This window comes from Dipodomys spectabilis, unplaced genomic scaffold (genome assembly GCF_019054845.1).
Source record: "Dipodomys spectabilis isolate Male_0828 unplaced genomic scaffold, ASM1905484v1 ptg000014l, whole genome shotgun sequence".
Taxonomy (NCBI): Eukaryota; Metazoa; Chordata; class Mammalia; order Rodentia; family Heteromyidae; genus Dipodomys; species Dipodomys spectabilis.
The window spans coordinates 2,101,345-2,245,523 of NW_024870691.1; positions in this window are offsets into that span (position 1 = coordinate 2,101,345).

Sequence of the window (144,179 nt, forward strand, 5' to 3'; positions counted from 1 at the left end):
ACCTGTTAGGAAATCGAAAGCTTGGAAAAAATTATATTAAGTGAAGTAAGCCAGGCCCAAAGAAACATAGGTCCCATGGTTTTCCTTATTTGCAATAACTAGTATATGTCTGAGACAAGCAGAAAAAGTCAGATAAGTTGATGAAATAAACCCTAAGATAAGTATTCAAAAGTTTTCTTTCTTTCTTGTGATTGTTTCTAACATATTTATAAGATGATTTCTTCGTTGTTTTGTATATCCATTCCCCACGGTATAACCCCTGCTTTCATTGTATTTGATGTTGGTATAATTTGTGGAGGGGAAGGAAAAAAACAAATTGTTTAAACAGGGATACAGCTGGACCCATTGCAACAATGAGATGTACAAGTCGTTATGTCAAAAACGAACTTTACAACTTTGTGGGGGGAGAGATGGTAAGGGGAAACAAAGGAGGAGGCAACAATGCTTGATAAGAAATGTACTCATTACCTTGCTCATATAATTATAACCCCTCTGTATGGTATTTTCACAATAAAAAATAAATAAAAAAACTCTTTGAAGTGATGAGGCATTCTTAACTAATTAAGCATGGGGATACAGGAAGTATCCATTTGTCATTTATGGTACAAATGTTTAATTGGTGCATCTTTTACATAGAAAATAGTAAATGGTAGTGTGAAATGTAAGATAATGTACAGAGAAAACAAAAATGTTAGTATTTTAATAGGCTGAACAATCTAAGTGGATCAAATAGATTAGGCATTACACCATTTGATTTACTTTGTTGATAGTGAAAACCAAATGATCCAGTTTAAAAATAACCCTTGGGACTTTCATTTGTTCTAATCATCTTCATTAGAACTTTGTTTCTCTAAAATTAATTACAGAAATAGAGTTCTTAATATTGTAAATCAAAATAGTTTTAAATTAAGTTCATCTAATAATTTAACTGACAGTATTGTAGTATATGAAGTCAGCTAATTGGTTGACATTAAAAAAACATTATTTATAGGTTTTATTCATAATCCACACCGTTCATTCTAGTTTATTCCTACCTCTAAGGTAAAAAATCTATGAAGTATTGTATTATATTTATAAAGATCAATAAAACCATAAGACCTAAAGATATTGAGAATATTTCAGAGAATATTGAGAATATTTGAATGAATCAAAGCCAGCAATATAAATCATGGTAGTTAGTCAGAACTTCTTCTATTCTAGGCCAAAAAATGGAATGAATTTTAGTTTTACCTTTTCTTTCTACTATATAAAACTACATGTGTAAGTAGGAAGTTTTCACTCCATCAACATTATATTTTTAATGTAAGTTTTCTTGTGAGATCTATACAAAAGAATTGAGGAACATAGTAGATATTACCATGTATGTACTTCACTGGTATTTAATCATTAGAATTAAGAAGCCCATCTAGTAATTTTTACATAAATTTTTGCATAGTCATTCACTGTTGTTTAAGTATGTAGCCAATGTGATTACTCAATATTTTAGAAGCATTCCTTTACACATTCTAAATAAATAAGAGAAATAGAAAAACACCAATTGAAAATACCATATTAATAGTTGCAACAGACAGGAGCTATTGATAATTCTTCATATTCCTGGGGTAAAGTATGAGGAGAAATAGGATGCTCACAGCCTCATAACATCTCTCAGGAGATACTTACTATTCCAAAGAAAAACAACACAGCAGGAAACCCAACCAACATCACAGTAATAGAAGGAATAAAGATAAGCATCATGAGGTGAGACATGCAAAATCTGTGGACCTATTGATATGCTATCAGTAGATCATAAGATTTCTCCTACTGCTCCTGACTCTATTCATTAGAAAGTTTCAGACATGCTCAATTGAGGGACCTTCTACAAAACATGTTAGCATTCAGATGTGCAGAAAGAAGAATAAATGGGGAAGAGAGAGGAGGAGGAAAGGGAAAAGGAAGGGAAAGGGGAAGAGAGGAATGAAGGGCAGAGGTTCGGAAAAGACTAGTAGCAAACTGGGGAGCTTTGAATAAAATCTGTAAATCTTTTATTACATTGATTGTGTGAATTTGATGATTTTAACATTCTTATTACAGGAGAATGGAAGATAAGTACCAAGAGTCTTTATATACCACATTTGTGAATTTTCAAATAAAAAGAAAAAAATCATCTTAAAAGTCCTTAAGACTTTGCTAAAATTTTGCTGACTATGACTGAATTCTGCTTTTATAAAATAATCTGGGTCTGTAATGTAATGTCGGTGTCCTTGGCGCAGGCCGAAATTTTCTTAATAGAGGCCCAGAAACACAACAAATCAAAGAAAGGTTGGACAAATGAGATTGCATGAAGCTACAGAGCTTCTGCATGGCAAAGGACATAGCTAGCAAGATCAATAGAAAGCCCACGGATTGGGAGGAGACCTTTACTAGCCATACAATAGACAAGGGTCTCATATCTAAAATATACTTGGAACTCAAAAAATTAAATCCCCCAACAACAAATCCTCAAAGAAACAACTGCCCAATAAATAAGTGGGCTAATGACTTAAAGAGAGACTTCTCTGAAGAAGAAAGAAGGATGGCCAATAGACACATGAAGAAACGCTCAACCTCCCTAACCATAAAAGAAATGCAAATCAAAACAACATTGAGATACCACCTCACCCCAGTTAGAATGGCAAAAATCAAGAACTCTAACAACAACAGATGCTGGAGGGGATGTGGACAGAAGGGAACCTTACTTCATTGTTGGTAGGAGTGTAAACTTGTTCAACCCCTTTGGAAAGCAGTATGGAGGTTCCTCAAAGACTCCACATAGAGCTCCCCAAAGACCCAGCAGTCCCACTTTTGGGCATTTACCCAAATGTTTACAAACAATACCCCACTAAAGCTACCAGCACAACTATGTTTATTGCAGCATTATTTACCATAGCTAAGATCTGGAACCAACCCAGATGCCCCTCAGTAGATGAATGGATCAAGAAAATATGGTATATATACACAATGGAATTCTATGCCTCCATCAGAAAGATTGACATTGCCCCATTTGTTAGGAAATAGAAAGACTTGGAAAAAATTATATTAAGTGATGTAAGCCAAGCTCAAAGAAACATAGGTCCCATGATTTCCCTTATTTGCAATATCGAGTATATGTATGAGTCAAGCAGAAAAGGTCAGATAAGGTGATGTTAGGAAAATGAGCCCTAATATATGTGTTTTAAATGTTTTTTTTTCTTTCATGCATTTGTTTCTAATGCAATTATAAGATTATTCTTTGTTGCTTTGTATGTCCCTCCCCCACAGTATAACTCCTGCTTTCACTTTATTTGATGTCATTATAATTTGTGGAGGGGAAGGGGAAAAACAAGTCGTTTAAATAAGGATACTGGTGGACCTGTTGCAACAATGAGAAGTACAAGTTGTCATGTCAAAAACGAACTTTACAACTTGTGGGGGGTATGATTGGGGGGGAGCATGGGAAGGGATGGGAAGGCTAAACAAAGGACGAGGCTACAATGCTTGATAAGAAATGTACTCACTATCTTGCCCATGTAATTGTAACCCCTCTGTACAGCATTTTCACATTAAAAACAAAGAAAAAAATAATCTATGTCATGAAATTTATTAAGAGTAAATATTGTCAACTAGACAACTTACCAAAATAGGTAGATATAGTCTACTTTGGGCAACTTGATACAGACTGCTGCCAAGTGTAGCCTACTGAATCAGAGTAATTATAGCACATTACAATAAGATTAATGAATGAGAAGCTAGACTACTATTTACAATGATATCTAGAAATTGTATGTAGACAACTAATAATCTTTAGTTCAACATTTGAAAGACAGATAAAAGGCCCACAAAGTATAGTGAGTTCCTAAAAATAAATGCTTGTGTGGATTATAATGGACTAAGCAGTAAATCACAAACTGTAAGTAATTACATTAAAAACACCTTTTTAATCTGATTCAATGTACTATCCCCTTGGAGAAAGTTACTAATTGATTGATAATGCTAGTACAAATAGAGAAAAGACAGCTGGATTTGAGAAAGATTAATAACATTTTTTTATAATATTTGGTGGAAAGAAGGAAAAACACTCACAGAAGATATGGACAATTTTATTTTGATAAGTTTAATTACTAATTAAATTGTCATGGTCAATAAGTATCACTCTGGATAAAAAGTGTAAAGAGGCAAGCTGGGAAGGTGGCTCAGTGGTAAAGTACTTGCCTTGAATGCATGAGGCTCTGGGTTCGATTCCTCAGTACCACATAAGCAGAAAAGGCCAGAAGTGGTGCTGTGGCACAAGTGGTAGAGTGCTAGATTTGGGCTGAAATGCTGAGGGACAGTGCCCAGGCCCAGAGTTCAAGCCCCACTACAGACAAAAAAATATCCTCCTTTGGTTTCCTTGTGTGTGAATGCCTAGAAACCTCTATAATTTATCATGTTAAAGTGTGTATTTTTGCTTTGCCATTCAGTGTGTTTACTTGTAAATTTATAGGAACATTCTACTTACCACAAATGGGGGAATCAATGCAACTGATGTTTGTTTGAGTTTAGCTTGCTTCACTTAGTATAATTTTTTCAACTCTTTTCATTTCCTTATAATAGGACAATATCATGCTTCCTGATGGATCAGTAGAAATTCATTCTGTATATACTGAATTTTCTTGATCCATTCTTCCTATGAGGGCATCTGGGTTGAATCCATACCTTGGCTAGGATAAAGAATGCTGCAATGAACATGGTTGTGCTGGTAGCCTGTTTCCTAGACAAAGCTTTACATGTTACAGAATTTTACATAAATAGAATCATACTGTATGTAAGCATGTGGGTTTTTTCTTTTTCACTTTCATGAAGTTTTAAGACTCATGCATGTCCTATATAAATCTATAGTTATTTTAATCTGTACAGAGAGAGAATATAGCATGGTTATTAGTTTATCACCATGGACTGTTAATTTCTGAGAACAATGTGTAGAAATTCCAATTACAGTGCAGATTTACCTTCTTGTCCTTCCAAATCTGCTTTAAATTCACATATTTTGTGTGTGTGTGTGTGTGTGTGTGTGTGTGTGTGTGTGTTTGAATGTCATGCTGGTCTTGAACTCACTGTGTTGCCCAGCTGGATTTTCCATTGTAATCCTCTGTCCTGTGCCTCCAGATTTCTGGGGATAGTGGCTTATACTATCATTGATGTTTTTTTAATAACTTGGAAAGTATACCCTTCCACTTTTATATTTAGTTATATTGCTTTCAAATAATTGTTTGAAATAATCTGAATACATCTGTCCATCATTTAATAACCCGTTGTGTAGAAAATAAGAGATTGATAGCACAATAGTTCCAATTAATTCACCCATGTCCTATTATTTTCATTATTTTTCTCTTTCAATTCATTGCAACAACTTTTGCTAAAAAAATCCATTTTTAGTACAGTTATAGAAAAGAGAAAAGCTTATGCTGTATTTTCACTGCTTCCATCTCTGAAGTGGAACTTCTCCTTGTAGAGAAATGTTGGGACAAAAATCTCACTCTCCCTGAGTGATAATAGGAATGGGAAAACTTACAGCTTATTCTGTGTTTCCTTACTGATGATAGAGTACTCTAAATTCCTCAGAAGAAAAGTAATAGATAAAAGTATTTGGGATAAAGGGTGAATTAATTCAGCAGTGACACCCACTAGACACTATGTTGAAATGAACTATACAACTTGTCAGGGAAATGGATCAGGAGGGGAAAAACTGGGAGAGAACAAGGGAAGAGGTGACACCGTTCAAAAAGAAATGTACTTAATACAAGACATATGTAAATGTTACCCCTCTGTACATCACATTTACAAGGAAAAATATTTTTAAAAGGTAACAGAGCAATGTAGTAATACAAACAAAATTAGTAGAAATACAAACAATGTAGAATACAAACTATGTAGAAATACAAACAAAATTAGTAAAGCTAAATTACATTTTAATATGATTGCCTTTGCCCACTATTCAAGCTAGTTTTGATTTCACTCTATAAATCACTCTTAATCTGTCACCTACAACAATTACAGGCCTCAGAAGCACAGCTTGTCTCACATTTAGGGTATCTTCAAGGGCCTGCTGTGCGGTTCTCTCTGCTGTCACTAGCTGACTGAGCATTAAAACTCTACCTGCTGTGGACTGCATGCTCAGTCTGACTGCCAGAGTGAAAAACAAGAGAGGTGAAATTACACCAAGAGGGGAGTTTGCTCCAACAACCACCTAAATTGCCTCCAAGAACCCTTGAGGAGGTCTAAGTCTGAACACTCTTTAGGAAGATAAATTTTAAAAAGTCATGTTTAATTTCACTCTGTCATTTTGAGATTATGGAGATACTCATATTTTTATAAATTGAATTAAATAGGCATATTATTATCCATCTCCTTTGGCTTATCAATACATCTTGCCCTACTGCAAAACTTCCCTGTAGGTTTGCCTGTATCCAACCAGGTAACCTGAACCTAGAACTGGGCAGAAGAGACACAAGATGGTAACAGCTGGTAAGTTGTGTTTGGGTTTATCTGTGTTTGTCTAGAGTTTAGTCTGGGCACAACACTCATGTTTGAGGACCTGAAAAGACAAGACGTAGAAACAAGATCAAATTCTGACGCAAAGTGCTAGGGAGAAAAAACATGTAACATAATGATCTTTGGTGTAATTAGTGAAAATACTATTAAGAGATAATTAGTGTTTCATCAGGCTCAAGTTGTTTAAAACCAACTTTGTCAATACCAAAAAAGAAAACCATGATATTTTCTCACAAGATCTTTTGGGCAACACTAATCTTATGACTTCCCAAAAGTTCCATTTGTTGATAGAAAACAGTTGGATGAGCAAGCAAAGTTGGAAAATGAAATACTAAGAATAAAGCTGAAAAAAGTAACACAGTCACATTCACTAATCAAACACATTAACATGGGATCTGTCTAACTAGTGACCTTTTAGTCTGTCTTTTAAGTTTTCTAATAACATACTCCACAGCATTTCACTATAATATTGTATCTCTCTTTTCAATAAGCTTTGTGATCATCTCTCCTCCAAAGCTGTTCAATTTTACAAAGTTCGGTAGTTTCCTGATCTTATCTGTTTTAAGATAACCTTTTAAAACTCTGCTTTATTGAACCCAACACTCAGGTTGTTTCTCAAATAGTATTGCTTTGGAAAATAAATTTCTTTACAAATTGTATTTCCAGTTCATGATATTCCAAATTCTTGGATTTTCTTCTTCTTCTTCTTTCTCATGTCTTAATGTCCCAGTCATACAAAGTAAAGTTCTTTGTACATAATATCACTATCAATGGTCTTTACCAATGCCCTTTATTAAAAGAATTAAAGTTCTTAAAGAAGTATTAATCAGATCACACGGACAAGTTGTGGCAGTGTTTACTAACTTACTGGAAATATTCTACACTGGAGAAATGTCTACACCATAAATAACAAAGGAGAAGAAAGACATGATTCTCTAAAATATTACCCATCGAGAAAACTTCAGATAGTTAGATGTGAAATACAATTTTTTTTGTGGGTTGTGGGGCTTGAACCATGGGCATTGTCCCTCAGCTCTTCAGCTCAAGGTGAATGCTCTACCACTTGAGCCACAGCACCACTTCTGGTTGTCTAGTGGTTTCTATCAGAGATAAGAGTCTCACAGATTTTCCTGCCCAGGCTGGCTTTGAACCATGATTCTCAGATCTGAGCCTCCTGAGTAGCTAGGATTACAGGTGTGAGCCAACGATGCCCGGCTTGAAATACATTTCTTATTTTCAAAAAGAAACTATATTGTTGAAGAAATAAGCAAAAATGTGGAGTCAACAAAAAAGTAATCCTAAAGAATTGTGTATTTCTTAAATTTTTATGAGAACATTTTTATACTGCTCTTGGCAATTTCGAAAGGAAAAAGTTTTCAGATGAAATTTATGAGTTGTTTTATTTATTTAATTGAAGACTAACTTTCATACCAGTGAAATCAAGTTTCATTGGTATCTTGATTTCACTGACTGAGTTTTCCTTTTCTTTTTTAATGGCTATCTACTTTTATCATTTATAGTTAATATATTATTCTTATCAGTATATGATTTTTCACAAATTGTGGTTTAAAGTAACACATATTTGTTACGTTACTCTAGTCAGAAGCAACATTGGGACACATTTGGATCACATTTGCATCAGAAATGTGAACCCCCAAAAGTGAGCAGTGTGAATTCATTTCAGGAAGCTCTCGGTAAGAATCTCTTTTCCTGTCTTTCCAACTTCTGAAGCAACACTGCATTTCTCGGGTCATTCTTCAATAGTCCTCATGTCCCTTTCATTCTACTTTCTTCCTGCAATCATAGGTGAGATTGCATTATGAAAAGACCAGGTAACTTAGGACCATGGTTCAAAGCCAGCCTGGGTAGAAAAGTACGTGAGACTGTTATCTCCAATAAACCACTAGAAAACCAGAAGTGCCACTGTGGCTGAAGTGGTAGAGTGCTTGCCTTGAGCTTAAGAGCGCAAGGACAGTGCCCGAGCCCAGAGTTCAAGCCCCATGACCAACAAAAAAAAAATCTATTTCTTCTTCGTTGTAATTTGTTTCATTTTCTTTTTTTCCTTTTTTTATTGTGAAAATACTATACAGAGGGGTTACAATTACATGGGCAAGATAATGAGTACATTTCTTATCAAGCATTGTAACCTCCTCCTTTGTTTCCCCTTCCCATCCCTTCCCATCCTTCCCTACCCCCCCCCACCCAGTCCTCCCTGCTCCACCCCCACCAAAGTTGTAAAGTTCATTTTTGACATAATGACTTGTACTTCTCAGATCAACTTATTTTTAAAATAAAATCCTCTTTACTTTTCCTCCATAAATGTTGTTGTCTCAACAAAATTTTATGGTTCATGCCTAAGTATGATTATTAGTAATGGATGAAATGTTGCTTTGTATAGCCAATAGCATATGCATTTCTCTATCTCCACTCACTTAGAGTGAGGATTTTTCCTCTGAGTTATTTCAGGTTATCTGTTGCTTTCTACATTCAGCTTCAGTCTTCCTATTTTCACTGAAGGTGATACTGGGACTATGTTGGTTGGATAGCTTTCACTTGAAGCAACACAATACCCAGAAATCAACATTGCAGGAGGAAAGCTCTATTTTCTGCCTGGTATCAGAGATTGTACTACACAATCACATGTCCTTATTGCATCATGGTAAGAAGCAAATGATAGAACAGTGCCATTCTCCTCCTGAGCACTAGCAGCCAAGGGATAGCCTGCCACTTGAGTCCCAATATCTCTTCTAGGGACATGTCCAGTGACCTAATTCTTCCCAATGCGCCCTGTTCTTCTAGGTTCTACCTCTTCTCAATAGTACCAAGAGAAGGGGGTCAAGCTTTTCATACATGTGACTTTGGAGTACACCACACATCCAAATTAGAATGGCATAAGCTGGAGATGGAGGAAAGGGTCAAACCATACATCTGCATGGCTGTACAACTGGATAAGCATTGCATACAGTACTTCAACTCATATTCCAGTAATAAAATCTTAGTTGTGAATCAGGAAAACTGAGTAGCTAGCTGTACTTGTCTTAAGGATGTAAAACACAAGACTCACATGACCTAAGAAACATGTCCAGTTGCCACTTGTCTGCATATTATGTTAAGTAGTCAAAATTTGATCAAGAATCTTTCCAGGTACATCCAGCATATGACTCTGTCATAAGAGAGTTCCAGGGGCAGGTGATCTTGATTCACCCTTTCCATCTACTTCTCTTCTTTAAAAGATCATCTGTTGGCTGTGGGCACTGGCACCTAGGATGACTACATTGACAGATGCAAAGTTTCCTGTTTGTTTTTCTCCTTATCAGTGTTCTCAGATCTGAAACTCCGGCCCCAGCTCCATCTGTCCACTCAAACTCTACCTTTCTCAGGCTTTTTCCTCAATACATTTTTCCGTTTCCCAGGAAAATCCCCTGCACACATCCTGTAACTGGATGAAATATACATATGTTTTTCTGTTTCTCAAAGAACGCAATGAGCCAACAGCAGTCCAGAGTTCTAATATTATGACCCTGAAAGGGAGCTGCTAATGAAGAGCCATTAGCTATTTCTTCTAGAAGCCATGAGGCTTCAGTGCATAAATGTTCAACATCTCTAGTCATAAAAGAAATGCAAATCAAAACAACATTGAGATATCACCTCACTCCAGTTAGAACGGCAAAAATCAAGAACTCTAACAACAACAGATGCTGGAGGGGATGTGGACAGAAAGGAACCTTACTTCATTGTTGGTGGGAATGTAAACTTGTTCAACCACTTTGGAAAGCAGTATGGAGGTTCCTCAAAAGACTTCACATAGAACTCCCCTATGACTCAGCAATCCCACTTTTGGGCATTTACCCAAATGTTTACAAACAAGACCACACTAAAGCTACCAGCACAACTATGTTTATTGCAGTATTATTTACCATATCTAAGATATGGAACCAACCCAGATGCCCCTCAGTAGATGAATGGATCAAGAAAATGTGGTATATATACACAATGGAATTCTATGCCTCCATCAGAAAGAATGACATGGCCCCATTTGTTAGGAAATGGAAAAACTTGGAAAAAATTATATTAAGTGAAGTAAGCCAGGCCCAAAGAAACATAGGTCCCATGGTTTCCCTTATTTGCAATATCTAGTATATGTATGAGTCAAGCGGAAAAGGTCAGATAATATGATGTCAGGAAAATGAACCCTTAGATATGCATTTCAATGTTTTTTTCTTTCATGCATGTGTTTCTAATGCATTTATAAGATTAACTCTTTGTTACTTTGTATGTTCCTCCCCCACAGTATAACCTCTGCTTTTACTATATTTGATGTCAGTATAACTTGAGGAGGAGATGGGGAAAAACCAGTTGTTTAAGGATGCAGGTGGACCTGTTGCAACAATGAGAAGTACAAGTTGTCATATCCAAAATGAGCTTTACAACGTCGGTGCGGGGGGGGGGGGGGGGGGGGGGGGGGGGAAGGGGGGGTAAGGAGAAGGATTGGGATTGGGGGGGAGGGGGGAGGCTGGGAAGGGATGTGAAGGGTAAACAAAGGAGGAGGCTGCAATGCTTGGTAAGAAATGTACGCATTATCCTGCCCATGTAATTGTAACCCCTCTGTACAGTATGTTCACAAATAAAATTAAATTAAATTTAAAAATATCACTGAAAGAATTTTTGGATTGCATCTTCTCAATTTGTCTAGAACTATCACCTTCAAAACGCACTCAATTATGGGGCCATTTCTCTGGCACAGAGGTAACACTAATGAAATTAATATATGAGATTTCATGAATTTCTAGTTTTAAAACACTCCCACAAACTCTAAGCAGATTTTCTAAAAGAATATTTCAGTGAGCTGATAAAGAAACAGCTCAGTTTCAAGCACAGAAAAATATCTGGCAGAGTAGTAATTTATCCTTTGGATGTAAGCTAAGTATGTCTAACATTTTGTAATAGATCCTCCACAGATAGCATTCTTGGACCCTGTAATGAATCTCAGTAGTAACCATTTCCAAAACTTAGACTTCCTGCTCTAGTATATCTCTTATGAAGGACAGTATTAATACACAACAAAGCCCCAAAATATTACTTTAAAAGTAGTAACTAAATGTTTAATTAAATCTGTTTTATATGTAAGATTAAATTGCCAGGTATTTTTAAATAAATAAAAATAAAACGTATTGACTTTTGTTTTTTATTTAGCTAAAATGTATTCATCACTGCTTCCACCTTAAATCAGTGTGGAACCTATTTTATTATCAATTCAAGTACAAGACATAAGCTTTCATGATGATTTCCCTAAGAAATAAAATTCTAATTTATTTTATTATTTTAAATAGCTCATGAAACATTTCTTATCTGCAGTACAGCTTTGCAGAGTAGAGGAGAAAAATAATCAGATTTTGGAAGCTTAGAAGAACAGGGTGTGGCTGAGCCTTGCTTAGAAAATCTGCTGTATATAACAGATGCACCAATGAAGTCCAAATAATTCTAAATGAGCAAAAACTTGTAAAACCAAAAGTTTTAAGGATTGCTATCTTTATAAGCCTGACATACAACTTGTTTTATGCATCACATAATTGTGGTTTCCACTGAAATATGAACAATCAAATCAGTAGTTCATGTATTTTATGCTGTATGTGGGCTCACAAATGGATGGCTTACATGATTTTATAACTATATCATAAACTTCAGTGCATTTAATTTAGGATAGAAATAATTTCACTGAACTTACCAATACAATTGAAGCAATCCCAGGTCAACATAAAATTTGAAGAGACAAAGTATATATAATTTGTTTTCACACAGAGTTTAATGACAAGGCTGCCTAGCTTTTGTGATATATTTCATCCCATGTATACATTTGTTTGCTATAACAGTCAAGGCTTCCAAACATATATTATGTTCATTTATATTATCTCTACTTTGTGTCCTACTTTTCATGTAATATTGCTCTGTTTGGGATATTTTATATTTTATCCTGCTTTTATTTTCCTCATAACTTTTCTAGAATCACATAAGTCCATTTTAGATGTGTTCTAAATCATACTTTTAAAATGTACTTACTTTTAGCATAAACACTTATTACTTACAAATAATTAAATGAATGTCTGACCTCACCTCAAGAGCTTTAGTTAAACTGTAGATATAATGAAGTATCAGTAATACAGAAGGGTATTAAACATGCTAACAAAATCTGCACAATGAAGAAATACAAGACAAGATTTCATCATAATGAATAAGATAAATGGAAGACATCAGCATAGATTTATAGTTATACTAAAAAAAGTCTTAAACATGAAAGAATTGATTAAATGTGAAGTTAAAACAAATAGGATGATAGGCTTATTATATGTGAGATACCATAGTTGAATTATAACTAATTCTATTTTCTATGTATATTATTAATGCCTCATATTTACTATTGCAATGTTAAGAGTTTGATGCCAGAAATAATATTATTTTTTGAAAATAATCATTCTTTTTACTGTAAATTTTTAGAATTTGTTAGTTTCATAGTAGTTGGTAATAAAAACATATTATAAATTGCCATGGAATTATGTACATGGACTTTGATAAGTAGGCATATTTTTGCATTAAGTGTCGTTAAGATTTATGAGTACCCATTTCAAAAGATTCATTGATAAAATTAAAATGAATATTCACATTTAATTTTCATCATTATTCATACATATTGAATGATTACAGATTGACTGTTTTCTGGAAACTTTGAAATTGAATTATTTAATAAAACAAAACAATTTTAAGGAAGAAATTAATGAAGTCTTGTGTTGAGAAAGCTTATTTATTTATTTTTATCTAAAAGTTTGTATGGAGCACTAAAGTATTAACATTGTATAGGCCAGCCCATGCATGCTTCCATTTTGATACCTGTTTTTTTAATAACATTCCTTCCTTAGGTTGACCTTTTGTTCCCTAATTTATTATGCCTATAAGACACGTATGTCAAATAATTTTTCTATAATTGAATTCACATATGTGACATTAATCTGTATAGAGCCGCTCTTTCCTTCTGTCTTTGTGTATTTATCAGTGCATATAGTCAGGCTGTAATTTGGTGCTAACGTCTTTGCTCATTTTCTAATCAATGCTGAAAAAAAAATGCTAAACCCTTACTTCAGACTTAATTCCGGATGTCATGAGGATCAATGAGAGCTGAGAGCTGAGTGCACATGGAGAGCAGGCCGGCATCAGTGTCTGCTTGGCAGAAATACCTCATTATCTCAAAACCAAAGATTATAAAGGTTATTTCTCAAGGTATGGAAAAAGAGAAAAAGAAATCGTACTCAATCATGCTGTCCAAAACGTTTGTAGCTGTAAAGAGACTTGTTATTAGACAATATATTTTCCTTCAGTATCTGAAAAAAACCCTGAGGACTGAAATTACATAATTAAATTTTTGTCTTTGAAATTTGATGAAGTCAGATTATTTGAGCATTTGAAATAAGACACATAACTATTTTATAAGATATATATTTCTTAAACAAATAGTGTAATTATTTAAAAATAAATTATGTGCTGCAATTGTGAACACACCATATTACAAATAATTATAGCAGAAAGGAGACTTGATGCCACATTTTGTATTATTTTAATTTCGAGTATTAGAAATGGTTATTTTCTGTAGCATATCTCTACCACAGTTACTGTCATAATTACACATATTTTAAAATTTGCTTTCTAACTTTTTGTACATAATAAAAATAAAAGATGAAGATTTTTCCAATGTAATGTGTGTACATGTGTAAAGACAAAGACAATATAAACCTATCAGTAGTCCCTTAATCAAATATGAATTTCAAATAAGGATTTATATGTAATAATTCAAATAGATTTATTTTTTTCTATTTTAAAGACTTTCATAGCTTCAAATAGTTAAAAGAAAAATTTGCAAGAGATAACTTTGATAAATTTGTGTAGTGAAAATCAATAATTATGAAGGAAGGGAGGGAACTTAATATTCCTTTTAATCATATTTCTGGGAAAATAGATTTCTTAGATATTGTACTAAAAAAAGAAAAAACTTCTCTATCATCTGCATTACTTGAGATGCTGTTTAAAAATTATATTATATTACATGAAAAATTGATAAAAGTTTGAAATCAAAAGCAATTTATCATTTTATACATTTCAAATATATATGAAATATAATTCTTGACATTACAGAAAATTGTTCCAAAATAGTTGATGAAAGAATTTATGGGATAAATACTGTGTTTCTGAAACATTTGTATTTTAACTTTCATACCTAAACTACAAAGTGTAAAAGTTGTATCAAATTCCTGCTTCACAAATGGTTATACTACAATTCTTCAATTGCTGTATTTTTTCTGGTATTATTTTCCAGAAATACAAAATGTATTTATATCCCTTGAAATAAAGTTGAGCAAAGGAAGTTCTTATATTTGTTGTACATTATTTAAAAATTGAACTATATAACTTGATGGTAGAGATGAGAATAATGAATGAGAACTATGGAAGGATTGATCATGATCAAGATATATTGTACTCTGAATATGACTGATTGTAACCTCTTTGTACAACTACTTAAAAATAAAATTAAAAAATAAATATTTTTAAACCTACACTTTAAAAATGACAGGAATATAAAACATGAAATGTCTGTGGTATAGGTACAGGGAGGGAAATTGGAGAAGGAGAATATTATTAAAATTATTTTTGTATGCTTGTGAACATTGAACAGTGAATCTAATCATTGGCATATACATATGTATACATATATGTATATGTATATATATGTAATGAATAGTTGGGTAGTAGAGCATATTTAAATGATGTAAAATGATATATCTATGATAGATAGATAGATAGACAGATAGATAGATAGATGAGTTTTAGATGATAAAGATACACAGACTATCAATTCTGTCTTTCTAAAAAAGCCTGATTAAAATATGCACATTATATCATTTGGCCGTAAATCATAAGTAGGCAGATAGGTAATAGGATCATGCTATCAATGACTGACTGTTTTACTTCTACTTAAGAAATCACATCAAAACACAATGTATTAATACAACACCGTTTTGCTTGCAAAGTCCACTGTGGATTAGAAACTTGAACTGAGCTCAGAGGAGTTGCTCTTCTGAGTGGCTTCATGTAGATACTGGGTGTTCTATTGACACTGTGGCTTTACAGTTGTTTTATGTGGCTCTTCATCTTCCAGTGATTTCACTTCATTCCATTGTGGTCTCATGCCTGCAGTTTAGAAGGCAAAAAGAGTCTCAGGGCTTCTGGAGTCATCTACTGAAATCTCTAAGTGTCATCTTATGCACCAGTCAGTTGATCAACTGAGGTCATATATTCAATCCAGATTCAGAAAACTAGGATATAGAATCTGTATCTTTATAAACAACAAAGATATTGCCAAGAAGCCTGTACACAAGACTAGGGGAATTTATTGTAGATATTTTCCCCTCCTTCCCCAAAACAAATCAACCCAAACAACTAACACAAAAATTGCATGTAGTAAATCAACTACAAAGAAAGCAAAATTTAATTTCCTGATTGGGCATATTCTATTACTTATGACAACATAACCTAATGTACATATCAAAATAGAAATTTTCTAAGTGATTTTGTGTGTGTGTGCTTATTTTCCAATCTTAAATTCAACTGAGTCAAATATTTTTTTCTCAAACAGGATACAATGCTTACTGAATGCACAAAACTTTGATCCACATTATTTACTTTGTGAAAATAAGAGGGTAAAAGAGTGCCATTGAGATATGTATCATGCATTTCCACAAAATAAAACATTCGAATGAGACTGTATGTGACAGCTATATTTCAGTATTAAAGATAAAATATAAGATACATTATTTCAATAAAATTGCCACCATTTTATCTCTACCTTCCATATCAAAATGGGCCTAACTTGTCAGTTGCTCATAACAAAGCACCAAGATGGCCCATTCACACTGAATGTATTTATTGATGTATTGAAGGTAAAAGTGTTGGTATTAAAGGGAGTGATGGATGTGGAAAAGTGAAAGAGGATACAGAACATTTTCTCCCATGATGTCATGGTGACACTACTCTAGGATGGCCTTGCTTACCTCCTTGACCTGCTTGTCATGGTCTTAAGAGTAGTTGAAGAATTAAACTAATTCTTTTGTACTGACCTGAGTGGAATAGATCCATGTATTTCCCTTGATAATCTCTTCTAGAATATGCTATGAATTCCTGTCAATTGTGTCTCCCTGTTGTACAAACTAAACAAATCCTGCTGTGAATTAAAAGCACTTCTATGTTGTCTAGAGTCTCACTGGAAATGAAGAACAGCTGGTTATAATACTACCCCATATAGTTAAAGGTTAGAGAAACTTTCATTTGAAGTAATATGAATAGAAAGACTTAATTTCTTGGAATATTACCTTTACAAGTTGATTGAAGATCTTTCAATGATCATATGCCACAAAATACTATTGCCTACAAAAGAATACACTGGTAAACTGCCATTCCCTGCACATATTTTTCTTTCTTACCTTATATGTGCTGATAGCATTGAACTAGGCATGCTTAATATACTTTTTCATTTGAGCATGACCATATCAGGTTTTGAGTACCAGCATGAAAACATTATATGTAAAGCACTTTAAGCATAATTTTAAAAGTATAAATTTATATGGATTTAGTTTACGGTAGTATTTCTTTTTCTTACACATTTTCTTACACATTCTTTTTCTTTCCCATTTCGGTTGAGTACAAATAAGATTCAATCTAGCTGGCATATGTCAAATAGATTCATATGCAATGTCTCATCTCTTTACTATTTAATACAAAATTGCAAACAGAATGAAAATTATTGAAATATAGTTTGCCTATTTGAAAGAGTACACCTTGAAATTGAATTTTTTGTGGAGACTAGAGCTGACAAAAGAATCTGTACCTCACCCTGGCTTGTCTGCCTTTCTTGTTTTTGGCTGGGGCTGGAATATGGAAGTGATGATTGCAGCCTGGCAATTTGATGATCCATTGAAGATGGAATCTGGAAGACTTTTCTGCATAAGATGTTTTTGATTCCCAATTCTACCCCTGTTACCCTCTGGAGTAACTTGGAGCTTGAACCTGAACTATAGCTGACATAGATTTTTAATATGTTTAATATTTATATAGGTCAATAGGAACTTTGTCCTTTATATTCAAATTGTGTCTTATCAAAGCTCCATATAAATATATAAGCTCCAACAAGACTTTTTCTTCATTCTTAATCCACACTATATTCTATTATCCTGTTTTCATTATGCACAATTAAAAAATATATAGCAACCAAATCTTAGGACCCAAAGCTCTTGCTAGTCTGGTATTAAAACAAAACTGTCTCCTGTTTATAGTAAAATATAATAAAAGGTAATTACAAAGCTTTTTCAGATTGGGTGGGACTTGGTATAATAAGTATCATTATGTTGGTTCTCTCCTTTCTGAGTATTTTTGGACACTCCCTATGCAATTTAAGAAAAGAAATAATCTAATTATATAGTTACAATATTGCTTATATGGAAAGAATAAGCATGAGCTCATCTATGAAATTTCTACCAGATACCTTAGGCAGAATGAAAACTTCTCTAAAGAGATTTTTACAGGTAAAGCACTTGACACTTTACTTAATCATTTTCTGCCATGAGTTAGATGAATATGGGAAGGGGTTGTATGGACTCCTACCTAGTAAAATTAGGCAAGGACAATCTTCTATTGTGACTGTTAAGTAAGTTTCTTCATACTTTATCAGATGTGTATTCCATTTTCATATGGTAGCTTATTTTATCTTTAGACATCATATGTCATTAGGAGTTCTTTTACTGAATTGTTAAAAATCTACTTAGAGTCTGCCACTGTGCAGAGCCCAATACAAATATTATTTTCCTTAAACAATACTACATTTATGTTCAGCCTCTTCTGGGTCAGTTGGATATTGTCTTCCAAAGATGGGATCAATTCAGATTGCCCATCTTTGGGAAGACTTGTCCATGACTCTGCCACTCGTCTTGGTTGTGGAGCTTATTCTCTTGTGGAAGACTGGACACATATGAGACCTGGGAATAGCTGAATCTTACAAATTTGCTGAAGGGATACCCAAGGAGGAAAAAGCAATAATAAAGTATGTTTTTCTTGAGAAAGTTGGAAAGTGTAGTGGATTATTTCTGTGATAATAGATTAAATTAAATAATATGATACAGTAGTTCATAATCTTAATAATTTTCAATTATAAAATATTAAAATAAGGATAATATCATCGATTCCAAAGTATGATATCATGTGTGCCATTTAGCCTTAATTGAACATACTGTTTTTATGGTAAATATGAAAAGCAATCTATAAATGTATAATAGATTTTATGTCCTAATTGGAATTAATTTTCTAAAAGTAAGTTGAAGAATCTGAATGGAGTGTGTGCATTCAGCTTTATTTGAAGAGTTTTTAGAAGTTTGTATCTCTGGAACAATTCCAATTTGCATCTATATTAAGCCAAGTAAACACTCTATTCTTAAGAAATGTGGGATCCAAGCAGAAGAAATTATGCATGTCCAGATTTCATCTTATTATTAACAGAAAGAGTACCAAAACAGCATGGTTTTGTAAACATATAATGTCATCACTCAGGAAGTAGAAGTAGGAGGATCTCAATATCCTATGTATCTTATCTCCAAATAACAAAGTTGGAACGAAAAAATAATATAGCACAAATAAATGTTTTCATTGCAGCAGTTAGGTATGTATAGTGCTTAATTAGCTATGCTTTAAATTATTCACTTTGAAGGATAAGAGTAGATGTGAGAAGTAGGGAAGAGATATGAAAAAAGGAAAATAGAAGAAGATAGAAATATGAGAGAGGGGAGGAATAAAAACCTAGATTGTTTATCTTATATTAAACCTAAGTGTTTTTTTATCTTATAAATATATTAAACTGTTGCAAAATGATTTTTGGAAACATATACTTAGGTCTGATTAGGCAAGATAGTAACATTTTTTATATTTATTGATATCTATGCTTATAAAAGAAAAATTAAAGAAATGAAGTGTCATATATGAAATTAAACATGTGATTTTGTCACATTTTATTCTACAATGCTGAATAATAGAAAAATAATATTCCATTTTGGTTAAAACCCACTAAAACATACATTAGTCTTACTGTTGCCAATTAAAATTTACTGTTTATGTCTAGCAATTTAATTTCTCATTAAAGTTAATCACTATTAATCATCATCACTGTCAAAAACTTAGGTAGCATTAGGTAAACACGCTGGCAGGAAAAATCAAATATGTTATACAGCTGGGTGCCTAATGGCAAGCTGTACAAATTCAAAAATTCACTTTCTCATTACTGGTTACAGATTGTTTTCCATATAAATCTATAAAATATTGTGTGGCATAGGATCATTTTCTCATCTGGAGGATTACATATAAAATTCGTTTTCTATGAGGTAATGAATCTACAAAACTACCAGGAAGAACTATTGTAGTTTTGAATTCCAATATTGCTAGGTCTTACCATCATTTGTATGTTCCTGAGCATATTTTACTTTGTAAATGATTAATGTGTATTTCAAACATAATTAACTTGATATAATAACCCTTGTTTGTCTTGCATTGTATCATAAATCAAGCAAATATATGTTGCAGTATTTTTAAACACTTAATTTTGACTTGTCCACAAATTCCACCTATCATAAAACCTTTTGATTCAGAAGACCTGAGTATCTTGGAAAAAAACTGATGATGTACTTTATGGGAAGGTGTTGCTGGCATGGCATAAGATGAATCATAGATTATATCATTGAGATGTACCAAAGCAAATGATATTTTTGAAATTAAATTAGAATTATATTGCTTTTTCAGATCATTCTGGAAACTATTCTGTAGTAAAAGATTATTACCATTCATGCATGTGCATTAGCACATATCCAGATGCCAATATTGAACCAGAACTTATCCACTGCCAATTAGTCAGAAGTCAAAAATGCAAAATTTCTGAAATATTTGAATTTTGAAGGAAGAAATATTCCATTCTCACAGAATAGTCAATGATTGAATCCAATCATATGTCTTTGAATGAAAAAGATTAATGTGGTCTCAGATTTTGCAATGTTCTCCAAAATTTTGTGATTATAAACTAATTATTTTGATAAAAAAACTGAGTGACATACCAGGTGCTGGTGACTCAGGATTGTAATCCTAGATATTCAGGAAGCTGAGATCTGAGGATTGAAGTTCAAAGCTAGCCCAGGGAGGAAAGTCTGTGAGACTCTTATCTCCAATCAACCACCAGAAAACCAGAAGTAGTCTGTGGCTCAAAAGGTAGAGCACTAGTTTTGAACTGAATAGCTGAGGGACAGCGGCTAGGCCCAGAGTTCAAGCCCCATGACCAAAAAAAATAAAAAAAAAGAATGGGTAACTTAATTTAAACAACTAGTATGCAGTTACTACCTAAGTATATATTCTTTGCAAACTGTTTACTTATATGACCACCTTTCAACAACATCAAAAAATGTTGAATTGAAATGCACTTAGATTTAGATATAAGGACAACTTGGTGGAAATAGTGAATGTATCCTAATTTTAATAGTTTAAGCAACATAGAAAAGCACAGCATAAAAAAACAAGTTACATGAGTGTATTTGACACCAAGTTCTTCCTTTTGTAGGTTCTTTTATGAAGAAATTTAAAACTTATCTATAATGCTTCATATATACAACTTCTATTGATTTTCATATTAGACAAATATAATAGTAAAATGGAAGTATAACTTCACTCAAAATAATGATGGATTTTTTTTCTATGTGGTTTCAAAATGCATGAAAATGAATGGTTCTGAAAATCATCACGTTAAGCAAAGTAAATGAATTTCCATAAGTCACAGGTTGTCTTGCATATGTGGATTCTACACCCAAAAGATCAACATATACATTGCAAATATAAACATGTACGTATATATGTATAAATTTGTACATACATATACATATATGTAAATATGTATATATGCAAAAATATGGTATATATATCACATCCACACACATGCACATATGAGTTTGTTTGAGTGGATTAGATGGAGAAAAGAGAGAAAAAGGGAGATTTAACAATAGTACAATACATTTCATGGGTTATTAAAGAGCAGAACACTGTGAAGCTGTAGAATGATAGGTTTTCATGGACAGAAGGAAGGTGTGAGTAAGTGTGTGGGTCACTCTAATAGCACCCAAAAAGAAAATAATGACAAGAAAATAAAGCAGGTCCTGTTGGAAGCTTTGAATACTAACGAGAAAGTGTAGAACAGTCTGGTGAAGAATATTTTAACACTGTATGTATATTAGATTTGACTTTCAATTTCATTACCTAGCATCTGAAACAAAAGATCTGTATAGAATATGCAAATACATAAATAATTCTGATTACCTTAAATGTTTAACCAAAATTTCTAGCCAATTACTGTCATTTTACACATAGAAATGTTTACAAATAGAACTGTGCATTGTCTTTAGCTTTTCTTGAAGTTGTGTGATTGTACAGTTATTATGAATTAATTCATCATGTATATTACTTTGACAGTTTGGAAGGTATATTTTGGACTGTGTTTAGCTCCACGGTGAGATTTTCAACATTTTTATATAGTCTATGTTTCATGAAAAACAGCAACTCTTGCATGATATGTATGAGGGATTGAAACCTAACAGAGCTTTGATTTGACTATGACTCCTTTTTCATTTGAAAATATTATAGTAAGTAAAATGCAGCATAGTGAATGTTTTTTTCCTGTTACCTGATCAATGATATAAACTACTTCCACCTTACAGACACTTGCATCATCCTCTAGCTTAGAAAATCATGAATATTTACCTGATTGAGAAAGGTGTTACATAATTGTTCATATAAAGAGAGAAAAATACTGAAAACAAATAGCAATTACCACCACAGAATGAAAGCTTGTTTATGTAGAAATGGTTTATTAGTAAATATACACTATATTAGGATTTCCAGGTGGTATTCAGTGCTTAAAATTATAATTCTGTGTTTGAAATCAGAAGCAAAAATTAAACAAGATTTTAACAAACATTTCCTTGTTGTCCAATTAATTGAGAATATCTGTTCCCTAATAAAACACTTGTAGTCATTTATCTTTAATATAATTGATTAACACCTTAGATTGGAATTTTTCTCTCTTTAATAACCTTTCTGACTACTTTGAATAATAAAATGATGAGAATACACATAGATACTCCTATATTTCCATATATTGCTCTACAAATTGAATGGGCATATTGAACAAAAAATAACAAGATTTGAATATTATTCACCTCACCTAGATAAGGAATTTAATTGCATTAAGTATTTTGACGTAATTATGTTTTTCCATGAAAGAGTACCTAATAGAAATTATATAAGGATCCAAAATTAGGGCATACTCAATTATAATATTCAGCAAATAGGAAACTCAATAAATAATAAAAGTGTGCAGAATTTTATTTCTTAAACAGTATATTGCTTATATTAGGCTTGTACTTGATGAGTTAAGTGAACAGAATACATACCAGTTACATTTTTTGGTTGTAAATATGCGGTTTCATATGTACAAGTCTTCACAGTTAGTTTTTATATAAAGGAAGTGGTTCAGTCCATTTCCTCCACTTCCTCCCTCCTGCCATTTGCTACCTTTATTCACTCCAAATTCTTGATTTCCATGGTGTCAATCCATAGGAAAGGGGCTGGAAAGGTGGCTCAGTAGTAGAGCGCTTGCCTTGCATGCCTGAGGCCCTGGGTTCAATTTCTCAGCACCACATAAGCAAAAAGAAAAAAGCCGGAAATGGCACTGTGGCTCAAGTGGTAGAGCACTAGCCTTGAGCTGAAGAGCTAAGGGACAGCGCCCAGGGCGAGAGTTCAGGCCCCACCACTGGACCAAAAAAAAAACCCACAGGAAAATGTACAGTCCATTTTCCTGTACTTTGTTAGATTTCAAGGTAGCATTTGTTTCTTTCCCTTAGTATTATTCCCCCCTTCTATGGAAGCATTTTGTCTTTTACTTTTGCCTTCTTTTCATTTTTCATACATTATCTTTTTCTCCTTTTAAAACCATTCTTTTATCCTGTGGAAATTCTCTGTTTTTCTGTCCTTAACAGACATCTAACTTTGGATCTACTTGAGACTGAAACTAGAGTTGCTTAAGCTCATAGTTTTCAATCCATAGCATATTGCATTCTTGCATGTAAATATTAAAGACTTTCCAGTTATGAAATGCAATATAAAACTATGATATATATTAAAAACAGATAACCTTATATTTTCACTTTTATTCCCTATTATTCCAACCTATTTCCTATTGGTATCCAACCATAGGCCAAAAGAATGCCACATAAATACTGTACTACTATGCTATACTTCTAACACTTCTTTTTGAAATAGAGACCGGGTCTCACTATGTAGCACAAAGGCTGGCCTTAAATTCTATATCATCTGCCATCCACCCAGCTAGTCATTGAAATATAGATGTATATATTTGAACCTGGTTTGAAGAGTAAATTATAGCAACTATAGTAAAAGTACAGCAACTTTATTTTACCCATTAACTCCAGTTACATTTCTGTCATCTTTTGACATTTCTTTGATGTCTAACAAGGTTCATTACAAGACTTCCCAAACCCCATTTTTTTTGTTTCTTGTCTCTCCCATATACCTGATTTTGGGCAACATGCCCTTTACCTTATAAACCCTGACTTAGTAAATGGCTTATTTAAGCATAAAGACTAAATAGTACATCCAACTTCATTTTGAGAAAATAATTTGCTAAATTTTGAGAAAATCATTTCTATTATATATGCACACAAGGAAAAATGAATTCAAAGACATGCACACACAAGTCTACACAATCTTCACATGATCAGCAATGAAATCTATTTTATAAATTTGCAATGAATACTATAAATTACCTAACATTTATTTTGCTATCATTACATATTTGAGGAGAAATGAGTTAAGAAATAGAGTAACGAAAGCTTTGTAAGACTGACACTTGGCTTTTGTTGGCTTTTATCCTTTCTTCCTCTTCTTCCTCTTCTTCTCCTCCTCCTCCTCCTCCTCCTCCTCCTCCTCCTCCTCCTCCTCCTCCTCCTCCTCCTCCTCCTCCTCCTCCTCCTCCTCCTCCTCCTCCTCCTCCTCCTCCTCCTCCTCCTCCTCCTCCTCCTCCTCCTCCTCTTCTTCTTCTTCTTCTTCTTCTTCTCCCCCTCCTCCTCTCCCCCCTCCTCCTCCCCCACCTCCTCCTCCTTCTCCTCTCCCTCTTCCTGTTGTCCCTCCTCCTCCTCCTCCTTCTCCTCTTCCTCCTCCTCCTCTTCCTCCTCCTCCTCCTTCTTCTTCTTCTTGGTAAAAATGAAATTTGAATGCAACCTGTCAGCTAGAGTGCTCCACATTGTTTTTCATGGAAACAAATTAAAGTGTTGTATTCCACTATACGCTTTAGAATACAATGCATCATTATTTATTTTGTAATAGTTTTTCATCTCATCATATTAGCATATTTTAATTATAGAACATAATGGATTTCATTTCAATATTTTCCTACATAATTACCTACATACAGTGTATGTTGATTATAGTCTCAATTCGATTTTTCTATCCCCAATGCCTCTAACTTTATTATTTTTCTCTATAATTTTACTGATAGGATTCATTATGACATTTTCACATGCTCATATGTTGTAACTTGATACTAGGCACCCACCACTCTCCCTTTCCCCAGCTCCTCTTCTTGCCTTTATCATTAAACGTGCTTTTTATACTTTTTTCTGAGTCTCTGACGTTTCTTTTTTAAATATATATTTTATTGTTATTGTAAAAGTTTATTTACAGAAGAATTAAAGTTACTTAAGTCAGAAAATGAGCACATTTCTTTTGGAACAGTGTCACCTCTTCCCATGTTTTCTCCCAGTTTTTCCCTCCACTTCCCCATAAGTTGTATGTTTCAGCATAGTGTCTAGTGAATATCACTGCTGTATTTGTACATACTTTGTGTGCTTACTCTTACCCTCCCCCAAACAGAAAAAAACTTACATACAAGACAGAAGTAACAGAAAACAAAAACAGCGACAAAGGAGAAAACAAACAAAAAAAGCAAAATAACACCAAAAATAACTCATTTCCATTCTTGGATTGTTTTGATAAACATCAAAGGCACATAGCATAAGAATATCTTCCTTTCGTTTCACTGAAGGAATATTTAGAGTGCTGTATACTTTATCATGACCAAGTGTAATTTCTTTTGTCTTTTATTATTTAGTATGTTTACTTGTAGATTTATAGGCATACTCTAGTTACCATAAATGAGGGAAAACATGCAGCCTATGTTGCATGACAAGAATATGCTTGTGGACCAATGGAACTGAAAAGAAGACCCAAAAATAAATCCATAGACCTATAACCACTTCATATTTGATGAGAGCCAAAAGTACAGGACAAAAGAAAAGCAAGCTTTTCAACAAATGGTGCTTTGCAGAAGTGGCTACCCACATGCAGAAAACTGAAGCTAGCTACTCTTATCTCCAATTTAACCCCAGAAAGCCAGAAGTGGTGCTGTGGCTCAAGTGGTAGAGTGCTCACCTTGAGCTGAACTGCTGAGGTTCAAGGCCAGAGTTCAAGCCCTACAACAGACAAAAACAAAAATTACCAATGACATAGAAAACTTGCCGTAAGTAATTTCATGTAAGTATTATCAGTGAATTATCCCACAGATGAAGTTTATGATTTAACAGTTTATTATGGTTTTATTTTCATTTAAATGATATGAAAGTAACATTGTTCTACAGAATTATAAATTTTGTGTCATGCTATTGGACTGGGGATATAATCTTTAAAATCCTGCTAAAATATTATCTTAAAATTCTGATATTTTATAGTCACTATGTGTGTAGAGTTCAAAATACCTTTTTATAGGTATATATGCTTGCCGTTTTTATGGAAATATGTGATGACATTGGTACAGCTGGGCTTGTTTAACTTCATCCTTCTGCCTAATATTTCACAAAGATACAACAAGGCTTTTGTTTTTATGTTTTTTTAACTCCTTGCATAAGTGGGAAAATCAGTTCGGCAAGGATTTTGCTTAGGTCTTTTCTTCTTCTAACAATGTGTTCCATATCTTTCTTGGAAAGAAAACTGTATTTCAGTCATGATATTGGTATTCTTTTTGATGAAGCTAAACAATTATGTGACTGTAACGGAAAGAATAACTCAGCCTTTTCATTTTCTTTTTATTCATCTTTCTTTTGTGTGTTTTGTTTTAACAATTCACTTTAAGGAAAGATTAAAATACTTGGCTTTACTTTTACCATGTAAGGTTTCTGAATCAACTGAGATATTGGAATACATACAATGAAATTAGTTACATTATATTATAAATGAATAAAAAGAGGTTAGAGTCACACTAGACTTCTTGAGACTTCACACTAAACCACACTAGACTTCATGCAGTTGAGCATGGAGGCACTTTATATCTGAATGATATTGTGAAATTTATCTCAATGGTAATTCTTCCAAAAGGCACTAGGAGTAAAGATTAAAAGTAATGCTTCAATTTTTAAAGAATGTCCTTTGGAAAACTATGATTATATCAGCTGTCTTGCTATATTTGTAATTACTTAGTTAACCCAAGCCTCAACAATCAATAACCTCAATAAAATCATCAAGCTTGATATTTGTTAAGTTCTCAGTTATCTTCTAATGCCCTTTCCTTTTTCCAGTTTTAGTTTATGGTCAAAGACACACTATCAATTCTCCTGCGCTCTCTTGCTTTCTTTAACTCAAACAGTAAAATCATGCCCTATCAAATCCAGATATACAGCTGATGTAACTGTAACCCCTCTGTACATCACCTTGACAATAAAGATAAATTTAAAAACAACAAGAATGAAACAACACAAATTCATTGCTGAACAATAAATGTAAAACATGGACTTTAAGAGGAAATTGTATTCATGTTAATGGTGATTTCATATCTTAGCACTTTCAGCTAGTTAATATCCATCCCATTTTTCTCTGAACTCCACACTTCATTTTCCTAACCTGTAACCTGGAACTTTTTCTCCTACCACTGAAGACTATTTGAAGAAATTTCAGACTTCTACCTCCAAATACAGTCAAATATATTGATTGTATCATCTCTCTTATCTAATCATTGATAAATCCTAGAATACTAAATGGGGTGCCAGTAGCCCTCAAATGTCCTGTCAGTTGAAATTAGAACCTATAATTATGGCTAGGGTAAAATCTTCTATATTTCTGTTTTATAAAATAATGATTGATATTTCACATTTTTTAAAAGTATGATTATGGCAAAAACACAAAGGCATTTTCATTAACATTAAATCTCTGTGATATGGCCGGGCGCTGGTGGCTCACTCCTGTAATCCTAGCCACTCAGGAGGCTGAGATCAGAGGATTGTGGTTCAAAGCCAGCCCGGGCAGGAGAGACCGTGAGACTCCTATCTCCAATAAAACCACCAGAAAACTGGAAGTGGCACTGTAGCTCAAGTGGTAGAGCGCTCACCTTGAGCTGAAGAGCTGAGGGACAGTGCCCAGGCCAAGAGTTCAAGCCCCACGACCGACCAAAAAAAAAATTAAAAAAAAATCTCTGTGATATGTTGAATAAAATACACTGTAAGTCAGCAAAAATATAATGAAAAATTCCTCACATTTAAAAACATAAGACTTTTTCTTGCCTTGATCCTATTTTTCTTATCAACAAACATTCTGCCCTTTAGTTTCCCTAGGCAGCAAATATCTATAAGTATTAGTTATTAATACAGCTTTGAAATTCCATGGTCTGTCCTTAAACCATGCTGATCATGTATTTAGCCTCACTCTAGCAAAGAATGCCATTTTTGTTGTCAATAGTTCTACCTTTTCTAAACCTGTCTGACTCATCACACATTTTACATTACCTTTCATTTTGCATTAGCTTTCAGAATCATATACTTAAGAATTTTCCTCCTTGGAAGTGGTACTGTAGCTCAAGTGGTAGAGCACTGGCCTTGAGCTGAAGAACACAGGGACAGCACCCAAGCCCAGAGTTCAAGCCCCACAACTGACAAAAAAAATCTTCTCCTTGATATACGTTCTCTAAGGATTACTTTTCAGCTTTGCTTTCCTGGCCTTTTTTATTTCTTTCTTTCACCTCTATTGTGATAATGTTGATTTAAGACAAAAATCTCATTCACAATCCTCTTCTACCTCTTCATTATAGTAATGAGTGTATTTATGCAAAAATATCTTAGGAATTCATGAGTAAGAAACACAATCCCTAGTACAGTTATGTCTCCTAAAACTCAAGACTTAGAACTTCAACTGTATATTCAACTTTTCTAGTGAAGTATCTAATAATTATTTCATATTATACATGCGTGAGGTGAAACTCTCACACCTACTCCACACACCATCCACTCAAACTCACTGATAATATTTTATTTTTCTACATTTTAAGTATGTGAAGTCAGAAGTGATATTTTTCCTTTGCATCACACATTTGGAAATGAGACTGGGTCTGCCTTTAAAAATGTCTGATCTTCTTACCTGTCCTCATTCTGGCCTGAGCCACCATTTTGCATACACAAATCACTGTGATGAAGCCTCACAGTTGCTGTACTTCACCTTTGCCTCTCTCTACTCTTCTGGAAGCTGCAGTGATTACTCAAATCTTTGTGTGAAATTCATTGAATCTTTGCTCAAAACCCAGTGCAAAGTTCCCATCTAGCTAAGAGTAAAATCAATATCTGTAAATTGAATATACATCCATTTGTGTTTTAGTATTTGTTTCTCTGCAAGTTCAAGTTTGTTCTGTACTTCCCATGGCTACCTCCAGTAGAATCAAACTGTGATAGGGCTGGAGGGGCATTTCTCATGTCTTCCTGGATCATGCCTGTCACCTTTTACCATTTTGATCACTTGTGACTCTGGTCGTTCTGCCTAGCTACTCTTTCTCTATATACGGTTATGGCAGATGGTTTTACCACTAAGCACTAGCCCAGATGGGCCCTTTGTAGGAAAGTTCTAGCCTTTATAAGTGATTGCACATTTTTATCCCCATATTTTTATTAATGTGGTTATATATAATCACTTTATGGTTTTCTCTCTATCCCTCTTCTTTCCCTCTCTCCTTACATCATTCCCATTCTTCTTTCTTTCTTTTCTTCTTTTCTCCTTCCTTTTCTTCTTGAAGTCTGAAAATATTGTCTGAAGAATGTGTCACTATTTTAAAGGGTCACTTGTCGTTGGGTTGTGGATGTTTACAATGTGTTTCCTTAAGATATTTCCTTGTTCTAAAAGAAAGCTTACTATCAATGTGCCCGATATGAGACCCATTGCCTTTTTCATAAGATATTTTGTTGTATGAGTGTCACTACGGTTCTTACCTGGTCCATGTTCAGTTATATTACCTACCAAATGTACACCTAACTGATGCCTAACTGGGAATAAAGGTCAGGAGTGATGATCAAGTGAAACATAGAAGAGGATTTCTAACAACAAAACACAAAAAGGTAATCTCTCTGTATATATATATGTGTGTGTGTGTGTGTGTGTGTGTGTGTGTGTGTGTGTGTGTGTGTGTGTGTGTGTGTGTTACGTCAATAAATTTATTATCTTTCTGAAAAAATTCTTTTTAGGATATTGTATGATTTAGGTCTTAGCAGTCTGATTCTGAGCTCTGAGGAAGCTGACCTCTTGAGCTTCTCAATCTTCTAAGCAATGGACATCTGGGGATGATTCTACCTCTTTTATCTGACCTCTTTCTTGGGCTTTATCTCATAGATTGGATTCCTTCGCAAGTGGTATGATTTCTCTTTACTCTTCTCCATCATGTCTTCAATTATGTTGTTCTTTTATGTATGGATAGAAGTGCTTCTTATAAGAATCTTCATCTTATTACCTACTATGAGCTTCCTATGTACTGCATGGTAATCCTTGCTTTGTCCATTCTATGAAGAATAGAAAATCCTCCCATTGCAGCTCCTCAGGACCCTAACACTTTATTGCAGTTGTAGTTCTGGCCAGGCATGCATCAAAATGGCCAGGAAGGCATCGGGTTTAACATCCATGATTTCCACATTTTATTCATCTCTAGTCACATCCAATTAGTCTTCTAAGAACTTGTTCATGCCAAGTCAATCAAGGAGCCTGTGCACCATCACCAGACCAGTACAACAGGATGCAGCTTAATTGGTAAGGCAAATTTTTACACCATTCTTGGGTAGTTTGTGTGTGTATGCCATGCAGATGATCATATCTACTTGTATACACAGTTAAGCAATCAGAGAAATAATTTCTCTATTAGTTATATGAACTAATATTTGGGCATGTTGTACTTGTGTTTGTTGTGGATCCCCAAGTGTTTCCTAGCTTTTTGTAAATTTTTATTGAAATTTTCAACATTATTATCTGCAAAAAAATTGCTTTCATTTGACCGAAGTTAAAGTTATATAAGAATAGATAACACTAACAGAAATGCTTTTTCATATGCTCATTCCTTTTTGCATTTTTAGAAATTAACTTTTATTTTATTTTATTTTACTTGGTCGGTCGTGGGGTTTGAACTCTGGGCCTGGGCACCGGCCCTCAGCTTTCAGCTCAAGGCCATCACTCTACCATTTAAGCCACAGCACCATGGTTTATTGGAGAAAGAGTCTCATGGACTTTGCAGGCCACGCTGGTTTTGAACTGCGATCTTCAGATCTGAGCGAGCCACCAGCTCCCGGCAAGTTAACTTATTTTATAGGAAGATAAAATTGGGTTCAATGTGATACAAAATAGCATACAAAGTATGCTTTTGAGGTTTTCTTAATTCTTTACCCATGTGCTCTACCAAACAAGTCCTTTCTGATTTTCCTGTAATTGTTTCAGTTACCAATGATGTGGGTATTTCCTTTTTTGGAAGGAAATTCTTCTCTAGACTTATCTAATGTTATAACTTTTCTGCTTACAAAAAGTTTAGATAATGATTTTGGCAAAAAGTAGCATTGATTTAAATGCTACATCAAGCAAACACTATTACCATGTGAAATTTCCTTTTGTGTCAAATTAGAAATAAAAAGACTGTACTTTAATAGACTTTAGGACTTATCCTGCACATTTAAGGTGGACAAATTTTAAGGTTTACAAAATCTTGCACATGCTAAAATCTAGTTTTTTCTATTATCTCCTATATTTATAACTTTATATGTACTTAATATTAGCTTTCATTATATGTACAATGTGTCTAAGCGGACAGTAGAACTGTTAGAACCCAATAGCACACCTAGCAGACTCATTGCTTTCTGAAATTCTACATATGGAATGTTTGTTAAAGACATCGGTGATCAGCTGAGCTATTCCATTAATGTGGAAAACTTTTTTTTCTGTTTTTAAAAATTATTCAAGGTTTTGCTTTATATTAATTTTTTTCTCCAAAGGAAAATATACATTCATTGGAGATCATTCTATTTCTTATTTTTCCTAGCCTTTACATTTTTTCACAATCTTTTACTCATTTGTAAGAGCTTCGAATTTCAGTTATTCCATGTGACCTTGAAAGGTTTTTCTTTCTGCTGTTTTTCTTGCATTATCGTGACTGATTTAAACAAAAGAGTGTTCTGTGAAAGAGATAATTGTTTTGTTGTTGTTTTTGTTTTTCTGAGACATTCGGTTCCTTTTGGAAAGAGTTTGATAGATCCTTTGGAATTTGTTGAGAGTGCATCAGAGACTTCACATCTGATGAGGAATTATCTCACTGCCAAAATCAGAGTACACACTTAGCTTCAATTGATGCATTTCATCTTTCACTTAAAGGGAGCTAAATATCAAAAACATTTACACATGCACTTGGAGAGACTTTTGAACTACTAAGCTTTATCACATATGTACCGTATCTGGCTCTTTACAAGATTTCTTCATAACCTGCCCCTGTGTTGTCCAGCAGAAAGGAACAGTCACAAATACATTGACAACAGCTTTAGAGTTGCAGCAAGCAGGGAATTAGCATCTGCAAGGAGAAGATTGCTCATGCATCATATTCAGATTTTTCACACATTTCTGTTACTACTTCAAAAAGAATTCCTTTGTGAAAAACATTATGAAGCTAACAAATCCATATTCAGCAGGCAACCTTGAAAAGCAGTTGTAGATAAGACACTTTTCTCACCAACTTGATTACCTTTTTGTAAGCCCTTGGCTATGATTCTTCTGTAATTTAAGTTAGCAGTTTGCATGCATATCGTCCCCAAATCATCTCATCTTTTGCTATTAATCCAAAAATATCTGAATTCAAAAAATAATAACATATTTTGTCAGGTTAGAAAATGCATGTACTAAAAAAAGTAGTTATTTAATTAGAGAAGATGTAGCATTGGTGTTTGAACTTTCCCTTTGGCAGAGAAAGGCTTCATGAATCTTGTAATTATTTTAATAACTGTGCTTCCTAATTAATCTCAGTAAGCCAAAATTTATTCTAGAAAGGTAAGTACAAATTACATTATGAAGTTTCAGCGCTGTGTATGAATGTGTGTGTGAAAATAAATTTATATCAAAAGAACTTGACAATCGACAATGATAGACAGACTTTGTCTTGAAAGTATTTTCCATCTTAAGAGCCAATAATTTCACTAAGTATATTTTTTCCAACATTTTCTATTTCCTTATGAATGGAGTAATGTCATTCTTTCTGATGGAAGCATAGAATTCCATTGTGTTTATATACCACATTTTCTTGATTCATTCATCCAGGGGCATCCTGATTGATTCCATATTTTAATTATGGTAAGTAATGCTGCAATGAACATGGTTGTACTGTTGGCTTTAGTATGACCTGGTTTGTGGTTAGTTGGACAAAAGCTTAGGGCTGGATTGCTGGGTGATAGGAAGGCTCTATGTTTAATCTTTTCAGGAATCTCTATACCGCTTTCCAGAAGTATACTTTCCCACTAACAGTGTATTAGCCTTGCTTTTTGGTCACATCCCTACCAGCATCTGTTATTGTTAGTTTTCTTAATAATGACCGTTTCTAACTGGGGTGAGGTGGAATCTCAAACTTGTTTTGATTTGCATTTTTATGGCCAGAAATGTCGAATATGTGTCCACTGGCCATTCTCAATAGGCTGTATGCTTTCCCTAATTTGTAATAATTAGAATATAACTCTAAATCTACAAGTAAACTCAATGGATAGTAAGAGACAAATAATTATACTTGGGCATGATTAATTAAACAACACTATAAACATTCACACAGTGAGAGCAAAGGAACATGTTCTTAGGAGAGGATCACAAGAGCTCAATAGCTATATGCCTATGATCATATAAAATGATGCGTATTGAAATGAACTCCAGAAAATGGAAACAAGATGTTTTCATTGTACTATTTGTGATTCTTTTATTCCATTTTTTCTTTGACTTATTCCATTTTATTGCTATTTTTTAATTTCTGTACACTTTGTCCTGTATATAAGGTTATCTTATTGAAGAGGGGAAGAGGAAATATAGAAATCATTTTACAAAGATGAACCAATTAATTTCTGTTTGAAATGAACTGTACAGCTTGGGGAAGAGTGGGGTCAACAGGGGAAAAACTGAGAGAGAATGAGAGGGGGATTGACATTGTTCATAATGAAATGTACTCATTACTTGAAATATGTAACTGTAATCCCTCTGTATATCACTTTTACAACAAAATTTAAATAAAAAAGTAGAAAAAAGAGGCAATAAATTAACTATTTTTTCTATGCAACATATCAAGAAGATATATTGTATTGTATTTTTACAGAGAAAATTCATTTTGGTAGTAGTCAGAGATTAAAATTACTGGTAATCTTGAGTGAGTGAATGAGCTACTATACTAAAGTTTATTTTAGATGTAAATAACTATTTGTACAAAGTCAAATTCATCTTGAGTATTAAATAAAAACTTGCCATGAATATTGACTTATATTAATGAAAGCTGAATAGACAGATATGATTTCATGTTAATTGAGTGCTGGTCAATAAACTAAGTATTACACACATGTCATCTCATGTGAATGAGAACAACAATTTCTTTTATACACATGCAGGTATTAATGTTCAGAGATGTTAAGTAAATTGCTTGAAATAACAAAGTAAGTGAAAAAGTCTAGATGCAGTGCTAGGAAATTTACTGAAATTCCAGCACCTAATCTTATTGTTGTATTTCTTTAACTCTCTTTATTTTTAAGCAATAATAATAGTAACCATAAATATGCACTTAAAATAATTTCCCAAGTAGATAAAAACTAAAATCTTTCCTCATAGACTCCTTTTATGCCCCTTACTATATAGTATATCAACTGGCAATTGTTTAACTTGTTCTGTTCACATCTTTACAACCAAAATACAATATACAATATGCAATAAGTGAGCAGTAATGGCCATGCAGATTGAAAAATTATTTGCTTTCACCTTAATCCTGTAGTTTAATTTGAGGTTATAATATTACAAAATATTATAAGTAATTAAATTATCATAATTTAAAAAATGTATATATCATGCCTTATTCATTTCTTTTCCACATAGAAAAATTCTTAAACTATTAATAGGAATTACTATTTCTTCGCACTTTTTGTTAAAAGAAGATTACAGAGAAAATATTTGATTTGGAGAATTAAATTTTCATTATTTTTTTCCTAATATGGATTCTCAATCTAATCAACAATCAGACTGTTTAGCTTCTGTAATTCTTTTTTAAATACGTTTGTATTGCAAAAAATATTGTACAGAGGGGTTACAGTTACACGAGCAAGGTAATGAGTACATTTCCTATCAAGCAATGCTGCCTCCTCCTTTGTTTTTCCCCTACCATCCTTCCCTCCCACCTCCACAAATATGCTCCTCGTCCCCCCTAAATTGTAATGTTAGTTCTTCAACATAGTGTCTTGTACATCTCATTGTTACAATGGGTCAGCCTGTATACCTATTTAAGCATTTTGTTTTTTCCCTTCCCCTCCCCAAATTAAAGAAGTGTATATACAAGATGCAGAGCACCGACATCAAATACAGTGAAAACAAGAGTTATACCAAACAGGGGTTATACCGTGCAGGAGGAATATACAAATAAACAAAGAAAAATCACATGGTAAATTATATAAAGTGATGTAAGCAAAGCCCAAAGAAACATAGGTCCCATGGTTTCCCTTATTTGTAATAACTAGTATATGTCTGGGACAAGTGGAAAAGGACAAAAGGACCAGATAAGATGATGTGAAGCAAAATGAACCCCAATATAAGGACAATAAGGACAGAAGTAGGTTTTTTTTTCCTACCCTCTCTAATTCTTATCCCATAATCTAACAATCTATTCAAACTGAAATATAAAAACAATGATGATACTTGAAATTAATTATTTTGGTTACTATTTGCTTAGTCCAAACCCCCAAAATACACACTCAATTCATAACTGCCTGGCCAATACACCAAATATATTACCAGAAAGTATAGGGCAGTTAAACATTCTCACTCCTTGTATTTGAAAGAAAAGAATCCATGCAAAACAAGTATAATTAAACGTAATAAGTGAACTTATTAGACAATACAGATGGCAGAAAATGAGAGTGTGTGGTATAGACACATCAAGGGAAAATAGCAATTGAGTGCATTGCAACCAGCTTGAGCTCTCTTCCTAACTACAGTGATTGGCTTTGGATTAGATAGAATCGAAGTCTTGAAGATAGATTTTTGTTTAGTGGGTCCTCTTTCGTTTTCCTATAAGGGTGTGACACCAAAGATTTACTGTTCTTTATCTTTTTATTCTTATGTTCTTCTTTTTTTCTTTTTTTTTCTCATTCTTCTTCAAATCCTTGCCCCATATGACTGTCAAGCAGATGTTGGTTTGTCAGCTTATCCTGACATCTTCCAACATTATAGGATTGCTTTTCTACTGACCTAAATCCCTTTCATCTGATTTCTCAGCTTTTCCATTTTTCAAGGAAAAGCATTGTGTGAGCTTAAATGATAGTTAATTGATTCTAAAGTTATGTTGATTATATTAATTTGTTCAGATGGGAACATAAAATAAAATATAGTAATATGTCCTTGTCAATGCCCAGACAGGTTTTATTCAATGAGTTTATGGACATTCAGGAGGATTTAATTTCTTCGTACTGTATTTGATGACATCTCAGGAAGGGGATTTGTAGACTTACAATTTTACTAAAATATTGACTAGGTTATAAATTATTGGTGTCCATTGTGATCACAGATACATTAAAATAGTTTGCCTTGTAATTTGTGATGAGTCATCATTGCATGCTAGTGGGCTTTGTACAATTTATACTATGATTTCTGAAAAATGAAAAATTAGAAATTTTAGGTGTTTTAGAAGAAAAAAAGAAAATAATGGCTGTAGAATTTTCAAAGACAGCAGTTTCCTTTTGTGCTATAACATTTTGGTTATTTCTATGTGCAACATGGAACCACTAAGTGTGTACTAATTGTTAAACTCTTGAGGCTTCCATCCTCAAAAATATATAAAACATATATGTATATGTGTGTATTTATATGTCTCTGTGTTTATATATGTGCATATGTGTACATATCATATGTATGACTGTGTTATTTGAATATTTATAATAAAACAAGGTTTATTACTCTTAAAGTGCTTACATTTCAGTATGATAAAGAAATAATTCAATTCTACACTAAAAGTGTGGGAAAGTGAGCTGTTAGCTCAGAAAGGAGGATGGAAAAGACCTTTTAGGTATAAATGATAAAAAAAAATTATGATAACCAGTACATGTCTTAATAAATTAACGAGCAAATACAAGCAGACGAATAATACAAATGAAACCCTATCTTGTACAATAATATGCACAGGGCTGGGAAGGTGGCTCAGTGGTAGAGCGCTTGCCTTGCATGCCTGAGGCCCTGGGTTCAATTCCTCAGCACCACATAAGCAAAAAGAAAAAAGCCGAAAGTGGCACTGTGGCTCAAATGGTAGAGAGCTAGCCTTGAGCTGAAGAGCTGAGGGACAGCGCCCAGGCCCAGAGTTCAGGCCACATGACTGGACCCCTCCCCAAAAATAATATGCACTTATTTGAACACATGAACTATTTGAGCATATATAGTCTAGTTTACTTACAAGAGTTTCATATTGCTAAGAGTTTGAAGAAATTAGTGAGGAAAGAGGTAGTGGATGATGCAAGGAATTTATACTGAGTGCTGCTAAGTAAAAGGTTATCAGTTGAAGAGTAACATTATCATAGTTTCATACTTGAAAATAAATATACCTGGAATGAGTCAAAGAAGTGTTGGGGAATTTTAAAAATGCTATATATTTACAGATGAGAGAGATTTTTACTATAAATTAAGGGTAAGAGTTAAGAAAATTATTATGATGCTGTGCTGCAAACAGCAGCCACGGGGAGTAAGGCAGTAATGGAGATCAGACCATAGAGTTGAGGTTTGGGGTACCTGGGGACCTGTAGCCTTCTGCCAGCTTCAGACCCCAAGGTTCCATTCACCAAGGTTGTGATGGTTTGACTAAACTTACATTTTTATAACTGGACAAAGCAGTAGGCACTCAGCAGAAACAATAGTTGTAATTTTGAAATGGACTGCTTTTCCAGGGCTTGAGGGTGCAGAATGATCTTTCCTTGAAATGCTGGACAGGAGCCCTGACACAGTCAGCTACAGAATTGTAAGAGGATGACTGACATTCTTCAGTGCACTCTATAGCCATTTCTTTTTTTAAATATCAGCATCCAAAATATGCTATGAGATATTGCACCCATCAGTATAAACTAGGATTTGTATATGGTGATGATGCTCAGGAAATGGCTAATGTAAGCCTAAGTGTAGCTTAGGCTAGGCTATAATGTTCAATGGATGACATAGAATATAAAGAATATATTTGTCATATATTACAGAGTAATCAGACAGGTAACACCGTGAGAGCTCTTAGAGCATATGTGCGGTGCTTCCCTTTAAGGAATTAAACAAAGTTCTCAAATTCATGATGATGGATGCAGCTATAGCTCACTAAGAAAAGATACCAAGATAAAGGATGAAAAACTGAAAGAAAAACACCTTTCAAATATTAATATCTATTGCTCATTTTATTCTATGTAGCTAATATGAAGTAAGTTTGAAATAGTATCCTAAATCAAGGGAAAACCCAGTTTGCAAAAATTTGATTTATATCCTAATGTAGAAAATTTCCTTAAATTGACATAAATTTGTATTAGGAGCCTCCTGCTGTTAAATAATACTTTCCAACCACTGAATTAATAATTAGTGCTGAGTGTATCTTATACAGATCTGTTTTGATGAGGTCAAGCATTCAATGAAAAGTTTATTTCTAAGATTAAAAGCTCTTTGCTTTATTTTCCTTATATATAGCTTTTTTAAATTACAAAAATAATGAATGCTTAAGAGAAAAAAACATCAGATAGTATAGATGTAACATTGACCTTAAAGAGAATTTTTTCTATAAAATGTTATGTAATATTAAATGCTATATACACAATTTTAAATTATTTATCAGTTAAATATTTAAATTTAAGACCATCACAACTCCTGTAAAATGTTTTTATAATGATCACTAAATAAATAGTACCTGCAAAATAAAAATATAAGTTAGGATAAAGTAACTAACAATATTTTAACAAATACATATATAAAAACACAATAATAAAAAATATATTATATATGCTATATAATATGCAATAATATATACCTATATATAATTTATTTTCTTCCTATATATAAATGTTTTAACATAAACATATCTATATGTACCATACACACACACACACACACACTTTTATACTTATAGCACTTAGTAGGAAAATGAAATATAAGAGGAAGCAGGGACTGGAAAGGTGGCTCAGTGGTAGAGCACTTGCCTTGCATACATGAGGCCCTGGGTTCAATTCCTCAGCACCACATAAGCAAAAAGAAAAAAAGCCAGAAGTGGCGCTGTGGCTCAAGTGGTAGAGCGCTAGCCTTGAGCTGAAGAGCTGAGGGACAGTGCCCAGGCCCAGAGTTCAGGCCCCACAACTGGACCCCCCCACCAAAAAAGAGGAAGGAGACATTTAGGAACAGTTAAATTACAAGGTTATTTTTAGAAATTAAACTAGTCAAAGCAAACCATTCGGTTATTTTTCTTTGAAATTGTTATTTTGAATCCTGCCATTCCAACATGAATGCAAGTCTATTAAATGCACTTATTTAAAATGCAAGTTTATGTATTCCCTAAAGAATATGTTTGTCCTAGCTCTAGTATTGGTAAAGGGTTGATTCCTCTCTTTCTACTACAGTGTTTATGGATAATATTTTCCTATATCAAGCCTTGTTTCTCCAAAAGCCTGTGTTTTACAGTATGCTACATGACTTTAGCAATAATAAGAGGAAACACTTCCATCTTTTATTTATACTAAATTAAATTCTTGTGCTGATCTAGAAAATTCTGTGTTATTGCTAAACAGATTTATGAGGTATTAAATAGGAAATATAACAAAAAGGAAGCCAAAATAAAACATATTTATCCAATGTTGCTAACTTCTCCTGTGCCATCATTTCCATATTGCCAGCAGGTCAACTAGGAACACAAATAGTCATGATGGCTCCTTCATAGAGCAAAGCTATCTTGACATATGGATGACTACAAATTCCTATTCATGAATGAGCACCTCAGTTCATAATATCAAAATTGGTTTATAACATAAATGTGTACCTAACCTGCCTCAGAGAGATGAGGAAAACTATGTCACAAGACATCTCCTTGTGAGTTGTTACCTTTCATAGAATCTAACTGGTATTGTAGATATCCTCATGTTGAAGACTAAAACGACCCCCAACTCTCATTCAAAATGTTTCAAAGCCCCAAAAGTAAGACCTGAAATCTCAAAAGTACTACAGAAATAATAGAGGAAACACTAGAAGCCATTGGCATAGGCAGAAGCTTCCTGAATGGAATGCACAGTGCTCAAAAAATAGTACAAAGAATTGACAAATGGGACTATATCAAGTTTAAAAGCTTCTTTTCAGTAAAAAATAAAGTTTCTAAACTGAAAAGAAAGCCATCAAATGGGAGAATATCTTTGCCAGGTGTACATATGGGAAAGGTATAATAACTAGAATCGATGAGGAACTCAAAAAACAAACTCTGAAGAAACAACTGCCTAGTTAATAAATGAGCAAAGGTACTATACCGACATTCCTCAAAGGAAAAAAAAAACAAATGTCTTATAAATATATAAATAAATTCTCAATATCTCTGGCTATTAGGCAAATGAAAATCAAAACCTTGAGATTAAATCTCCCTCAAGTAAGAAAAGCCATTATCAAGAATATTGACAATATCAAATGCTCAAAATGAAGTGGAGAATAGGAACCCAAATATACTGTTGCTAGAAATAGAAACTAGTGAAACCAGTATGGAAGTTCATATAAGGATTCCTCAAAAAAAAAAAAAGAAACAGAATTACTCAATGTTGTAGTATACAGTTTTTGTTCATTTATCCAAAAGATTACACAGTAAGAGACAGAAAAGGCATCTGTATATCCTTATGAATTTGTAGCACAGTTTGCAATAGCCAGGTCATGGAGGCAGCACAGATATTCCATAAAGGATGGATGCATCAAAAAAAAATATGAATATATATATATATATACATGTTTATGACATTATGATAAAATATATAATACATATGATATATAATATATAACAATATTTACTTCATATCATATATAAATATATGATAAATATACTTCATATCCATACCCATATATGCATACCACATATATATATATATATATATACACATATGTATGTATGTATACTACCAAGAAAAATGATATTTTGTAATATTTAGAGAAAGAGATGGACCTGGAAAACATCATAATGATTGAAGTATTAAAACCTGGAAAGACATTAACTTATAATACACTTCCATGGCCATTTGTGTTTAGTAAAAAGTGTGAGTATGTATGTGTGTGTGCATGTATGTATGTAGCATAAATCATTACTCACATGTTAAAGAAAGTTAAAATTATTTCAGACAGTGAAAAAAGAAAAATTGGGATCATATTTTATAAAGTATATGATTAACCGTTTGTGATCAAAGTAGTAGAAAAAACTGTTGAAGTGCAACGTAATACTGAGGATGTCATTACAAATGAAACAAAGAGAAATTTCCCAGCCAGGTATTGCTCAGGTACTCTCGAGGCAACTGTGGGTCCTTTCTGACAATAAAAATCAAGTAGAAAACTATTTAAGCATAGAAAAAGGCTCAATCCACAGAGAAAATCCATGAACCAAAGTCCAATTTGAGGCCATAGTTGTTTTTATCCAAGTAGGACAATAGAAACAAGAAGAAAAGAACTGTGTAAGTACAAAGTAAGAGTTTTAATGGTTTTTAACAGCAAAGTGAGGGTTAGCAAAAGAGTGTGACCTCTCAACATGCATAGATGTAAGACGTAATTCACCAATCACATGTTTAAAGAAAGATTGGTGACAAAGTAGTACTCTTGACAGAAACCCCTCTGTAAAATAGACATTTTAGGTTTAGAGAAATTTAGGATAAAGTGGGAAATGAGTGGACACTTCTTAGACATTTAAGACTTTCACTGATTTATAAGCTAGGCCCCTTCTCTAACTTTAGAAAGTACAAGAGATTCAATAGTGTTAGCACTCTGTGCCAGTCTGGATTCTGCTAACGACTGGAGAAGCCTCTATGAGTCACCAATGACATTTAAACATTGGATGTCCTCAACTAGAAAAGAGGGTAGAGCATTAAGAAGAGAGAATTCTGTCTTAGGAAGCTGTTCTCAGGGCTAGTTAAATGTGAAAGGCAGGAAAGTTTCAGAAAATACAACTTATTTTAAAATAGAATCTTTTGGTCCTCTCAAATAATTTGAAAAATAAAGTAAATTTATCTAACCAAAAATCTCATATCATCATCATCATCATCATCAATAAATCAATAAACTTTTATTTCCTTAAACATATTTACCTCGGCAGAAGAAGGGCCTAAAATTTTTATGACATAGTATGACATCAATTCCTTTCAAAGGTTATTCAAACAGAATACCTGACACTCAATTAAGCAAACAATTACAAACCATAAACTTATGATAGAAGATTTTGAATCTCCTCATTATCTATAACCAGACTACGAAATAAGCCAGATTCCAGGATGATTACATATGGATTCAAAATAGCTAAGACCATGGGAAAATGACAATAGTATTTATTACATATGACAAAATAAGAATAAATACAAAAGGCCTGAGTCAAATGCAAATGCTTAAAATCAAAATGTTATGTAAGAAGCTTATTTTTGACACATCACCTGAGAATAAAACGAAGTTGAAAATAGAAATTGAATTTTATTATTAATCCGTTGTCCAGAATATTGGTGGGAAAAAGTTCTCCCATTCTGCAAGCTGTTTCTTTAGTCCTTTGGTGTATAAAATCATCTTAGTTTGATACAATCCAATTTGTCAGCACTTGCTCTTATTGCTGAGCAGTTGGAGCTTTATGCAGAAAATCACAGTCTAGGCCAAAAGGGCTAATATTTCCCATGATCATTTTCTGAAGCAGCCTCAAAGTTACAGGTCTTACATTAGGATCTGTAATCTCCTCAGAATTGATGGTTAGCACAGGGAGAGAGCTAGGGATACAGCACAGTGTTCTGAGCTACTTAAGTTTTCAAAATCCAAGTCCAATAACACAGCATTTTGTAGGATTGATTGTTGTACAAACAGTTAATTTTAAATTATATAAAACTTCCATAGATCTGCCCTGGAATGTTTTCTCAATTTCAAAGCAGGGACAGTTTTATGATATATTGAGTTAGTGGATTAGTGAAGTAAGTATGTCAGAAAGATGCAGATTACTAATTAGCCTATTTAATGAGCTTTTGCTATGTCACTCCCTAGCAGTCTATTTACCATTTTTTAAACCATAGTTTGGAAGCCCAAATCTCAGTGGAATGCAATTCATTCAAAGTAGTGTTGACTGTAATAAGCACTCATAATACTTAGTGGATTCTACCATTAGCAGAGATGGTAAAATTGAGGCAAGATATAAGAGCAAATATTTGAAGGTATACATAGAAAATTGATCAGAGCATTTACATGATAAAGTGTAAGTAACAATGTATTCATATGAAATGGAATACAGAGTAACAATGTATTCATGTGAAATAGAATACTGAAGATCTGAATGTTATATGTTATGGCATTTGAAACAGTATTCTTCAAATAAAATTTTAATAAACTTACAGGCAAACTCATAGCTTTTGATCTCTTAAACTACGCAACAGACTGACACAGCTGCAATTTCTATGGCACTGGTGAATGTACTATGGCTTTTCAGGAGTTCTTTTATTCTGTCTTGATTTATTGTGTTGGTATATTTTATCTTATTTTATTTATTTAAAACATTTATTTTATTAAACAGTTGTACAAAAGAGTTTTGATTCCAGAATTCAGATTGCAAGTACAGTGTATCTTGATCAATGTCACCTTTTCAAAATTCTCCATTTTCTCCCATCCATTCCCTACTCTCAAATTCCATAGTTCAATAAGTGTTGATAATATACATCCATGTACATGTGATATTACTGTGTTGTGTATTATGAAGCCTTCCAATTTCACTTAAAAGATGGAATTTAAATTTCAGATTTAATGAGGTCTAAACTTATATAAATTTGAGATAGGTGTGAAGTGGTTTCACTTTTGTGAGTATTTCCATGAGAGATAGAACATATTTTGGGTTTCTAGTAGAAAACTCACTTTTCTGTCTTGTTATATACCTATCTGCCTTTAGGAAGTCACATTTCAGCATGGGATGACTTGAATACTTTGTATTTGGTGGCAATATGATTTCTTTCCAATGAAATATGAGTAGAAACAATCAAAAACCTCTCCAGAAGAGTCAGTTCTGATAGTGTCTTCTGGCGCTCTATTCTCCTTTGAAGACTGAGGCAGAGAATTCTTCAAGTCTCCGACTTTTCAGCTAGTCAGCAAGCAACTTTCTCATGGAGTCACAGTGGAAACAGCTCCACTTTGTACAGGAAAACCACAGTAACAATCTAAATGAGTGAAACATGATTTTTTTTTAAATTAAGCCACTGAAATTTGGGTGTTTATTTACATTTGTTTACTTCTTTATTTTACATTATATAGACCTACTGGAACTACAGAAATTAGTATCAAAATTACTCTGCAAACATGAGTCCTGTTTAAAAAAATACCAGTATCTCAAGCGTCATTTGAATACATATTGAATACATATACAATTTAATCTGTTTCTCATAAATCCATAAAGACTTAGGAAATGAAATCGACCATATTTATAATCATGTAAATTTACCACATCTAAAGAAACCAATACATAGGAAAGTTGAGTGTTAAGGTTTAGAAAACGACCTGAAAAGCTGCCCTGCACCACCACACATTTGTTTGTTCATGCATTCTATCAACATACTGTGGAATGAAAGGTAAACAGGAAAACATGTTTTGTTTCTCTAGGGATTAAGTCATCTCTTCTTTTCTTTTTCATTTTTTTCCTTTATGTGAGGCTGCAGGGATGTGGATGCCTATTATCAAAACAGTCCTTAATCCTGAGGGGAAAGAAGGTGGTGGTGCATATGGGGATAGCCAGAGGAGGTTAAGCTTTAAGTAAGAAAGAGTTCAAGGAAATCACATTGTAGAAAGAATACGCAGATAACATTTTTCCCTAAAGAAACCTATTAATACATGAAATTAACTTCAATATCTTCTGTTTGTTTACTACCCATTAATGGTTGGAGGTCATAGCTAAAATATGTGAAGTAGAAAAAGTAAATCACTTGGCTCTCATTATCATAAAAGAAATTATTTTCATGTTCACCAATTACATAATATAAACAATAAAGTTCCCATGTGTAACTTTCAGAAATTTACTACATGTATGAGTTCAGCTACTCTCTAGCCATTCTATGGTGGTTGATTCAGAGAACATTATATGCACAGATATTCTCCTCTATCTGCTAGTTGCATGTAACTGCAAATGGACAAGTCTTCCATACCCATCTTAAAGTATAACAATCAGACATATAGTCACCATCATATTGGGCTTATTGATTAAGGTGGGTGCTCTCACTACACTATTGTGCACATAGTCCTTCAACTCTGACCTTCCTAAACTCTGCCTCTGATCTAGCAGGGATTAAAGGCTTGGGAGATGCCAAGTGGCTTGACATCTTTGGTCAAATGAATACAAATGCCTATTTGTAGAGAAGTATTACTGTTTAGCTTCTCTGGAATGACTTGGCGAATTTTTGTTCATTAGTGTCTCAATTTCCAGCTTGAATAAGGACTCAATATATTTGCTGAATATGATTGAATTCATTTTACATGATTTGAAATAAGAAATGGCAGAATTCTAGCCAAGAGAAACCTATTGGAAAAGTAAAATTTTTTGTGCAGGTAAGTCCTTGAATCTTCTATGCTTTTAGATAGATTATTTTTTAAATTTTTTATTGTTGGTCTGGGAAGGTGGCTCAATGTTAGAGCACTTGCCTTGCATGCCTGAGGCCCTGGGTTCAATTCCTCAGCACCACATAAGCAAAAAGAAAAAAGCCAGAAGTGGCGCTGTGGCTCAAGTGGTAGAGCGCTAGCCTTGAGCTGAAGAGCTGAGGGACAGCACCCAGGCCCAGAGTTCAGGCCCCATGACTGGACCCAAAACAAAAAAAAAATTATTGTAAGGATGCTGTACAGAGAAGTTACAGTTACATGAGTAAAGTAAAAACAAAGCGCTGAAACAAGATCACAGAATGATCCATTGCAACAATGATACCACAAGACACTATATTGGAAATCAACTTTAGAACTTTGAGGGGGGAAGGAGTGAGGGATGTGGGAGAGGGAAGGGATAGTAGAACAAGAAAGGAGGGAGTAACAATGCTCAACAAGAAATGTAGATAGGCAGTTTCATAGCATCATTGCCCTCTCTTAGGGAGAAAGAAAGTAGACCTAAATACTTATTTTATAAACCTTAAAATCTATGCAAGGTGTGAAGTTTTTTTTGTCTCTTGTACAAAATTTTAACTTTTGAAGAGTTAACTCTGTGGCAGTTAAGGACAAATTTCTATCCTAAATAGTCTCACTCTCTTTTAGCCATGCCTAAGACAATTAGCCTAATTGCAAACTTTACTCTCTTTCCTGACACTTATATTGATGAAGTTTTCTTTACAGTGAAAGTGATCACTTAATAAGATTAAAGCCCATATTCTTTCAACCATTTTTCAACCAATTTTTATGTGTGAATTATAAGATTAAAGGCAACAGTGTCAAGTCTTGACTTTTATATCATAATCTGGTGACATTCAAAAGAAAATGTTTACAAACATCAGCCAATTGTTCAGAGATGTCACATAATTTGGCAATATCTAGTATTTGTGTGTGTGTGAAAACTATGACTCTCAAGAAACAGCTAATGATAATACCTTATTTTTGCCTCTAAAGCCTATTTATTTTAAAATAAAATACAGGCTTCAGTTTAATCCTGTTTTTTTTTTTTCATAATCCATTGCAAGGTTGAGCCTAGGACTCTGTTGACAAGGGCCTAAACCCCGTCTAAGTCTAAAAATATCAGTGGAGTCTCCAAAGCCACACACCCCATTGACAGTACCAGGCAGGACAAGAAAAATGAGTCAGGGAGACTCCATTTGATTCTGTGAGGCTCAGCATCAAACGCACTACAGGGACACTAAAGTAAAAGGTGGTGGTAAAGACTTCTGTCCCACAGACTCCTGGGGTGGGATCCCTTGGGAATCTGGTACAGGTTCACATTTCTACTGTTTTCTCACTGCACACTTGGGACACAGTAGGGGTACAGTCAGACACAAAGTTGATGTCCAGGAGAAAAATGTGCTGACAACACAATGTGACACAAACTTCTTGTCACTTACAGTAGAGAAATATCTTTGTTGTCTTAGATGTGAAAGCCCAAAACACTCCAAATATGAACATTGCATAGCCTCCACTGCTTGCAACATAGGTTCAATAAACATCTTATCCTTGAAAGGCCTGGATCTGAGAGCTTTGATGGAGTAGTATTTTTTTCCCCTTTACTCTTTCTTCAGTTATACCTGAATCTATTTAGAGTGAAAGCAAGCTGGGTTAGTTAGCTCCGATACAAAGCATCAGAAAGCCTGAAGAAAACAAACATCTTTAAGATCGCCTACACGTCTAGACCCAATGAGGAGATTAAACACTTGCAATTATAAATTTCAGAGAAGTCCCCCCTGGGAACTATCTCTCCTTTTGGGTACAACAATTGTTTATGTGCTTGTTTCATCTTGTTTTTACCTGCCTCATGTAGAAATCATCCAGCGAAGTATATAACATTTGACCAACACATTCGTTCTCAGGAGAAATCTGCTTCACATGGAAAGGAAAAACGAACAAAACTGAACAAAGCAATGTGACCATCAAAAGAGAGAGTGACAATGAGGATGACTATACTATAACGACGCTGCATCACAGCTGCAACAACCATCAACACAAGGAAGAGGGGTGAAGTTTGACCCCAGCCAAATAGGGTGATGGCTGTATATATCACTGGCCTGAAGAGGTTTCCTTTAATTCCGTCCAATCCAACATCTAACTTATGCCAAAGACACATGGAAAAAGGTATTCTACCTCCATTTGCTTCCTGTTTTGGGTCTCCCAGTCACATGAGAGCAAACATTCACTCCACCAGGCGACCTCAGCTCTGCTGAGATAATGTTACTACAGTAACACCAGATCACTGCAAAATCTCAAAGGGACCAGGTGAACATCCATTATTTAGCAATGAGTATCACAGGCCCACTGTCTATCTCTATTCTAAAACTAGAATACACTGGTCAGTGATCAAACAAATCAACAAACAGAGAGGGAGCAGCTTTTTAATAAAAATACAATTTGGTTGTACAAAGTTTTCTTGGATTAGAGTCAAATTTTTCCTGTTTAGTAAAATTCCTATAGGAGGAATTAATGACATTGGATTGCTTGGTATAACAAAATATAATAAAACAAAATTTTTGTCTTCTTTTTAAATTTTGTATTATTTATCAATTTAGCTATTGTTGTTATTGTTGCTGCTGCTGCTGCTGTTGCTGTACTAAGGCATGAACTAAGGGTCTCATGCTTGTTAGGTATGGCTTAAGTCTTGGTGCCAGCCTTTTGCTTCTAATTCTTTATCATACAAAGTCTTAGAATGTTGTTCCAATTGGTATAGGACTGTGCTCTTCCAGTGTTTGCTTCTGAGTGACTGATTCTTGAAGCATTTGTCACCACGTGTGGGCCATTTCTTCATTTCTTTGTTTCAAAGGATTTCTATTGCTTGGCCAGCATATATTTTGTAGAGCCTAACTTCCTTTTGTTCTGATATTCTGAATGTTTATTATTATTTACTATGTTTCCTCTAGAACAGAAAACAAATGAAGGCAAAAAAATGTCCTTATATTTGTAACAATTACTTATTCACCAAAATCATGACTTTCATGCACCCCAATTAAAAGTATTTAAAAACGTTGATAGATTGATCCATTGCAGCAATGAGATGCACAAGACTCTATGTCCAAAAGTGAAATTTACAATTTAGGTGGGGGGGTGGTAGCTGAGGAGGCAATAGAGAAGGGATGGTAGGGGAAAACAAAGGAGGAGACAACAATGTTCAACAGGAAATGTACTTACTAATGTACTTACTTGCTAATGTAATTGTAACCCCGCTGTACAGTATTTTCACAATTAAAAAAAAAACATTGATAGTCTTTTTTTTTGAGTCTGGACATGAAAGTGAGGATATCAGAAAGGCACCATCTTGAAGTCATGCTGTGGATCACAGTGGTAGAGTGCTAAGCTTGAACAAAAAAGCTCAGGGGTAATGCCCAGACCCTAAGTTCATGCTCCAGAACTGACAAAAAATAAGAAGGGCAACATTAACTTTCAAAGGAAGGTGAAGACATGCTTTATGAACAAAAGGGACACCTCTAAGGCTTCATTCACTTTTTCTCTGACAAGTATAAACAAGTTGTGATCTCAAAGAACACAAGGTTTCCCTTCCATGAGTGAAAAGAAACTCACTTAACATCACTCAGGAATTTGTGAATTCTCTAATTGCTCTTTATTGCACCATACATGCAAAGAAAAAGACGTGGACTAAACCAATCTGAAGATATAGGGAATGAACGGTCTATTGAACATAATTTTTTTAAAAATGTTCTGGGCCCAGGGTCAGACTGCAAAGATGGGTATGCAGATGCCAGCTCTCCCCTCAAATTCCATCGGAGACCATGTGACTATATCAGGTTATTGCATGGCCTAGAGGGCTGTCGGTCCATCCATGCTGCTTAGTTACCTTTTGATGCTGAGGGCAGTTCTGCATAATGTTGGAAGCTGGATAAGATTTGACATATGAAAATGAGCTGGGAATACATACAGCCCAGAGGCATGCTCTTTCCATCCTCTTCTGATTCCTATTTGATAGTTTTGGTTTTGTTTTCCCCAATAAGCTGGCCCGTGACAGAGAGCACAGATGTGAACACACAGATTCTGCCTCCAAATCAGAGATACTTTAGCACGTCACATTTACTATAATCTGCAAAGCCTTCTCACCAGCTTGAGTAGTAGGGTACGCCTTTCCAGACTCCTTGACGTGAGTTGTTACCAAGTCATGATCACTTTGTGGCCTCCATCTGCTCTGCACACACAAGCATGTGCCTTTGAACCAGAGCGAGCTGGAAAGGTTGCTTCCAGGTTTGTCTTCCCACTTATTGAGAATACCATATTTATTATTATCATTATTTTATGGATGTATAACTATTATAGACATTTATGAGGTACAACAGATTTTGATATGTGTACAAAATGTGGCAAGGTCATCTTCCTATCCATTTTTATGGTAAGACATTTGAAATTTACTACCACTTTGAAATATATAATACATTATGATTGGCTGTATACTCTGCTATACACTAGCTCTCAAAATTAAGTCAATACAGAGGACTGTAAATACAAGTAAGTAGGGATAATTGTGAGGCAAAATTATACTTTGTTGCAGTTACCAAAACACAATGCTCTCTGAATCACAAGAGACATGTAAATTCACATATCGGAATTTGCACAGGGAACAAGACCCAGAACAACACCCAGACATGGTAGATTATTTCTCCAGAAATCAATCAGATCAATTGCTTCTACATCTTCTTTTGCTCTTTGAACTGGAAGAGAGCAATCCATTCATTTATTTTCTGAATGTAATGAAGAATCTGGGTGTATGTCTTTGAGCCTACATCTCCATGGTTTATTAAGATCAGTGATATAACTATTTTTCTTGCTATATACACAACCAAATTCATTCCACACTTAATCATATGGGTTTGAAATATCAACATTTTATCATTCACATAATCAATAACCACTGTTTTCAATTAACTCATGTTTGAAAGTATGTCCTGAGTGGTAGCAGCACAAACAAGTTTTAATGGCCCTGTGAGGTGCACATCTCAATCCAAAGAAATTTATGCTTTATTCAAAAAGAAATATCAAAGAGAAAGAGCTAGCTAAATTCATCACAAAAGACTCCTCCTCCCTGTTCGCATGAACTGATAAGGGATGAGATTAGGGGCCCATTACTTTCTTTGGTGCTGGCAGCCTGTAGTTACTTTGCAGGATCTACCAGCTTTCCTCCCAACCTAGACTGTAAAACAAAAGTAATAATTCAAGTACTTTAGTCTTGCAACTAATATATCCTTAATTAAAACAGAAATTTCTGGGTGGCTTCCAAGTTAACCAACATTATTTTAACTTGAATATGTCAGAGAATTTAAATAATTCTAAAGATTCTACTTAGCATGCCTAGTTAAAAGAAGCAGATGGCCAAATTGGATACTTTCTATAATTGAGACAAATTACCCTCTCACTTCAATATCACGTACTGACACTCTAGCAATACATTGGGCTCATTGTTCCAGAGTTTTGTTACTTGACTGTTCATGTTAGTACATTGATGTCCTTGGTATATCCTTTTCATTTTTTTTTGGTTGGTACAATAAATGGAGTGGCCATCTTTCCTATTAATTGGACACTGATTTGGTGTTCCTGAGAGACATTTTTGCCTGTAGACAGAGTGCTGCATCTGTGCAGGCAAATTTTTAATACTAAAATGTTCAATAATTTGGGTTTCTTGATTTGGCAATGTTATCAGTGGCTAAGTTCTACTATGAATTCTCTCATTTCAGAGGCATTTGAGTATTAAGAGAAATGATTTTGAAGCACATTGAATCACAAATCAGGAAGTCATGGTGCATGTGTTCCATATTCATCTTTTAAATATTTTTGCATGGTGGTTCTCTAATATCAGTCTGAATAGAAAGTTGTGTAATAAAATATTCATGCATCCTTAAAATTACTGCAATGATTTAGTGTCAGATTTATTAGAATTGTTATCTATAAAAAAATGTTATCCTGTAGGTCTGATTTGTATCAAAAATGAACGTTGTCAGTATTTAATTATAATTAAAGATAGTAAACATGAGAATCATGCCCAAATATGGGCAGATGAGCAGTTTCTTGTGACAGCTGACAATGTGACAAAATCATTTATAAGTCTCATACCAATGCACTTTATATTCCTGTGTTGAATTTGCTATATAACCAAACTTTATTAACATTCAGGAAATATGAGCATTTCTCCATCTGGCACATGGCTTTTAAAAGTCATTTGTTGTAATCTAGAAAATCTGCAAACAGCTGGCAACATGTATTTTGTTAAGTTTTTTCAGCTGCAGATATGAAATATTAGTATCATTGCTTAATTGAAAGTATAACATATCATATAGTATCATACAGTTCTTTCATTTCCTTTATGACAATGAGTTTAGGCTGTATATCTCAATACATATAAAGTTATTGGATAAGAAATTAGTACGTTTTGGATGTCAGACTTTATTTTTTAATTTAATTTTATTGTCAAGGTGATATACAGAGGAGGTACAGTTACATATGTAAGGTAATTGAACATGTTACAACCTTCCCCATTTTTCTCCCCCTTTCCCTCTCCTAAACCCAACTCCCAAATAGTACAGTTCATTTACAACATATTATATTATGAGTGTCACTGTTGCATTGGTTGAATATGTAACATCAGATATATTTTATTCCTAAATATGTTTGTCAATATAATCACATATGCTTCTAATTCTCTAACTCATTAGTAGTATCCAGGATCAATGGTTGGCAAATATATAAGTTTCTACTAGAAAGTAAAAACACATCTATCTATCTATCTATCTATCTATCTATCTATCTATCTATCTATCTATCTATCTATCTACCTACCTGCCTATCTATCTATCTATCGTTATATTTTGTACAAGCATATATTGTTTTTAACACATAGTTCATTAAAGGAAATTAGCAATAATTTTCTCTATTATTTTAAAAAGAAAAGCCAAATAGTTTCCTCTATTCTCTTACAAAATCACTCAACACTTTGACTCCAGATTCATCGATTTCATATTATATAATTTAAAACAAGTCTGGCATAGGTTCACTTCCTGAAGATTCTCCACTGTTTCAGAACAAACTGCAAGTAGTATGTTGTCTTTTATACTACTTCATGTCTAGCTATAAATCAGAGGCTTCCAATGTATTCTAATTACTAGAGTTGCTCACAGAGGATAACACAACCACTTCATTTTAATTTATTCATCTATTATAAAATATATTGCAATGATATAATACATTCTAATGGGAAAATGCATAAGAGAAAATATATGTGATGGAATCTGGCATTCTCTGCCCTCTCTGTGCTACCATCCAAAAATCATATGAAAACTGTCCTTCTGTACTTTTGTACTTTTTAATGTACTGTATTGTACTTTTTAGTTTTTAAAATAGCTAAAATATTAAACTCTTTTACTAAATAGTGCAAGTCATCAGTAAAACATTATCTGTAGGTACCTTCTATTTAAAATTCTAACGCTCTCACTGTTTCTCCTTTCCAGCTCATCATAACATGACTATAGTCCTCTTTTTGGCTATCCCTCCAACTCTCAACTCTTTGTCCTTTTCTAAATTCTTGATTCCTCAAATTTGTTCTTCAAATTCTGATTTTTACTTTCCACAGTGGAGGTCTTACTGATTATCACCTCCAAACTATACTTAAAGTAGATAGAGGTAGATATTGATAGATAGATAGATAGACATATGTTAGAGTCAGCTACTTTTCTTTAAATTCTTCTGCATATCATCTAACTTTTTTAATATATATTTTATTATAAAGATACTATACAAATGAGTTACAGCTACATGAGTAAGTTAATGAGTACATTTCCTATTGAGCATTGTTACCTCCTCCTTTGTTTTTTCCCTACCATCCCTTCCCTTCCCATCTCCCCAACTTCTCCCTCCCATCCCCAAACCTGTAAAGTTCATTTTTAACATAGTGTCTTGTATATCTCATTGTTACAATGGGTTAACCTATATCCTGTATCCTGTATTCAGCATTTTGTTCACCTCCCTAAATTAGAAAATTCACCTCCCTAAATTAGAAAAATGGGTATACAAGATTCAGGGCACAGGAATCAAATACAGTGAAAACAGTGGTTATACCATGGGGGAAGAAAATACAAAAGAAACAAAAAAATCACAGTATATTATAGGTACATTAAAAACAACAGCAAGAAAGATACAATCTCTTGTGTCCTTATCTTGAGGTTCATTTCACTTAACATCATCTTATATGGTCATTTGTATGTAGCTTTTGACCTTTTCTGCTTGTCCTAGACATAGTCTAGTTATTGTAAATAAGGGAAACAATTTTCATTTTTTCATACCCGGAGTTTTTTTCATTTCCCATAAAGGCATTTTTGTACTTTAAAAAAATAGAACATTTATTGTTCTATTAAAAAACAACTTTCCTTTTGGGTTTGTATAAAGGCTTCATTACAAGTATATAAGTAATTCCACCATCAGCGAGTGCTGATAAACTCAAACTTCAGCTTCTCCCCTAACCCCCTAACATGTGGCTGCTTGTAAGTAGTCAGACCCTCTTCACCTACCCAGGGGCTTTCCATGAGTCCATCAAGAATAATCTCATTTTAATAAAAATATCCCTATCATTCTGAAAGTATCAAGAGACTAAGAAGCTCTATGTCAATGCTGAAACCACCCAGGGAATTTAAATGGTCTTAGGAGATTTTTGTTAGGATCTGGTATCAAAGGCCCAATATTAGAACAAGAGGTTGATCCATTGCTCAAATTGACAAAAGTTTTAGGAGCTCAAAGTGTCTGTAACTGAAGACAAAAACCAAATTGTGTGTGTGTGTGTGTGTGTGTGTGTGTGTGTGTGTATTTCACAATGTCTTATATATTCCAAATAGTCAGATAATTAAAACTATAAACTACTTCAATAAATAAAAAGGAGTTGCATTTTTATTAAAGTGAGTGTATAAGTGTTCAGGAAACTATTCCCTGACATAAAACTATATAAACTTTAGCATTGTTGAAATAAATAATTATTCTACCTGAATAAATAGGGATTCCAAAATGAGATTGTTTTGTAATATGATATTAATCATAAAAAGTATCACCTTGGCAACTTGTGGATTCCTAGACACAACTTGCACTAGAGTCTCAACATCTGCCCCAGTATCACAGGTTAATAACTTCCAACAAAATGATAACAAAAATCTAAAAGTCTTCTCAGATTACCATGACTTCTATTTTAAAGATGTGATCAAAACAAAATCCTAAGAGATTTGAAAGCCAAGGTCACATTAACATTTCACTCTAAAAGAAAGTTTTCCTATGTGCACACTGTAAACAAATACAAAGCACATAATTTTAGAACTTTTTTCTTCTTTTCTTTCTTTCTTTATTTTATTTTATTTGTGAACATACTGTACAGAGGGGTTACAATTACTTGGGCAGGATAATGCGTACATTTCTTACCAAGCATTGCAGCCTCCTCCTTTGTTTACCCTTCACATCCCTTCCCAACCTCCCTGCTCCCCCCACAGTCCCAATCCTTCCCCCCCCCCCCACTCCTGCACCGAAGTTGTAAAGCTCGTTTTGGACATGACAACTTGTACTTCTCATTCTAAAAACATCTCACAAATAATTGACAAGGATTCATGAAATGCTCAAGGTCAAAAAGAAGACTCGACTTCATTCACAGACATAATTATATAAAAAGAAACATAAAACTTGGAAGAGTAAGTTCTCTCCAAATTGGGCTTATTGATTAAAAAATGTAGCAATTAAAATACAATTTTTAAAAAAATTATGTCACTGAGATTGCCTGACAAAGTTGTCTGTAGTATATTTGGAAATGGAAAGAAACAAGGGTGCCAAGGCAACCACAAAGTAACAGAATAGACGGATGTTTCTTATTCACAGTATTTTTTACAAAGCTACAGTAATTAAGCCAGAAATAAATCATTGTGGTAATATGAAAATAACAATAACCAATTGAAAGGAGAGATAAGAACCATAGTCTCATTACCTGAAGGTAATTTCTTCTTTGAATGTAATATCTGATCATTTAAGACAAATGATACTACACATAAATGATTCATATTATAATAGCTTTACAGAACAAATCTGGAGCTGGATGACTTCATTGATCTGCCAGGTGTTCATTACATATCTTTGCAGTCTTTAGCAGTTTGGTTTACATGTCTTGCTTTTCCTGGAGTTTTTTTTCCTTTCATGAATTAATGTATTAAAAATATGAAATAATTGACACCTAGAAAGGATAAGATATACTGTTTTTCTTCCACATTAAACAGTTTTAGCTATTATAAAGATACAGAAAGAAATAAACTTGTAATTCTACAATGAAGCCAACAAAAATATAATTTCTGGTTACAATAAATATCTAAATAAGAAAGGCATCTTCCATTTTACCATTTTCAACTTTACTATTAATATAACAACTGAATGTTTGCTATATTCCTAATTCAGGCCTGGGTACTATTTAAAAATCTTGAATAAAAATGTTTATAAACTTCATTATGTGAACTGGCTGCAAGTGTTATACCTGTGTTTGAGAAAAGAAGATAGATTTCCCATAAAAATAGAAAAGCTATTTAAATTTTGCTGTTTGAAATTTTACAAAATATTGCAATCATTTTGCATGGTTACAATGGTGTTATATCTCCATGTGTCTATTGGCCATCCTTCTTTCTTCTTCAGAGTAGTTTCTCTTTATGTCTTTCGCCCACTTGTTTATTGGGCAGTTGTGTTTCTTTGAGGATTTGTTGTTGGGGGATTTAATTTTTTGAGTTCCAAGTATATTTTAGATATGAGACCCTTGTCTGTTGTATGGCTAGTAAAGATCTTCTCCCAATCCGTGGGCTTTACTGAAGAGGCTGTCTTTGTTCCATTCTATTGTTTTAGCTCCCTTATCGAAGATTAGATGGCTATAGGTCTGTAGGTTCATTTCTGGGTTTTCAATTCTATTCCATTGGTCCTGAGGTCTGTTCTTATGCCAATACCAAGCTGTTTTGATTACTATGGCTTTATAGTAGAGTTTGAAATTTGGTATTGATATTCCTCCAGCAGTGTTGCTCAACATCCCTAGCCATAAAAGAAATGCAAATCAAAACAACATTGAGATACCACCTCACTCCAGTTAGAATGGCAAAAATCAAGAACTCTAACAACAACAGATGCTGGAGGGGATGTGGACAGAAGGGAACCTTACTTCATTGTTGGTGGGAATGTAAACTTGTTCAACCACTTTGGAAAGCAGTATGGAGGTTCCTCAAAAGACTCCACATAGAACTCCCCTATGACCCAGCAATCCCACTTTTGGGCATTTACCCAAATGTTTACAAACAAGACCACACTAAAGCTTCCAGCACAACTATGTTTATTGCAGCATTATTTACCATAGCTAAGATCTGGAACCAACCCAGATGCCCCTCAGTAGATGAATGGATCAAGAAAATGTGGTATATATACACAATGGAATTCTATGCCTCCATCAGAAAGAATGACATCGCCCCATTTGTTAGGAAATGGAAAGACTTGGAAAAAATTATATTAAGTGAAGTAAGCCAGGCCCAAAGAAACATAGGCCCCATGGTTTCCCTTATTTGCAATATCTAATATATGTATGAGTCAAGCGGAAAAGGTCAGATAATGTGATGCTAGGAAAATGAACCCTTAGATATTTATTTTAATGTTTTTTTTCTATCATGCATGTGTTTCTAACTCATTCATAAGATTATTTCTTTGTAGCTTTGTATGTCCCTCCCCCACAGTATAACCCCTGCTTTCACTATATTTGATGTCAGTATAACTTGTGGAGGAGATGGGGAAAAACAAGTCGTTTAAGGATACAGGTGGACCTGTTGCAACAATGAGAAGTACAAGTTGTCATGTCCAAAACGAGGTTTACAACGTCAGTTGGGGAGGGGAAGGGGGGGAAGGATTGGGACTGGGGGGAAAGGAGGGAGGCAGGGAAGGGATGTGAAGGGTCAACAAATGAGGAGGCTGCAATGCTTGGTAAGAAATGTACGCATTATCCTGCCCATGTAATTGTAAGCCCTCTGTACAGTATGTTCACAAATAAAATAAAATAAATAAAAAAATAAAAATAAATAAATAAAAAACAATGGTGTTATATCTCAACTGTAAGATTATTTTTAATATAATTTGTATTCAATAATCTCACAACTTTAAAAATGCTCGTGCATACACCTTTTTCTGCCTTTGTATTTCTTGTCTTTCAAATATATGGTAATGGATATTTACTTTCTTATATTTTTAATTTTTTTAAAATTTTTGGCAGTCATGAGCCTTTGAACTCAAGGCCTGGGCACTGCCTTTGTGCTTTATTTTTCAAGACTAGAGCCCTACCACTTTGAACCATAACACCACTCCCAGCTTTTTCTAGTAGCTTATTGGAGTTAAGAGGTTCATGGACTTTCCTGCCTGGAAAAGTGATCCTCAGATCTCAGCCTACTGAGTAGCTAGGATTACAGGCATTAGTCATAATCACCTGGCTATATATTTATTTTCCCATATTACATATTTTTCTCCACATTTCCATACTACCCATTGCTTACTTTTATAAAACTTTTAATGGTTCAGAGGTTACAAATTGTTTGGGACAAAATCTTGTAGTTACTAAATGAGGAACTGTGTAGATAACAATCATTCTAAATTTCAGTTTTATAATTCACAATATAATGATAATGTCTATTATTTGAGACTGTATTCGGTAAATCTCAATATAGACAAATGGCTGTTGTAATTGATCTAACTTCTTTACCATTATCATTTACACTGTAAATATAGCAGTTGAATATTTTGTTTTATTATTCATACACATTTGAACACTCTTCAGATCATCTTTCACACAGAAGAATTTACTATATATTTTTTGTTATGGGAACTGACTGAGTTAAAATTTAGTATACTTATTTTTCTATTCATCATCATTTAAAAGCTCTGATCTCCAAATAGAATCTCTTTTTTCTCCTTATATTCATGTATTTAGTGGTTGACAAAGAGGGCTAGTTTTAGAATTACTGAAGAAGAAACATATTTTCCTTTTTGTATTGTTCCTGCATAATTATAATATAAAAATTGAAAAAGAAAGAATCAATAGAGTAATAAAATGTTGCTTTTTTCTGTGAAGTGTATTGCAACTAATGGTCCTAGTACTTTAACGTGCTTTCATTAAGTATCTATATTTAAATAACACCTCATTTGCTTGTCTTTGTTATTATACTGTTTGATTTTTAACATGTCCTAATGTGCTTGAAATAGTGCATTTTTAAAAACTGAATACTCTACAAAAGCTTATGTTCAAAATTGTTTTTCAGCTATCACTAGGGCTCCTGAGTATAATTAAGAATGTCAGAGTCACTGAAAACAATCACCAATCATCATATCATTGTTGCAAATCTCTTACTTCCTATTTCCTTCTCTGTCCTGCTCTCTTGCTCTTTTCTCTTTACCTCTCTTTTTTTCTTCCTCTCTCATTTTTTTGGGAAAGGGAGTGCATATATCACATATATTGAATTATAAACAAGGAGAGATACAACCTTAGGCATTATTTGAAAGCAATATATTCAGTTTATATAGGGAACCCAATAAAGCAGAGATTTTTCCAACAAACAATTGACTTTTTCCCCTGAAAACTAATCCAATGCTTTTCATTATTTTTAAAAGAAGCAGTCCATGTTTGTGTTGAAGAATTAAAGACCCTTTTCCTTGCATTGCCAATAGGAAGAAGACACAAGAATGACAACTATGGTTGTGTCTTTTTAAGTCAAAAGCCAGACCTAGAACTTTTCAGGAGGATTCTTCCAAGCTTCTTTAAATAATATGGAGGCACTTGAAACCAGTCCTAAAATGATCACCTGATAGATAAATGGGGAAAACAAGGTATTTTGCAGCAGTTTATTATCTTGACCAAGAAAGAACAAGAAGGAAGAGAAGGAGAAAGAAGGGAAAAACATAAGTGAGGAAAATATTAAAGAAGGGAAATAAAAAGGAGGAAAGAGAAAAAGGGACCGTATTGCAAACTGTGAATAAAAATGCTCCTTCATTAGTTCCTGTAATTTAGCTACCAAGATAGAATTTGCAACTTCGATGTACTTATGGCTACTAATGGCAAACAAAAATAGTTTCTTTGATAGATTATTTTTTTTCTTGCTTTCTTTCTTTCTTTTTGTTGGTCGTGGGACTTGAACACAGGGCCTGGGAGCTGTTCCTGAACTCATTTTGCTCAAGGCTAGCACTCTACCACTTGTAGCCACATTTTTACTTCCAGTGTTTTGAATGGTTAGTGGGAGATAAGAGTCTCACAGGCACTTTTCTGCCCAGGGAGATTCAAACTGCAACTGGGTACCCAGCTCTATTTGGTATATTTCTAAGAATAGTAAGCAATCAGAAAATACTTACCAAATCTTGAAAAATGTAAAATTGATGACATATGGCAAAAATATATTTTAATTCCTAAAGTTATTATAATACAAAGGTGTTTTAAGTCACTTGATTCTATAGATTAAAACAATATTCTAATACTATTATATCTGACAGTATGATTTCAGTTTATTTTTATTACATTAATGTATTTTGTCAGCCAACTAATGCATATTGTTGTGATGTTAAAGACTGACTCTAATATGCTCTCTGTATGTGTGTGTGTGTGTGTGTGTGTGTGTGTGTGTGTGTGTGTGTGTGTGTGTGTGTGTGTGTCTATGCTAGACCTAATGCTTCAACTCAGGACCTGAGTACTATCCCTGACTTTATGTTCTCAAGGCTAGTACTCTACCAGTTGAGCCACAGCTCAGCTTCTAGTGTTTTTGTTTTGTTTTGTTTTCTGGTTAATTGGAGAGAAGAGCATCAATGGACTTTCCTGTCCCCACTGACTTGAACCATGATCTCAGATCTCATCCATTTGAGTAGCTAAGATTATAAACATGAGTTACAGGTACCCAGCAAGACTGACTCCAGTTTGTAAACATAAGTTATTCTTCTGACTTTGGATAAATCCATGTACTTAGATACCCTATCAATGTTTATTTCTCTCTGGCAAATAGTGACAAGCATATTCTTTATATTTTACCTGAATTAGTTCATATGTTCCTCATAAAACGTTATGCAAACATGCTGTTTTTCTTTTTTTCCATTTAAAGAAAATGTGATATCCAAACAGAGGATAAATGACATTTTCAAAATGAAAATGTTTATAAATGACACTGGTTGGGCTAAAATCCAGGCAACTTGGCTATAGAATCTATTCCCTTAATTGCCTAACTTCATAAAAAGTCTTCGTTATTTTTAATACAAATATATCCTGTCAATACAGGTTGCTTTAAGTGCTATTTGTTTTAGAGCTCTGTGACAAAGTCTGTCATGTTTGACTATTATAGCATCATTCAGTTAGTGAATGTATACAATGTCTTCAGTGAAAACATTAGATTGTGAACACACACCAGTACACAATGCTCATGTACGTACAGCAAATAATTTCAAATATGTTTGATTTTTTTCATGCTGAGACTTATTCAATTAAAGAACTTGGTAGCTAGAGGTATGACAATCATAAATGGAAGTATATACCTATTCTATCTACCAGAGTCTGTTTCTTTAAAAAAATATATCTTTTAATTAACTGTACAAAAGGTTCATGTCCAACATGTCAGTCTATGAGTGAAATTCATTTTGAACAATATTACCTCTTCCATCATTTTCCCCCCACAACTGTCATCATCAGTTTCTTAGTCTTTTCACTAGAATTCTTGAATATAAATTGGGCTCGGTAGACCAAGTATTTGATGTTACTTACTTAGGAGTACAAGTTAGTTGGATATAGAACTTTATGAGACCCTTTTGGCCAACATCGGAATGTGGTTGTTTGCATATCTAATCCTAAATTTGTGGGTACATAAATGGGTCCAAATACGTATCTTGGCCAGGAAGTGATGTCCTATCTAAAAAAATATTAATAAATGAGGGGTCAGGAGTCAAAATGGCCAAATTCTTCCAGATATTTCCTAGTGCCTTATTATATGAAGATCTGCACCTGTAAGTATGTAAGCCATTGAGGTGAAATTGTTTTAGCCCCAGTAGATGATACACAGAACTTCCCAGCCTGGGTAGGGCAGTGTGTGTTTCTTGAGTAATCCTTCAGCTAATGAGGCATATTAAAGTATCATATAACAAGTCCTGTACAGACCAGTGGTTGATGTTTATGAACTTCCTCATAGGCCATGTTACCCCTTGCTAGCCACTCTCAAACCAGGCTCAGTATCTATCACAAATACATCACATTCTCAGAAAACTTTTCATTATGCAGGCTAACTGAAAGGCTTCACATGGGTGTGGACCTGTGATTGGGTGAAGATACACCTTACTCATGGGCATTCGGGTCTCAAGCCCCAAGACAAAAGGAAGCAAACAAGAAGATGCTGGCTAGAACATAGGGCCTGGGAGCTGCTGTTCCTGATCTCATTTTGTTCAAGGCTAGCACTTTACCATGTGAAACCACAGCTCCACATTTATTTGAGTGGTTAATGGAAGATAGGAGTCTCATGGGGACTTTCTGCCTGGGAAGACTTTGAATCACCAACTGGTATCCGACTCTCTTTGTTATATTTCTAAGAATGGTGAGCATTCAGAAAATACTTATCTATATCTTTATCTTAAGAAGAAAGATATTAACAGTACAAGAAAGTCTCACAGTGTCTGTAATCCATTTGCTTTCCACTCATAGAGAGTTTCATAGAGAGAACTATGTGGAAAAGTGAAAAGCTCAGCATGGAACAGCTAGGGTAGGCAGTAAACTTGTTGAGAAAGGTGAAGCATAGGCCTCATGGATGTAAATAGCATTCTAAGTCACTGTAATGGCCAGAGACCTCATCTCCACCCCAGCTGTTCCATGCCACATCCGGGACTGCTGACTGCTGTATTGGAAGAGAGACTAACTCTAGGTAATTTCTATGACCCTACATCATCCATTTGACCCCCACCATATTACCCTGCTCCAATTACCTGAGGGATACAGAGATCCAAAGAGCTCATCTATTTTTCTGATGCAGTTCCATAGACATTCATTATCCTCACCAAAGACTAAAAGTTAATTCTGACTCTACATTTTTCACACTTTTGTCTTTTTGTGTGTACTGTTATTTTTTCTCTTTAGTATTTCTTTTAGTGTCTCTCACAAATCACTCTTCTGATAGTTTATTCTGCCCCTTCCTTTCCTTATTTTGCTAAATTTTTCTAACCCATTATATATTATCCTCATGATAACATGCTTCTCAACAAGATCTAAATTCCATTGTTACATAACCATATTTTGTACATTTTCAGTCCTCACACTCAACTCCCCTTTTCACAATCATCCTGTTCCCTTATTTACTCCCTCACCCTTTTTTTGTTGGTCTTGGGGCGGCCTGAACTTGGGCTTAGGATCTGTCCCTCAGCTCTTCAGCTCAAGGCGAGCACTCTACCACGTGAGGCACAGTGACACATTCAGCTTTTTCTGCTTATGTGGTGCTGAGGAATCAAACCCAGGGCCTCATGCATGCAAGGAAAGTACTCTACCAATGAGTTATCTTCCTAGCCCACTCTCCTTATTTGTAACAGCAATTTTTTATGCTGTACACCAAGAATTTTTATTGTCCTACCCATATACTATGCTGTTTGGTAAATTAATCCCCTATAAAACATAACTAAGTAAACTTTAAACAAAATTATTCAGAAGCTTTGAAGACAGTCACTATATATTAGTAAAGGGAGCATTCCACATAGACGACATAAAAATTGTTGACATATACACAGAAAATGTTTGTGAATACAGTGACTTTTAATCAAAAATTTCCCATTACTTATAAGGAACTCCTTTGTACAACTACTTAAAGATTTAAAAAAATGTTCGTTTACCAACTTGAAATATAGAAAGACATCCAATACAGTGAAATAAATATTTTAATTTTTTTGCCTGTTCACTGCTTGTTTCTTCTTATCTACTCATCCTTCTATATTTCCTTTCCTAATCTTTTTATAAATTATTTGAAAAGCACAACACTACTTTGTAGATTGTGGGCAGTACACAAATATCTATCAAGTGAATTTACACTGATGACCATATTACTCCAGTGTTCACTTTTTGCGACAGGTAGATAAATGAGTTGCTTAGCTATGAAGACTAAAATGAAACATGCAAATATTGCATGTTGACTCCGATGCTCTAAATTTAAAAGATGGGTACACTCAATTTTTAAGTTCATTCTTACTTATCACACATATTACTTTTATTATCTTCTAACAAAAATAATCCTGAGAAAAGACTTGGAAAAAAATTATATTAAGTGAAGTAAGCTGGGCCCAAAGAAACATAGGTCCCATAATTTCCCTTATTTGCAATAACTAGTACATGTCTGAGTCAAGCAGAAAAGGTCAGATAAATTGATGTCAGGGGAATGAACCCCAAGATAAGTATTCAACTGTTTTTTGTTTGTTTTTCCTTTCATGCAATTGTTTCTAACATATTTATAAGGTATTTCTTTGTTGTTTTGTATGTCCCTCCCCCATGGTATAACCCATGCTTTCACTGTATTTGATGTTGGTATAATTTGTGGAGGGGAAGGGAAAAACAAATCATTTAGATAGGGATACAGGTGGACCCATTGCAACAAGGAGATGTACAAGTGGTTATGTTGAAAAATGAACTTTACAACTTTGGTGGGGGTGGGGGGAGAAGCTGGGTGGGAGGAGGTGGGAGGAAGAGCCATGCCTTCTTTGGATTTTGTAATCTAATCAAAATGACAACTAATTTTAAACATTACAGCATGTGTATATGTATATATGTCAGTATATTGTAAGAACATTTTATATTGTTGTTCAATAGAGTATCATTCAATATCTTTATGCATTTATACATTAATAGATTTCTTCATGGGACAATGCTGAACATTTGTATAGTTTGACTTACTTCCTCCCATTTCCTTCCCAACTGCAATCCTGGGGACTACTGCACCACTCTTAGTGGAAGTAAGATCATGCAAATAATATCATGCAGTATATTTAATTGACTCTAATGCCTTCCAGATTCATCTGTATTTCCAGAAATATTTTTAAGGGATTAATAATATTTTATTGTATTTCTATGCTACACTTTCTTTATATATCCATCCTTGTATGGTTCTTAGGTTGTTTCCAAACCTTGGTGATAAGAAAACTTGCTGCAGTGCATTTCAGAGTGTAGCTATTTCTATGAACTGTTGATTTCATGTCTTTCTGACTAGACATAAATGATATTGAGACAATAAAAGATCTGCTTTTAATTGTGTAAGAATCTCCAAACTGTTTTCTTTAATGATTATTCTAACTCATGTTCCTAGAAAAATAAGAATATCATGTTCACTTTTCTCCACACTCCCACTAAAACTTGTAATCTCTTGAGTTTCTGATACCAGCTTCCCTAACAGAAGGGCAATATTTCTTTGTGGTTTGAATTTACATTGTTTTGTTCAGTAAGGATGAATCCCTTTATTATATCTTAGGCCTTCTTTTTGTTTCCATTGGGAAAAGTAAATGTCCATTCAGGTCCTTCCCTTGCTTTTTAATCAGTAGACTTGTATTTTACCAGTGAGATATATGATTGCCTTATACATTTCCTTATGAGGTATATAGCCAACAAAAACAGCTTTGTAATTCTTAGGATAACTTTCTTTTGTCACAGGTTTTCTTCATTGAGAAGATGTTTATTTTTGTGTGTATCTCCTTGTGTTAATTATTTTTTCTAAGCTTTTGAATTATATTGCAAAATTTCTCAGCCAATATGAATATCAAAGCTTTTGTCCACTATGTTTCCTTTTCAAAATAAATAATTTTCATGTGACAGGCATTACATTTTTAATTAGACTTTCTATATCAAAAAGGTAAGGTTCTACATTTTTTTCTTTTTAATATATTTGTCTTATATAAATTTATTTTTAAATTGTTTTGTGTAGTAGTTGATATATAAAATGTTACAGTTACATGAATCAAGTATAATCAATACAATTTTTGAACCATTTTCCCCTTTCATCACTCTCTCTCAATGCTTGCCTCATGTTCCACCTATAAGGGACCCGATTAATTTTCCACAATGTCTGGTGAGTATCATTGTTGTATTCATCCGTGTTGCATCTTTAATGTGCTCTCCCTTACATTCCCAAATACAAACATTTGATAAGAGAGCCAAAGACAGAGATAGGAAAAAGATAGCTTCTTCAACAAATGGTGCTAGCAAAATCAGCAATACATATGCAGAAAACTGAAGCTAGATATCCATATATCACCTTGTACCAGAATCAATTCTACATGGATCAAAGACATCAATGTAAGGCCAGATACTGTAAAATTCTACAGGAAGAGGTAGGGGAAACCCTAAGCCTTCTAGCCACAGGGTGAAACTTCCTAAACAAAGATCCAGAATCACAGCAAATCAAAGAAAGGTTGGATGCATGGGATTATATCAAAATGAAGAGCATCTGCCTAGCAAAGGATGTAGCTAGCAAGATAAATAGAAAGCCCACAGAATGGAGAAAATCTTCACTAGCTATCCACAGACAAGGGCTCCATATCCAAAATATATTTAGAGCGCAAAAAATTAAATCTCAAAAGAAAGCCTTAAAAACAAAACAACTCAATCAGTAAATGGAGTATAGATTAAAAGAGAGACTTCTCAGAGGATGAAAAATCTCTAATAGAAGAAGTGTTCAACATATTTGGCCATAAAAGAAATGCAAATAAAAACATCATTGAGATTCCATCTCAATCTAGTTAGAATGTCCATTATCAGGAAACTAACAATAACACATGCTTTCAGGAATGTTACCAAAAGGGAACCCTACTACACTGTGGTGGGAATGTAACCTTGTTCACCCACTGGGGAGAGCAGAATGGCAATTCCTTAAATGAATAAACATAGAGCTTCCCTCTGACCTAGCAATTCTACTCCTGGACACTTATCCAATAGACCACAAAGCAGGCCAATCTAAAGCTACAAGCACAACTATTTTTATTGCAGCATTGTTTACTTTAGACATTATATTGAATCAACTTAGATGTTTCTCAGTGGACAAATCAAGAAAATTATACATACATAGATATATATATATATTTATGTGTGTGTGTATATATATATGTATGTGTGTGTATATATAAATATAAATAAACAAATAAATAAATAAATAAATAAATATATATATATATGTATATATATATATATATATATATATATATATATATATATATATATATATATATAATGGAAGTCTACTAATCCATCAGGAGGAATGATATTGTACTACTTGTAAGGAAATGGAAAGATGTGGAAAATGTTATATTAAGCAAAGTAAGCCAGAACCAAAGAAACATAGTGTGGATGGTTTCCCTCATTTGTGTTAAGTAGGATATACCTACAAATCTACAAGTAAACACACTGAATGACCAAAACAAATAAATAAAACTGGCACATGATAAACTATATAGGACTCTAGTCATTAACCTACAGAGGCCAAATGAAGCTATACATAGGAGTAGTGGGAAAAGGCTCAATAACTTTGGACAGATAATCATATAAAATTACATTCTAGGGGGGATTGGGTGGGGGGGTGTGGGGGAGGATGGGAAGGGATGGGAAGGGGAAACAAAGGAGGAGGTTACAATGCTTGATAAGAACTGTACTCATTATCTTGCCCATGTAACTGTAACTCCTCTGTACAGTATTTTTACAATAAAAAAATTTAAAAAATTACATTCTATGAAATGAACTCTAAAAAATGGAAACAAGAGACTGTTACAATTGTAGCTCTTTTTCTTCTCTTTTCCTTTTGTATTGTTTGTTATGCTAGGTTCATTCTTTTGAATATGGATTTCTAGTTTCCCCCACACAAACTATTGAAGTTATTCTTTTTCCCAATGCATGTATTGGAATCTAGTTTAAAATATGAGTCAATGTCTTGACTGTCATTCTGTTGCATTGATCTGTGTCTCTTTTCACTAGTACCATGCTGTTTGGATTGCTATCAATTTGTAATTTATTTTGAAATTAGTAATTGTGATGTTCAACTGGATTCTATTATTCTACTCAAGAGTAGCTTTACTTAATGCTTCGATTTTTTTTTCTATTTTAGTGAAAACTGATCAGGGGAACTTAAATGGAATTGTGCAGAAACCATGTTACTTTACAATGTACCCACATTATAAATATTAATATTTCCAATCCATTTATGTATTACTTGCTCAGTTCTTTAATGCAATGTTTGATCATTTGGACTGTTGAAGTCTCTTACTTCCTTTCTTAAATCCACTCCTAAGTATTTTTACTATTTTGAATGATTTAATAAATAAATACTTTCATTCACCTTTTGAAATGATCATTACTTGAATAAAAACACAAAGTGTTTATGTTAATTTTGTATCTTTCTACCTTGCTGAGTTCAGGAACATACAAAAATTAGTAACAAAAATCAGAGAATTTAGTTCAATTATACATAAAGTGTATAAGGTGGTAAGATTAAGAAAAGTTTATACTGGGAATGAAAGTCTGCTTTCTTTGGATTAAACTGAAAAATCATTGAATTCAATTCATCATCCCCCGAGTCTACAGAAGAGAGAAAACATGATTATATCAAGTGATGCAGAAAAAAGATTTTGTTGCAAAGGTAATATATTCGTGAAAAAATCTAACTAAATAAGAACTAGAAGTATATAAACTACTTGAAAGAGAATCTACAGAAAAATAATAGATAAAATAACATCTATTGATGACTAGCCCCTTCCACTGTAATATCATAACACGATAAGGATGACCACTCGTATTATTGATTTTTTTCTATTGTGTTTGAAACACTAGGAAAAGTATATAAGCAGAAAGATAGAGAATAGTACACAGTGAAAAGAAAAAAAAAGTCTTATTACTTGTATGGTTTATTTTTCTTAAAAGGAGCACAGGACAATTAGCTTCCAAAACAACTCAGTGTGTGTGTGTGTGTGTGTGTGTGTGTGTGTGTGTGTGTGTGGTCTAGACCCCACTTGTGAAGCATACATTAGGACCCAGCATGAATATCTGATTTGTGACTTAATCAAAATTCGTATTTGGGACAGGTTTAAAAATTAATATCTAAAATATCATCCTAAAAGATGTTGTGTTCTATGAAAACTAGTTTTGGAGGTATTGGTGATTGAATCTATATCCTTTTGAATGCCAGGCATGTGAACCACCACTGGGGTACAACGGCAGCCTCTCTATATAACTGCTTTTATTGATCATTACTTACCCAGCTGTCCTACACAATTCATTAAATGTGAAATAAATGTCACTTGGAAAATAAGGGGGAAAATGCTATTTCACATTCAGATGATAATGAAAAATACTTAAGAACTTACTACGTGAAATTAATACGGAAATTATGAAATTCTTTAGCAAATGATATATTTTTAAATCAAGTACAAATTAACATAATTCAACAATTACACTTGTGGATATTTACTCCAAATTATTGAAAATAACATCTTAAAGAGATACTTACATTGCAAAAAAAACAATTGGCATAGTTTTACTTAAAATCAATTAGGATATCTCAAAACATTATGCTATAATTATTCTTCTAGCACTAGCCTAATAAATTACTACAAACTAGATTTCATAACCACAGAAATGTACATTCCTAGTTTGGTATTGAGAACACAAATTTAGAGTCAACAGGCTCTGCTTTAATAAAGCCCTTCTCTTTTGTTTTTTGTCTGTAGATGGATTTATTTTCTTTTGGTCTTTACATAGTTCTCCTGAGATGCCTAAAAAGGTTCTTGTATATTTTGTTCTTTACCTTCTTTTTTTAAAGAGTATCAGCCTTATTAAATTATGTATCATCGAAACATTTTCATTGTATTTCAATTACCCTTCTAATGTCTCTATTTTGAATTACTGTGCCTTTTAAGACAATGGGATTTTAACTTCAGTTTATGAATTTTCAGTGTGACCAAGAATATCTAACCACATTACAAATGAATAAGGTCACTCTCTAAAAATGTATGAAGTCTACAAAAATGCATATGCAAATAAAACTGGTCAACTTCTCTGCACATTGTTAGTTAAATGAATTTCCATCAAGGATCAGGGTTATGAATTCTGCCACTCATTTATGTCTACTGAAATTATACAATTAACTCAATGTACTATGGTTTTATGGTGCTAGTTTTCTTACTGTTGGGGTGGAAGTTTATGCAGGAAAAATCTGAATGGATTTGTACAGTCAAGCGTTAGAGTTGACAACAGAATGAGCTTATGCTCATATTAAGGGAGATGTATCTTTCCTTCTGTCAGCTAACACATTCTAGAATGTTAATTAGCAACTAGTACACATAACATTCCTATCAAAGTTTATTTTTACCACTCTTCCATAAGTGAAAGCACCAACCCCTGAGTAAATGACAGAATTGTGAACTGAGGCAAAAATTATACAACAGGAGCCTGGAAGATATTGTAAAGGAAAATAAGGAATTGAAGGGTTGGCAGGAGGGAAGTGAAGGTCAGACTAGAAGGAGGAGGAGTACAAAGGAGGAAAAAGATCTGAAGGAAATACAAAATAAAATACTATAGTTCTGTTACAAAGAGAAAAGTTTCAACAGACACATTTTCAGTTTGTTCCAATAAGCAAATGGTTCTAAATATGTGTATTGAAGGCAAATGTCTGCAGATTAATTCCAAATAATCTCACAGATTGTTCTCTCTGTGACAAAAGTTTGTCAGTGGAGTAACTTGTAACTGGGAATGTGGCTTAGTGGTAGAGTGCTTGCCTAGCATTCATGAAACTCTGGGTTCAATTCCTCAATACTATATAAACAGAAAAAGCCAGAAGTGGCTAACTGGCTCAGGTGGTAGCGTGCTAGCCTTGTGCAAATGAAACTCAGGTACAATGCCCAAACCCTGAGTTCACGCCCCAAGACTGACAGAAAAAAAAACAAAAACAAAAACAAAAACAGATGGAGTAACTTGGTAAAACCTCTTCACCCAGTTAATTAGTTAGCTGGGCACTGCAATGGGTGGACAGACAGGAAAATATCTTCATGAATGTGATTTAAATGATAGAAGCAGTTCATTGTCCATTTCAGAAAACTTATAATCTAATTTAATATTAAGGTAGAAAATGAGGCAAATACTAATCAAAAGACTTTTATGAAGACACTAACATACAATTAAAAAAATACCAAGAGCAGAAGATAATGAAATATTTGAGAAATATCTTTCCCAAGCATTACTTGAAAATCAGTCATAGAAAATTAGAATCAAAAATCCTATATGGGATGCTAGAATAATATAGAATAGAAATTGCATATAAGTAAAATAAGGGGAATAAATATAATGTTGAATAAATTATTCAACATTAATTTATAAATGCTTACTCACTAATAGTAGACAATATACAATACAAACAAAAGATGCAAATAAAACTATTTAATTCATTCGGTTCTGGAAAGCAAGATGTTAAGAGGAAAGGGAATATTATGAGAATGGTAAATCCAGCAATTTAGGAATCCAGTTTGAGGGTATTGAAGAAATGAAGACCAGGGAATGTGTTTGATGAGAAAAAGAGGCAAATAATCACTTAAATTAGAAAGAATATAAATCTACTTATTATTCAAAATAATTCCTCTAGTTAGGCTCCAACTGTTAATGTTTCCAGTGCCTCCAAAATGACATCATCTGCTGGAGACAAAGATTTTGACGCATGACTATGTAGGGTATATTTCATATTTAAACTCTAGCAAAGTTTTTCAATTTGTACTGTATTAAGTATTATGGAATTTTTGACAAATGAGCAGTAGGATATTTCAATTTCATAAAACAAATCGTTTTAGGCTAAATATCCCAAACCAACAATTAGCTAAAACAAAACTCACCTTTAATGACTTCATTATTGTAGTGGAAGACAATGTATTGGACATATATAATTAAAATCCCTATCCACTTCTAATACATATAAATGTAAATAAAATAACAAGCAAGCCGGGTGTCGGTTGCTCACACTTTTAATCCTAGCTACTCAGGAGGCTGAGATACAAGGATTGCAATTCAAAGCCAGCCTAGGCAGGAAAGTTCCTGAGATTCTTATCTCCAATAAACCACTCAGGTATCCAGAAGGGGCTCTGTGGCTCAAGTGTTAGAGTGCTCATCTTGAGCTGAAGAGCTGAGGGATAGCACCCAGGCCCAGAGTTCAAGCCCCATGACCAAAAAATAAATAAAACAAGCAAAGCTAAAGGAAAGTAACCTGAAAGAAAAGAGAATATTTCCAGGTGAATTTTAAACAGAGCTATGAAATTCTATTTGATATGATTAAAAATTGTTTCTGAAGAAGAAAATGTTTTATTTCCTAAAAATTATATTTTCATCATTTGGAATTTAAAATAAGTTAGTTGTATACTGTTTGATTAAGAATCATGGGACAGACAGTATAGGAAAAATCAGTAAGAGTTCACAATTTTCAAATCAGGACTATATAACAAGGTAATTTAAATTTTTGAATGTATTACAAACTTATTTATTTGTAATTTGAAAATTTACACCATGTACAGGAAAATAATGCAAAAGCTCATAAGTATTCTGTTCTACAATTTCTTATCACCTTACTATCCTTTATTTTCTTTCTAGAAACCACTTCACATGAAAAATAAAGGAAATATTTTGAATCAATATTTAAGAATGGATAGTCTATCAAAGTTATAACATTTAGGTAAATACTTCTAAACTATTCACATCACAGCGAGAGAGAGAATTAGCAAAAAGTAGTCAATTAACAAACTCTAACAAAGAACAGCAAAATGACAAAAGAAAGCATTCAACACAGAAATTCATGTGAAAATGAAATCACAAAAAGAATTTGGGCCAGGCACAAGTGGCCTATAATACTAGCTACTCCGGAGGCTGAGATCTGGAGATAGCAGTTCAAATCCAGGAAAGTCTGTTAGACTTTCATCCCCAATTAACAAGCAAAAAGCTGGAAGTGGATCTGTTGTTCAAGTGGTAGAGCATGACCACTGAGCATGGAAAAGGAAAGACCATGCCCAGGGCTTGATTCAGGTCCTAGCACTGGCACCTTAACAGAAACAAGAGCAAACAAAAACAATTTGATGGTGTTGTTGTTGTATAACTAAAGTAAATAAGCACATGATAGATATTGCATAAATTCTTTGAACAAGTCCCAGGCTTACACTTTCAGAGGCAAGGATAGTGAATAGTAATGGCAGATAAGATTAATAATGTAATTATAAAATAATTTTAATGCTATTGTATCTACAATTATGGCTCCATCTTTGAACACATACAATTTAATACTAATTGTATAAAACTTCTACTAAGATAAAAGTATAATTTAACATTAGAATATATATATATGTAAAATTTTATAAATCTAAAACTTGATAAGAAATGTACTCATTACCTTGCCCATGTAATTGTAACCCCTCTGTACAGTATTTTCACAATAAAAAAATAAAAAATTAAAAAAATAAATCTAAAACTTGTAACAGAATAAATACAAAACTAAAAGGAAAGTATCAAATGCATTCATTTGTACCTTCTCTGGGCATTCTCTGATGTTCAATGAAGTGGCATTTAAAAAAATAAATTTCTAAAATTAAAAACATGGAATATTTAGATATTTCTCATGGATTTTGATCTATATTTGTTGATACTGGGAAATTGTTCTGAAGAATTGGACATTGCCAAAACCTTTCAATTAATTAAATTGTTATATTTGGCTCTGTCTCTGGTGAGCTTCCATATCCCAAGAAGGTGTTGATGGATTAGGACTTTTCTTTCTGGTTGATTCCTGATTAAATTTGGCCAAAGAGTATGACAGCTGTCACATCTCTGTTTCCTTCTATGGCTTTATGCATATCAGGAAAGCACAGTGTAGTACAGAAAAGAAGCACAGAAGCCATTCTGTGCAGGTAACTGTAAAGTAGCAAAGATGTTGTTAAAAACATCTAATCATCTAACTTTAATCTTTAACCATCCCTCACTCAGCCATTGGCTCACACTAAACTAGAAAAAGCAAACAATTTTCAAAAGGTTCCTAATTTGGTAAAATTAAAATCATGAATAAAATGTTCATTTTTAAGTAAAATGTTCTTTTTAATACTTGTCTTCTCTCCTTCCTTCTTCCCTGCCTCCTTTCCTCCCTCCCTCCCTCTCTCCTTCCTTTCTTCCTGCCTGTCTTCTTTCCATCTTTCCTTTTTCTCCTCCTCCTCTTTCTCCTCCTCCTCTTCCACCCCATCCTCTTCTTCGTCCTCAGTATTTCTTCTATTTTTTTTTTTACCAGATTAACAAGCAAAACTTTTTAATTACCACAGATTCTCATTCATTTTTTCAAAAAAAATTAAGTAGTTGTACAAGAGTTGCTATTAAACAAAATATTTTATGAATACAGTGACTCTTGATCAGTATTGTCCCTTTCATTTTTGTCTTCCATCCCTCCTAACCTCAAGGACTCTCAGTCTTAAATAAGTAAGGATGAGCTTGGATATGTCTAATAGTCACTCATATTATGACTTGTCAATGCTTATTTCTTTCTAAAGAATGTTTGGTCCAGAAATTTTTGGAAAAAATGGATTCAAGTCAGATCTTCATCAAAAGAGACATTTTAATGGCTTCTGTAATTTGATTTATTTTGTAAAGGAAGGTATATTTAGAATAAATTTTCACTTAATCTCACCTCAACAAATCGAGGGAAATCATGAAATAAGTAATCAAATAATACCTTAAAGAATGTTTTCTTAATATTTCCATTATAAGTTGGTAAAGATTTCTTTTGCAAGAAATAGAATAGAAATCTCATCTCCAACCCTTTACAGCATATCCACTCCACCCAGAGATACAATTAAACAAATAAGGACAACTATACTGGATCCATTGAACCACACCTATCACCACATTTCTCCTCCCTCTCTCTTTCTCTCTCTCTGTCTCTCTGTCTCTCTTCTTCTCTTTCTCTCTCCCATCCTCCCTTCCTCTCTCTACTTCTCCCTCCTTTTCCCTCTTCTTCTTCTTCTTCTTCTTCTCTCTCCCTTCCCGTCCTCCCTTTCTCTCTCATAAGTAAACAGTTTAGGACATTATGGATATCTGAGACCACATTGTTCTCGGTCTGGGATTTGACTGACATATTATCAATACATGGAATCTTCCCAGTGCTTGCATAAGTGATAAGATGATGCTGACAGAGATGTGATGAGAGACTGTTGTTACTAAATCTTCATGGAGAAACTCGTTATGGAAACTAAGAGGAAAAGAGCAGGTAGATTTTTTTCCTTCATGCCCTACAATATAAACAAAAAGCAAAGACAAAAATGGTGACACAGTTTTTCCATTGAATCAGAAGAAATTCACATGGCAAGGAGTGCAGTTCTGAGAAACAATGAGGACAGCACTCCAGAAAGAAAACATACCCTTGTAGTTGTGCTGCTTCATCTTCCATCATTGGATTGCTCACTCAACGGCCTCTGAAAATGCTCTAAAATGAGATATATTGAAAACAATTCACCTAAGCATTGCCTTCCTTCAATAGTCACAGTAATTGGATCTGAGATGCAAGGAAAAATGCACATTTTGTTTTCGGAAGAGAAGTTAATGCAGAAATCATTTAGATTGCATTGTCATGTATGATAATTCTTTAACAAATGTGTGCCATGGAGCAGGAAAATCAGAGAATGGTTCCCTGAACAAGTGAAGGGTGGGGCATGCTATTGTGTTATCCAATATATAAGAAAGAGAAAGGAAGTAAAGACTCTAACTTTTTTCTCCCTTTCGGTCGTGGAGCTTGAACTCTGGGCCTGGGTGCTGCCCCTCAGCTCTTCAGCTCAAGGGGAGTGCTTTACCACTTGAGCCGCAGGGCCACTTCCGGTTTTCTACTTGTTTATTGGACATACAAGTCTCACAGACTTTTCTACATGGGCTGGCTTTGAACCATGATCCTCAGATATCAGCCTCCTTAGTAGCTAAGATTATAGGCGTGAGCCACTGGTGCACGGTTTAAACACTGTAACTTTAAATAAACAGGCAAAATAGCATTTATGGACTTATGTACCTCACCTATAATAACAATAGATTTTATGATGTTTTCCACCAAACGAATGAAGAGAAAACCATGGCAACTTATCATATGGTATCCTCTTATTTCATAATCGCAAAGATTGTAAAATAACATGTCGGGGTGAGTTCGATAAAAGTGCATCATAATGTATATGGATAGGCATGCCACTATGGAGCCAATTGGTAGGGTTAAAATTCACTAAGAAAGAAGAAATTTCGGTGGAGTTCCGGGAAGATGGCGGAGGAGAAGCTGGAATCTGAACAAGCTCTTGCATAGAAAACAGTTTCAGAGTTCCAGTGAACAGTCCCAAGCCAGAGAATCACACCAAGTGTGCCATCACAGGACAGAGAGTTAGTCAAGAGAGGGGAAGCCAAGCAGACACATCTGAGCAGCTGCCGCTGCGGCGGCAGGGTCGCAGCTGCGACCACCGCCGCGGAGGCATACCTGAGACGCAGTCCGGGACGAAGGAGCCAGACGCAGCGGACGAGCGGATTCTACTCAACACCAGCAAGAACCGACAAGGAGCGGACAACTTCATCCTGCACTTTGCAGACCAGAGACGACCCGAGATCCAAGACTCCGCGTGAGTAGAAGCCCCACTTCCTCACTCCTCTGGGAGCAGAGGAGGGAAGGCCACCCCTCCCCCCCCAGCACCGGTGATCTCCATCTTGGATACCGACAAAGCTCGGAGGAGCGGCTAGCTCCAGCTCAGGCCTTGGAATAGAGCTAGTCATTTGGCAGGTCACAGGAACTTGGCGGCGAGGTGACCTCACAGACTCAGTTCCATCCAGGGAGGGGTCGCCCAACTCAGGCACCAGCCACTGGAGTGGCTCTCCTCGCTGGGTGGCCAGAGCCAGAGGCTGCCCCTCCCTCTAGCAGCCACCACAATCAATTGAAAAACAGAAACCCTGAGAATGGCCCCAGGCTGGGTGCTGTGAGTTTTTTTTCACAAAATAGCCCCAGGGAAAAGCTACTGTTCGTTGAAAGGCCTCAACTCTACCCAGAACCTAGCCTCATCACTGCATCCCCCTCTTTTGTGATTCTCAAAGCAGATCACCCTCCCAGTAAACTAACCTGGGAGGGGGATCTCAAAATCTTGGGTAAAGCAGAGCATTTTCCTGCCTGTTCCAACAAACTGACTTAAGAAACCAATCAAGCCACAGGACCTCAAGCTGACCAGAGACTCCAACCAGACTCTGGTTACAGACAAAAGGGAGATACAGGACACTTCCCACCCCTCCCAAAAAAAAAAAAAAAAAAAAAATCAAAGAACTTTTTTATTTCTTCTTCTTCTTTTCTTTTTTTCTTTTTCTTGTTTTGTTTTTTTTCGTTTTTTGTTACCTTATATATATATAAAAATTTTTTTTTGCTTTTCTAAAACTTTTATTAATCTTTAATTTTTGCCTCTTCTGAAAAAATAATTGTTTTCCATTAACTTTTTTTTTTTCTCCTCTTATAATTTTTATTTTAGGAATACGGGAATGTGTGTTTTCTTTTCTTTTCTTGTCTTCTTTCTCTTTTTCTTTCATTCTTAATTATCTTTTTGTTTTTTTTTTCTAGCTCTACTGAACTTCTGATCTTTTCTTCTCACTTTCCTATCCTTTCCATCTTTTCCTCTTTGTTCATCTTTATGTGACTTAACTCTTGTCCTGCACATCCTCAGATAAACCCGTAGTTAACCAGTAGACCCTATCCCCCATTGTGTACACACTTAATCCACAAACTTATTACTCAATTCAAAACCTCTGAGACTTAAACTCACTAATAGCAGTACTTTATACCTATACAATATTTTAAGCATTTTTTTAAAGTTTTTCTCATCTCCTCTATGTCCCTCCCTTTCTCTCAACATATTCATATTCCTCTATAAATAGATGGTCTTTTAATCTCTAAAATAACATTAATTTTTACGTTTCTATTTTTTTTTCTGGTCTCTTTTCATTCCCCTTTCCCTTATTCTTTTTCTCTCTCTCTCTACTTACATCCTACCCAACCTATTTCCTGCATTGTGATTAGGACATAGTTAACTCTCCCTGTGCCTCCCCACACCAATCTATTCCTATTTTTTACCCACATCTCTTCCTAACCCTAATAATTTCTGGCTTTCCAAATTCTTCTCTGCGGTTCGAAGTTCTTTAACATATAGTTGTTTGATGTCGAATAGATGTATCTGTTGAACTAGATTGTATCTGTAGACTATTGACTGTACAAATGCAAACTTTGGTTGATGGTTGCCTTAAGATAGTGTTCTAGCACAAAACTGGTGCTATCTTCATCTCAAATGGGCAGAGTAAGCCGGAAAAACACAAGAAAAATGGCAAATTCGGGTATCTCAATTCCCAATCCTGATAATCAGGGGTTAGAACAGATAATGAATAATCCAGAGGAGAGTTCCCAAACAGCTCTACAAACACTGGTGGCAAACATGATAAATGAAAAGTTTGACAACTTACAAAGGACTCTGTATGAGCGTGATAGGGAGAGAGAGGAGGCATCCCAGAAGTTTATACAGGAATATCATAAGCGTGAGGAAGCTACTCAAAAACTGATACAGGATTTGCGTGAACAACTTGAGAATACTCAAAGAGAAAGGGAGGAATGGCGTGAGCAGGCTGAGAACACTCAAAGAGATCTGCAGGAATCCCACGAACGGGAGGAAGCTAATCAAAGAGTAATACAGGAATTGAGAGACCAGGTAGAGAACACACAAAGATCACTAAAGGCATTCATGGAATCCATTAACAAAGAGCTGAAGGAAGTCAGGGAGACCACAAAGGGAATGCTGAATGGAACCCAACAGAAGGAATGGGAGCCCAAAGAAACCATAACCAATCAACTAAGTGATTTGAGGACAAACACTGAACACCAAATTAAGGAAGTAAAGAAATTCATACAAGACCTAAAACAGAGCTTCAACAAAGAACTTGAAGCCATCAAAGCTGACCAACTAGAAGGAAAAGAGATAAAAAACAAAGTAGAGAGTCTTGACAGCAGGTTAGACCATGCAGAAGATCGAATCTCAGGGATTGAAGACAGCCTAGATATTATAGAGAAAGAACATACAACCATCCAAGACAAGTCCAAGAAATATGATAGATCTATCCAACACCTGGAAGACACCATCAGAAGGCCTAATCTAAGGATAATGGGTGTAGAGGAACACCTAGAAACAGAAGTTAATGGTCTAGGAAATCTGTTTAACAGGATCCTAGCAGAGAACTTCCCAAACATGCAAAAAGATAGGCCTGTCCAGATACAAGAAGCCTTTAGAACCCCAAATAGACCAGACCAGAATAGGACATCCCACCGTCACATTATAATCCACACAGGATCAACTCAGAACAAGGAAAAGATCCTTAAAGCTGTCAGGGAGAAAAGGGTAATCACTTATAAAGGGAAACCAATTAGAATCACCTCAGATTTCTCAGCAGAGACAATCAAAGCAAGAAGAGCCTGGAATGATGTATGCCATGCCCTAAAAACAAACAACTATCAACCAAGAATACTGTACCCAGCTAAACTCTCCTTCATAACTGAAGGCCAAATAAAAACCTTCCATAGCAAAGAAAAATTGAAACAATACATCTCCACCAAACCAGCCCTACAAAAGATTCTTAAAGATGTCCTACACATAGAAAACCAACAAGACCGCAATAAAGGCCAAGAAACTGCACCCAAACTGAGAATCCAAGAACCATAGGAAGAACCCAGTTTTCGCAGCCCCCAAGAAGGTAGATAACATGGCAGGAACTCCCAAATACCTCTCAGTCCTATCTCTTAATGTTAACGGACTGAACTCTCCAATTAAGCGACATAGACTGTCTAGTTGGATTAAAAAACAAGACCCTTCTATCTGCTGCCTGCAGGAGTCACATCTTGCCCATAAAAACAAACACATTTTCAATGTTAAAGGCTGGAACAAAATCTACCAAGCAAACGGACCGCATAAACAGGCGGGAGTTGCAATCCTAATATCAGATAAAATAGACTTCAAATTAAAATTCACGAAAAGAGATAAAGAAGGTCGCTACATACTAATTAAAGGATCTCTCCTTCAGGAGGATATTACAATTCTAAATATCTATTCGCCAAACAATGGAGCACCCAAATTTATCAAAGAAACACTACTTTCCCTCAAATCCCATATAGATCCAAAGACATTAATCGTTGGGGATTTTAACACACCACTCTCCCCACTAGATAGATCAACTCGCAAAAACTCAACAGAGAAACCGCAGATCTAAACAGCTGCATAGATCAACTAGACTTAACAGACATTTACCGAACATTTCACCCAGCAGCATCAGAATACACGTTTTTCTCAGCAGCACATGGAACGTTTTCTAAAATAGACCACATTTTAGGCCACAAAGCAAACTTGTCTAAATTCAGAAACATTGAAGTTATACCTTGCATTCTCTCTGACCACAAGGGAATAAAGTTAGAACTCAACACCAAAAGCCACCAAAGAAAGTCCGGTATCACATGGAGGCTGAACAACACACTGCTGAATCATGAGTGGGTCATGGAAGAGATTAGAAAGGAAATTCAAATGTTCATGCTATTCAACAAAAATGAACACACAAAATACCAGCTCCTCTGGGACGCAGCAAAGGCAGTACTCAGAGGCAAGTTTATAGCTCTGAGCTCCTACATCAACAAATTGGAGAGATCTGAAACTAACAATTTAATGACACATCTAAACCTCCTTGAAAAAGAGCAGCAAGATAAACCCCAATCCAGTAGACGGAAAGAAATAATCAAAATTAAATCAGAATTAAATGAATTAGAATCCAAAAAAACTATAGAAAGAATCAACAAAACAAAGAGTTGGTTCTTCGAAAAACTTAACAAAATTGACAGACCCTTAGCAAATCTTATCAGAAAAAGAAGAGAACACACCCAAATTAATAAACTCAGAGATGAGAATGGAAACATCACCACGGAAACAAGCAAGATTCAGAACATTATAAGGGAATACTTCTCAAAACTTTATGCTAATAAGTTTGAGAACTTGACAGAAATGGACCTCTTCCTAGCAAATATTGACATGCCAAAACTAAACCAAGATGAGGTAAACTATCTTAACAGGCCCATATCAAGCATTGAAATAGAAACAGCAATAAGAGACCTCCCAGCTAAGAAAAGTCCAGGACCAGATGGTTTTACAGCGGAATTTTACAAGGCCTTCAAAGCAGAGCTCACACCAATTCTCCTCCAACTCTTCAATGAAATTGAAAGAGAAAGCTCACTACCGAACACATTCTATGAAGCCATCATAACCCTCATCCCAAAACCAGGTAGGGACTCATCAAAGAAAGAGAACTATAGACCCATTTCTTTGATGAACATTGATGCGAAACTTCTCAACAAAATTTTGGCCAATCGACTTCAACAATTCATCCAAAAAATCATACACCACGATCAAACAGGATTCATTTCAGGGATGCAAAGCTGGTTCAATATACGCAAATCAATTAATATTATTCATCACATCAACAGGAGCAAGAATAAGAACCACATGGTTATCTCAATAGACGCAGAAAAAGCATTTGACAAGATCCAACACCCCTTTATGATGAAGGTTTTGGAAAAATTAGGAATCCATGGAACATTCCTCAATACAATAAAGGCTGTATATGACAAACCTACAGCCAGCATTATACTCAATGGTGAAAAACTAAAGCCATTTCCTCTTAACTCAGGAACAAGACAAGGATGCCCACTCTCTCCACTTCTCTTCAATCTAGTATTAGAATGCCTAGCTACAGCAATAAGACAAGATGCAGACATAAAGGGGATCCAAATAGGGAAAGAAGAAATAAAACTCTCCCTCTTTGCAGATGACATGATCTTGTATTTAAAGAGTCCCATAGACTCCACTCCCAAATTACTCAAGCTGATTCAAAACTTTGGCAAAGTAGCAGGTTATAAAATTAACCCCCAAAAATCAATGGCTTTTCTGTATGCCAACAATGAGAAAAGTGTGGCTGAAATTAGGAAAGCAACTCCATTTGTAATAGCCTCACAAAAAATAAAATACCTAGGAATTAACTTAACTAAAGAAGTGAAGGACCTCTATGATGAAAACTTTAAAATCTTGAAAAAGGAAATCAACACAGAACTTAAAAAATGGCAAAACCTCCCATGCTCCTGGATTGGAAAGATTAACATCGTGAAAATGGCAATACTGCCCAAGGCTATCTACAAATTCAACGCAATACCTATCAAAATTCCACCCTCATTCTTCAAGGAAATAGAAGAGGCAATCCAAAAATTCATATGGAACAATAAAAGACCCCGAATAGCAAAAACACTCCTCAACGGAAAGAATACTGCTGGAGGAATATCAATACCAAATTTCAAACTCTACTATAAAGCCATAGTAATCAAAACAGCTTGGTATTGGCATAAGAACAGACCTCAGGACCAATGGAATAGAATTGAAAACCCAGAAATGAACCTACAGACCTATAGCCATCTAATCTTCGATAAGGGAGCTAAAACAATAGAATGGAAGACAGACAGCCTCTTCAGTAAATGGTGCTGGCAAAACTGGTTAACTACATGTAGAAAACTAAAGCTAGATCCTTATATATCACCCTGCACCAGAATCAACTCCAAATGGATCAAAGACCTTGAACTCAAAGCAGACACTCTGAAAACATTACAGGATGGAATAGGAGAAACCCTGGGTCTCCTTGGCTCAGGCCGAAATTTTCTGAATAGAGACCCGGAAACACAACAAATCAAAGAAAGGCTGGACAAATGGGATTGTATAAGGTTGCAGAGCTTCTGCAGGGCAAATGACATAGCTAGCAAGATCAATAGAAAGCCCACGGACTGGGAGAAGATCTTTACTAGCCATACAACGGACAAGGGTCTCATATCTAAAATATACTTGGAACTCAAAAAATTAAACCACCCAACAACAAATCCTCAAAGAAACAACTGCCCAATAAGTAAGTGGGCGAAAGACTTAAAGAGAAGCTTCTCTGAAGAAGAAAGAAGGATGGCCAATAGACACATGAAGAAATGTTCAACATCCCTAGCCATAAAAGAAATGCAAATCAAAACAACATTGAGATATCACCTCACTCCAGTTAGAACAGCAAAAATCAAGAACTCTAACAACAACAGATGCTGGAGGGGATGTGGACAGAAAGGAACCTTACTTCATTGTTGGTGGGAATGTAAACTTGTTCAACCACTTTGGAAAGCAGTATGGAGGTTCCTCAAAAGACTCCACATAGAGCTCCCCGACGACCCAGCAATCCCACTTTTGGGCATTTACCCAAATGATCACAAACAAGGCCACACTAAAGCTACCAGCACAACTATGTTTATTGCAGCATTATTTACCATAGCTAAGACATGGAACCAACCCAGATGCCCCTCATTAGATGAATGGATCAAGAAGATGTGGTATATATACACAATGGAATTCTATGCCTCCATCAGAAAGAATGACATTGCCCCATTTGTTAGGAAATGGAAAGGCTTGGAAAAAATTATATTAAGTGAAGTAAGCCAGGCCCAAAGAAACATAGGTCCCATGGTTTCCCTTATTTGCAATATCTAGTATAGGTATGAGTCAAGCGGAAAAAGTCAGATAATGTGATGTTAGGAAAATAAAACCTCAAATATGTATTTTAATGTTTTTGTTTCTTTCATGCATGTGTTTCTAATGCATTTATAAGATTATTTCTTTGTTGCTTTGTGTGTCCCTCCCCCACAGTGTAACCCCTGCTTTCACTATATTTGATGTCAGTATAACATGTGGAGGAGACGGGGACAAACAAGTCGTTTAAGGATTCAGGTGGACCTGTTGCAACAATGAGAAGTACAAAATGTCATGTCAAAACCAGCTTTACAATGTCGGTGGGGGGGGGGGGAGGGGGGGTATGATTGGGTGGGAGGGAGGGGGGAGGCTGGGAAGGGAGGTGAAGGGTAAACAAAGGAGGAGGATGCAATGCTTGGTAAGAAATGTATGCATTATCCTGCCCATGTAATTGTAACCCCTCTGTACAGTATGTTCTCAAATAAAATAAAATTAAATTAAAAAAAAAAAAAAAAAAAAGAAAGAAGAAATTTCACTTCAGTTTCTTTGATTCTTTTCTGTGCATTAATTTCTCTGAAGCTCACTTTTAGTCTGGGAAATATGGGAAAATAATGTTTCAAGAACTTTTTAGAGGCTAAATGAGAAGAGATGTCAGAGTAAGGCAGGAGAAGAAACTCTGCATATACATCTTTCTTCTTCTCTTTACAAGGATGTTAATGGTCTTCTCTCATGATGATCATGAGAATTGTTTCTCCTCCAGCAGTTTGGGGGGGAGTTGAGATTTATCTCTTCTCTTTCGGATTGTATGTAAGCTATCTACTCAAATATTTTAAATTAAATACTATACATTTAATACATCAACAAACCAAGCAGCTTTTCTCTTGGAGTTTGAAATTTTTTGATTCCTTTAATTATAATCCAGAGGTTTATTTTGCCATGCTAACTATGAGAAAATGCTATCCATAAACAAAACAATATCATTTTATGTTCTGTTCTCTAACTATCGAATATGACTTACTTAAGTCAGGTTTCTACTGTATGAAAGGACACTTGTATTTTCTTTGACCTTCCATTAACTGCTCAACCTATCCTAATAGAGTTTCCATTCTCTATATTCTAAGAAAATGGCATTTTCCCCAGTTCATAAATTACCTCTTATTTTCACAATGTAAAATATCCTTCTCAGTTCTTGTCTCACTTGACCTTGCTGCACTGTTTAATCTGTGGTCCAGTAATTTATTCATCAAAATGTCCTCTTAGATTTACTTGAGACTGTGCTCTGTTTATTCTTTTTTCTTGATTCCTATGGGCTGAATATTTAATTTCAATTTACTTGAGTATGTATTTTGGTAAAAGACATGATTCTGCCCCCAGGCACTCCTTTCATATTGAGTTTGCCTTACTTTGAGAACTTTGCCTTCCCCCGACATCATCCTTCCTTGTCCACATCTGTATACTTCAGTATACTGCTGCTTCCCTCTCCCACATAGCCTTTGATAATTCTTTTGTACATATTTAGTCCTTCTGCACTATGAGATACCCCATGGGCAAGAATAAGATTTTTTCAAGCTAGAATTATTAATTTCTGACATACTTGGGAGCACATTCTGAGCTCTAAACAAGTGTAATTTAAATATAATCTTAATTAAATCAAGTAATTAATGAGTGGCTTCGCCCATTCCCGTGGTGGGCATATTCTACCATTTCTATTCTGCTAAGTCTCATATTTGAAGTTGAAGTTCATCCTTAGAGAAATCTGTCCTGTCATTATTCACAATGTGCCAAGAACCATTGTTATAACATTAGCTCACATCTCAATGTTCCTCAACACAAAGTTTCACCATCTCCTCATTTTTCATTTTCATAGGACATGGGCCAAACACCAGGGAGTACAAATCCCATGTGCTCTGATTCTTCTCTACCAAAAATAAGCAATTTGTCTTTGATGGTGAGTTGCTCATTAGTTCATGTTAGTTTTTACCAACTTGACCATAAAGAAAGGATACCAGGAGGTTATTATGAATTTACTTAGTTGACTCTAAATACAGTTGCTCTTCCAGATATGATTTTGCTATTTGTACAATTTAAACCTTCTCAGGTAATAGAATACACTTTTTCACATGGCCAATATTTTCTCTTTCCACTCTCTTATTAAATACCACTAGATGAAATTCTTTCTGCAGGATTGCCAGGCCAGTAGGATTGCAGTGACCTTTCTGAGGAATGTGTCAACTCTATGGTCCTATGTAAAAATTTTAGCTTGTAGAGAGACTTCTAAAAAAAAATCACATGATTTAATCTCATTGATGATACTATACTGACTGGATAGAGTAAGTAGAATGAAGACACTACTAAAAAAAAAAACAACAAATCTATTCTAGGGCTGGGAAGGTGGCTCAGTGGTAGAGCGCTTGCCCTTGCATGCCTGAGACCATGGGTTCGACTCCTCAGCACTACATAAGCAAAAAGAAAAAAGCCGGAAGTGGCGTTGTGGCTCAAGTGGTAAAGTGCTAGCCTTGAGCTGAAGAGCTGAGGGACAGCGCCCAGCCCTAGAGTTCAGGCCTCACGACTGGACCCCCCAAAAAAATCTACTCTATGGGTCATCTTTGATTTTAGAGATATCATGCACCACAGAAAAAATGAAGAGCATTTATATAACTGCTACTATGTTGTGAGATGCACTGCTGGATGCATAAATGAACAAACTGTATTGTAAAGCCTGTGTACAAGATTTAAAGATTAAATAAAAATATAGTTGTTTTCCTCAAATACCATGAAAGAAACAACAGTGAAATATAAAATTTATTTATTTATTATTAACTTTTAATTTTTTATTGTTAAGGTGATATACAAAAAGATTACACTACATAGGTAAGGTAATAAGTACATTTCTTGTCAAACTTGTTACCCCTTCCTTCATTTTTTTCCTATTTTTCCTCCCCCACCTCCCCTCTCAGATTGTACAGATCATTTCCAACCTATTGACTTGTTTATATCCCTGTTGCATTGGTTCCTCTTTGTCCTTTGTCTCACCATTCTCTTGTGACCCTTCCCTAAGTCAAATAATCATATATACAATACCAGGGTACCAAAATCAAATATAGTAACACCAGGGGATATGTCATAGGGAGAATAACACACAAAAGAAGCCAAAAAATCACATAGGATATTGAAAACAGCAACAACAAAGAAAACCTCTTGTGTCCATGTCTTAGAGTTCATTTCACTTAGCATCATCTTATATGCTCATATGTGCATAGCTATTGACCTCTTCTGCCCATCTGCTAAGATTATCCTAGACATATACTAATTATTCCAAATGAGGGAAACCATGGGACCTATGTTTCTTTGTCTCTGTTTTACTAAGAGTGACCAATAGTCACATGAACTTTTCTGGCCATAAAATAAATGCAAATCAAAACAACATTGAGATTTACCTCACCCCAGTTAGAATGGCTGTAAACAAAAAAAATCTAGTAACAGATGCTGAGGGGATGTGGCCAGAAGGGAACATTACTACACTGTTGGTGGGAGTGTAAATTTGTTTCATCACTCAGGAAAGCAGTATGGAGGTTCCACAAAAGACTACACATAGAGCTCCCCTATGACCCAGCAATCACAATTCTGGGCATTTACCAAAATGATCACAAACAAGGCCATACTAAAGCTCCCAGCACAACTATATTTATTGAACTATTATTCACCATAGCTAAGATATGTAAACAACCCAGATGTCCCTCAGTAGATATTTATTCTGCTGGGGCTTGAACTCAGAGCCTGGGCACTGCATCTGAGCTTTTTGGCTTTCAGCTCAGGTCATACAACTTGAGCCTTTGTTTTAGTTCTAGCTTTTTGGTACAATATTGAAGAAAAGAGTCTCACAGGCTTTCTTGCCTGGGCCAGCGGCAATCTGCAATCCTCAGATTTTATCCTATTGTGTATTTAGGGTTACATATAAAGTCTCTGAAGATAAAAAGAGTCTCAATTTCTCTACCTTGCAAAATTGTCCTTCCAAAGTCATGTTATGACAAATAAAATGATATGAACATGTGAATGTTACAGACAAGTAAAGACATTCCTGCAAACAAGCATTGAGTAAATCTAATGGGAATTAATGTGGCCCATACTATATATTTGTGAGTTTTTTTAATTCCTCACAGAAAATAAATGGTTATATCAGAAATGGATCTTAATTAAGAGAAAAAAAGTCATGATGAAATACAATGAAATGTTGACTTCCCTATATAATTTATAATTAACATTTTGTTCCATATAATATCAAAATAGATTACAACAGTGAGTATATTTGCACATTACATATATTTATGCATTGAAATGAATGAAAGGTATCATACAAAAATATGGTTGGGTGAAATTGTACATGTTTTGTGAATATTATTACCCAGGAAGTTTGAAATTAATGGTAAATATGAAACTAACTGTAATAGTATGTCATAATCTGTACAGTAACCACTAAAAAGGGATTTGTGTAGTTATGTGTGTGGCAGGAGAGAGGGCAGATCCTAGGGCTTGAACTCAGGGCCAGGGAGCTATCTCCAAGCATTTTGTTCAAGGAAAAGGGAAAAAAAGCCCTTGAACCTTAGCTCTAATTTCATCTTTTTGGCAGTTAGAGAGAAGTGTCTCAAGGACTTACCTTCCTGGACTAGATTTGAACTACAATGCTCAGTTCTGAGATTCCTGAGTAGCTAGGATTATAGGCATGAGCCACCTGTATGTACCATAAAAGGAGATTTTTTTCATTTTTTTATTGTGAAAATACTGTACAGAGGGGTTACAATTAAAGGACAAGGGTCTCATATCTAAAATATACTTGGAACTCAAAAAATTAAATCCCCCAACAACAAATCCTCAAAGAAACAACTGCAAAATAAATAAGTGGGCTAAAGATTTAAAGAGAAACTTCTCTGAAGAAGAAAGAAGGATGGCCAATAAACACATGAAGAAATGCTCAACCTCCCTAGCCATAAAAGAAATGCAAATCAGAACAACATTAAGATACCACCTCACTCCAGTTAGAATGGCAAAAATCAAGAACTCTAATAACAGCAGATGCTGGAAGGGATGTGGACAGAAGGGGACCTTACTTCATTGTTGGTGGGAGTGTAAAATTGTTCAACCACTTTGGAAAGTAACATGAAGGTTCCTCAAAAGACTCCACATAGAGCTCCCCTATGACCCAGCAATCCCACTTTTGGGAATTTACCCAAATGTTTACAAACAAGACCACACTAAAGCTAACAGCACAACTATGTTTATTGCAGCATTATTTACTATAACTAAGATATGGAACCAACCCAGATCCCCTCAGTAGATGAATGGATCAAGAAAATATGGTATATATGCACAATGGAATTCTATGCCTCTATCAGAAAGAATGACATTGCCTCATTTGTTAGGAAATAAAAGGAGATTTTTTAAATCCTAATTGGTATGATACAAATTAGATTAAATCATTAAACTGAACCTCAAATGATAGAAAAGAAAAAGGATAAAAATAGCAAAATAAAAAAGTTTTATGTCACCTTCATATTGACAAGAAAAAAAATCTAAAAAAAGCAAGAAAGAATGAGAGTAAATAATAAAAGATAGTAAAAATTAATAGTAGATTATTAATTGAAATTTATTAATATTTATATAAAATAAATTATCAAAATGTTCTGATTAAAACATAGGAATTTTCAAAAGTGATTGAAGGAACAATATGCCGAAATCTATTATCTACAGGAAGGGCACTTTTCATATTAAGGTATCTGTAGGTTAACATTAATAGGACTGATAAGTATATACCATTTTAACACTAGTCTAAACAAACTTGAAGTATATGAATTTTTAGACAAAGTCACCTTAACACAAGGAAAATTATTAGAATTAAAAAGGTACTATGATAAAGGATGTTTTATGTATTCCAAAAAATAATCTTCCCTCTATAATTTCCAAATCATAATGCATTAAGACACATGAATCAAAATTTGATGAATTACAAAGAAGTGGACACTACCATTGCTCTCAATAAGAAATGGACAAATTGATAAATTAATCAGTAAGTAAGAACACAGTTAATTTAACTGTACTATTAATTGACTGGGTATAATCAAAATTGTAGAATAAATCAACAGTGAGAGAAAATAAATAGACTGTTAAACTAATGAGGAACGTAGAACATATTGTACCATAGGCAAAAAGTCACCTGAACAAATTAAAATAATACCATGTATGCTCTCAGACCAAAATAAAAGTAAACTAGAAATCAACAGCATAAAAATAGCTAAAAATTCTATAATTCTTAGAAACTAGACAAGTGTATGAAAATTGACATGCTTGCAAACATACCATGAGAACAGCACACTTTAAAGTTGTTTTAAAACTAGTATTTTATTCAACTTGTCTTGATCATATAAAGATGGCTAAACAAAATCCTTCAATTTTTCATTAATGTATCTATTGGTTAACATCAAAGGACTACATGACTAGAAAAAACTGAAAGATCTGAAAATAATTAAGCATTCTCTTTCTGTATGTCCCTCCCTCCTTTCCTCCCTTCAGATAACTTTCCTCTATCTCAGCCTTTCTTTTCCTTCTACCATTTATTAATCAGTTTTTTTTCTTTTTCTTTTTCTTTTTTTATTAATGAAAGAGGAATCTGAATGATTCAAGGATTGCCTTTTGTGTTTTGTTTAATTTGGTGTTTTGGTATCAGAACAAATACATGAAATTCTTTTTTTTTTTCAAAAGAGGGGTTGTTTATGTGGGTGGCTGTGTATATTCCTGAATTACAGTGCAGTTTTTCATTCTTAAAATTATTAGTGTTACAAATGGTTTAAATTTGTATGATTATTTTCTTAGAGTTCCTTTCTTTCTCTACTTTTACCATGTATCCAAGAAGATAAGTCTTCAGAGAGTTTCTCTTTACCTTTACATATGACTATATTCTCTAAAGCTTGAGAATGAGAAAGGATCACAAATCATTAGCACTTGATTTCTGTTTTTATTGTGAATCAGTCTACAAAATAAATTTTGAAAAAAGTGATCTTCAGTTTCTTGTAGAAATAGCCTAATTTTCTGAACCTCATGAATAGTTGTGATCCATATTACACATTTGAGAGTATTATATTCTTTGAAATATAATAAGACAATTTAAGTATTTGTATATTTAAATATAATATATGAGCTGCTTAAGAAAACTTACACTGATTTCACTTTTGTTGATAAATAGGAAATGAGACAATTTATTATGTATTTTAGGCAGGTTAGTGAACTGTTGCTATAATTTAATTATTAAATTTTTGTTTGTAGCAAAATATGTGTTTGGAAAATATACTGGATTTAGTTTTTCTCACAATAAGGTAAATCAGATAAACTAAATCTGGTTCTGGTGACAAGACATTTAAGTAAAATATATTGTTATGCTTCCAATTCTGTACACAAAATTTATGTGGAAATTCTGAGCCTTGATATAACATTAAGAAATGATTTATTCAAGAGTTAATTTATTTGAAATTGTTTTACTGTAACACAAATGAAATAGGACTTTCCTTATTAGAAAAAAAAAAGTCATCAGGGTGCACATATAAAAAGGTCTCATATGAGGACAAATCAATAAGACAGCCACGAGCAGGCAAAGGAACAAAGCCTTCAGGGCCAATAAACCTGAAATCACCTTAAACATAGATTCCCAGACTCCATGGCTGTGGGAAAGTAAGTACATGCTGCTGGGTTCTTCCATCTGAAGCGTTTGGTTAATGACAGAACTTTTAGGTAATACATACACAAAACTTAATCAGATGCTGGATGCCAGTGTTCATCGAATTCGGTGTCGCTACCAGAGCATTTGTTCAGCATTTACCATCTGTAAACAGCTCTACTTACCTGTACAAAAATCCATGTAAAGCAACAACCATCCTACCTACCACCTCTGAACTGATAGAAGGAAAGCAAATGTTTAAGCTACTCGAATTTTATTTTACTTCCTTGTATACATAAACTAGACTGTGAGTAAAAGCCAAGAGAAGATTAATGGTCTAGGATCCTGAAGTGAAATTTTGAACGTGAGATATCCTAATACTCTGCCAGTGGAAACAAGCTTGTGTCTAACATATGTTCCAAACTCATGAGCACAGAAGACTTTCATGTGAAGAAGAGTAAATTTTACAAAGAGTTCAGGAAATTAAGAGCTACCAAACAGTCCTTAATACACAATATTTGGGTTTGGTAAAAGTTGAGTGAATGAATGACTAAATAAATAATGACAAGCACACAAGCAAATACAAATACAAATAAATGTGATTTCTTTTTTGGGGGGAGGGGTGTCCGGTTGTGGGGCCTGAATTCTAGACCTGGGCGCTGTCCCTCAACTCCAGCTCAAGGCTAGCGCTCTACCACTTGAGCCACAGCGCCACTTCTGGCTTTTTTTTTTCTTTTTGCTTATGTGCTGTTGGGGAATGGAATCCAGGGCCTCATGCATGCAAGGGAAGCGCTCTACCACTGAGCCACCTTCCCAGCCCCTAAATGTGCTTTCTTATAGAGTTGATCTTCTTTCTCTTTCTGAAATAAGTCTGAGTTCTACAGAGTTAAGGCCAACTTAGGTTCTCTTAGGGGATCTACTTCTTAATTAGGGTAGAAATACTTTAAGTCCCCTCATTGATATCAAGGGTTAAGTTTCATACTTTAAATATTTCAATTTTACAATATTTTTGCTTCTGTTGATGAGATTATATTTGACATTGTATTTGAGATTGTGTTTGATTTCATCATCACTGAATATGTTGCTAATAAATATGCAACTGAAAAGTTGGAATAATTTTACTGTAAATGACAAGAAAGAGTTAGAAAACCCTCATTTGCAACAACAACCAGGTATTTGTGGGTGCCAGTTTTCTTTTTGAAATGAACAATGAAGTAAGAAAATGGTTATGCAATGTCTACTTGCTCTATGGTGATTATAGTCAGGTGTAGTTATTTTATATTCCTATTTTTACATGGAGAACGTAGTAAAAATAGGTTGGGATTATAATAACATATTTACAATTTTATGAAGAGGAGATTTTTAAAAATATTTTCTTGCTATTATAAAGGTGATGTACAGATAGTTATAGTTACTTAAGTCAGGTAAAGAGGACATTTCTTTTAGAACAATGTTCCTCCCTCAGAAAAACCAGTTTTTAAATTTTGAAACAACTTATAGCCTGTTCAGTTATTAGGAAAAAAAATCTACCACAGAGAAACATTCAACTTGTTCATTTTAACCACAAATATTTTAACATATGTGCCTTCAGGTATTGATTTATTTAAAATTATATTAAATTATATTAACTAATATTGTATTTGCTATTCAAAATATATGATAGAAAATTTTGACAAAAATGGAGTAAGTTTGAGAACAAAAATAGAAAAGACACATTCTTAAGTTTATTCTCTTTCTCAAAAAAGGAAAAATACCCAAAATGTGCATCTAGTTCAAATATATTTCATCTGCTTAGAAAATGTGATGATTGAAATATTTAGAAAGAGGTAAGGTCAATATATGTCTTGCTTTGATACCTTGCATCCTATCTAGTAATCGCTCTATGAATTCAAAATGGCTCTTAAAAATTGAGAAATAGAATATTGTGTTTACTCAGTAATAAAACTGATTTATCATTACAGGAAATGTAGTAAAGTGATCATTGACATTAATACTTTCCATATATTTTACTGCATTTGGCAATATCAACATTTTCCTGTTGCAAACTTTAGATGCTCTTATTGGAGTCAGGATAATTATAACATTTTTAAAGATGATGATACAAAATAAACTTCCAATGTTGGTTGCTGTTTTCCTGATTTCTCTGAAACATTTACACATCTTACACTGAATTAAGACACATGTCACTTCTTAACTTGTTGAGGTGAAATGGAGTTATTCAATGTAAATATTAGAAATTTAAGTTAATTCACATTTGCCATTATTTTGTATTGACCATAGAAAATGAGCTTACCTTTGTGTTTCAATGTTTTAATAGACTCTTTTTTTGTTTTTAATATCTTTAGCAAATTACAAGTATTGTTTGCAGAGGAAAATGAAGTTCTCTAATCTGAAGTCTTGACTTTTGATACGTATGATGAGGCTGCAGCCTCTTGTTAAGGTAAAGGTAAGGCACTAAAGTGAATATAGGCCATGGGCCATATGTTTTGTGCTTCTTTGTTTTGATTTTTTTTTTTTCTTGATGAATTCACCTTCTAGAAGAGGAGAATCAGGAATCAGTAGTAAACCAATAAATAACAGTAGTAAACATTAAAAACAATAAAACAATACAACAGTAGTAAACCAATACAAACAGAATAAAAATAGTAAATTTGGTAGTATTTTTGATGGGATTTCCAGATTATATGTCTCTAAAAGAAAGAAACAAAATGAAATAAACCTGTAAGTTTTCTTTGATTTTTTTTTGGGGGGGAGGGGTATTTGTTTTGTTTTATTTTGTTTTTTTGGTCATGGTGTTTTTATTAGGTGTGTGTGCACTATCCCTGTGCTTTTTTCTCAAGGCTACCACTCTACCACGTTTTCTTTTTCGGGGGTCCGGTAGTGGGGCCTGAACTCTGGGCCTGGGAGCTGTCCCTCAGCTCTTCAGCTCAAGGCTAGCGCTCTACCACTTGCACAGCACCACTTCCGCCTTTTTTCTTTTTGCTTATGTGGTGCTGAGGAATCGAACCAATGGTCTCAGGCATGCAAAGCAAGCGCTCTACCACCGAGCCATCTTCCCAGCCCCTCTACCACTTTTTTTGATTAATTTTTATTTTATTGTAAAGATGGTGTACAGAGGGTTTACAGTTACTAGTAAGGTAATGAGTACATTTCTTGTCAAGCATTGTTTTCCCCTCCTTTCTTTATCTCCTACTATCCCTTTCTTCTCCCCTCCCTCACACTTTAAGTTGTAAAGTTTGTTTCCAACAGAGTGACTGGTGAGTCTCAGTGTTGCAGTGGATCATCCTGTGTCCTTGTTTCAGCATTTTGTTATTCCCTTTCCTCTCCCTAAATTAGACAAATGTATATACAAGATTCAGGGTGCTAAAATCAAATACAGTGACAACAGGGGCTATAGCATAGGGGCAAGTACAAACAAAAGAAACACAAAAAACACATAGTACATTAACAAGGTTGAGATGCCACCTCACCCCAGTTAGAATGGCTATAATCAAGAAATCTAATAACAATAGATGCCAAAGTGGATGTGGACAAAAGAGAACCCTGCTGCACTCCCTAATTGGAATGTAAACTTGTTCAACCACTCTTCAAAGCAGTATGGAGGTTCTTCAAAGGACTAAACATCGACCTCCCCTATGATCTAGCAATCCCACTTCTGGGCATTTACCCAAATGATCATAAAAGAGACCATACTAAAACTACCAGCACTAGTATGTTTATCACAGCATTATTTACCATAGCTAAGATATGGAACCAACCTAGATTCCCCTCAGTAGATAAAAGAAAGTGTGATACAGAGAGACAGACACACACACACACAATGGAATTGTATGCTTTCATCATAAAGAAGTCATCACCCCATTTGTTAGGGAATGGAAGGACTTGGAAAAAATCATATTAAGTGAAGCAAGCCAGACCAAAGAAATATAGGTCCCATGTTTTCCTTTATTTGCAATAATTGGTATAAGTCTAGGATAATTTTATCAGTTGAACAGAAAAGCTAAAAAGCTATGTACATATGATCATATAAGATGATGTTAAGCAAAATGAACTTCAAAATATGGACACAAGAGGCCACTCTACCACTTTGAACCACAGAAATATTTGAGTTTTTGGTTAATTGGGGGTATGAGTGTCATGGCCTTTCCTGCCTGGGCTGGCTTTGAACCACAATGTTCAGATCTGGCATACATGTGTGAGCCAACAGAACCTGGCTCCCATAGATTTTTTAAATCATAATTGCTTTGACTCTTCAGAGCCTTTTATACTTCCATATAAATCTTTTCACTGCTTTTTCTATTTTTGTTAAATAATATTGAGAGATTTTTATAAAGTGTGCACTTAATCTAGAGATTAATTTGAGGACAATAGCTATTATTACAATATTACTCTTCCAGTCTGTTAGGATGTGCTATTTTTCCATATGCTAGTATTTTCAATTTCCTCTTTAATATCTTATGAATTTTCTCAGAGAAATCTTTCATACCATTAAATTTATTCATAAATATTCTATTTCTTGAGGTTACTGACAATACAAATGTTATCCTGATACTTTTTCTGTCTGTTCATTGCTGGTATATCGAAAAACTATCTAATTGATATTTTAACCTGCTACTTTGTCTGGATGTAATCTATTTTTTTTTTGGTGGGGGGGTCCGGTCATGGGCCTGAAATCTGGGCCTGGGCGCTGTCCCTCAGCTCTTCAGCTCAAGGCTAGCTCTCTACCACTTGAGCCACGGCGCCACTTCTGGCTTTCTTTCTTTTTGTTTATGTGGTGCTGGGGAATCGAGCCCAAGGCCTCAGGCATGCAAGGCAAGCGCTCTACCACTGAGACACCTTCCCAGCCCCTCTATTTTTCTTTTGACTGCATCAGTTCATACCTCTACCAATAAAGACAATTTGATGTCTTCTTTTTGGAATTATATATCCATTATTTATTTCTTTTATTGATCTGAGTAGTAATTCGTTAACTAAAGGGAAATGATATATTTGAAATTTGTGGCTAAGCATGGTGGCTCATGTTTAGCTATGTGGGAGACTGAGTCAAGCAGATCATATTTAGAGTCTATTGCCAAAATGATTTGCAAGCCCCCATCTGAACTAATAAAATATTTTAAACACCAACAGAAGGTATGGTATTAGGGTTATGTAAATAGGAGAAATGTAGCCCAGGCCAGACCCTGTGAGATGATACCTCTCAAAAACTATAAATCCCTTAAAAAACAAACCAACCAATAAAAAATTAACACTAAAAACAAGCAACAATGACCTCAGGTGTGTTTCAAGTGCTAGAATGCCTGAAAAACAAGTCAAAGACCCTGAGTTTGAATACCAGTGGTAACAAAACCAAAAAAAAGCAAATTTTAAAGTAATTATTAATAACAAAAATTAAGTGTTTATATTAAGGTGTCTAGATAAAATTATGTTTAGCAGAACCTATTCATAATCTACCAAAATATATTTCAAGAAACTTTTGCCTGGAATTAGAAATCCTTATAATAATGTGCAGAATTAGTAAGATGATTGAAAGTGTTATTTCTTTCATATATTTATCCTCTTTGAATTAGCAAGTGCACAGGTACTAAAATACTAAACAGCACTTAATGGTTTCTATGGAAACATCAACCACAACACACCATGAAATCTTAAGATACCATGAATATAGGAAAAAAACGGCACAGGAATTTGCAGTAGTATTTAGGTCATTCTTTTCTGCACTGTCCTTCATGGTAAGTATCTATTTTTATTTGCTCACATCCATTTTACTCTATAGTTTTTTGGAAATACATTTTTTTCTTCTGTTAGTCTTACATGTAAATCACTATAAGATTCTAACGCATTTATAAGATTATCTCTTTGTTGCTTTGTATGTCCCTCCCCCACAGTATAACCCCTGCTTTCACTATATTTGATGTCAGTATAACTTGTGGAGGAGATGGGGAAAAACCAGTTGTTTAAGGATACAGGTGGATCTGTTGCAACAATGAGAAGTACAAGTTGTCATGTCCAAAACGAGCTTTACAACGTCGGTGCGGGAGGGGGGGGGCGAGGGGGGGCGGGGGGGGGGGGGGGGAAGGAGAAGGATTGGGATTGTGGGGGAGGGGGGAGGCTGGGAAGGGATGTGAAGGGTAAACCAAAGGAGGAGGCTGAAATGCTTGGTAAGAAATGTACGCATTATCCTGCCCATGTAATTGTAACCCCTCTGAACAGTATGTTCACAAATAAAATTAAATTAATTAAAAAAAAATAAATGTACGCATTATCCTGCCCATGTAATTGTAACCCCTCTGTACAGTATGTTCATAAATAAAATAAAATTAAATTAAAAAAAAAGATTCAATTCTTTAAATCCATCTTGCTTTCTTATTTTGGTACAGATTTTCACTAGTTGTCAAAATGCTATTTCAAAAAGTACAGAATAGGTCATGTTATTTCCCCCATTTTTTTTAGTAAATTATTTTATCTTTAAATTGAAAGCCATTCATCAAAGTTAAAAGCTGGCATGAATTGCTTATATTGTATTTTTCTTGTGTCATCTCATTAATGTATCATTTATCCATTTGTTCAGATTCCTAAAGCTCCAGTTACCTAGCATGAACTAAAATAAAACTGGGGTACACTCTCAGGGAATACTGTTGCTTTGTTTTCACAAGACATAAATGAGAGAATATACAATAAAAGTAAAAAGAAGATACTTCTGGAAAAAGAGAAATCTTTTAAAAGTAAGAAATGGAGTAGTTTGGTGGTAATGGGATTTGGGAATGAAGAACAGTGTGACAAACCTTTTCAACAAGGAAGGACATCTAAGTCATAAATTAAAACAGCCGACCATTGGAGATAAAGTAATAGATATAAACTCCAGCAAAGAGAAGAGGCCACAACATTCTGAGACAGGATAAGCTGGATTTGCTCATCAGAAGGACATTTAAGAGAAGATTACTGGGCAGAAGATGAAATGGAAAACAGATTAATTGTTCAAAAATTATTTCTACTAATATAAATCAACTCTTTCATATACTTCTATATAAACTGTTTTTTTGGAAAAAATATCACCAACTCAACTCTTTCTCTTCGTTGTATCTGAAGATGCAGTTTGATATCATTTGTATCATAATACTTAGCACATTTATAGGAGGTGTGTGCTGTGTAAGAATATTTTGCTCAAAGAATTGTTTTGTGATACTTCTAGATAGGAATTTTTGTGTCTTTTTAAAAAAAATTTTGCTTTATTGTAAAGATGTTGTACAGAAGGGTTAGGAATCTTTATTTCTGACTTCAATGAGAATGCCCTCTACTCTAAAACCATATCTTATTAAAGTATGCATTGTTTTTATTTATTTATTTATTTATTTATTTATTTATTTATTGCCTGTCTATGGGACTGAACTAAGGGTCTGGGTACTGCCCCTGTGCTTCTTTTGCTCAAGGCTAGTACTCTACCACTTGAGCCACAGAGCCACTTTTGGCTTTTTCTGCTAATGTGGTACTGAGGAATCAAACCCAGGGTTTCATGCATGCTAGACAAGCACTCTACCACTAGACAAAATTCCCAGTCCCATTATTTAATTTTTATGGGGAACCACTTTTTGTATACTCTGAAGATCATTAATAGTCAGCCAGAAACTTGATTGATATAATAGATAGTGATAAACATAAAAAGGGTAAGAGCTTAAAATAAGGCAATGTTGTGATAGCTAAGAGTAGAAATAAAGCCTGGCTCAGCAATCAAAGCAAAGACCCCTCCTATTGAGGGGTGATGTCCTTGGACATCACATCATGCCTTGCTATTCCTGGAATATTGGCACATGACCAACAGGTTGATGGAACTCCACAGGTGAGTGCCCATGAGAAAAGCTAATGAACACACTGGATGCTCATACAAGCTATGTGGAAACTCTGATTGGGCCTGGAGACTAATATGACCCACATGGCCTTGGGAGTCACATAGTCTCTCCTAGAGAGCCCTTATTTATCCCTTGCACAAGGCAACCCAGGAGCTGTCCTTCACTGGGGCCTCGCCCATCTAGAGAGAGATCTGCTTCTCTTTTTTGTTCAATAAATCTTTTGCCATTTTTCTCCTACCTCCGTGTCTCTGGACTCATTTTTCAACATTATAGAGACAAAGAAACTATTCCAGGCATCACAATTTCTCAATTGTAGCTATTTTGATTAAACAATCCATCAACCATAATTCTTTATTTTTTCAGTATTGTAATCTGGATGTAAATTCCTTTTCCATAACATTTCTTTCTTCATACTTAAATAGCAACTTTTCCCACCACAATGCACTGACATGGAAATAATTTTATCATGTTATACAGTTATTTTTCCTATTCATTGAATGCGAAGCGTATCAATGTCATACCGTACAATCTTTCTAATTTCTATTCATTTGTTTAATTTTTTATGTATTTTAACTTTTTATGTATTTATAGGGATTTTTTACAAATCTGTGCAATCACATTCAATTTTAATAATAGATTCCAATGGTTCTAATACACAGTGATCTTGCAAATAAACCTGTTGTATAGTTCATGCATTTTGAGGTCTGTTTCCTAAAATGAAGAAAAGTAATTGCATAAGGCAGTGGAAGACAAGAGCTGAGATACATCTTCTAACATTGATGTCTCTACTACCATTCCTTGTCTTGATGTCCAGGAACAAGACAAGTAGTTCAGACAAGTTTCTATTCCTTTAAAGTATGTATAAATTATGTTCTTTAGAAATATTATCCCATTTCATGCAGACCAGATATGATTCCTGCTTATCCTTGAATAAAATTTTGTTGTTCTTGCTATCACAGCATCATTCCCAACAGGCATCTCCCTGTGTCCTTCACCCTCTCTTGATTCTCCCTCTTCATCAGTTACCTGAATACTGTCCTCAGCTCCTTGCAGCCTCTGCTCAGGTACTGAGGGGCCAGTGTAGCAGGCTGCATCCTTATCCCACAAGTAAACTGCTTTTCTTACCTGTTTGGAATTTGGTCATTCCCCAAACAAATGACAAAAATTGAATGGTAGCTAGTAATAACTGGTAAACATTATTCTTGGGATTATATTGATTATATTCAATAATAATAATTCCTTTATAGTCAACTTAAAAATGACATATGTCCAAATTTTGTTGCTAATTGTCATCAGCTAATTTGAAAGACTTGTTTTACTTTTTCAAAAATATGAAACATAAATGGGGATAATAGAGAGAGTTTTGTCCTAAATTATATGTAGACTTGTCCCCTGGGTGGTTCTAATTTCCTAGACTGAATTGTTAATCTCTGATAAAAATCACCAGTATTTCTCTAGGAATAGTTATTTCTCTTTTTTTAAGTTATACATCCTGGATATAAGATAGCATGAAAGATATTTGTCATACTTTAATTGAATTTAATATACAAATATGTTTTTATAAGTAGATGCCATTTCATCTGAATTTTCTCTTTGCATGTTCATTGCTTTAAATCTATTTATACAGTCTCCAAATTAACAACTGTACCAGACACAAACCAGGGAAGATGTTATTCTGACAGCACCAAGCATTAGATCTGATTCCAGTATTAATTTTTTCCTGCTATAGAAGCTTTCTTTTATGACCAAAGACTACCGCATATAAATATTTACAGAGCGATTATGTGCAGGAAATTTGTAAAGAAATGAACTCAAAATCTTACGCTATTTCAAAAACAAAACATTGACAATGCTGCCTGATTCAACTGAGCAAATCTGCATGATTTTTCACTGTTTTGACATAAACAGTTTTGAAGTATTAAGAATATCTTTGTCTTTCCAAATTAAATAAGTTTGATAGAAATAGTTGACATAATTTCCAAGTTATATATTACAAAATTCAAGACTACTATATTTAGCAGTTTTTCATTCGACATTTTGTTCCATTAATTGATTTTTTATTTATTCAAATGTTACCTGAGTCAAATGGATATATGATAAAATACACAGAAGCCACTTAAGAACAATATCAATAAGAATAAAACTAATTCTAGATACAGTGTTTCTACAAGAGAATGCTAGTCTTTCTTTGCATGTTTTTCTATGTCTTTGATTATTGGTCAACTAATATACAGTGCAATTATGATCATTATGAAACTCCTTGTAATTGCACAATTGCATCTTGCTTTCACTACTCAAGATAAAGGTTCTATTGAAATTTTTATGCAATATATTCTGGATTATATTATCTAGCAGAGACATTTTTAAATATTCCTATATCCACATTAGTAGCTTATCCTAAAATCACAATAATTTGCCAAGAATCATTTTCTTATGACTTTGGAATTAATAATTCTTCCCTTTTGGAACTGAATTTAACATAGCCAAAACCACAGGTGGGACTTTTTAGTATCATTCATTCTGCCTTCACAATGCATATCCAGCCTTACTATATGCCTTAATATACAAGGAGAGTCAATTTTCTTTTTTTCTGTATGTGATTATCTAGTTTTCCCTGAAATACATGCTGAAGAGACTGTCCTCTTTCTATTGTGAGTTGTTAGCACCCTTCTTGAGAATCAATTGTCTGTGGCAATGGGTGTTTACCTCTATGTTTTCTGCAGATTATTTTTTATTTGTTTACATTTTGCATCATTGTTTTAAATAAATTCTGTAGCTATCAATTATTTTGCAATATTATATAATATTGTTAAAAATGAACATCCTTGACTTATTTTTAATCTTATCTGTATTGATCTCAGAATTTTTTTTTATTAGGTTGATGTTGGCTATGGATTTGTGTATTTCATTCTTTATTGTGCTGAGATACGACATAGATGTACTTAATTTCTTCAGCCCTTTTATTCATAAATTCATGTTGACATTTGTTCATTTTATTCTATCTGTTGAGATGAGCACATAACATTATGTTTCATTTTATTATGTGATCACCTATATTTGTTAATTGGTATATTATGAGCTATTCTCACATCCTTGGAGTGAAAGTTGATTGTGATATACAATTTTTTGGATTTTCTTTCACTCAATTTTCTAATCCTGTTTAAAAGATTCTTTTGAGATGGTTGATCAGGAATATTACTGTATAATTTTCTTTTCTGTTACTCTTTTTGTGTCTGTTAGATTTTTGATAACAGTATATTACTGGCTTAAGTAAGAGCTACAGAAAGAGCTCAAGAAATATATGTGTATATATATATATATATTTATATATATATGTATACATATATAATTTTTATTTAGGACAAGACTGACTGGAAGGTGGCTGAAGGGAGACCCTCGTGTGGAGCAGGCCTCCTGATTGTCTCATGCTTGTGGAGTGAGATACTGGAAGAGATTTGCACAAAGCCGAACCTGAGCGGCTGCCAGAGGTATTCACCTAGTTCTTGACAGGCTTCTTTGCTTTATCCGGGGAGTAGCTCTCCAGGAAATCAGAGAGGAGAGACTGAAGTCTGTGCTCTCAGAAGTTCCAAGGCCTGGTTCAGGGTCCTCCCCACTCCTTCCTCCCCATACAACACCTCCACCCCCAGCCCAGCCCCCGGGCCATATTTTCTTCCGTGGCTTCCAGGATTTGTTTAATCCCGCTCATCTTGTGAAAGCTTCTTCTGCACACCGTGGTAATGGCAGAGTTATTTTCATGAAGGCTCTGCCTCTTCAAGGAGACACTGGGCGCTCTCACACTACTGAGCCAGCTTGCAGTACAGAGTGGCAGATGCTCTCTAGAACCACATAGGGTAGGGAGATCAAGGAGTAGGGACAGATAAACGGAGAGAGGAAGGTTGAAAATATCTGTGAAAATAATATTAAGAAACCTGATTGGATGAGTGGGATTGGCAGAGATGTGGAGGAGAGATAAAAGAAGTGACATTGATCAAGATGCGTTCTTCTCAAAAATCGACATTGTATTGAGACTCCTATGTACCACGACTTAACAGAAATCCAAAACCTACTGAATGTGAGGATTAAAAATTAAGTTTTTGCAATATTTTGTGGATACTAATAACATCAAAATAAATAAGTCATTTATAAACAACGAGAAATGGTTGTCCAGAGAGAATGAGGTACACAAAGGATCACAGGGACAAACTGATCCAGGTGGTAGATGGACATTGCCACCTGTGTTGAATAATTCTGAGGAATCTTGGAGGTTATACTTGTTACTTTGATTACTGCACTAGCATAGTATGACTGCGTACTGACAGGTGATAAACAAAGAATGCACACAATACATAAGAAAATCACATGGAATTGTCAGAAATTGAAGAGATAATAGGAGCCAAATACTTGATCCAAGATAGCCTCAAACTTCATGTCCTTTTTCCATTATTAGAAGAGTAATTTTCACAAGAAAATACTGCATGTCTATTCTTAAATTACAATGATTTTAGATAATACTTATAATCATTGTAAAACTTTATTAAGCCTAATAACAAATATTTAACAATATTCATCACATTGTCCATAATAATCATTTTAAATATTATATACCTTTACCCATATAGTATATATAAAGATACACATATATATTTAGTTGTGAGTTAAGTAGATCTGTCTGAGATTTACTCTAAAATTATTCCATTAGAAATTAAGCTATGACACTACCTTGGATGGCACTTCAAAGTTCTACACCTATTGCTAATCAGTGTTAAATCTAGGTGGCTCCACACCACAGGCTGACATTTAGTACTTTTGTATTTTTATGCTCACTGCTGTTTTAAAGAGGTGCAAGCACTACATAGAAATCGCTGAGCCAAACAATATCAAGTTCTTCAAAGAACAGATGTTCAGTATCCATGGTTCACCCAAGAGCAACAAACACTTCGTTTCCTGAGCGCACACAGTGAGACAAAACTAAAGATATCAAAGCTAGGTTTCTCTGCTAGCACTTTATTTTCCAAAGGGTGGTAGAAATTTGCCATGTCCTTAAGCAGAAAATTTGAACACTTCTTATTTATATTTGAGTAAAATAACCTATCATGGTTTGTATTATACCAAAGTAAATTTCATAAATGTCCTCATTCAGCCTCATTATAGGGCTAGTGTATTTTACATTTTCCCAATTCTAAATACTGAATAGCCAGAAAAGAATAACGTAGATGGGGCTAGGAAGGTGGCTCAGTGGTAGAGCACTTCCCTTGCATGCATGAGGCCCTGGGTTCAATTCTTCAGGACCACATAAGCAAAAAGAAAAAAGCCGGAAGTGGCGCTATGGCTCAAGTGGTAGAGCACTAGCCTTGAGCTGAAGAGCTGATGAACAGAGCTCCGGCCCAGAATTCAGGCCCCATGACCAGGACCCCCCTCCCCCAAAAATGCCATTTTGTCATTCCATGTCTCTCAAGAATCCTGGTACTTTTGCCTGGAATTCAGGACCAATTTCTGACATACAGGGTTTACTAAAAGAGGAGAAGATGTGATGGTGACTGACATCTCTACTTCTGTAGAACACTCGCTAAAACTTTCCTACTTTGGTCAGAATTATCATGTACTATAGTGGCATCTTCCTGATATTACAAACAACCCCAAAATCCAAATACATTTCAGTGAACTATATATTTACTCTAATTAGATAACGTCTTCATTTACATGTCTGTACTTTTATCTAAGATTCCTTATTTTATCAGAAATTTGTGCAAAGAATGTTTACCTAAATGGAATGCTGTGCAAAGGAAAATCCAGTGTTTAGTCTTGTCTGGTTATGGTACAAGGCTGAAGAGGGCTTACACTGAAGTGTGTGCTGTCCCTAACAGACACTAACAGCAAAATGATTTTCATTTTCCATTATGGTTAGTGATGCAACTTGTCTATATTTTCAATTTCCATAGATAGGACACTGGCATAAGACAGAAAAGCTCTATAATAGGCTAATTGCTTCTGATTGTGCAGAGCATCAGAAAAAGATAGTGACTGTCTTCTCGAATTTCTCATCTCATGGGATGATCAGATAAATAGGAGTTAGTGAAGTCCATGCTGCAAAAATTTGTCTGAAGTCACTGTAGAGCTACAGTAGCCAAAATTCTAAACAGAGATAACAGACATGTTACATGTTTCATAAATGTCTGTTACCTCTATTACACATGTTCTGTGTTCCATGTGTTCTATGAATTTCCAACTCCCAAGGTTTTCAGATGAAATTCAAGGAAATGTGATGCAATCATAAGATTGTGATAGTATGAATGAAATTTTTTGAAGTATAGAGGATTCAGAATATAGAAAATTTCTGCAAAGAGGGGGACAATACAGATAACAATCTAATGTGTAGCCTACAAAATTAAGAAGAGTGAATGAAGATGTGGGTGTGGGAGATATTGGTGAGAATGGTGATTGTGGTGCCATCTATCCATATACAATGTAATCATGAACATATGTAAATGGAAATTCCTTTGTGCTACCACTTAAAATAATAATTTTAAAAATTAAAAAAAATAAAATTTCCAGCCCTGTTTATGGGCATGTTGCCAGCAATAACTGCATTTTCCCTCTGCCTGATCTCTTTTGATCTTCCTTAAATGCCTTATAGTACCTGAGCTCTGGCAAATGCTTTTTGTGCATACGCGTGCTCCTCAATCACTTCCAGCCTTGCATCTTTTCTTGCAATTTTTATATATGATTGCTTCTGCTTTGCTTAGGAGTGATTGAGTTAGAAAAGAGCTAAAATAGTATTTTCATCTCAAAATAATTGCAATTTTCCAGGTATTATTATGAAATATATCAAAAGCATATATGGGTATGGATCCTGGAGGTTCTAGTATTTTAAGAAGGTATTGTAATAAGAAAACTGGCATGTAACATGTAAGAGATTCTGAATCCAATGAGTTACTTAAGAAGTAGAGAGTATTCATTATAAATGGCCAGATGGAAAATATTTCATCCTTTGGTGATCATATGATTTCTGTTATAACTGCCAGAGTTTACTTTTATAGACATAAAATACCATAGATAATGCATTGTGAATATGAATGAACTCCAATACATTTTTATTTAAAATAATGGAACAGACTAAGTTTCACCTATAGTCTATAGTCTTCTGACTTTTGTTCTAACGCAAACATACTAACAACTAAAAATGATTATGTTGTTCATTGATATCTCTGATAAGTAATTTTAAATTATAAGTATTCCTAGAGAAGAAACTAAAGACTTAGAAAAGAATCAGACATCTATTTTGCCAAACAATGAAGTAATTACATCAATGTGTAATTTTTATTATATATTATTCTATTGTCTGTAATGGGACTTGAGCTCTTTTTGCTATCAGTTTGAGCCACAGCTTCACTACCAGTATTTGAGTGGTTAATTGGAGATAATAATCTCATAGCAACTTTCCTGTCCAGGGTGGCATGGAACCGCAGTCATTAGATCTTTGCCTTCGAGGAGCTAGGATTACAGGCGTGAACCACCAGTGTTGGCTCAATGCCTTATTTTATGCTAGATGTATAGCTATGGCTATAATGATAAAATCTAATTTTGGAGATTTTAGGAGGAATTAGAGCATATAGATTATATTACAGAACTGTTTGAAGACATTCAATCTTAAGTAAGGCATTTGTATGTTCTAATTTGTATGTTATTATAGTTTGGCTTCTATACAGAGAAAATACATCAGAGAGAATTAGTAGCAACATGAGGACCAAAAAGCATAGATCTTTAGCACAATGAAGTCTTGGTGGCTTTAGTCACATTGGTTTTGGTGGTGATAGTGAAGAAGTGTTGTAATGATAGTAACAAAGTACAGAGTAATTTTGGATACATCACTGGTAATGTAGTATAGTATAATGTTGGTGTTCTTATTGAATGGTGGTTGTCAGTGTATTAAGGGAAAATGAAGAGATATAAACAACCATAATGTTGGCTTTCTCCACTTCTGTTTTATATAATATAGAGCCATAAACTGCCTAGTATGGCTAGAGGGATTTAACATTAAAATCAGAAGTGGGCCACGGCCAGTTAAAATCTTAGCAGATATGCTGATGAATGACATTGTTTTTATGGCCTTTGACCTAACCTTCCCCCTTTCTCCCTCAGTGTGATATTCCCATTCCTATCAAGGGACATTGTGTTCTTCAGTCACAATGAATCATGTATTCTCCATTGAGACTGCATTATTCTTTTTATGAACATAACGGTTTAAATGAGTAATTTATCTTTCTAAGGTATTGCAGTGACTCATGTTAAACTGTCTGATTAATATGTCTTTCAAAGTACGCTATAAATTTCTTCCAATTTTTGAAGCTTTCTCATCTTTCAATGAACAGGTGTCTTCTTATGAATTATCACATACAAGAATAATATCTTGTTCAATAACTGTTGCTTGATCGTTAATTGTATTATGAAAATAACAAAAACATGTTTTCAAAAATAAAGCAATAATACATTCATAGTATAATGAATAATATATAATGTCTAAAATTACACAAATAAATAGGAAAGTGCATACAGCTATATTGTTTCAAAAAAGAAGGTTGAAAGTCAAGGAAATATTAACACACCATTTTCAGTATGGTAAAACCAAATGACTAAATTTAAAATGTTTACTTTGTACTTGATAACCAACACACCTTAAGATTTTTAAAGTACATTTTAAATACATAACATTCTGGGGAGTGCAAAATAATTATTTGTTGGGCTGAAAAGCTATGAAAGAAAAATTAAAGAAAGATGATGAGTCCTTTTGTAGAATTGAAAATCGTCCGTGGCTTTATTGACAGGGAAAAAAATTTAACATATTTTGTTGTATATTTAATTTGTCTTTATTAGGATGAGGAAGACAAAATAGATGTATAAGTCAAGGTATTCTAAAGTAAATTTAAAGTTGAAACAATCGCTAATGAAGTCATAGAAGTTTTGATGAGTTATAAGGATGCTATGGATTTTTTCACATAAATTTCATCATGTAGAATAGGAACTTCATATACCTATGTAATATCTTAGTATTTCTGAAATTTAATCTCTTTTTCAGCTACTTACCAACTCTTAACCTTGAGTAATTGATGTGATATCTCACTATGCCTTTAATCAAAATATAGTGTAAATTTCATCGATATACCTATGTGTTGGTTTGGAAAATAACATGTAGTAAATATATTGATGAATTTTACATAGCACCATTACCTAAACACAACAAGATAAAGATTTACATTATAACTGAGGAAATTCATCTAAAGACCATTAAAATATCTTCCATGAAAATAAAATAACACAATCTATTCTTTTTTGAACTAATAAAATATTTAATGGAAGAAAGTAAAATATAAAAATAGGTATTTAATTCAAAGGTAAATATAAAAAAAACAAATGTTAGAGCTTGGATCTAATGTCTTATAAATTGAGTAACAATATGATATCACATATGCAGGAGGTATGGTGGAGACATTTAAAAATGTCAATTAAAATTGAAAGTTCATATATCCAATTTCCAATAATGCATTTCTGGATACGAATTCTGAAGACATTTTATTCAATATACTCAGAAAACACAGTATAGAGTATTTTTTCACAAAAATGTTCACAGAGAAATTAGCCTAGATTTAAAAATTGCCTTATATCTACAATATAAAAGATCCTGTATTACTCAACCAGAAACAATAAGTAAAAAGAATAATAAATCTCATGATAAGATAGTTGAGCATACAACAGAATTTGTAGGAAACTACTTACATCTGAACCATGTAAATCTGTAGCTGTTGTCATAAAGTAACATGTTATTTAAGAAACATATGCATAATAAAATATGTCAATTGGATTAAATTCTAAATTCAATACTCTCTTAGGTATCTTCATAGAATTTTTTCATCGTATACAGAAAATTGTTTAACCATCTGGATAAAGTGTTATTTTATTAAGTTATATAAAATGTAATACTTATGTCTCCTTTATTATTTTGATTATTAAGTTAAGTGTTAAAAAAATAATGTTTGTAGTTGTGAGCTCTCTAAGAATCCATTGAACTCCATAGAGGTGAGGCATGACTTTTGCTAATATTTCCCACTATCTTTCAACAATGTAATTTCTTTCACAGGGAATAATACTCAACAGGTAAAGATACTGATCAATAAAGAAGTATAGTAGCAAAGAACATAACCATTTTTTCAACATACAAACCCAAATGCCACATTAATTTTTCCGCATTGGTTTTTATCTCAAAGCATATAGTAACCGTATTTCTCAATTATGCCTGAGCTAGAAAAAAAAACCTTTTAAGAACTGATCTATGCATCACTTACAGCACCATCACAAACTATATAACTGCCTCTTGACAGATTAGAGGAAGAAAACAATAGCATTTGAATGATAAACTGAAAAAATAATGGGCATTTTGAAAGAAACAGAGATCTGACATTGATCTTTATAGTGAGAAATTTAGCTGTATGCTAATTTCAGGCATATCAATTATAAATATAAATATATATGTGTGCATGAATGTGTATATGTACATATATATGTATACCTGTATACACATGTACAAATATAAGCATTTATAAATTTATAGCCTACATCTATACATAGATAGCATAGGAAAATATGCAAATAATAGAAGAAAATGCTTCTACACATTAAGCATTTTTAGAACAATATTTATTTTAATAAACAATCATTTGTTTTGAGAAAGTATTTTCTTGGCTGTTCCTTTTACTGTCTGTATTCAAGTTCAAACATCAAATTTTCTAACTACAAATACTATTCCATCAGATCCACTTGTTTCAGCCATCTCGTTTATATACCTTACACTTATCATACCAATACCTTCCCAAGTGTTTTACAGAACAGTCTGGAGTCTACACAGTTAATTCAGGTTTTGATTATTCTATTGTAACATTTTGAACAATCATTTTTCATCATTGTGAAAGTAGGTGATGTGAATTGTAGGATATTAATTAAAACCTAAAATATAGTATGCAAAAAGTTGGCCTCTCAATAAAGAGTGCTACCCTATTTATTATTCCTGGCAGTCAGAAAACTCTAAGTGTTACAATGACATCATTGTAGATGAACAGTATTTTTCTTTTCATAACTACAATCTCAATTCTTAATCCTAAAATATCCTGGAAATACCTCTCAGAATATGAAAGTGAATATGTGTCTCCATAAACTTTTGGTATGCTTTCAATTCAATTTTCCAATCTATTATCCTGATATGTTTACCATGATTGATCCCATTGTGTATACTCTCAGCCACATTCCTTCTTTGCATCTCTTGCTGCAAGGCAAGCAATCTTCCTAAAGCTGTCACAAATTTTGTGTTTATATTTTTTCCTCTTGAAGGATATAGTTTCATATTTTTAATGTTGTCATTCAATAAAGCAGATTGTGAATATAACACACCTTGATCAATTTAACCACAGTCATCATTCTCCCCATCCCTCCCAGTCCTACTCCTTCCCTCAATTTTCTTAATCTAGTAGGATATGAGTTGAATGTTATGACTGCATTTCTCCTGTCACAGAATTTTTATTACTTCCCTATTAAAGTGAAGAAATATCACTATATCTTTCAAAATGGTGCTGGGTGTCATGGTCTCCTTGGAGATTGTCCTCATGAGGTGAACCTTAGGGTATGTCAAGGTACATACTTGTCAGCTTCAATTCTTCTCTTCCAGGACAGCATTTGTTTTGACAACACATTTTTTCTTTAGAAAATCTAATACAGCTCTCAAATGACAAGAAAATCATGTCATGGTTTCCATTCGAACAATCAGCACAGTTAAAATTTACTAAATTTAATTCAGACAGACATAAAGCATTTAGAAACCATACATACCACACAAACAACGGCTTTTTAAGATAAATCCAAACCAATAACAAAGTAGCATATCTAGTAGCAATGCAGAAGTATATTTATTCACTGAACTATTAAAATATAGATTAAAATTTATACCTCCTCTAAAGTAGCAAAACCTTAAATTATGGTACAAAGTAAGACAAGATATAAAATTTAAGATAGAGCGATATAAAGAAAAAGGCAATGAATGGAATAATCTTTAATGTACAATATTAGATGCAATCTTTGATATTCCAACATTCAGTAGGAATTAAGCTAGTATTGCAAACAGACTGGTTGCCATGGCTTCTCAGTGTTGTCTCTTTCTAATAGTAAGTATTTTAATTGTTCTTAGTAATGTTTTCTCAGATTGTGTGTACAATTTCATATACAGTTTACAGACAAATTTATTGTATTTTAATAGGCTAAAATCACCCTCAAATATCATCAGGTCCTTCTTTCTAGAAGATATAAATTATGTGAAGTCTTTTTGTCATGTGGATACATAAACTATTGAGATGGAGAGATTTCCCAGGGGCCCAAAATGCAATCCACTTGTTATCTCATAAAGGGGAAAAAAGACAAAGATTTGACACACAAAGTGGAAAAGGTAGAGGCGACCAGGCAGATTTGAAGATGCTGTGTGTAGGACAGCCACAGGCAGGAAGGCAGCCACCGACCCCAGAAGCAAGAAAAGCAAGTAATGGATTCCGTTTCAGAGCTATTCAAGAAAGCCGGACTTAGTAACAGCTTGTCTTTGGCCCTGTGAAAGTAATTTTGGTAAATAATGCGGCAATAAACATAGTCGTGCTGATAGCTTTAGTGTGGTCTTGTTTGTAAACATTTGGGTAAATGCCCAAAAGTGGGATTGCTGGGTCATAGGGGAGCTCTATGTGAAGTCTTTTGAGGAACCTCCATACTGCTTTCCAAAGTAGTTTACACATCCACCAACAATGCGGTAAGGTTCCTTTTGTCCACATCCCCTCCAGCATCTGTTGTTTTTAGAGTTCTTGATTTTAGCCATTCTAACTGGAGTGAGGTGGTATCTCAATGTCGTTTTGATTTGCATTTCTTTTATGTCTAGGGAGGTTGAGCATTTCTTCATGTGTCTATTGGCTATCCTCCTTTCCTCTTCAGAGAAGTTTCTCTTTAAGTCTTTAGCCCACTTATTTATTGGGAAGTTGTTTCTTTGAAGATTTGTTGTTGGGGGATTTAATTATTTGAGTTCCAGGTATATTTTAGATTTGAGACCCTAGTCTGTTGTATGGCTAGTGAAGATCTTCTCCCAATCTGTGGGCTTTCTATTGATCTAAGACAGGCCCAAAGAAACATAGGTCCCATGGTTTCCCTTACTTGCAATATCTAGTATATGCCTGAGTCAAGCAGAAAAGGTCAGATAAGGTGATGTTAGTTAAATGAACCCTAAGATATATATTCAAATGTTTTTTTTTCTTTCATGAGATTGTTTCTAACACATTTGTAAGATTATTTCTTTGTTGCTTTGTATGTCCCTCCCCCACAGTATAAGCCCTGCTTTCACTGTATTCGATGTCGGTATAATTTGTGGAGAGGAAGGGGAAAAACAAATCATTTAAATAGGGATACAGGTGGACCCATTGCAACAATGAAATGTACAAGTCATTATTTCGAAAAATGAACTTTACAACTTTGGTGCAGTTGAGGGGGAGAGCGGGGAGGGTTGGGTGGGGGGACGGGGAGAGAATGGGAAGAGATGGGAAGGGGAAATAAAGGAGGAGCCTACAATGCTTGATAAGAAATGTACTCATTATCTTGCCCATGTAATTGTAATCCCTCTGTACAATATTTACACAATAAAAATTTTTAAAAAAGAAAAAAGAGGTAAAAATGAATTAATTATATAACAATTTTTTTCATAGTCCATGAATTGGCTACACATTTCTGAATTTGATGAAGATTTTGAATTTTCTACTCAACCTGTGACAATACCACGTTAGGACTTTCTGTGGAATTCACTGAAACAACTGCTATTGGTGACCATTTATGCCTGGTGTTGGTAGGTTGTGCCTGTAATCCTATCTACCAGGAAGTAGAGATAGAAGGATTGTGGTTCAAAGCCAGCCCAGGCAACAAAAATGAGATACTTATCACCAATTAAGCATTTAATGACTGCAAGTGAAACTGTGGTTCAAAGTGGTAGAGTGGTAGCCTTGAGTCAAAAAAGCTTAGGGACTGCCCTCAGGCCCTGAGTTCTAGCCCTACAGCCAAACCAGAAAAAAAGAAAATTACACTGGAGAGATAATGGATGAGAGAAAGTAATGGAATGCTGAATAGCATCAAAGTACAATAAGTATATGAAAATTACATGTTACAATCCACTAAAATGTACAAACTTTAAAACCTGGTTATCTCAATATATTGCTTAAAACAAGTATTGATTCTTTCCGTTGTGGTATAATGATTGTAATATGTCATCAGAACCAAAAAGAAACCTTAGTTTATGTCTTTCTCATCACATCCAATGTGTGTCTTCCTCTTGCTCCCTAAAAGTCACCAACCATAATCACACATAGGTTTCTCCAAAATGATTAGGAAGATGGAGAGCAAATATTCACCTTTTGACATGGGTTGAAGGAAATTTGTTTTCATTATTGAATTGCACCCAATTATCTAAAACTAGAAAGATTAATAGTTTTTGTTTGTTTAATCTTTAAACTTCAATAACTTTTCCTTTGAGTGATGGCACTTGTATTTTCTAGTAATTTGTTTCACATTTACAAGGAGATTGAGTCAACCAAACCTCATGCAAAATTGTTAGTATGATTTTGGAAAAGAAGAGGTCGACTTCAAATTAGCATGAATCCAAAGTGATTTTCAGGAAAGAAAATTAAATACCACTGTTATGTAACCATGATATTGTAGGAACAAAATCTAATAATGATGATACTGTATATATTTAATTAAAATTTAATAGACAAGTTTTGAGTAAAAATTACGACTATGTCTATGTCTTATTACAGTGAAATACCCAAATTATTTTTTTCCATGGGACTACAAAATTTTACTAGTGGGTAATTTATGACCTGAGCTAAACTAGATCTTAGCTGCTACAGTACATACAATTCCTGAGCGAGTACATTTGTTATGAAAGAAGAGAAGTTAATTGTACTAATCAGGGGACAAGGACAAGCCATGCAAAATCCTGCACAGCTATTTTTATTCTCCTCAGTGGAAGGATATTGAGAAAAGATTGATATACTTAGACCTGAAAATATCTACTTGAACTGACTCAGCTACTTTGTGGCTATCTTGTGTGAGTTTGGGCATAAATCTTCTGACCTTCAGATGCTGTTTGTAAAAAAGCTGTGGAAAACATATTTGTCTTCAGAGTCTATTGACTAATAGGAAAATCCTAAAGTACTAATTTATTAGTAAAAGAACAATTTATTAAAGGCAATAATTTCAGAAGTCTGATATACATGTCTACTACTATTTGATTTGAAAGTCAAAACTGTTTTGATGATGTAGTAAGTACTATATTTAGTTCATGGACACGTTGACATCATGAACAACATTTACACATTTTGTTTGTGGTCTTCTGGCAATTTGGATGACTCAGTATATTTTTTCTAATAACAAACAGGACACAGCAATACCAGGATGCACATGGGTTGGATTGCCAAGCTCCCATGTCCTTAGAAGATACACAGCTTTCAAGTGTCATTTCTTTTCTCTTCCTCCAGAGACACAACTATTATTCCACAGTTCCTTTTCCTACTCCAGAATGAGTGGACCTCACATACTGAGTTGTGGTATTTTACACTGCATTTATTATTTTTTAAATTTTATTTTATTGTAAGGATGCTGTGCAGAGGGGTTATAGTTACATGAGTAAGGTAATCAGTACATTTCTTGTTAAGGATTGTTACCTCCCCCTTTGTTTTTCTCCAACTATCTCTTATCTCCCTCACCTCCCACAGTCCTCTGCCCAGACCTCGAAGTTGCAAAGATAATTTCTAAGATAGTGGCTTGTGAGTATCATTGTTGCAATGGGTTGTTATTCCCCTCCGCCCAAAATTAGATAAATGTATATACAAGATGCAAGGTACCAAAATCAAATACAGTGAGAACAAGGAATATACCATAGGAGGAAAAACATACAAAGGAAACAAACAAAAAAATCACAGAATACATTAAAAACAATAAAGAAAAACCTTTTGTGTCCATATCTTGGGGTTCACCTTGCTTAGCATCACCTTACATGGTCATATTTACATAGCTTTTGAGCATTTCTGCTCATCCAATTAGATTGTCCTAGATTTATACTAGTTATTGAAAATAAAGGAAATCATAGGACCAATATTTCTTTCGACCTTGCTTACTTCACTTAATATAATTTTTTCCATTTCTTTCCATTTCTTATACTCCTTTTTTTGGGGGTCTGGTTGTCTTTTTTCATTTTACTTATGTGGTGCTGAGAAATCGAACCCCGGGCCTCAGGCACGAAAGGCAAGCACTCTACCACTGAGCCATCTTCCCAGCCCCTCTTTCCATTTCCTAACTAATGGGGTGGTGTCATTCTTTCTGGGAGGCATAGAGTTCCATTTTTATCCATATAGCACATTTTCTTGATCCATTCATCTACTGAGGGGCATCTGGTTGGTTCCATATCTTAGCTATGGTAAATAATGCTGCAATAAATATAGTTATTTTGGAGAATACAAACTTAAAGCATACTCCAGAAAAGGAGTCTAATGCAAGAAGGTCAAAAATTAGTACTGAAGGTAGAGGTGTTGTCTCCATGCTCTTCCTACATCATCACTCTTCTTTGTGAAAGTCAATCAATAGGAAACCAGCAATTCATGAAGGCTTCAGCTATATATATCTCCCAGTTATACTCTATTTCTGGAACACTTCTGGTAACTTCACCATCTCATGTTAAGATGATCTACTTCGGGAAGCAGAATCTTGGATTTCTTCTCTTTCTTTTATTCTTTCTGTCTTTATCGTCCTTTTGCCTTCCCTCTCCTTCCCTTCTTTCCTTCTTACTCTTCTTTCCAATTGTCTTCTTTCTTTCCTTTCTTTTCTTTTTTTTCTTAATTTAATTTTATTTTATTTGTGAACATACTGTACAGAGAGGTTACAATTACATGGGCAGGATAATGCGTACATTTCTTACCAAGCATTGCAGCCTCCTCCTTTGGTTTACCCTTCACATCTCTTCCCAGCCTCCCCCCTCCCCCCCAATCCCAATCCTTCTGCTTCCCCCTCCTTCAACCCCCCCCCTCCCCCCCCCCCCCCCCCCCCCCCCGCACCGACGTTGTAAAGCTCGTTTTGGACATGAAAAAGGAACTTCCATACTGCTTTCCAGAGTGGTTGAACAAGTTTACATTTCCACCATCAATGCAGGAGGGTTCCCTTTTGTTCACATCCCCTCCAGCATCTGTTGTTATTAGATTCGTTGATTATAGCCATTCTAAATGGAATGAGGTAGAATCTCAGTGTTGTTTTGATGAACATTTCTTTTATGGCCAGAGAATTTGAGCATTTCTTCAGGTTTCTATTGGTCTTTCTTATTTCCTCTTCAGAGATATCTCTCTTTAAGTTGTTAGCCCCTTTATTATGGGGCAGCTGCTGTGTTGAGGATTTGTTTTGGAGGATTTAATTTTTTGAATTCTAAGTATATATTAGATATGAAGCCCTTGTCCATTGCGTGGCTAGTGAAGATCTTTCCCAAATTTGTGGGATTTCTATTGCTCTTGTTAGCTATGTCCTTTGTGGCGCAGAAGTTCTTCAGTGTCATGCAATCCCATTTGTTCAACCATTCTTTGATTTATTATGTTTCTGGGTCTTTATTAAGAAAATTTCCGCCTGTGCCAAGATGGGTGGGAAGACCTGAGGCTACTTTATAATTATTAATACATAAGTTTTTAATACATAATCTGTACATGTAAGACAGATTACTTTTTGTGTGTGTTGTCTTGATCCAGACATTTGGAATATGGTCAAATATGCAAATGAAGACAAACAATATAATAATATTCAGGTTTGAACATAGAAATTATTCTCCTTTTTCCTCTCCCAGGTGTGTCAATCAGATTAAAAAACCATCATTACAGAATTAATTCATGAAGCCAGATACTTGTCAGATGATTGTCAGCTCTTTTCCTTCATTCATCTCTGCAATAGATTCTCAATGGCATCTCCGCAATAGATTCTCAAAGACAGCTATATATTTTACTCTTATTGTATACAAATTATTTAATTTTCCTTCTAATATCACCATACCAGCCACTAACTCCCATCTAGTGCACCTGAGCTATCCTAACCTGTATCTCTCTTCAAGCTCTTCTATCTATAATTTACACTAGCCATTCATATCTAGAATCATCTATTGCATATGACTCCTTTGGCTTCAAAACTATATATAGTAAACTCAAAGTCAAGGAAAAATCTACATGTGTTGGTTCTATTTTCAAGTGAAGTCATTCATTGAGTATTATAATTCAAAAACAATTTTTTCTTCATGGATCTCAGGAAAACTAATTTGTATGCCATTTTTGTTTATTTTTTATTGCTTATTTGCAAGCAAAGGCATTTAAACTCAGGGCCTCATAATTGCTTGGCTTGCATACTTATTGGGCTAGCATCTAGAAACTTATGGAATGAATGGAGATCAAAGTAACAATGTTGATGTTATGAAAAAGCAAGTGACACCACCAGATATCACTCCCTAGTAATTTGGACATGAATATAAACCATCTCTACTTGGTTCTTCTTTGTTGTTATGGAGAGGAGTTTTTTTTGTTGTTTATTGATATTTAAAGCTTGATGGATCTCATAGCAATGGCATAAACAATATGAAAGGCCAAATGTTCTTTCACATCTGATTTTTAAAATAGTTTCCACTATCGCTATTTAGAATGATTTTTTTCCCTTGACATATCATATTGTGGCCATTTATATTTATAGCTTTCTATTTGCCTGAGGAGTCTGGAAAACTCCTGAGATGTGTCATCAGAGCCATGTGGCAGAAAAAATGTGTCCTTTTTTTCTATAATTTCTACACTCTTCTGCCTTGAGCTTCATTTGAAATATTAATGTTCAAATAAGGATAAAAATCAGAGGGAAACCATGGAGAATGTTAGAATCATTTCCTATTACTGTAGCTAAGTATGCAATAAGTGGAAGTTTGAGTTGATACTAAGTTTGCTTGGTTCATTAAGGTAAGGCCCAAGCCAACACGTAAGGCTGAGAAGACAATGTTTTTCCCAGCAGTGGTAATTTGAGAAATACAGACAGCAAGAATGCATATTTTCAATTGTAAGTACCTGGAAGTATGATACATACATGGTATGTATCACTCTGACTTTTTTTCCTTCTTTTTTTGGCATAGTTAGAAGTTGGAGTTTCATGAAGAAGTTATACTACAGTGTCTATATACCAAGAAAAATAAACATTGACTGAGGTATAAATATGGAGAAATGTATCAGAAAGAGACTTTAGCTGGATGAGATATGCGGATCAAATAACTTCTACTTCTGAGAGAACATTATAGGTAAAAGAATAACATATTTAATAGTGTTCTTTCTAGATTGCACATTTAAATTTATTAGGCTCAGATATCTATCATTTCTTTTTTGGTACTGTTGGAATTTGAATAGTGCCCTAACACGTGACAGGTGGGTCCTATACCACTTGAGACTCAGTATTTTTATTTAGTTATTCTACAATTCATAGCTCAAATTTTTGCTGGAACATATTCTGTCTGAGATCCTCCTAACATTGTTTTATGTGCTTAGGTGCTCTTAGTTTTGCCTCATTCAGTGTATCTGTTAAGTGGAGTCTCATCAACAACATCTTTGAACCATTATCCTTAAATATCCACCTCCTGAATATACGGAATTATGGGCTAGAGATACCTCATTTGGCCCTTAAGTTGTTAAGAGTCTTTTAGAATTGTACATCAATGCTGTTTTATCTTACAATTTAATTTTAAAAACTTGGAAGATTATAACAAGAAGAGATGTTTTTAGGAGAAGATAAGACAAAACTTTTGTCTTTATAAGTTGCAATATATGACTCTTTGTAAAAAAATAGGACTTATAGGGCTAGAAGAATAGACTTTAAAAAGTTGAAACTGGGGATAAAATTAAATAAAAAACAATTAAAAAGCAAAAAAAAGTGTTTCAGTAAAACACATTGCTGTTTTGCTCAAAATTTCCTAGAAAACATGTCTGGTTCTCAAGAATAGATGGTCATACAAAAGTATAGGTGTGGCTTAGATGTACGTGTTCTGATGAATGAGACCTGGAGTTTACATCTCAGTACCTTCAAGAAAAAAAATAAAAAAGGAAATAGATCACCTAGGGCTAAGAAATATCTCATTTCCTTATCAGGGTCTTCAGTATAATGCTATATAATAACATCTACAGCAGAAACAGCTTATACATTGCACTCTTTGTTGTGGGGGTTGAACTAGGAGTTGTCCCTTTGTCCCTGCGCTCTTCGGCTCAAGGCTAGCACTCTACCTACCACTCGAACAACATCGTCACTTCCACTTTTCTGGTGGTTTATTTGAGGTAAGAGTCCCAGCTACTTTCCTGCCTGGGCTGGCTTTGAACTGTGATCCTAAAATCTCAGCCTCCTGAGTAGCTAAGATTACAGGTGTGAGCCATAAGCACCTGGTGCACTCTTCTTTATATCTGCTTCTTGTTCTTTATAAGTGTATTCTATTTTTCACTCAGGTTCTGACTTAGCAAGTACATTTTTTGTGAATCGTTGTTTTAAATTGTATAAAGTGTATCAGTTACAGTAAACTTAAAACCAACTCTTTTGCCTCAGAATCTCTTTTTTAAACAAAGGATAAAGAACAATTTAGGTGAAGGTTGTAAAATTTATGAAAAGTCCATATGTCAAAAGCATTAGGCTAATGCTTATTTTAATAATGTCTTGACTTTCTTTATGGCAGAGTTATAGAATACCTATAGAGGGCTACACACAAAGTTTACATTAATAATAACTGTTTATTAAATCAATCCACACAACAAAATAATGTATTTGTAGTATTCATGATCCTAGACTGTAAGTTGGTATATAAATAAACTTTATTCTTTAAAATCGTGGATGAAACACAGATTCAGTTTATATAACAGAACATTCTCAAGTTCTATTTTTCTCAAAACTACAAGTATCGTCACAGAGATAGTTTTGAGGACTATCTCTGGGTAAGACATCTCTTCTTACGGGGCAGAGCCAGCTGAAATTTCCATTGCTATGACTGGGAAAATAAGGTGAAAAATAATGAATCCTACACATGTGCATTTTGATATTCCCTTAGAGAATGAAAATTTAATTATCCTGATCTAATTATGCCCAGATCTACTTTGTCTGATTTGATTACAACAGAATCTACATTTTGTGTAAGGTTAGTGCTGAATCGGGACTACTTTAATTTCTGCCAACACTAGTTTGATTGTTCTTTTCATGACCAAAATTTTCTAGCTTATAGCTGCAACAACAACAATAACACACACACATTTTGATGTCCAGTGTGTTTATGTGCATAATTCATCTCACACATAAACCAGAAAATATCCTTTAAAAACTTACAAGAATGACTAGAATGAGCAGGAATTGTATTGGCTTTGATAAGGACAAAATAAGGGCTTATAAGTGTTACAAATGGAATAGCTATTAGAAAGGTAACTTAGCTGGGTGCCTGTAGCTTATTCCTGTACTCCTAGCTACTCATAAGGTTGATATCTCAGGCTCATATTTCAGTCAGACAGGGCAGAAAATTCAATGGGACTTTTATCTCCAATTATGTCAAATTAACTACCTGAAAAGCCAGACATGGAGTTGTGGCTGAAAGCCTTGAACACAAAAGGGACAGCACCCAGGACTTGGAGAAAGAGAGAGAAAGAGACAGAGACAGAGAGACAGAGGGAGACAGAGACAGAGAGACAGACAGAGACAGAGATAAAGACAGAGACAGGGAAACAGAAAGTCAGAAACACAATTGCCTTCTCATAATACTCTGCATAGCCATGTCATTCTTAGTCCAAGAATATTACCCCATTTGGGAAAATGTTATATTGTTATGAGGAACAAGTGTTGGCAGATTGGGAAAAGTAAATGCCACCCACAGCTTGCAAGCCAGGCATAATTTTTTCAGGTCCTTATAATTTATTGTTAACCTGGGGTTATAGCAACTTATGTAGCTGCTCCCAACTCAGGATTTCTTGAGGTTGTATCTACTTTCTTATGTGAGAACCAGGAAAAACTATCTTCACACTGTAAATTTTCTCTAGGAAACAATTGCTAGATTTATTGTTAAAGGAATGACATAAATCCCTAGCAGATTTAACAGTTGAGGTTTTAGGGAAGGGGCAAAGACAGTTTGTAGCACCGAGAGAATATGACTTGTTGGCTCAAATGAGTATAACTTCATATGAGAAACCTACGGCACTTTCTAGTATAGTGATTTACAAATCACAGGAAGAGAGGATTTTTTAATGGTGTGTTTTTTAGCTAATCAAAATGTTCTTGGCTAACAGCTATTTGATTAGAACTATGAGATAGTAACTTAGAGCCACCAGATGTTAAAGTTATTTTCTGATATTTTAGGAAATTTCTCAAAAAGAATAAAAGACAAGAAGCAGAAAAAGTTGTCATACAACGTGGTAACGTAGCCACCAATTATTTAAAATTTGTTAGTGGTACCAGAGGTGCTGGTTATGTTGATCCGGATTCTCGATATTCTCAGCTGTAGGTTTCTACTTGCTCTTTCCACTCAAGTCTTTGTGTATCTATGAGTTTGGACCCAGTGCCAACTCTTTCTATGAGTCAACATAAATGATTGGGGATGACATTTGCTTAGTCAGTGGGGAGGGAGAATTTGGAGCTTGGAAATATAAAATAATATTTCCTACTGATCTACTTCGATGAAGTTTGTCTTTAGGTCCTCTCCAGGGATGAGCCCCAATGAATCAGTTGGGGATTGCTAGAAGCCCTTTTTTGCCATCTGCTATTGTGCTTTATAATAAATTAGCATACATGATTCTTTGTGAAAGAAGGACTTATGGGGCTAGAAGAATAGACTGTCAAAAATTTGAAAATGGGGATAAAATTACGTAAAAAATTAAAAAAGCAAGATAACATGTTGCAAGTATCAATTATTTTATGAAAGCAGAGATACCTATATTTCAAATCGAGTAATTTCAACCAAAAAAATTTCACTATGACCTTGCATTGTATGCCAAGAAAATCATTGGCAGTATATAGGACTAAACTGTTATGACCCCAGGAAATAAATATATGACATGTGACATATAATGAATAGTTATTTAATGTTGTTTGGCCTGTGACATTCACTCATATGCTTATTAGATCTTCCTATAAGTGAGGATTGAAACATCTCCTTTAGGGAAGAGCGACTAGGACCAGGTGCATATAACTATGGACAAGTTCAATTTAGCATAGATTATTTCTTACAGAGAAATGCTGAAAAGTCACCCCAAACTAATTTTGTATATATTTTGATGTAAACCTTTGCCTGCAATGCAGAGCTAGATGAAGGGACAGGAGGAAAAGAGGAAGAGAAGGAAGGGGAAGGGGAGGGGGACTAAGATGAGGGGAAGGAGGAGGAAAGGAAAAATAAACTCAAGATAATAAAATATTATATTTATTCATTTCTACTCAAGTCTTCAGATAGGGAAGCCAGTTTATTTTAAAGGTATTCTTTTTCAAGTCATTCACTATGAAAACTCATTAAGGAGCATTCATAGTGAACATAGAAAGTAGCAGTCTGCCGGGCGCTGGTGGCTCACGCCTCTAATCCTAGCTACTCAGGAGGCTGAGATCTGAGGATCGCGGTTCAAAGCCCACCCGGGCAAGAAAGACCGTGAGACTCCTATCTCCAATAAACCACCAGAAAACTGGAAGTGGCACTGTAGCTCAAGTGGTACAGCGTTCACCTTGAGTTGGAGAGCTGAGGGACCACGCCCAGGCCCAGAGTTCAAGCCCCACGAACGACCAAAAAAAAAAAGAAGAAAGTAGCAGTCTGTTAGAATAAAGGGGCTTATTTTTATTCTATGATTTAAATTTGTCTTAAGTTGAGCTTCATTGTTCCAGTGATATATTTAGATCTAAAATAAATAGAAAATCAAAGATGGCGTTACATCCATTTTTCTTATATAAAATGCATGAAGTACTATTTATAGGAAAGTAAAACAATAATTTATTTTTAATGTTGGGTAAGAAACACACTTCACAAAGGGATTTGGCAGCACAATTTAATGCATCCCTTACAGTTGGACTCTGAGAAGTAGATCAGTCTCACGGTAGATGTCTGGAACAGGAAACTGGATTGTAAGCCACCTAACTGGACCCCTATGAATTTGTTTGATTCTAAGTTCTCTCTCTTGTAGTACTATGTTTTATGTTAATCATGGTATCTTAGTTTCAGTAGTTGTAGATGTCAAGCACACTATTTGAAACCGTGAGTCAAATTGTACCAAGAATATAAAGAATAAAGTAAAAAAATTCTAAATGGAAAAAAGAAGAAGTAGACAATCCATATTCTCAAACTGAGGTGAATCATGGAGGGATTTATTTTTGTGACACAGAATCATATTCTAATAGTCTGCTCTAAAAATTTCTCTCCTGCTGAAACAATTCAATTTGGAGAGATTTCTACTATTTAGTGTTTGGGGAAGAGCATACACCAGGGAGACAGCCTTGAACAGACCTTCTCTTATATAAGTAGTAGCAAGAAAGAGCCAGTCTCTTGTTGGTTACAGTATTCTCTGAGTCAGGAGAACCTTGGGGAAATTATGCATTGCTTATGCTCAAAGGAGAAATTTCATGTGAACTTTTGAACTGAAATGTAATACAAGTCTTTTTAACATCTAAATGTAATTCATAATTCTTGTAGAAATATTTGTAGAGCAAAGACTTTTCAAAGTAAATACCAGTTCTCATGTTTTGTTTGTCAGTATAGATTTTCAGACATATATGTAAATGTAACATTCAAAGATATTTTTTGGCCAAAGTAGGAAAATTTTTCTATATATTATTCACATTTCTTTGCTAGCAGTATTGCATTATATGGTCTCAATTTTTAAAATACATTGATTCAGTCACAATAAAAAGAAAATAAATTGTTACTTTTTCTTTTTTATTATTTTAGTTTTATTGTCAAGGTGCTGTACAGAGGGGTTACGGTTACATAAGTAAGGTAGTGAATACATTTATTGTCAAAAATGTTTCCCTCACTCTCATTTTCTTTCCACTTTCTGTTACTTTTAACAAATAAAATATCTACCATTTATGATAGTTGTCTAATACACAAATAATAACCATAATAATATTTTAGAGGAAAGCAATTGCAAAAATGAGATCTTTAGGAGATTTTTAAGGAAACTCAAATTGAGCAGACATCTGGAAAGAGCCAATTAATTTTCATTCAGAGAACTTCTCCTTTAATATGAAAACCAATTTTCTTACAAACTTTTAATGTTTGAAAACTAAACTTCATAATTCATGAATCAGTTGAGGAACTTGATTATTTATATTGTTTGCTTATAATCAGTTGGTAAGAATTCACATAATAATTATTAGATAACTCCTCAAGCTTAGAGGATTTATGAGACTACTCTTTTAAGAAAATCCTTTGTTAATAAAGTTTGTATGCATAATATTCTCATTGAAGACCTCCATTTTATTGCATGGATGTGAAATTCATACCTGGAGATTAGAAAAGATTATGGGATGATAACTTCAGTATGATACAGAGTGGTTTTTGTTAGATTTTTAATTTTTAATTTTATTTACCTGTGAACTCAATTATTTATTTATTTTCAATTTTTGGTGGGCATTTGAAGGGTTTTCTCCTTGAGAAAGCTAAACCATTAAAGAGGTTGTTCCCATGGAAGAGTAAGAAGAAAATCAAGAAAAATGATCTTATAATCTGCATCTTTATCATATTTTCATTTTGAAGATTTCTGTATAAATGTCAGTTCTGTGGACAATTGTATGCACAATAAAATACTTCACAAAAAGGATAGAATTATACGCATATTCCTCTCCTCTCTTTAATCCCATTTACATTTCTTTTCAGAAACTAATTTCTTTCTTTTTCTTTTTTTTAATTTTTTAAATTGTTATTTTTTTATTGTGAAAATACTGTACAGAGGGGTTACAAATACATGGGCAAGATAATGAGTACATTTCTTATCAAGCATTGTAGCCTCCTCCTTTGTTTCCCCTTCCCATCCCTTCCATCCTCCCCCCACCCCCCTCATCCAATTCTCCCCGCCCCCCCACCAAAGTTGTAAAGTTCGTTTTCAACATAACGACTTGTACTTCTCATTGTAAGCTAATTTCTAAATAGCAAAATAAAGGAATAATGAATCATACTGTGCCTAATTTACAAAGAATATTTTAAGTGTTTCTTCTGGGCCTGGGCACTGTCCCTCAGCTCTTCAGCTCAAGGTGAGTGCTCTGCCGATGAGTCACAGCGCCCCTTCTGGTTTTCTAGTGGTTTAATGGAGATAAGAGTCTCATGGACTTTTTTGTCTGGAATGGCTTTGAACTGTGATCCTCAGATCTCAGCCTCCTGAGTAGGTAGGATTACGGACGTGAGCCAAAGGCACCCAGCTTGTTTTAAGTGTTTCTAAAAGTTGAAAAGTCCATAGTTCCTACAAGCCCTGTATATTCCAAACTGAAAATTCCAAATTACCTTTATAAATGAAGGCTTCAAATCAGATCTTATCATTTTTTTACACATAAATGTGTATGTTTTTGCTTAGTGCCTTATCTACAAAACCTAGACAGAATAAAATTTCAAATAGAAACAATATTTTGTGAAAAGTGTCTCTGTGTACTGTTTTTTCTTTATTGATTTACAATCACAATTTCTGTAACCAATTTGTGTATCTTGTTCCATGGTATTAATGAAATCTGTGTTCTCAACTTAGGATAGCACGTCGCATATTTGTAACCTACTAGCATGGAGCATATTGTTTAGATATCAATAAGGGCCAAGTTTTTTTTTTTTTTAATTTCTTGAATTGTATTTGAGAACATACTGTACAGAGGGGTTACAATTACATGGGCAGGATAATGCATACATTTCTTACCAAGCATTGCAGCCTCCTCCTTTGTTTACCCTTCACCTCCCTTCCCAGCCTCCCCCCTCCCTCCCGCCCAATCATACCCCCCCTCCCCCCCACCACACCGACATTGTAAAGCTGGTTTTGACATGACATTTTGTACTTCTCATTGTTGCAACAGGTCCACCTGAATCCTTAAACGACTTGTTTGTCCCCGTCTCCTCCACATGTTATACTGACATCAAATATAGTGAAAGTGGGGGTTACACTGTGGGGGAGGGGCATACAAAGCAACAAAGAAATAATCTTATAAATGCGTTAGAAACACATGCATGAAAGAAACAAAAACATTAAAATACATATTTGAGGGTTCGTTTTCCTAACATCACATTATCTGACTTTTTCTGCTTGACTCATACATATACTAGATATTGCAAATAAGGGAAACCATGGGACCTATGTTTCTTTGAGCCTGGCTTACTTCACTTAATATAATTTTTTCCAAGCCTTTCCATTTCCTAACAAATGGGGAAATGTCATTCTTTCTGATGGAGGCATAGAATTCCATTGTGTATATATACCACATTTTCTTGATCCATTCATCTACTGAGGGGCATCTGGGTTGGTTCCATATCTTAGCTATGGTAAATAATGCTGCAATAAACATAGTTGTGCTGGTAGCTTTAGTGTGGTCTTGTTTGTGATCATTTGGGTAAATGCCCAAAAGTGGGATTGCTGGGTCATAGGGGAGTTCTATGTGAAGCCTTTTGAGGAACCTCCATACTGCTTTCCAAAGTGGTTGAACAAGTTTACATTCCCACCAACAATGAAGTAAGGTTCCTTTCTGTCCACATCCCCTCCAGCATCTATTGTTGTTGGAGTTCTTGATTTTTGCTGTTCTAACTGGAGTGAGGTGATATCTCAATGTTGTTTTGATTTGCATTTCTTTTATGGGCCAAGTTTTTTTTTAAATTTATTGTAAAGATGAAATACGGAGGGGTTTATAGTTGCATAAGTCAAGTCATGAATACATTTCTTTTTGAACAGTGTCATCCGCTTCCTCATTTCCTCCCAGTTGTTTTTCCTTCCTGGCTCCCCTCCCCAAAGTTGTATAGTTCAACATAGTGAATATCACTGCTGGAGTAATTCCCCATTTGTCCCACCATTTTTGTTCTTCCTTTTCCCTCCCCAGATCAGATAAAAGGTACAGAAATCAAGAACAACAACAAAAAGGATAAAACAGAAAAGAAAACAAAGGACAATCAGTACAAAAAAAAACAAGAAAAACTTGTTTCCATTTCTTTAGTTTATTTCTATATCATTTTGTATGAACATATGCACATAGCTATTGAGCCTTTGTGATCCTCTCATAAGAATATCCTCCTTTGGATACTACAAAGTAAACAAGACAAAAAACAAAGGGCCTCCACTCATCTGGTCAAATCATTACTAAATGATCCCATGCTGCTGACCACATATGTCATATATATGTGCACATCTGAGGGAAACCAGGAGGAGGACACCGAAACAGAGGGAAACAGGGCAAAACATACAACAGCGTGACCCATCAGCTGTACTGGTTGTTCATCAAAACAAATGAAGCAACTAAAGGGCAGTGATGGGAAGGAGGGAATGAGAGGGAAAGAGGGAACAGCTGGCACTAAGCAAAAGGAAAGAAATGTGCATATCACCCAATGTGGAAGAAATAACTGTATTGTCAAAGCTCATAGAACTCATAAAATTTAGAGACCACGATAGACAATTTGTCCCATGAAGATTAGAATGTATTTGTGACTTTAACTAAGTATCACTATCTCATGATACTGTCAGATGTGTGAAATTTATGTAATCACTTAATCACAATTTAAAAATTTCTATAAAAAAGAATATCCTCCTTTGGTCTCATTGTGTGAATATCTAAAGTCCTGTTGAATTTATCATGTCCAAGTATCCATTGGATTTATATATACATATATATGCATATATATAGGCACATTATAATTATTACAAATGAGGGAAATCATATAACCTATGTTTCTCTAGGTCTGACTTACTTCACTTAATATATATTTTTCTAAGTCTTTCCATTCCTTACAAATGTCATTCTTTCTGGTGACAGCGTAGAATTTCGTTGGGTATATATTCCACATTATCTTGATCTGCTTGTCTACTGAAGGGCACCTGGGTTGGACATGGTTGTGCTCGTAGCTTTTGTGTGTGCCAAGTTTTTGTTACACTGAAACAAAGTATTTTGCTGAAAACATTTCAGTGAATTAGTTTATTTCTTACTGAGTCAATGATATGAATAAACTATTTGAAAAGTGATGAGTCCTGTGCTCAAAGCTATCATGTGATGACTTAGCAAAGGATACCACACATCCATATATTAAGACCCTAGGGTAGAGGCAGTACTGAAAACAACTATGTATCAGTCTAAAATCTAAAACTTCCATATTTTAGTATGATATTGACTTTCTAAAAACAGCAAAGCTGATTTATAAATACTACTGTATACATTGTTGTATATATGTGTGTAGTTATACACATAACTGTATACATAATGTACACTATGTATATGATTTGATAGATATAATTAAAGTACACATTTAGACAAACAACATTATGTCAAGCTTATCTCAGTAAACCAAACTCTGTTATATTTCTTAGGACTGAACTCTCAGGATAGACTCTCTCCAGGTTGTTACAGTGAGCATGACATGGGAACATACGTGTGCTTCAAGAAAGAAATAGATTTGGTGTATTTCTAGTATCCAGGGTGGATACTGCAGAAAGTCTCTGCACCAAAATCATTAAAAAATATTTCACAAGAGCATGTTAAAGCTATGGAAACACCTTTCACTATTTCCTTTGTGGTTAGATGAGGTTTGAGCAATTAGGAGAATTATGTTTAAAATACCAAAGGTAACAGTGGAGTCAAGCATGCTGTTGTGTTTTGGTTTCTTTCATTTTTTAAAAAATATTTTATTATGTTTAAGTCTTTGTACAATAGTTTCATTAAACAAAGCAGTTTTTGAATACAGAGCTTCTGGATAAGTGTCACTCCTTTCCACATTCTCACCCACCACTCCCAACCCACCCTTTCCCTCATTTTTCTTAATTTTGTAGGATATATATTGATTATTTTTTGTCACATATCAAAGCAGTTTGTATGTCTACAATACATCTTGATCTGCGTCATGATTAAAACATTTACACCCAACTTTGATCCACCCCTTACCTTACTTTTTAAACTTTGTGGTATATAAAATGATTTTTTTTTCTGTACCTCCCTGCCCCCCCACAGACACACCCATCCCTACATTTCTCTACCTTTCTACTCTTGGCCATACCCACTTGTGCAAGTACTCATTTCCCAGGACTTACCTTATTGGGCTTTGACTTTCTTTCTTCTATCAAATTCTTAGCAATTTTGAAAATCCAAAAAGCACTTTAACTAAATACCAGTGAATAAGTTTGAGAGGGAGTATATTGATGCTCATATTTCAATTCCTATCCTGACTGTTATATTGAAAAAGTGATGTACATGTAATTATCAATTATTGTGGTTATACACTCTTTTCAGCATTATCTTTCTATTTATATCTATCTGAAACTTTCTCCTAACTTTCGATTATGAAACATTGAACTGCATTTTGTGTAGGAAGGTGCCATCTACTGGTGACATTAAAAGTTAATGCCAAAGAAAGTGAACAGAAAAAAATATATATAAATAGAAGTTCCAACTTCACTGAGATTTGCAAGTGTAGAAATAAGAAATCCTTCAAGGGAATTTAAAGTTAATTATGAAAAGGTATAGATCTTGGTAAATTCAGACAGAATATGAGTTTTGTATTCTTTACAAGAATAAATCTTGCTCTATAGAAAAACAGTGAGAACATACTTAATTCAGCCCTTAATTCTCACTTCCTCTCTACCTAGTAAAAAACAAATTTGCAATCTAATTAATCATTATGAGAAACAGAATAACCCAATAAATATATGGAGTATTTTATTTTGCCATAGCTTCTAGTCATCACATGTACTTTGCTATGCTTGTCAAGTGAGTAAAATCTACTCATAAAAAACACAACAAAAATGTTTACAGTGACTAAATTCTGAGAAATATCTGTTGTTTATATTTATAGAATCAAACTGAAAAATAACTAAACATATATAATGAAACCAAAAGAACCAAGAATGAAGAGAAAAGTAAAACAAGTATTTCCTAGAGGATTTGTCTTAAATTTAATAATTAATTTTTAATATGCAGGCATATTTATTTGCTCTATTTTATGTAACGCATTGTGAAAATAATAAATATCACATAAAGTTGATCATTTGATTATTTTCCACAGACAAATCAGTTCTATGAATTTCTTTCACAGAACTATACACTCTATTTCTTAAATCCCTATTTTTTAAATCCCTAAAAAATATCCTATACCTGCTAGCAATAAATCTCCGTTGCCACTATTCCTAATCCTGATAACCTCACATCTTTACTGTAGTCAGGAAGTTTTCTACTCAAGATATTTGAGATAAATAGATTGATAGCATATATTTACTTTTTTTTTAGTTTCTAATTGTCTGCTATATATTGTTTTCAGTATCATTTTATATTACGCCAATGATCAGGACCTAATTTCTTTTTATGGCTGAATAATTCTCCATTTTATGTGCAACACACACTTTTTCTGTGAATAAATGCGTCTCTTGTCTCTATCTTCTGATGGTAGTGATTAATGGTCTTGTGACTATCAGCCTCATATATTTGCGTGGGCCTTTGGTTTAATTGTTGGTTGGTTGGTTGGTTGGTCATGGGGCTTGAACTCTGGGCCTGGGCCCTGTCCTTGAGCTCTTCAGCCTTAGGCGAGTGCTCTACAACTTGAGCCACATCACCACTTCCGGTTTTCTGGTGGTTATTTGGAGATGAGCCCATGGCCTTTCCTGCCCCTGATACGCACTTCTTCACAGCTCAGACTCCTGAGCCATAATTGCCCGGAGCTTTTGCTCATTTTTATTTAATAACCTATGCTATTTCTGCAAAGCGAGGTATTTCACTGTGCAATTTTTATTCATTGATATAATGTACTTAAATTCTATTCACCTTCTCTAAGACACTTTATCTCCCTTTTCCCATCTTCCTTTTAACATTTTTCCATTTCCCCATTTCTTATCTCCCTTTCCCCGTTTCTCGTATCTCCCTTTCCTCTGCTGTGTTTAACTTTATTTCTGATTGTTCCATGGGCTTCATTGTATGACTGCCATATGCTCCCATCCTCCCTCCAAATTTCTGCTCATTTCCTCCCATCGGAATTCCCCTTCTATAGTCATGATTTTCCCCACCCCACTAAATCTTGATGTTCTACCTATGAGAAAGCACATGTTATGTGTCATTCTGAGGTTGGCTTACATCATTATTCACTATGGGAAGGTGACATTAGTCCATGTCATTGTCGTATGAACACGCTGCAGAGCACTTACCTAAGCTAAGGTACTACTGCATCTCTAGGCATTGTATGAAGTGTCAGGGACAGAATTATCATAATGCATTAAATGACTGTATCTATATCTTACATATAATTCAGATAGTTGCATTGATTTTTTTTTTCATTGAGTACACAGGTAGATTTCCTCTTTTCCATTTGTTAGTTCTTTAGTTTTAGGTTTCTTTTATTTTAGCTCATGTGTCAAATAGTGCTGTAAAGGCTTTATCTGTAGGTTTGAAAGCCGACTTTATCACAAATCATTTGTCATTTTCGTTTTCTTTGTCCTTTAAAAAAGGTGTATTTGCTGATTTTTTCTATCATTTCCTACTATTTTAGGTGAAATTTAGAACTTGACTTTTCTCATCCAGTGATATTGGAAATTATCTCCCTTTCTTTGAGGTTTTCTATCTTGATCATAGTGAGATAAACTTGTTTTCAACCAGTGTTAAAAATTGATTTTTCTTGTGTCCCAGAGGCATTTTAAAGATGATTTTTTATTAACATTCACTTTGTTGCTATAAAATTTTAAACTTTTTCTCTCTATGTAAAGAGGTTATTTCTGATTTTTCTGTTTGTATTTTATGTTTTTTGGCAAAGGACAAAGAATTTGAAAAGCAGTATTTTAGAAATGATATCCACCCATTTTTTCTTCCCACAAATAATGTAGGCTTTGTATTTGAAAATATGATTTTGTTTGTGGTAACATAGCCTAATAGAGTCTCAAAAGATGAAAATAGTTTTATTCAGGTTCATATTGGTATTTAGCGTTTAACTATATGTGTTAAATAAAATAAAATAAATGAGTTCAGTTCTGTGGAATAAATTCTTAAAGGCTAAATATTTTTATACCAGTGGGAAAATATGGATTAACAGATTCCTAATTGATATTTTTTATGATTGAAACTGTTTACTGTTTAATGATAGAAAATGTTACACAGTTTCTTCCTTAACCAAGGTATATCTTAATGTGAAAAGAACTCAAGTTTCAAAGAGAATATGAAAAACAATGTCAATTTCTGAGGTAATATAAACTTTTTTTCTTCCAGTGTGCATTCAGTGTGATTTTGCTACTGTCAAAGTAGTTAGTATTTTAGTATTGAATTCATATATCTTAATAAAAGTCAAGGATTGAAGATACCAACAGGACTTTCAATGCACATTGTCAAGAAAATAAAACATATTACAATATTTAAAATATTTTCCAAAAGTTTTATTTTTAAAACTAAAATGTACAAAAGAAAGCCATTTTGTGTGTATTCTGAAATTCAGAATGTGAGTAAAGTGATATTCAAATATCATACCACAAGATGGCGCTTTAGAGCCACTAAAGAGAGATAATTGTTCTAAGATCATACACTTCTTTTCCAAAAACTTCTTACAAAGTGTTTAGTAAAATAAGATAATGATAATTTTTTTTTAAAAACGCCAACAACAACAACAACAACAAAAAGATAATCACTCGGTTGCAAACCAATGATTGGAGCTGCAATTTATGGCAAATAGTTTTCAGCGGAATATCTATTTTCCTTTCTACTTTATTAAAATATACACTTTTAGCCATGCGCCGGTGGCTCACGCCTGTAATCCTAGCCACTCAGGAGGCTGAGATCTGAGGATCTAACAAAATCTACACTGAAAATCTGACTGAATTTTCAAGTACAGGTAGCATCTGGTGAAATCCCTTGTCTTAAACAAAACAATACAGTAGAGAATAGGAAGGACTTACATGTGTCTGTGTAATAGAATATGCATGTGGGCAACATGGGTGGAACCTGAGACTGAAAATAATCTTGAAAATCAGCTTACTCACAAAGAAAAACATTGTACATTAACAATGTGTCATTAAAAATACGTAAGTATGCAATTATTATATTTTAAACTTTTAAGTTATTAAGTATAAAGTCTCATGAAAGTGTTAGAGAAATTTTTCTATTCATAATAGAAGTATAAAACATCATGTAGTTTCAAAAATGGAAAATGAAGATAAAAATATATAAGATATTAGAGCAATGTTGGTGGGTTCCGATAATTACTTTTGATAGTTCAAAAACTCTTAGTTCAAAAAATCATTTGAGGGACTGGGAAAGGGGCTCAGTGGTAGAACGCTTGTCTTGCATGTATGAGTCCCTGGGTTCAATTCATCAGCACCACATAAGCAGAAAAAGGTGGAAGTGGTGCTTTGACTCAAGTGGTAGAGCATTAGCCTTGAGCTAAAGAGCTGAAGGACAGCACCCAAGCACAGAATTCAGGCCCCACGAACAGCAAAAACAAAAATAAATAAATCAATTAATTAATTAATAAAATCAGTTGAGCACTTAATTTTTGCTAATATAACACTTCAATATGAATATACATACATATATATACATATATATATATATATACATATACTGCGAGGTTATACCATGTAAAAGCAAATGCACCCCATTATTACAAACAAAGGGGGAATACATCAGTTACAATCTACACATTAACTGCTTATGCACCTTAATGAAATCAGATTATAGAAGAAGCACACATTGTTATGCACCATTGGAATATTTTCCCGCGGAGAGGTATTCAGACAAAGAAATCTAAAAATCACAAAGTAATGTATTTCACCTGGTGCTTGTGACTCACACCTGTAATCCTAGCTACTCAGAAACCTCAGATTTTAGGATCAGGATTCAAAGCCAGCAGGGACAGGAAAATCAGGGAATTTATTTTTCATTTTTATGGTGCAAATACTGTACAGAGGGGTTACAATTACATGGGCAAGATAATGAGTACATTTCTTATTAAGCATTGTAGCCTCCTCCTTTGTTTCCCCTTCTCCTCCCATCTTCCCCCGACCTCCCCCACCCAACTCTCCACTCCTCCCCACCAAAGTTGTAAAGTTCGTTTGGGACATAACGACTTGTATATCTCGTTGTTGCAATGGGTCCACCTGTATCCCTATTTAAACAATTTGTTTTTTTCCCTTCCTCTCCACAAATTATAACAACATCAAATGCAGTGAAAGCAGGGAGGAACATACAAAGAAATAAAGAAATAATCGTATAAATGTGTTAGAAACAATCGCATGAAAAAAAAAAAACATTTGAGTACACATCTTAGAGTTCATTTCCCTAACATCAACTTATCTGACCTTTTCTGCTTGACTCAGACATATACTAGTTATTGCAAATAAGGGAAACCATGGGACCTATGTTTCTTTAGTCCTGGCTTACTTCACTTAATATAAATTTTTCCAAGTCTTTCCATTTCCTGGCCAACCCTGGCCATGATGTCCATGAGACTGATCTGTAGGTAAACTCCACAATGTTGTGACTCAAGTGGTAGGTGCTATTGTTGAGCAAAACAGCTCAGAAATAACACCCAGGCCCTGAGTTCAAGTCCCAGTACCAGCACCTGTGTGTGCATGCATGCACGCGCACACCCACACGTAATATATCTGAAGGCTACAGCTTACGCAAGTACTGAAGAGAAGCATGAATATTTAGAGCAGGTGATCATTGTGATTATTTTGATGTTATATAAGTTTTTGACATTAGCTAATCCTAAAAACAAAAACAAAAATGAAAACAGGAAGCTATCATGATCTGTGATTCTGGCCAATCATAAAAGTTATCCAATGTCTGATTTTCTTCTATGGCAGAATTGAATTTGTTACTTCTCTTACATTTACCAATTAATTTTTCATAAGAAGCTATATGTATATATATTTATATATGTATACATGAGTATATGTATGTATGAATATATATCTATATCTACAGCTGTATCTATCTATCTATCTATCTATCTATCTATCTATCTATCTATCTATCTATCTATATCTATCTATCTATCTATTTATCTATCTATCTATCTATCTATATTCCTTTTTGGCAAATTACTGCCTACCTAGAGAGTTTTCAATGAAAGGTAATGTTGGACTAATATTCTTTTACTATGACTCTACACAGGAGAAATATAACAAGTATCTCATGTTTTCAAGTATAGCACCCAACAGCTAAACAGGGACAGAGAAGTGAACTGAGGAGGTTTGTGTGTGCGGGATATTGTAGATCTAACTCAATTTAATTATCAGCCAAAACATAGACAGGAATTTTAAGGCAAGAGCCATTGGCAATACTCCATTATTATAAAAGAAATTAAGTGAAGCCTGGTGCCGGTGGCTCATGCCTGTTAACCTAGCTATTCAGGAGGCTGAGATCTGAGGATAGCGGTTCAAAGCAGTGCAGGAAAGTCCGTGAGCCTCTTCTCTCCAATAAACCACTAGAAGACCAGGAGTGGCGCTGTAGATCAAGCGGTAGAGAGCTCGCCTTGAGCTGAAGAGCACAGGGACACTGCCCAGGCCCAGAGATCAAGCCCCATGACCAACAAAAAAAAAAAAAAGAACTTAAAAGTATGGGACTTAAAAGTTGTTCACATGCATTAAGAGTACAGATTTTAAAATAGTATAGATTTTAAAATGTCTTCATAACAAATGTTGAAATATTATATACAAATCTTGTATATACATTTTTCAATTTTGAGGAGGGGAAGGGAAATAACCATATGCTGTAATAAGGATACAGGATGATGCATTGTAACAACGAGATGTACAAGACACTATGTTGAAAATGAACCTTACAACATTTTTTGGGGGGAAAGGGGGAGGAAGGAGTTGGGGAGGTGTGGAGGAAAGGGATGGTAGGGAAAAAACAAAGGAGGAGGTAACAATGCTCGATAGGAAATGGGCTCATTACCTTACTCAAGTAACTGTAACCCCTCTGTACAGTACCTTTACAATAAAAGATATATTAAAAATGATACTTTTTCTCACCACAGTTTTAAATAATCAGTTTTTTTCTTTAAAAACAAATTCTTTTTTATGCTTTTTTATTGTAAGAATAGTGTACAGAGGGGTTACAGTTACATGAGTAAGGTAATGAGTACATTTCCTATGGAGGATTGTTACCTCCTCCTTTGTTTTTCCACTACCATCCCTTTCCTCTCTACCTCCCAAACTTCCCCCTGATTGTAACAATGGGTTAACCTATATCTTTGTTTCAGCATTTTGTTATTTCCACTCCCCTCACCAAATTAGAAAAATGTATATACAAGATGCAGGGCATCAGAATCAAATACAGTGAAAACAGGGATTATAAAATGGGGGAAGAACATAAAAGAGAAAAAAATCACATATTACATTTTAGATATGTTAAAAATAATAGCAAGAAAATAAAAAACAAGTTGTGTCCCTACCTTGAGGTTCATTCACTTGGCATCGTCTTATATAGTCATATGTACATAGCTTTTACTTTTTCTGCTTGTCCTAGACTTATACTAGTTATTGTAAATAAGGGAAACATGGGACCTTTTTCTTTGGGCCTGGCTTACTTCATCTAATATAGTTTTTTCCAAGTCTTCCCATTTCCTAACAAATGGGGCGATGTTATCCTTTCTGATGGAAGCATAGAATTTCATTGAATGGATCAAGAAAATGTGGCATATATATATATATATATATATATATACATATATATATATATATATAAATTCTTAAGTACCTACCAATTACTCATCACTTTAGTTTTAAATAAGCAGAAATTGTATTAGCTTAAGTGAAATGGTATTTTTTGAGTGAAGAGTGAGTAGAATAAAATATGATTTTAATCCTTAGGGTCTATTTGAAAGAAGTAATGATCACTAAAGTTACAATGTAATATTATGCTATAGTTTGGATCATAAAAATCTTCCCTAAACCCATGTGTTAACATTAGAAGTAGGATGTGAGGGTGCGTGGAATGTCTTTATGTCTTTGGGTAGGTTTTCCAAAGGGAACGTGGTACTGTGCTCCCATCCTCTCATGATGAGGATTCTGTGCTATCACTCCCCTCCCCTGATCTGCCACCACAGACACAAAGCAATAGGGATGACTTATTACACATCTTTTGAAAGAAGTCAATAATATGACTTCAATCCAGCTAGATTTTTACAAGATTGGTCACCTAAGTCTGTGTGCAGCTGAGAGTCAACTTACATTCCCACAAGCATTTCTCCTTTGTTATTCATATTCATTTAGTCCCAGGGTTCCACATGTTTCCCATTTCCTTCCTCTTACTGAACTGCATTTCTTTTAGCTTTCTGAGATACATATATCAAGGTAAATCTTTTCTGTGTATGTGTGTGTGTGTGTGTGTGTCTGTGCACGCCCGCACATGCTCACATATGCACACCTGTTCAGGTGTTTGTGTATGCCCTTCCCGAGACTAGAATTAAGGACTGGGCACTGTCCCTAATCTTTCTTTCTTTTTTGTGTGGGGGGGGGGTCCGGTCGTGGGGCCTGAACTCTGGGCATGGGCGCTGTCCCTCAGCTCTTCAGCTCAAGGCTAGCACTCTACCACTTGAACCACAACGCCACTTCCGGCTTTTTTTCTTTTTGCTTATGTGGTGCTGAGGAATCGAACCCAGGTCCTCAGGCATGCAAGGCAAGTGCTCTACCACTGAGCCACCTTCCTAGCCCCTGTCCCTAATCTTTCTTGCTCAAGGATAGGGCTCTATTACCAGAGGAACACTTCCACTTGACTTTTTTTCCATATGCATATATTATTGTTGTTTTAAATAATCAGTTTTGAATAATCAGTGCAGAGTGATATTTCCAAAATAATTTAAGAGGATTATAACAAATAATCTTCCTGTAAGTATATTTAGGAAAATATTAAAGGAGGATTTATGTTAATATGTAATAAATAAAAGGGAGTATGTAAATATAGACTTTACATTGTTTTAGACTTTCTAAAGAGTTTACTTCAAATTACCCTTATTGAAGATACTGTTTAAAATATTGCAATAAAGCTCTATATGAAATATATTTTGAATAAGTAAAAATTTGCACATGTGCTTTCAAAATCAGTAACTTTATTTCTGAATAACTTTGGACTTTTTTGAACTTGCATCTTTTTTAATAGATATAGAAATGTGCTAATAAGCTATGACAAATTTTTAATTAGTAAAATGTCATACCTTTTTAGTTAGTAAAATCTCTTAGTCCCCAAAAAACTTGGCAGTCAGACAATTAAATGCTTCAAATCCGGTTTTGTGTATTATTCGTAATTAGAAAAATACAGAAATATATTGCAATGATACTTATATGTTAAATAATTATATGTAATTATAGTAATTCATGATTGTTTCTAATTAGAGGTATATAGAAACATATTATAATTTATACTAAGCACGTACATATATTTATAATAATTTTAATTATTCATAATTAAAAGAATATAGAAATAGCCTTAACATTTGTATAGAGTGGTTCATACGGTCATTTCATATTTGAAGACTTTAAGAATATATGAAAAACTTACAGGCTTTTCATAACTTTAGATCATATCTAGTCATTGATGCCTATATTTACTTCACTCTTGTATAATTAGTCTTCCAAAAGTAGACAAACTGACGTATTCTTTTTTGTTTTTGTTTCTTTTTGAGTCGGTTATGGGGCTTGAACTCTGGGCTTGGGCGCTGTCCCTGCGCTCTTCAGCTCAAGGCGAGTGCTCTACCGCTTGAGCCACAGGGCCACTTCTGGTTTTCTACTGGTTTATTGGAGATAAGAGTCTCACAGGCTTTCCTGCCCAGGCTGGCTTTGAACCGTGATACTCAGATCTCAGCCTCCTGAGTAGCTAGGATTACAGGCGTGAGCCACCGGCGCCGGGCCCTGATGGATTCTTAACTTCAGAAAAGAATGATTTCTGGAAATGCAGTCTCTAATACTGCAAAGTATATTGACTTGAATTTACTTCTGATAATTAACTTGAAGCTGCATGTATAGAGTTAGTAAAAAACCTAATTGTGAATTGAATATGAAGACCTACAACCAATTATAGGCATGAAGCTTAGCTAGAGGCACAGCCTTTTTATTCAAGTTATTTTCTGGCAAAATCATCTGTCCTATGAATCTCTGAATGGGAAAGCCCTAGGGAATGAATGAAATTTTCTCAGTATATACAAAGAACATATTTTATATTCTATTCCTTGTAAGGAGTCACTGAGTATAATAAAAATATTTTCATTTAGGTTTTCAGTAGTTTATTTCATGTATCTTTTCAATTAGAATTAATTGTCTATTCTTCAGGTAGAATTAAGTGTTGATTTATTAAATCACATATCATTTGTTCCATTAATACACAAGGAAATAAAATTGTGGAGGCCTCCTGTTATTACTGTCTATGTATGTATGTATGTATGTATGTATGTATGTACGTATGTACATATGTATGTATGTATTTAATTTGTTTATGTATTTATTGTTGGTCCTGGGACTTGAATTCTGGGCCTGGGAGCTATTACTCAGCTTCTCTTTACTCAAGGCTAGCTCTCTAACCACTTGAGCCACAACTCCAATTCCAGCATTTTCTGTGAGTAATCTGAGGTAAAAGTCTCAAGGACATTCCTGCATGGACTGGCTTCAAACCATGATCCTCATACTTCAGCCTCCAGAGTACCTAGTATTAAATGTGTGAGCCACCAGTGCCCAGCACGTATTACCTTTCCAGGTAACAATTAGAGGGCTTTCTATATACTTAAATATTACAAAAATATAAGAATGTATGCATGATATACAAGCTTCCATTTATTCCTGATACTATATCAGCAAGAATATTTTATGATACAGTTAAATGATACTATTAAATCTGACCATTTCTAACAATAGTAAGTGCATTTCAACAATATGATCCAAGAATCAAACTCATTAGTTCTCACCTAAAATTATTAAATACTATGGACATGTGTACAAATAACAAGTTAATTAGGATTTGCCAAACTTGGAGACAATCAATATCTTTTAACAGCTTACTAGGCTACATCAATGCTCAAAAGGCAATATGCTGGAAATAAACTTTACAACTTGTGGGGGAAAACTGGGGGTTGGGAAAATAGGACAAAAATCAGGGAGGGGTTAACAATGTTCAACCAGAATTGTATTTACTACCTTACATATGTAACTGTAACTCCTTTGTACATCACCCTGACAATAAAATTAAATTTAAATAAGATCACAAAAGAAAAAAAATGAGTCTAGTTAGAAAGCATTTGGTGCTAAAATTGCATACTGTAAAAAAAAACCCATTAAAATACATAAAGGAAAGTTAAAATACATAAAGGAAGGTTACATGTCTTTTTCTAAGTTGAAGAAACTGAATACTATATGACTCAACTACAAGACACTCTACATTAGCACAATTTTAATGACATTGAAAACATCAGTATTGTTACCAGAGATTTTAGAGTGGGAAAGGAGGAGTAATGGCGAAAATACAGAATATTTAAGGCAGTAAGCATATTTATTGTGGAAGATATGCATCATTTTGTATTCCCTTTTCTTTTTATTTTTTTGGTCGGTCGTGGGGCTTGAACTCTGGGCCTGGGCACTGTCCTTCAGTTCTTCAGCTCAAGATCTCTCTAGCACTTGAGCCACAGCGCCACTTCCAGTGCATACTCTTCTTGTTCCATAGAATGCACAATACCAAAATGGAACCAGGCAGCAATGAATTGTGGGTCCTTAGATTGTATCAAACCGGCTAGTATCAAGCATCATGTAGAGAGAGGGAGACAAGCACATCTTTTCAGACTGTTGGTGAATCAATTATTTTTACAACTTAATTTCCTTTCATTGTGAATATGAAGCTACCTTAAAGCTAAAATAATGCCTATTAAGTTTAAAGGGGAAACATAACAAAATTAGTAAACTCAAAGTTTAGTTTGGAAACTCACAGTCTATTTTTAAGGTACTATGACTTACCAAGAAATAGTGTCCTTTGCTCAGGTTAAAGATAGAAAGTGGAGTCTGTATAAACAATGCACTAAAGAAGAATTTCTGTAGGATATTTTTTTAAGTGGACTACAGTAAAAGGGATGACATGAGAAATTTATGTTCAGGCCATCTAACTGAAAAACAAATTCTTAACGAATAGACATCAATATGTTATATGTATATATATATGTATGTGTGTATAATTACAACACAGGATTTTTGATAAAATATAATATTCAAATCTGTGATAAATGATTTACATATAACACCAATTTAGGGGTGAACTTCTCAAAGTTGACAATGGAAAGACAAGGGAATTCATGATTATTAAACAAAAATCCATGTTAATTTTATAACCCCACAGCTTTGCATTGGAGAAGTGGCCGATAAAAATATATAGGTGAGGATATTGAAAGAGGTGACCTTGATCATTGTCTCCATAAATTTCTTTGTTAAATCCAAATTCCTTTGTACAGCTACTCAAATATAATAACAATAATAATAAAATAACATATGGGAAAGACTGTAAGGAGAGTTATTGTTCTGACAGTATCGAGGATGACTCAGGCCCTCTGAACTTGATTCAGTGCATTTCATTACCATTACATCAACACCTCAATTGGTCAACAAGTTATTTGATATAATTGGTTCTAGTTCCAAAAAATCATTATTTTGTAAATTATACCACATTATACCACATTAAGATTTGTGACAATCATCTGATTGTAGTGATTCTTTTGTTTATAAACCTAAACATTTTAGCCATGATTTTAATTAACATATAATAATTAGTATCATCTTTTTAGGAATAAATTATCCAAATATAATCTAATGATTTGTCCTAAACTACATTTTTAATTAACCAGCCATACCAATATACCCATGAGATGAAATAATTAAGAATCTAATCATATGTTTGGAATCTTTCATTTTGTAAATTGAACAAATCATGATCAATTGTATGGCTTCTATATCTAAGCTATATGATTGTTCAAGATTGTTCTCATTTTTAATTAGAAGAGCCAAAATTGTTGAGTATGTATTGACTAAAAACTGTAACGTAATAACTCTCTATTCAGAATACACTTATAAGAAACATTTATTTACAAGCTCCAGCTGCTTTGATTCCACAAACATCTGGAAAGAGCAAATAGCCTAGAGATACAATTTCTAAATTAAAACAAAGAAGTTTTAAGTAAAATCAGTGCTTTTGTATGTAGAGGGCTGATCCTGGTTGTCCATATCTGGGCTCCCTCATGTCAAGAGAAAGGATCAAAAGGAATAGGAGTGTCAGGCCAAGCAAAGTTATGGAGGCTCTACTATCAACCCACACAAAGAATGTAGTTCAAGTCACACAACACCTGTATAGCAATGCTCTGGGTTTGATCCTTGATATCAAAATCAAATTAGCATTTCATACTTAGGCTTATTGTTAACTAATTTTACAAGAAATATTTATCTTTAAAACAAAGTATCTATTCCATGATTTAATAGATGCTACTACTTTCTTCTATTGTCATAAGTATGTAAACATGTGAAGCACATCCAACTTCACTCAGTAAACAGATTGATATGAAAAATTAGTTTGTAACACTGATGTTGAAGTATGTTGTCTGATTTGGGTGATGGCTGGTGAAGTCTGGGTAGCTGTGGACCTTCACATCCCTCTGCCACACTTTTTTTATTGTGAAAATACCGTACAGAGGGGTTACAATTACATGGGCAAGGTAATGAGTGCATTTCTTATCAAGCATTGTTGCCTCCTCCTTTGTTTCCCCTTCCCAGCTCCCCCACTCCCCCTTCCCACTACTCCCCAACCCTCCACCCTATATTCAATACCCCATAATCTTGTCACGAATATAGTCTGTTCAACCCTTTTGGTCATTTTCAGATTAATTTGCATATTAATTATTGAAGTTTAAATGCTCATTTTATATTATAGATTCAAGTGACTATCAAATAGATAATTTGAAATCATTTTCCCTCAACTTTTGAGTGATTATTCCACTTTGCTGGCTCCCTTTGTCACATTGATGTCATATTATAGGGTTTTCCTAAGGTAAGGGCTCTGGTGGTGGCAATGAAATCAGAGTCTTGGACGCAGCATAGTTGTTTCCAATCCCCGAAGCACACGATAAATACACTAGGAGCCAGAACTGATGGCAATGGTTGTGGTAGAGCCAAGATGAAGAAGGGATCATGAATGAATGAAAGAGAAAGGGAGAAAGAATGCAGTCAAGAATTTATTATACATACCACAGCATTAAGGAAAATAACACAAAGGATGGTTTGAAGGGTTGAGGGTGAAAATGTTGAAGGGAAGACCAAATTAAGATGTAAACATAATTATTGTTATTGTCAAGTTGCTCTACAGAGCAGTTATTTATAGTCACACGAATCAGGTAATGAGTAATGGGTACAATCTTTTTGAACCATGTCTCCCCTTCCATCACTCTTTCCTGGTTTTCCCTCCCATCCCCAAATATGCACAATTCATGTCCACATAGTGAGCACTACTGATGTATTTGTTCATCTTTTTTCCACCTATTCTGTGCCCTCCCTTACCTTCCCAAATATAAACAATTAAACAAGACAAAAGGAAAAGAAAACCAAAACAATGGCAACTAAAATGTTTGTTGTTTCTTTTTCATAATAATACTCATTCATAAT